The sequence below is a fragment of the Mus caroli genome, unplaced genomic scaffold, assembly GCF_978045245.1.
Source record: "Mus caroli unplaced genomic scaffold, Mus_caroli_1 scaffold_13, whole genome shotgun sequence".
In the NCBI taxonomy this organism is placed as follows: domain Eukaryota; kingdom Metazoa; phylum Chordata; class Mammalia; order Rodentia; family Muridae; genus Mus; species Mus caroli.
In genome coordinates, this window is record NW_028227268.1 from 19224483 (window position 1) to 19362538 (window position 138056).

Genomic DNA, 138056 nt, shown 5'->3' on the forward strand with positions numbered 1-138056 from the left:
CCTGAGTTAAAGGCTAATCTCTAGAAAGGCTCTTCCTTTAAAGTCCCTACTCTTTGCCTTCCCAACGTATAGAAGTATGAAAAGTCACCAGAGGCAGAAGGTGGTCTCACAAGTCTTTAATCCCAAAAGGGTAGCTGGGTTTCTGTGAATTCCATACCTGCTTGATCCACATATGAACTACAGGGGGACATGATGAGGTCCAGTTTAAAGGTCACTGGGAACCTCTCAAGATCTCCCTCACTATGCCATTATTCAGCATTGGGGAAGATGTGGCTGGAGCCTAAGGGGCTCTTCCCTTCCCTATGGTGGGACTCATTAGGAGAACCTCAGCAAGCAGCCCACTGTAAGCTCAAACAAATACCATGTCGCTGGTATGGAGTATAGGATGTTGCTGTGACAGGAACTCAGGGGTCTTAACTGGCTTGAGCGCTGGGAGGGGGCAAGCAGCCAGGCCTTGTCTGTAAGCTGAAGACCTGGCAGTGCTGAGCTGGTCACCCCCCAGGACCTCCTTTTGTGCCCAACGAGTGACTCACCTTGGCATAGACATAATGGTCAGGGGTGGGCACGCAGCCTGCTTCCCGCTGTGCTCCAGGCCTCCTTCGATGCTTTCCGAGAAGTCTATTGAGCTGGGAGCTTGTACTGCACCCGGGGCTGACATCCTGGCATCCTTGGATAAAAGCAGCCCACGGGGCTGCCCTTGCCGTATGCCTCACTGGCGGCAGAGAACAAGGCTCTATTCAGCAAGTGCCCTGGAGTAGACACCAGAAGCCCAAGCATGGGCAGAGGAAGGCAGGGGTTGGGGGGAGCAGAGCTGTCTGTTTTCCAGAAGCCCAAGGACACAGATGGCCAAGGCGCCTGGAAGGGAGCTGAGTGGAAGAGATAGATGGGCCTGAAGTCTCAAGCAGCAACAGCCTCCTCCCCGCCATTGGTGAGGGTGGAGTTTGGTTTCCTGGAACTACATATCCCTCAGAGGCCTGGTGTGTAGGAATTTAAAGGAGGTAAATCTCCTAAGAGAATGAGGGGTACCCAGGAAGACGGGGTGTTACAGGAAGAAAGACTCCAGCATGCACAGCCAACTCATTCAAAACTACTCTGTCAGGGGCTGCCGGGGGCCAGGCTGGGGGGGGGGGGCAAAGGGAAGCTGGACCAGGGAGAAATGGCCCACTAGGCTGGATAAGAGGCCACAGAGGGGCTCAGGAATGAAGCCTGCTGTCTTACCCTATTAGGATCTGCGTGCATACCTTCTGCCATGCACTCCAAACACACAGCCAGAGGCTCAAGTTGACCCTGGAGTCACAGAGAGGGCTCCAACCTTAGCCCTCCACTCCTGAACTCCAGGAATGAGAAGATAGAGTTGGAGAGATTCAGGGGAGAGGACTCTGTTGAGAATGGGGGGGTCACGGGAAACTGTGATATAGATTGATCCCGGAGGAAGGGAATAGGTTCTTCAAGTTCCTAGCATCTCACAGGCTCACAGAGAAGGACAGAGTTGGTGTAGTCCTGGCTTACAGGCTCTAAGAACAGCTTACCCCACAGAGCTGTGCACTCTCTGTCTCTGTCTGTCTCTGTGTGTGTGTGCTCGTGCACACTTATCACACAAATGTTCATGTGTGTGCACATACATGTGTTGAGGCCAGAGGTCAACCTCAGGCACTGTTGCCTTGGTTTTCTGAGAGAGCATTTCTCTCTGGACCTGGAACTCGCCAATTAGTGAGAGCCAGGAAGTCTGCTGATTTTCACTGCCCAGCACTGGAGTTTACAAGTATGCACTGTCAAACCAGACCTTTTGTATTCATTCTGCAGCTAGAACTTGGGTGGGTCTTCATGCTTGACAGGCAAGCAATTTATGGACTAAGCTGCTTCCTCGGCCCTCTCTTGACCCATTTACCAGAAAGGGGGTTCCTTGATTGAAGCCAGGCTGGTGTTCCCAAGAAAGCCTTGACTCTGGGTACAGTGACCTCAGTGGGGTGAGAGGAGTTCTCCCCTTAGCTGGGCTGGGGCCCAGCTCCACCCCCTCAGGCTATTCAATAGGGGTGCTTCCAGGAAGTCAGGGGCAGATTTAGTCCAGCCCGTTCCTCCATAAAGGCCCTGACATCCCAGGAGCCAGCAGAGGCAGGGCAGGATGGAGCGGAGACGCATCACCTCTGCGCGCCGCTCCTATGCCTCCTCCGAGACGGTGGTCAGGGGCCTCGGTCCTAGTCGACAACTGGGTACCATGCCACGCTTCTCCCCGTCTCGAATGACTCCTCCACTCCCTGCCAGGGTGGACTTCTCCCTGGCCGGGGCGCTCAATGCTGGCTTCAAGGAGACACGGGCGAGCGAGCGCGCAGAGATGATGGAGCTCAATGACCGCTTTGCTAGCTACATCGAGAAGGTCCGCTTCCTGGAACAGCAAAACAAGGCGCTGGCAGCTGAGCTGAACCAGCTTCGAGCCAAGGAGCCCACCAAACTGGCTGATGTCTACCAGGCGGAGCTTCGGGAGCTGCGACTGCGGCTGGACCAGCTTACAGCCAACAGTGCCCGGCTGGAGGTGGAGAGGGACAACCTTGCACAGGACCTCGGCACCCTGAGGCAGAAGTGAGAAGGGGGATAGGGGAAATGGCTAGTGAGCAGAGAGACTGAAGTGCAAGGGGTGCCTGCCTGGAAGAAAGGGCACTGCCTCCCCCAGGGGAGCCTCTCAGCTCCTGCATTTCCCCATGTCTGGGAGAGCTATCTTCGTTCCCTAATATGATCGGAATAGCCAGACTAAAAACTTCGGGGATCTGATTCCCAAAGGGAGCTGGGCACTCTGGGCACCTCCATGCTGAGGGAAGCTGGGGGGTGGGGGGTAGCCAGGGTATGAGCCAGCAGGTGCTTTCTTTCTTCATTCACTTGGCATTATGAGTGGCCAGAGAGGTTTGTATCCACAAGGAGGCTCTGGTCTCTGAAATATAGGAAATGCAAGAAAGAGAGGCCAAGCCTGGGTGCAGGGTCCAGATGATGGTCTATCACCTGCTTTTGACCCTGCTTAAGCCATTTTGAGTGGGGTAGCTGTAGAGGTCAGGAAACAATCTGTCCTAAACGATCGGAACCAAGGGTCACACTCCGGGGCATGGTGCTTTGCTGGGTGGTGGGCATTCATGTGTCCCTCTGGTGCAGGAGGGGCACTGGTGTCAGTGACAGTGAGCACGCGGTGGAGGATGCGCCTGTGGGAGCAAGAGCAGGTGCACCAACCCAGATAAGGCACCTCGGTAATGAGCTAAGGCGGAAGCCCTTATCTGTTCACTCTCTCCGCCGAGGCCTCTGTGTAAGAGCCCTCCGTTGCTTACTTCTGCCACCTTACCGGTCCTATGGGATCGGTTTGTGACAGTCCCCTCCCTCTGGAGGTTAGGACAGGGACCCAAGAGTTCTCAGGAAAACCTAAAGCCCTTACTGTGTCCCCTCTCCCAGGCTCCAAGATGAAACCAACCTGAGGCTGGAGGCAGAGAACAACCTGGCTGCGTATAGACAGGTCAGAGAGATGAGCAGGATGGGTGAGGGGGAGGCTGAAGGCAGCCCACCAAACACAGCCCCTGAACTTAGCCCTCCACAGCAGTCGGTGCTTCCAAGATCCCCACAAGGAGGGGGGAGACAAAGGGGGGGATTTTAGTAGGGAGGACCCTGGGGTCAAAGGGACTCTCTCCCCACTCCAGGAGGCAGATGAAGCCACCCTGGCTCGTGTGGATTTGGAGAGGAAGGTTGAATCGCTGGAGGAGGAGATCCAGTTCTTGAGGAAGATCTATGAGGAGGTGAGGCCAGGGAGGAGGAGGGAGGCCTTACAAAACACTGCAAGTGACAGGCAGAGACAGAGATGCTCAGAGAGGAGGATAGAGGAACCAACTGTCAGGAGGAAAAAGAAACGAGAGAAAGAGTAAGGACACAGAGACTAAGGGAGATGTGTCCCATATTTACTAGCCCTGAAAATGTTCACAGCCCCTCCACCACCATGTTCTGAGAAGCACAGCACCAGGTCTTTAGCGTCTCCTTCACATCAGCTCGTTCGCCCTTATTACTACCTCCTTTCACAATGCTGGGGACATTGAAGCCCAGAGAAGATGGAACACACCGCAAAGTCACACAGCCGAAAACCCCTCTGAGGGCCTGTCACGGCAGTACACATCTCAGCCTGTGAGAGGTAGAAGCAGAATGTTCGAACTGTTCAAAGCCAATTTTGGCTACACAGAAAAACTGAGACCAGCCTGGTCTACAGGAGAGCCTCATATAGACGTGTGTGTGTCACACACACACACCCCTCTGACCTCAGAGCCTAGCTGTGAGTCATAGGCATGGCTGGTTCCTGACTATCCAGTCCTGGGAAGATACCCTCAAACTCTCATTCCATGCCTATTGAGGGCTTTATTTTTACTTTTTGACAAGGTTCCACTGTGAAGCCTTGGCCGGCTTGGAACATGCTATATAGACCAGACTGGCCTCAAAACCATAGAGATCTGCCTGCTCTAGCCTCCCACTAAAGGTGTCTGCACTGAGCCTGGTATAAGCCCATGAGTCTAGGCCATGCACTTCCTCCAGTAACAGCGGCCTCGTTTCCACAAGCCATTGCCGTGTCTGGCAGACAGAAGTGTGAGTCTTCAAGAACCAAGCTGGAGTTTAGGCCTGAGGCTTGAGCCTCAGTACCCCTTTTTTACCTTATTAGGAAGTTCGAGAACTCCGGGAGCAGCTGGCCCAACAGCAGGTCCACGTGGAGTTGGATGTGGCCAAGCCAGACCTCACAGCGGCCCTGAGAGAGATTCGCACTCAATACGAGGCAGTGGCCACCAGTAACATGCAAGAGACAGAGGAGTGGTATCGGTCTAAGGTACCTGTGGGCCAGTTTGCCTCTTCCAGGAAGCCTTCCTGCTATATACTGGAGAATAAGGGAAGGAACCTTGGAAAATAACCTATCTAGATGACCAGTCTTGCCCAGAGAGAGAAGACTTGTCCAGGACCATGTAGGCATTACTACTTCCCAAACTACTCGTTGTTATTGCTATTACCTGTAATAGCAATAATAGTCAATAATAGCTAATAGGTTCACTAGCTTGCCCAGTGTCACACAGCTTCTAAGGGATAAAGGGATAACATTTCCTATCCTAACCCATCTCATTAGAGAGTTTGCCTTTTTGATGCCTCTGCCAGTCTGTGTCCTGTGTTACTGAACATCTATTGTGTGCCAGGCACTTTGGTCCAGAGGTGGCCAGAGTTTGTTCGGACTGTAGGAGGCAGGGAAGATGAGGGGGTGGTACTTGTGCTAGACAAGCAGCCTAGAGACTCAGGAGAAGGAAGGGCATCTCAGGTGAAGAATAGGTGCTGTGAGGAGGCCTGAGACAGAAAAGCGCAGACAGAGACCAGGGATGCTGCTGGCCCAGGGCACGAAGCCCAGTGCTGAGTCGCTGAGCCTCACATGCAGTGACAGTCTGGGCAGGATGAAGGCCTGAGAAGTCCTTGGGCTACAGTTGCTTCTGCCGAGAGAGCCTTGAGGTCGGTTCTCCAGAGATCGTGTATATCTATCTCCCAGCCCAGGCAGCTCCCTGGTCTGTGCCCTGCGCCACTGGGAGGCTCTGGTCCACCTTCCCTTAACTTCAGGTCCTCTCTCGGTTTAGTTTGCAGACCTCACAGACGCTGCGTCCCGCAACGCAGAGCTGCTCCGCCAGGCCAAGCACGAAGCTAACGACTATCGCCGCCAACTGCAGGCTTTGACCTGCGACCTGGAGTCCCTGCGCGGCACGGTGAGTACCGAGAGGGACCACTAGTTGGATGGGGCAGCTGCCACCCAAGAAGTACCTGGAAGGGAATGGAGGGAGTCGGGTGGCGTAGGCTAAGACAGACGAGATCTGAAAAGTTGGCGGCAGGATCGGGGATCAGGGGTCGGGGCCTCGAAGCTTCTCAAATCTCCCGGCTAAGCGATCTGTCCGTTTCATCCCGCAGAATGAGTCCCTAGAGAGGCAAATGCGCGAACAGGAAGAGCGCCATGCGCGGGAGTCGGCCAGTTACCAGGAGGCACTCGCTCGGCTGGAGGAGGAGGGCCAAAGCCTCAAGGAGGAGATGGCCCGCCACCTGCAGGAGTACCAGGATCTACTCAATGTTAAGCTAGCCCTGGACATCGAGATCGCCACCTACAGGAAATTGCTGGAGGGTGAAGAAAACCGGTGAGCTCACCTCAGCCCGAGTTCCTTGTATCCTACTCAGGAGTTAGCCTTGTATCCATCCCTTCCCTCCCGAATTATTCAGCCTACGAACAATAGATACTCAAGAAATGTCTGAAATGATGGATCCAAACACTGTTAATTCCCAGGATTAAGGCCTTGATTTATTCCCCAGACTAAGCGGCTCGCCACAAGCCTGGCCAACAAAAATGGAATTTCCCATGGTCTGAAGGGCTTGTTCTGTCCTTTTGAAGTTATTGTGATTATTATTTTTTTTAATTTCTCCCATCTCCAAAACCTCCACTCTCCTTCCTGGAGGTATTTTGTGGGGGCAAATAACACAGACCTGCAGACTTTTCCAGCTCCTGGAGAGTGCTGGCTGCTGGGTTGAAAGTTAGGTGGTAGATGCTGAAGAGATAACTCAGTTGTTAGGGGTTGGGTTCCAACATCTATATTATGCCTTGCAATGGCCTGTAGTAACACTCCAGTTCCATAGGATTCAACACCCACACCTGCCATTGTATATGTATAATGTGTGTACATGTGTATGTGTATATGTAATGGTGTGTATGTAATAATTATGTATATGTAATGATGTATATGTGTATGAGTTTATATGTATCAGTTATTATGGTGCAAGCTTTAGTCCCAGCACTTGAGAGGAAGAGACAGGCAGATCTTTATGAGTTTGAGGCTATCCTGGGATATATATTGAATTCTAGACCAGCCAAGGCTGCATAGAGAGACAAGAGTTGGTGGAAGAGAAAGAGAGGAGAGAAAGGAAAAAGGAAATGACACACACGAGAGAGAGAGAGAGAGAGAGAGAGAGAGAGAGAGAGAGAGAGAAGAGGAGAGAGAAGGAAGTGTTTGTGTGTGTGTGTGTGTGTGTGTGTGTGTGTGTGTCTGTGTGTGTGTGTCTCTGTGTGTGTGTGTCTGTGTCTGGCTGTGTGTCTGTGTCTGTGTCTGTGTCTGGCTGTGTGCCTGGCCTCGCACAGGATCTTGAGGTTTCCATGCTGGCCCTGGACCAGCCCTGGCCTGGGGATGTCCTAGGGGGTCCTCATTATCCCTATCCCTCCTCTTTCAGCATCACCATTCCTGTACAGACTTTCTCCAACCTCCAGATCCGAGGTCAGTATAGTGGGGCTTTGTGGGAAAGGGTATTGAATCCCCCCCAATGCCTGTGGACTGCTCTTGTGGACTGGGGGTGGGAAAGAGATTCAAGTTCTCCTTGAGAGCCTTCGTGACCCTCCACGGAGACCCTAGACAGAGCACAGCATCCTAGGGCATGCATCTGGTCCCCGTCTTGCTCTGCCCTGTGTCCCTGTCCCCTAGCTGTACCCATGCAGAACCTGACAAGGTCTCAACTGATGCCAGGTCTGCAGGCTATGAACAAGCTCTGCCCTTCTGAGTGTTTTGTGTTCTTGTTCTTCTTTTCTCTCTCTCTCTCTCTCTCTCTCTCTCTCTCTCTCTCTCTCTCTCTCTCTCCCTCTCTCTCTTTCTCAACTGCTTGTCACTACAGGGGGCAAAAGCACCAAAGAAGGGGAAGGCCACAAAGTCACAAGACATCTCAAAAGGCTCACAATACAAGTTGTCCCAATACAGGCTCACCAGATTGAAAATGGAGCCCTGCCAGCTCTCCCTTAGATAGACGCATGCATTTCAGCCATACCTTTCCAGCTTGCCTTCTTCCTCCCAGGCCTCCTCTAAGGGACTGGACCATGTCCTTTGTCCAGAAGCTTCCGGGCCCACCCTAGGTCCTGGCTCTGTGCAATTAGGTTATACCTATAGAGCTAGCCTATGCTAAAGGTTAGGTTGTACTAACAGAGCTAGCCTATGCTAAAGGTTAGGTTGTGCTAACAGAGCTAGCCTATGCTAAAGGTTAGGTTGTACTAACAGAGCTAGTCTCATGTTAAAGTTAGGTTGTACTAACAGAGCTAGCTTATGCTAAAGGTTAAAGGTTAGGTTGTACTAACAGAGCTAGCCTATGCTAAAGGTTAGGTTGTACTAACAGAGCTAGTCATGTTAAAGTTAGGTTGTACTAACAGAGCTAGCTTATGCTAAAGGTTAGGTTGTACTAACATAGCTAGCCTATGTTAAAGGTTTGGTTGTACTAACAGAGCTAGCCTATGCTAAAGGTTAGGTTGTACTAATAGAGCTAGCCTATGTTAAAGGTTTGGTTGTACTAACAGAGCTAGCCTGTGCTAAAGGTTAGGTTGTACTAATAGAGCTAGTCTTATGCTAAAGGTTAGGTTGTATTAACAGAGCTAGCCTATGCTAAAGGTTAGGTTGTATTAACAGAGCTAGCCTATGCTAAAGGTTAGGTTGTACTAACAGAGCTAGCCTATGCTAAAGATTAGGTTATACTAACAGAGCTAGCCTATGCTAAAGGTTAGGTTGTATTAACAGAGCTAGCCAATGTTAAAGTCAGCACGTCCCTGGGAGCTCCAAGGAGATACTCTGAACCCTCTGAGCAAATGCCTCTGGCTCACCAGTTTTCTGTCGCTAGGTGGTCCCCTTGGGTCTTGCAATGCCTGTGGGCAGGCTCTGTGTTTGATTCATGTGTCCCCCGAGTTCTATTGCTTCACTTCAGTGCTGATTCAGCCCAGAGGGTTAGTTAGTTCCCTCTGGATGGCTGCTCTTGTAGTGAATAAAGCTTTATGCTCCCTGCTCTTCATTTTAAATATTAGTGAGTGTGACATGTTATATTTTTCTCTCTAAGCGGGGGTTGGCCCAGTTTACGTTTTACTGGTATGTGGCCCTTAAATGATTCTTGGATACAGGGGAAATTTTCATTTAGGAATATTGGTCATGAATATTACAGGGTGTAATTGAGCATTAGAAAGTTAATCATGCTGACCAGGGAAAGCTAATCGTGCCAAGTGCTAGGCAGTCAAGGGTCACTAGAGTCCAGATAAGTGACAGAGGGAAATAGGAATGTGGAAGGGTCCCGTGTGTATCAGTCACTAATCCGTGCCACATGGTATACCACACATTAGTTAGGTGCCGCCTCATCATGACACAGGGAAGTAGGCACTGTTATCCCATTTTGCAAGAGAGGAAACTGAGGCTCCTTCCATGGTGCAGCCCTTGGTTGTCAGTCAGCCAGGTGCCAGAACAGAAGGTGGAGCAGGCTACAGGACAGCAGCTAGATGTGCCCGGCACAGATGGGAGCCTCCAGCCACTTCAGAAAAGCCATCTTTTCCCTTGCCTAGCTAGCTAGCCCCATATTCATGATCCTGGGTGCGTGATGGGGAAGTCGGGTGCAGGACAGGATGTCTAGTATCCCAAGAGCCCATGGAGGCCTCCTCTCCTCGTACCTGCAGAAACCAGCCTGGACACCAAATCCGTGTCAGAAGGCCACCTCAAGAGGAACATCCTGGTAAAGACTGTGGAGATGCGGGATGGTGAGGTGAGGAAAGATTCCGGTCGCCCCGGGGAGCTCTTGAGGCTATACTGAAGAAAGCCTGGAACTAGCTCCTTTTTTAGCTACTAGGAGAGCTCTTTTCCCAGGTCTTTCACGGGTGGTGTGCTAAGGGCAACCTGTGTACTGAGGCCACCAGCTCTAACTGGGACAGTTGGGAAAGAGGGGGTGGGTGGGGGAGTAAAGGCTTTGAAATTTTAATCAAAAGAACTTCGCATAGATAGACATAGAATGGCCTTCTCCATTTGTTGGAGCGTTAGCAGCAATGGTTACTCTTATGCCATAGTGTCAGGCATGGTACTAAAACCTTTACAAGTGGCTTTTATATTATTATTATTATTATTATTATTATTATTATTATTATTATTATTTAATGTGAGTGCTCTGCTGCATATATATCCGCAGGCCAGAAGAGGGCATCAGATCCCCTCAAAGATGGTTGTGAGCCACCATGTGGTTGCTGGGAATTGAACTCAGGACCTCTGAGTTTGACTACAGAGTGAGGCAATCACAGTGACAGCCCAGGGAAAACAGATCCAGGGCAGTCAGGGGCTTGCATCAGCAGGCACAGCCTCGCAAACTGGGTCTGGGATTATTTGAGCCCCTAACCCTGCCCCGTGCACCCTCCCTGTCCCTGCAGGTCATTAAGGAGTCGAAGCAGGAGCACAAGGACGTGATGTGAGGTGTGCCCACCTGGTGGCCCTTGCCATACAGTGTGAGGGCCCAAAGCTTATCCTCAAATAGTCCTGTTTGCCAGGCTCAGTTCCCACCCACACCAGCGCTTCCCTTCCTTCTGGTTTCCTGCCTGTATGCTGCCCAGGGCTCAATCAGTGCTGAGCTTCATAGATGGCATATACCCTTCACCTTCAACTAACAGGATACTCACCCCAAAGGCGCAGTCAGGAGGGGAGGGAACCCCAGCTGGGTTAGAATTGGAAGGGAAGAGGAAAGATGAGCAGAGAGACTTAACAAATCATTCCTTCATCCTTGTTGTTATGGAAACTGTTGCCAGGCTGCTGGAGCTAGACAACAATTCAGACAGAAAGGGAAAGTCCCCGAGGCAAAGTCTCTCTAGCCAGAGACCTATGCATCCCGAATGACCCTGACGATCTAGGAGCTGATAGGGCAGACCTGCTACCTGGAATGGCCACTAAGGCAGTCCTGAAGGGCCCTCCAGAGTGATGACTCGTGTGTCAGCCCCACTGAGCAGCTATGCAGGTTGACTGCCCATGAGCATGTGGAAACTTGGTTCTCAGCACTTGGCAGGATCTGTGGCATAAGTGGAGAGGGAAGGTGTATTGGACGGTGGAGAAGGGCTCCCTGGCCCCTAAGTGTGGATGCAGAGAGGTGGAACCCAGGAAGGGTCTCTGCTTAGGCTGCAGGGGTGCCAATGGCGGAGGCACTGGTAAAAGATCATTTGGACGCTGGAGTTGAAAGTTACAGGCAATCTGTTACCCTTGGCTCTGAATCCTATGAATCAAGGAAATAACCCGCTCTCTGGAAGACACTGAAATGGGAGAGAGGGACTTCCGTCCACTGGGCAGGGTACAGATGTGTCTCAGTCGTGAAGGTCTATTCCTGGCTGCACAGTCATCTTACCCTGTGACTGCTGCTTCTCAGTCCTGAAGAATCCACAACCATCCTTCCAAGGTTCTCCATCCCCACAATGACTAGCTGTTGCTCTCCAAGCCAAGGGACCATTCCCCTTCTTATGCAATTATAATAATGTCACCTATTTAGGTTATCATCCTATTTGAGAGTTTGAGGAACTGAAACGTGTTGTGTTCAAGCAGCCTGGTGGCTAGTGCCTTCATATTAGAGCACCTTCTCTGAAGCTGATTGGTGGGCAGGTAGGGAAGACATTGAGCAGAAAGTGTCCACTCAGTTGTCCTTCCCTCCCCTCCAAGGTCCCTCCCTCTTCCCAGGACACCCCCCCACCCCCTCCTTTCCACCTGTGCTAACCTCCAGAGCAGTACTGTCACCTTTACTCACTGGGCAGAAATAAAGACATGTGCCATAGACTTCCACAGAGTGGCTCTGATTTGTTCCGGAGGTGGGGTGAAGATAGGCAAGACCCAACTTGCTCATTATCAAACCCTCTGAAGCAGCAGCTGCCTGTCAAATCCACCTTACTCAGAGACCAGGTCCCCTGGCCTTTGCTCCACCTCCTCTTCTCAGCCCCAATCCCCCAGCCTGGGTGCCATCATTTCAAGAAATTCCTGTGCCTCCATCTTCGTACCTGCCCTGCGCTCTGCTAGTCTCAGAACAATGGGAAGCAGAGGAGGACACAGGCCAGCTCCCCCCACCTTTCTTTCTTATCCATCCCACCCCATTCAGTTCAACCAGGACCTCGTGGTAGTCTTCGGAGTCAAAGCCCCCCCCCCCCCAGCGTCAAGGAACTTACAGGTGATGTGACAGATCAGTTCACTTCCTCCCGTGACCGGAATGTGACTTGGGAAGACTCACGTACCTGGTCATTTCCCTCCTGACTCCAATCTCTGACCTGCCTCAAGCTCCTTCCACTTCCCAGATTAGACCCAGGCTTCTCCCATGAAACCAGGAGGCCGACTGTAACTAGTAGACTTGTTCATCACCCTGTCACGTGTCCCAGCCCAAGGTGCCCACCATAAGCGTCTGGTATCATTTAACAAACATATTGTAACATGACTGGTCGTCACAGCTAGAGAAGGGTTTGGGCAGAGAAGTTGGGACAACAGGGAGATTGGCAACAGCAACGACAGAGGTGAATGGTGATGAAGACGATGGTGATGAACAGATAGCCCATCAGGGTGAGCTCTATGGCTGTGCGAGTCTCTGGGTCTGAGAGTGAAGCTGGGTAGCGCCCTCGGGTTATTACGCCCAACCGGAAGCCAGCGATTTTTAACCCTTGCAGCCAGCAGTAATAGATGCCCCGGTCACTCAGCTGGGTGAAGCGGATGTGGAGATGGTTGCCGTGGTCGATGAAAACTCTCATGGACCTGTTCACACCTTTTAAGTACTGGGCTCGGTAGAGGGGCTGGTCGTCCTTGTCCCAGGCCACGGCATGCTCTGGTCGGGCCCCGGGACAGGAGATGATGAGGCCGTGACCCAGTCTCTGCTGATGGAATTGAATGGGAACCTGAGGCACCCAGGGCCGGCTGCCCAGTTTGGACACATAACTGTAGATTGCCAGCACACCCTTCCGGGTCTTGTTCCTCTTCTGACAGGACACTAGACAGCTCTGAAACTGCAGCTCGGGTGTGTGATACTTGGTCTGGAGATGCAGTTTCCACGGCACAGCCCGAGAGCCACAGGACACTACGTCGGACCGAGTCTTAATGTAGCGTGGCGAGAGGTCAGGGTACTGCAAATAGCAGAGCCCAAAGCGCCACTGTTCTCCACGCACGTCACAGCGGTCACAGGGGGTCCACTCCCAGAAGGTGGTAAAGACATGGAGGCCTCCATAGTACTCATCCGGCAACGGCTCCTGGGCCATGTCCTTGAAACTGGCCACTATTTCTTTATTGCTCTGGATGTCCACATCATAGGCATAAAAATAGTCCCCCTCACGGGTGCCACAAAAATATAGGCCTGTGTCCTCTGGCTGGGCCCGGAAAACCAACAGGCTGAACATGCGGATGCTGAATCGCACCAGCATGCTGCTGCCTACGCGAACATGAGCGGCTTCGGTGAGCAACCGCCCATCAAAGTCTGTGAGCACCGTGGTGTACCTGCTCCCCAAGTGCTTCTGGTAATACCAGACCACAGCAGAAACATCCTCGGGTTTGCAGTGACAGGGAAGCTCAAAGCTCATATCAGCCAGGTAGGCAGCGTTATCAAACACCAGGAAAGCAGGGCAAGGTGTCCTTTGAAAAACGCTCTCCTTCTCCACGATTTCAAAGGCCTGGAGACTGCCCCAGGCCCACAGGAGCACGGTGGTATGGGCCAAACTCATGCTTGGATGAAAGAGGGTCTTGGAAGCCAGGGGGAGTCAGGGCAAAAATCGAGGCGCCAAAGACCTATGGCATTCTAGAAATCATTGCTGAGGGGCCACTAGATAAAGAAAGGGTCAAGCGGCCAGGGAAAGAGGCAGTGAACTGCAGAGGCGAGAGCCAAGGGCGAGGTGATTTATTCCCAGCTCAAGTACAAGATGCTGTTCTAATGTGCCAGGCCTGATCTTGAGGGGAAAATCATTCTAGAACTTCGCACTCTCACCTTTCTAGAACACTGGCACTTACCCAAAAATGGGCCAGGGAAATCTAGAATGAGCTGGAAGCGCCTTCTGCCCTGCCCTGCCCAAAAGAACATCCTTTCATCCATCCGAGAGATAATGGAAACCCTCACTTGCACAGCTGGTCATCTGGGATGCTAGCCAGACCTGAGCCAAAGGCTTAGGGATTTCCCAGGCTCAACCTGTAGGAGAATTAAGTTCCTGGGAAGCGGGGGGGGGGGGGGGGAATTGTGCATCTCAGATGAAGGGGCGTTTGCTTCTTGATGAGCTGTTCATTCACTGGCTCTGGGTTCTAAATAGTCTGGTTAGGAGTTATGGTCAGAGCTTATCTGTCACTAGGGGCGTGGCAGGCAGCAAAACACTCTCAGCCAGCTGAGCCACTGGCTATCCTGGGGATCCACACAGATCAAATTATGGGTCGGGAAAGTGCGAAAGCCCACTACTTGAAAAGGGAAGCGCTGTGGATTTCTCACAACCATTCTTTTAACAACTCTGCCGAAGGCACAAGGTAAACACCACAGGACTCCTTCCAAGGGGCCTGGAGAGATAGCTCAGCGGTTAAGAACACTGGCTTCTCTTCCAGGGGACCTGGATTTGATTTCAGCACCCACAAGGCAACTCACAACCATTTGTAATTACACTTCCAGAGGCTCTAACACCTAGTTCTGGCCTCCTCAGGTACTGGGTACCCACATGGTGGACATACATACATACATACATACATGTAGGAAAAACACTCATACACATAAAGTGTCTTTGTAAAATGCCTTCTGAGACCACTGAGGAATGCTGAGGGCAACCAGTCCTGTCAATGGACTCCATACAGTCCTAGCAGCTCCTGTAGGAGCTCTTCTCCTCCCTGTAGCCCAGCAGATGGCTCCTCCACAGTGAGGCCCTCCTGCATGGGTCTGGTGGTGCCCATGACCTGCAACTTCTGAAACAGGCGCTGGCAGCTCTCTCGCTCTGCATGGCTCAGCAGGCTCAGGTTCAAGTTGAACCGCCCAGTGTTAGCCAGGCTGTGCAGAATCCCTAGCACTGCCGTCCGGTCGCTCAGCCTCACGTGCTCAGCCAATGCCACCAGCAGCTCCCCAAGAAGTCCAAAGCCCACATCCATCTGGAAGAGGTGGCCCAGCTTGGGCCCCCCAAGCTGAAGTAGGGCCTGGTAGCGCTCTGGCCCACTTCTTAAGTGTCGCCGCCAATCGCGGTAAAATTCTGCAGAGGTGGTGGGCTGGAAGGGTGATTTCTCCTGCATTTCAAAGGGAAACAGGTTCAGAGCTCTTCTGACCGCTCTGCAACTGCAAAGGGGGAGGTGGGTTATGAGTTTTCATGTTAGCATTTCAACTGTTCTCTGAGCTCAGGGAGGGCTGGACTCCGCGGCCTCGTTTTCAGATGAGGGAACTGGGGAGGGAGGGGGGAAGGAGGAGGGTGGGCCAAAGAAATCCAGGCTAGGATCTGAGAGTTTCCTTTGTACTGGGGTTTCCTCCAGAGAAAGAAAACATAGCTCTTGGCCCTTTAGAGTGAGTCAGAGCTTGCTCCAAGAAAAGTGAAATAGTGTACAATAAATCTCTGGGAGAGAAGAAGAAATTCAAACTAGTGTTGAGTGTCTGACAGGCTGAGTCCCTCTCCAGTACTGTCCCAGGGTCATTATCCTGTCTACCACATGAACAGATAAGGAAAGTTAGAGGACTGTTGCGCATGTCTCAACTCAGTACAACCATCTGATTGCTGTTCTGGGATTGGTGTGTGTGTGTGTGTGTGTGTGTGTGTGTGTGTGTGTGTGTGTGTGTGTATCTGTTGGCTGTCATGAGACATAAGGAAGAGGTATGGGCTGTAAGAAGACAGGATCATAGCTTTAACACAGAGAACTCCTGCTGAGCTAAAGAGGCCAGCCCACACCTACCTGGGGTATTTCAGTGACCACATCTTGAGAAGTCCTTTCCCGAGTAGTGTGACAATTCCAGGGCACAAATCTCTTCCCTCCCATCTTGTCCTTTTGTTCCAGAGGTTTCAGGTGTGATGCAAGAACAATACCTCTGTGTCAAAGGTAGAGATTGGGGAATGAGCTTAACGATTCCCTGTGTGTGGGGCAGCTACTTGGCTACACTTGTTGACGGGAAACAGGGCGACTACTACAGCAGCAGCAGCATAGAGGGCTGAAAGTCTCCACGCACTCCAAAGGGCTAGCTGCTGTGCTCAGCATCTTTCAGGCCATAACTCATGCCACGATAGCAACCATTCCTCTCTCTTACAGAATTGAGGCTCAGTCAGGTTAAGGAGCTTTGGTAAGATCGTCAGGTAGCAGAGGGTGGGGGCATGACAGAAGCCTAGAATGATCTCAATCTAGACTGCTTGCTTTTAATTCCTGTAGCCCACCATGAGAGGAGGGCCTGAGAAAAAATAACATCAAGCCAACCTGAATTCCTCATAGGAAGGCACCCTTTGCTCAACTGCCCGTAACTTGGCTGCGTTCTCCCTTTTGTACTTCTCGTCAGCAGCGAGGGCAGCCTGCAGCTCTTTCTCCAGGGCCTTGAAGTTGATTACATCGTTCTTCTCCATGGCTAAGGCCTGGGAAGGCAAGAAGAATGCATGTCAGCAGAGCTTCAGTCTTCAGGGTAAAGATGATGCCCTGGGACTCTTTACCAGATGTGAAATGACCCAAAGCAATCTGATCCTTAACCTGGAGGGTTACGAAAAATCTAGTTTCTTCCTTTACAGGTAAAATGGAATTGCGTGATGAAAATGTATTCCAGGCTTCTCACTGAGAACAAAACAGAAAGGTTTCCCGTTTGAAGTCTTGACTTTGCTCTCTGCTTCTAACAATATTTTAGACACTAAGGGCTGGCTCAGCGGTAGGATTTTGCCTTGTGAATGGAAATGCCTTGGGTTTGATCCCGAGCAAAACACAAAACACAAAACCACAACACACACACACACACCTATTAATTCAGGTACTTCATCTGAGGAGGCAATTTGGAGTTCAGATTTCTGACTCTTCATTCTTTCACATAGGATTTCTCTATATCAGTTTATTACCATAAAGGAACAGAGCGGGGGAGGGAGGAGAGGGGAGAGGGGAGGACAGACACAGACACAGAGAGGGACAGAGAGGTTTCTTTTATTATCTATTCCAGCTCAAGGACAAAATTTCACACTTCACTAAATGTCTTTAATGAAGAAAAAAAAAATCACCTCAACCAAAAGCAATGACAAAGCAGGAAGTTGAGAAGTGTCAGAAAGAGAAAACTCAGTGGCCTCCATCCCCAAATCCCTGAGCAGCACAGAGCGGCAGGCAAATAAGTGCTGTGTGGGCATTATCTCCAGTCCTACCACTGAAGTCCTGCCGCCTCCCCGGTATGTGTCCGATGGGGCTGTTTTCATAGGAAGCTATGTGTTCCCGTCTGGCTTCTGACATTTACTTATGATACCTCTTTCCACCTCAGAATCCTGGTGAACTGGAGCCATAGTTCACTCATGATCAGCCCTAGGGCAGGAAATGAGCTGGTCCGCAAGCAAATCCACAGCCATCCCCGACCCCAACGATGGGAAATAGAACGCCGAGAAGTGGGCTGTGTTACTCAGCCAACAATTGTGCTCAAGTCACATATCCTAAGCAATATTTTGGGGGTGAGGAGATCTCGCTATGTAGCCTAGTTTGTTCTCTCCAAAACTTCTGAGATCATGATCTAGGCTCAGCCTCTGGAGCAATAGAGACGATAGACTCTCGCCACCCGACCCATTTCTCTGTCGAGTTCTAAGCCTTCTCCAATTATAGAATGACTAGAGAAATCCCCTTTACTGTCCCTAAACCCTCACCCAGCAGCCCCAGTCTTGGACTCCCTGCTTTCTCTTGAGAAACCCCCGATCTGGTAGAACACCTTAGTGCATCGCCCTCGCAACAGCGAGTGTTGCCTAGCAACGGCGCCACCAGCCTGCCCACGTGACCGGCCCGAAGGCCCTCCTTTCAGGCTGTCCTAAGGCGCCTGATCAGATTCGTGAATCCTCCGGCCTTGCTTTTTTGTGGAGAAGTCCACGCTTCGTTTTGAGGACCAACAAGTTGGCCTTTCTCGGTTCTGTCTTCGAGGCCAGAATTTCTCGACGCTGTTCCTTAGGCAGAGCTGTCCTCCGAGGCGAGGCAGTTCGGCGACGCGCTCGGGGTCCTTCCTAGCGCCAGGCGCCCGCGTTGTCGCGGCGTGCGGCGGAAGCGCGGGCTCAGGCGGCGGACCGGGGCACTCGACTGAGCAGTCGGAGGGTGAGCTGGCCGGGAAGGGCACTCCTGAGGCTTGGGGAACGAACGAAACATGAGCTTGGGAAGAGGCGATTTATATAGTACTTATCCCTTTCGCTTAACGAACGTGTAAATTGAATTCTGGCGTGGGAAAGAGAATGAAAGACCCCAACTCCCAACGCACGCACACACCGTCGATTCCGGGGTTTCCGCGGTCCCCAACGTGGTTAAGATCCTGTCCCTTAGTAGAGGTGGCGCTGTAAAGACCCAGGCCCCTGCCACTCCCCCTTCCATCGGTGCCTGCTTCACCGCCAGACTGGCTCCATCTTCAAACTATTCTGCATCCGAGCTGACTGTGATGGCCAGTGCCTAATTTTTGCGCTCTGGAGATGCAGACAGGAATATTGGTGCAGGTTCAAGGCTAAGTAGCAGGTCTGGTTCAAAAAGCCAAAACTAGAAAAGATTGCAGCATTCCTTTTGAGATTCTGCGTTGCAGCGGGAAAGTGCAGTTTTTGGTTATTTAGAGAGTAGCTTTACTTAAACTAAGCATGTCACTAATTCACTCCCCTACCCAAAGCCACCCTCAAAAAACAAAACTAGCAAAACGTATTGAGGGCCTATTTTGTCCCAGGCACTGTTGTCGTTTTGCTCCTATTTTATTATTAACATTTATCAGTAGCAGGCACACACACATGTTCCCTAAGTACTACTCAGGCATAACCTTGATTTTACTTAGGCGAGGGGGGTAAATCTTAAGCACCCAGCCACACACTAAGAGATTAGCGTAAGGGTGGCTTGGCAAGTATATGTGGAGTGACAAATAGGTGACATTAAAGGAGAAGGGTGAGTTAAATGAATTAAGAAGGTATACATAGCCAGAGGACAATGGGAATAACAATTGTCCTGGGGCAGTGATGAGCTTGGCTTGTTCAGTAAACAACCTTTAAAAGTTTGTGATGGTAATCTTGGGAGAAGACAATGAACATAATTGTGGTAGCCTCTTAGAAATAAAAACAGTAGGTATATCAGAGTCTCCATAATGATTTACATTTAATTACCAGTGATTGGCACTCTAATTCTGCATTTTATTTACAGTCAGTCCTCAGCAGACGGCACTAAAGTATTCGGTATACTATAAGAAATACCAGAGTTTCAGAACAAAACATTCCACTCCGTTAACGTTACTAAGTGTCTTTTTGTGTAAGGTGCTGTCAGGGGCACTGGCTGTGAACACAAAGGAGCACGGGATTCTCCTGCTCAAGAAGGTCAAGTTTTGTTACGACCAACACTTGTTACTTGTTGCTTTTTGAGACAGGGTCTCTCAGGATGTATGTAGGATCATGGGTATAAGATCCTATGCTTGGATAATCACACTTTGTGTGTTTCTGTGTGTTTGTGTGTAGTGAGCGAGGGTCAGGTGTGCTGTGGCTTGCAGGTGGAGGTCAGAGGACAGCCTTCAGGGTTTGGTCCTATCTCCTTACTGCCAATACCAGGCTAGCCGGCTCTGGGCTTCAGAGAATCTCTGCCTCCCATTTCCTGTTGGCTGTCTAGGATCACAGACACTCTCACTACCTTATGTGGCTTTTTGGTGGGTTTCTAGGATTGAACTGAGGTCATCAGGCTGCACAGCTAGGTACTCATTCATTGCCTTTATACGGTTTTAGGCAATGATAAATCACTCTAAGGAGGTAAACTGAGTTATGTCATCCTTAGAAATGAGGCGAAGATAGAACGGATTGAGATCTTTAACCCCAGGGGCCTGATGCTTTTCCCCTGCTCTGGTTTTTGTTGCTCACAAACCGTAGAATTGTTTTTTAGAATAACAACAGTTACCTAGCATTTGGGACAGAAGATACTGAAGAGAGTGAGAGGCTGAGGGGCTGGGAAGGCTTGTAGGGTGAGATCTAAACTGTTCTTTTGAACAGAATTTCAGTCATTGAAGTGGGGGGAAATCTACTGGCATTGCAAACCTTTGTAAGGTAATGGGTGGTTGATGAGATTCGAACCTGGGTCCTTTAAAAGAGCAGTGAGAACAATGAGTTCTTACCCATCACTAAGGGAAAATGAGTAATTTTTGACAAGCATGTCCGCTGTCACCATATTTAAAATCAAAGTTAGAATCATCAGTGAGGACAAGTTGGAATTGTGTACCTCTCAGAGCAGGGGCAAAGCCACAGGAAGGGAAATTCTTCAAAAGCCTTGGTTTGTAATCTGGAAAAGTGTCACATTGTGAAAGTCAAGTACGATCCTAGTTTGTGTCCTTAGCTGTGTAGTTTGTGACTGGAACAGTTTCTCAAACTTAGTGGAGCCTGTGTATTAGGTAGTATAATCTGCTGGTATTAATTTTTATTTTGATGATTGCATTGTGATATTTTGAGAATGTTAATTTTTTTTTAAAAAGTGAGATGCTGGAAAGAGAGTTTAGCATTTCAGAGTACCTGCTAGGCAACCATGAAGACTTGGGAGTCAGATCCTACCTAGCACTCACGTGACAGTCCTCATGTTCCTAAAGGATCCAATGCATAAAATTACGCACACACTCACTCACACACACACTCTCTCTCTCTCTCTCACACACACACACACACACACACACACACACACACACACACTCACACACACACAGTTTAATTGATTAAATAAATACAGAAAGGGAATAGGTGGACTAGGCATTAGTTGTACACCTGTTATGTCAGCATGTGTGTGGGGTGGGGGGGGCAGGGCAGAGGCAGAGGATCTAGAGTTGAAGGCCAGCTTGGGGTAACAGCGAGAACCTATTTTAAAATAAAGCCAGATGGGACTGGAAAGATGTCTCAGTGGTTACGACCACTGACTGCTCTTTCAAAGGATCCAGGTTTAACTCTCATCATCCACATGTTAGCTTACGTCTGTCTGCAATTCCAGTTCCTGGGGGTCTGGCTTGTATGGGCAATGTGTTCCTATGTGTATGGTACCCAGATATACATGCAGGCAAAACACCCATACAGAGAAAATAAAAATAGATAAATAAAGTGTTTAAATAGAGTTAGGCCTGGGCCTATGTTTGTAACCCCACCACTTTGGAGGCTAAGGCAGGAGGATCAGAAATTTAAGACCAGCATGAACTACATAGAGTTTGAGGCAACAAAGAATGTCCCTAATAAAAGAAGGGACAATATAAGAAGATAGAATGAACCAGGGCAGAGAAGTAGAGAAAGGTCTGCATTCTGGGGACACTATTCAGTAGCCTGGTCAGTCACTCAGTCACCAGTTACCACCTGCCCATGTGGTGGGAAAGGTAAGGGTGTGTGGTGCAGGCTTTCATTACTTGGCCAGTCCGTAACTCTTCTCTCCTTGAATTTTAGCATCATGGATACTGACTTGTATGATGAGTTTGGGAATTATATTGGACCAGAGCTTGATTCTGATGAAGATGATGATGAACTGGGAAGAGAGACAAAAGATCTTGATGAGGTAAAACAAACACTGTTTTCTTTATTCCTCTCTTTACAGACAACATTCCCACAATGACCTGCACGCATCTCTAATTTTCCCTGGGTAGTGGGGGTGGATTTCAAGACAGGCACAGACTGTGTCCTGGCTATCCTAGAACTCACATAGACCAGCCTGCCTCTGCCTGCAAGTTTTGGGATTAACGGCTTGGCTACTGTTGGACTGTTTATATGAGTTGTATTGGGATTTTATATTGGCTCCTAAAGCTTAAAAGTGGCTTTAAGGGGTTTCATTCACAAGTTGGGTTTGATCTGCGCTCTAGTAATGGTTCTGTAATAGCTCTTTGAGTTCCTGGCTGTATCTTTTGACAAAAAGGAATGACCCCTATTCATCATGGGGAGACAACTGTGTTAGCATGTCTGCACTCGGAACGCCTTCCTAAGCCCCAATTTGAAAAGAGGCAAATGAAGGGGTAGGGGCAGTTCCTGTTGCTCCGGTTTAGGAGTGGGAGATAATGTCCAGAATGGTTTGAAATGGCTTTCAAAAGGCACTCCACCGTAAAGCCGGGAGTGTATGTAATCCCAGCATTTAGAAATGGAGGCCAGAAATAAGAAGCCTTGGTTCCATGAGTTTGAGGAAAGCCTGAGCTAAATGAGATCCTGTCTCCAAAAAAAAAAAAAAAATCACCAAAGAATTAATAAAAATATTATTTTTTAAAAAGGAGGGGTACTATTATGTTTCTTGTCATTCCAAATACCTGGCAAGAACCAGATACAGGAGGAAGGATTTATGACTCTTGATCTAAAGGACTGCTGTTGCTAACAGTGGAGAAGACTTAGCAGCAGTTGGCGCGTATCGCAGCTACTTAGTCATGTTTCAGGGTATCAGGAAGCACAGAGAGGATGGAAACGAGCCAGACCGTAAGCCTCAGGACTCCATCTTCCAGTGTTCCACAACAGTCTAGAACAGTTCTACCAACTGGGGCCAGAGGTCCAAACATGAGCAAGTGAGAGAGAGACAGTGCATTCAAACTCCAACAGGCACCCAGAGTAGCTTTCATCTTTTAGCATTATTCAGAACTTGATGAGTAAAACATAGATTTAGTGGAAGTAGGGTCTCACTGAATGATTCTAGTGAGCATGAGAGGGGAGGGGTGAGACTAGACACTTCATTATATAAACGTATAAAACTGTCAGGCAGTGAGAAGACTGATCCCACTTCTTTTTTTAAAGATTTTTATTTATTTATTATTAAGTACACTGTAGCTGTCTTCAGACACCCCAGAAGAGGGCATCAGATCTCATTACAGATGGTTGGGAGCCACCAAGTGGTTGCTGGGATTTGAACTCATGACCTCTGGAAGAGCAGTCAATGCTCTTAACCACTGAGCCATCTCTCCAACTGCAAAGATTGATTGATTGATTGATTGATTATATGTAAGTACACTGTAGCTGTCTCCAGACACTCCAGAAGAGGGCGTCAGATCTTGTTACGGATGGTTATGAGCCACCATGTGGTTGCTGGGATTTGAACTCAGGACCTTCGGAAGAGCAGTCAGTGCTCTTACCTGCTGAGCCATCTCTCCAGCTTCATCCAACTTCTTTTTTTTTTTTTTTTTTTTTTTTTTAAAGATTTATTTATTTATTATATGTAAGTACACTGTAGCTGTCTTCAGACACTCCAGAAGAGGGCGCCAGATCTTGTTACGGATGGTTGTGAGCCACCATGTGGTTGCTGGGATTTGAACTCTGGACCTTTGGAAGAGCAGTCGGGTGCTCTTACCCACTGAGCCATCTCACCAGCCCCATCCAACTTCTTAATGGAGGGTTAGTCTGGATTTGCAAGGGGGTTAAATTTATGGGACACCAGGCATGAGAAGCACCAGGGAAAAGAACATTGAAGCTCCTGGTAAGTCTGGTAAAAGGAGACTAGCTTGCATCTTCAGTATGTTAATGATGAATCGCACCCTGTTGGGGTGTGAGGGAAATCTTGAGGTTAAGCTGATCACTGTGGTGATGTAGTTCAGTGGCAGCTACTTCCCTGGTGTGCACAAGGTTCCATAGATTTAGTCCTTACCGCTGCCAGGATGGAGGGTTGAGAAGAGAGGCCATGGAACAAACAAACAAAAAAGAATTAAGTAATTTCTCTTAAAATTAAATTTGTACCGGGCTGTGGTAGCTCGCACCTTTAATCCCAGCATTTGGAGGCAGAGGCAGGCAGATCTCTGAGTTCAAGGCCAGTCTGTTCTACAGAGTGAGTTCCCAGACAGCCAAGGCTACACAAAGAAAACTGTCTCGAAAAAAATTCTATAATTTTTTTTTATATGTATTGATTTTTTTTTAAGATTTATTTATTTATTATATGTAAATACACTGTGGCTGTCTTCAGACACACCAGAAGAGGGCGTCAGATCTTGTTACGGGTGGTTGTGAGCCACCATATGGTTGCTGGGATTTGAACTCATGACCTTCAGAAGAGCAGTCGGTGCTTTTACCCGTTGAGCCATCTCACCAGCCCCATTGATGTTTTCCTAAACAGAGAAAACCCTGTCTTGAAGCAAAAAGAAAAAGAAAAAAAAAAGCTATTTGGAGCTCTGATGCATAGGAGTTTGTAAGAAGGGCGGGCGTTCATTCTGGGGGGAAGGGGTACAGGGGCCGTCTCTTCCCCCAGATCACCAAAGTCTAGTGCTTAGAGGACAGCGTGGGTGTGAAGCAGAGGAGGTGGGGTCAGAGAGTTGAAGGCCTTGACTAGAAAGCAGAGTAAGAGCCAGGTGAGGTGATGCATGCCTTGAACTCCAGCAGAGACCACGACAGGCAGTCCATGGCCAGCCTGGTCCTCTCAGTGCGGTCCGGGACAGCCAGGGCTACATAGAAAGCAAAATGCTGGAGTTCTTCCTTCAGTGAAAGCGGGTTGGTGGCCTGACAGCTAGCCAGGGCTTCTTGGCAGTACTGCCAGCATCCATGTGAAGGTGGGGGCTTGGACTGCTGCTTGAATATGAGGGGAGAAGGGGAGTGAGAATGCTGAGGAGCTACAGCAGCACTGTTAACAGACAAAGGGAACGCTGAAGGATGCTTGTTAGCTTTATTTCAGGCTGTTTGAGCTGCTGCATGGTGCTCAAGTGGAGATGGTTAGAGGAGGCAGGAGTTATTACATAAGCCCACGGTTACGCTCCTAATGCATTCAGCTGTATGGGACAGACGACTGGCTTGGTAGTTATTTTGGAGCCATTACCAGTAGGATATGTTTGGCTGCTGAAAGCACTGATGTCATCTCAGGCCACTTTAATAGAAGCAGAGCATACAGATGGCAGGAGGTGGCCAGGCAGCCCACCACTGCAGGTATTTCCATTCTTTTCTAAAAAACAGGTTGGCATTTGGGAATTTCTGTGAAAGAAAACAAACGCCCACCACTGCATCTATCCAGCTTACTGCACACAATGCCTTCCGCTCTGTTTTTGTGGACAAATTGTTTTCCAGTCAACCAACTCCATCCCCCATCCTTTCTCCCCACTCAGGACCTTCACCCAGCACTTCCCCCTCCCACTCCTGCTCCCGCTCCATCAGCTCCCTCATGAGTGGGTCATCCCACACTGTATGAGTGTGTTATTTTACCTTAGACCCTTCACTCAGGGCAGGGTGGCAAATGCAGAGGCAGGTGGATCTCTGTGAGTGCATGTCTGGCCTGGGCTACAGAGTGAGTTCCAGGACAGCAGAGGCTACATAGAGAAACCCTGTCTCAAACAAACTCCAAAAACCCTTTGCTCATAATTCTAGCTAGGTAGGTAGTTCAGTGCCGGCCTGGGCAACTTAGTGAGACCTGGTCCCAATAAAATAAAATAGCATTTGTCTAGTAGGCATGAGGACCTGGGTTCCATTTCTGGTACCACCCCAGACCTCTTCTGACCCCATTCCCCCTTCCGTTACCTCCCTGTTTTCTTACTTCCCTAAATGCATGCCTCAGAAGAGTTGTTGAAGCTGTTTCCAAATCTCCAGCCCACTCTAACCCTACTCCTTGGTCACTGTTCTTGTCAAAGTCACTATGGCCCTGGCCTGTCCATCTCAGTCTCACTTGACCTGGTGAGCCAACATTCCCTCGTGTCTTCTCTTCCCCTGTTTTCCAGGGAGGCCCCTGGCTTTCACCCTCATGACCCTTCCTTCTTAGTCTTTACTGCTAGCTTCTTCTCCCAGGCCTTCAGACGCTAGCAGACCTAGAGTTCTACTTACACCTCTCCTCCACCCCTGCATACTGCACTGGTCATCGTATCCAGTCTGTCAGATGACTTTTGTCCAGATGTCTTGGGTTTCTGTCTTCAAAGACCTTTCTCTTGAGCCTCAGTTCTGTGTGTCCTGCATCTGGTTGGCATCTTTCCTTAGTGCCTAATGTTGGGTCTCAAATGCAGCGAGTCTGCCAGATTCTAAGTCCCTCTCATACTGCTCTCCCATTCTTCCTCATCCCTCTAATTCCGTGCCTTGTTTTAGTTGCTCAGGTCAGAGGCCTCTCTCTTTTTCAACATACTTTCATTTATTAGAAAACACTTGATTCTACAGAATATTTCTAGGACAGCCTCCTCACACCACCTTCACAGCTGGCTGGTGCAGTCACCATCTCTTTCCCAAATTACTGCAGTCGGTGCCTAACCAACCTTCTTCCTCTCAGTGTGTTCTCAAGATGGAAAAGGGCGGGGTCGAGTCCTCCCCGTTCCCTACACACACAGACAGTACTGAAGTTTACACCCAAGACACTGAGCTATAATTGTTAATGCAGATTATCCTAGTTGAAAACCAGTCTTCTAGAAAAAAATAAAGTCCAGACCAGTGGCAACAGCTTAGTTGTCCTACAAGCGTGAGGACCTATGTCCAATCCCCTGAACCCATAAAAATGTCAGGTGTGGTAGTGTGTTCTTAGAGAAACAGGGGGCTCCTGCGGCTGGATGGCCAGCCAGCTCTAGCTAATCCATAAGCCCCAGGTCCCAATGAGAGGCATCTCAAAGGAGACAGATGATGTTCCTGAGGCCACTGCCTTGCTAGTCTTCACACATACACACACATTAAGAAACAAGAGGGGAGTCATCAGATGACTTAAATAATCTGGAAGGTTCTCTATGGTTACCTCCTGCATGACTTGAGTTTACTCTTATCCCAGTGTTTTTCCGTTCCTAAACTTGCTGCTTTGTCACAGCAATAGAAAGCCTGACAAGGACAGAGGCTAGAACTAGACTTGCATTATTATATTTAGTGTTACACTGAACATGTTGAAGAAATGTGGATCTTTCCCCATTCACAGCCTATATGGGCTTCACATTCTCACCAACACCTGTTATCGCCTGTCATCGAGATCAGTTGTTAAAACCAGTTTTGTCAAGCTAAGTGAAAATGTAAAGATAAGGGTTTGTTCCTCATTTCTACCTCTGGCTTCTGATTTTTGTCCTTGGAGAAAGTGGGGGTTTTGTTTGTTGTTTTCTTAGTTGGCTGTGCTGTGGTGAGCTACTTGTTTTCTTTCATCTGAATCCACTGTGGCCAGTCATCCCATTAAGAGTAGGGCAGGTTTGAAGCAGCAGCACTGGCCATAGCCAACGCTCCCAGAGTCCCTTGAGAGGAGGGCTTTCCAGGGGTGGGGACCAACTCACCAGCACAGGACTTGAAGGAAGATGCAGCTCTCACGTAGAAGAGGGCAAGAAAAGGCCCCCTCTGTCCTCCTGTTCTCTCTTGTCTTCAGATGGATGAGGATGAGGACGAGGATGACGTGGGAGAGCACGAGGATGACCACCCCGGCATGGAGGTGGTGCTGCATGAGGACAAGAAGTACTACCCCACGGCCGAGGAGGTGTACGGCCCCGAGGTGGAGACCATAGTCCAGGAGGAAGACACCCAGCCCCTCACAGGTATGGCTGGAGGAAACCTTGTCTAGCTGTCAGCGAGTCTTCAAAGTTCAGTGAGTGAATTGGGCGATTGTTTTCTTTAACTTTCAGTGTTATTTCTAGATAAGAGTCAAGTATCTTTGTCTCAATATTCAGCAAAACTCTTAGCTTGGTACTGAGCAAAAGGAGTTAGTATTTGGGGGCTATGGCGATATAAGAGCTATAGCTAAGAGCACTGGCTGCGCTTGCAGAGGACCCAGGCTCCATTCTGAGCACCCACATGGCACCTCACACAGCTCACAGCCGCCTGTAACTCCAACTCCAGAGGACCCGGTGCCCTCTTCTGACCTCCAGGCATGCATGTGATGTACAAACACACATGAAATAAAATAACTAAAGGAGTTAGTGCTTTATCCACTTCCTGATGCTTAAAGCCTGCCATGCTCTCTTTGGTCTGATGTTTTCCCAGCTGGTCTGAGCAGTCCGGGTAGAGCTCACTGTCCACCTCTTAGTACTGATTCAGGAAAGCAATTCCATTACAGAAAGTTGGGCTTTTTGTGTCTGTTGTTTCCCCACATCCCACCAAATAAGCTGAAGTCCCTTCCTTCACTGTCTCAGGCCGAAATAGCATTCCAGAATTTCTCAACTTGAGTGATGGATCCTTGAGAATAAATTAAATTGCTGTTATATATCATGCACTGTAAAGCCCGATCCAGTGGCGCGAGCTCCGCATCTCTGGTTCATACCTACCTACATGTCACTGCTTTTCTTCTTTCCTCCAGAGCCCATTATAAAGCCAGTGAAAACCAAGAAATTCACCCTGATGGAGCAGACGCTACCCGTCACGGTGTATGAGATGGAGTAAGTCTTAAGACCCCTCGGCTCTTCTTAGAGGCAGGAAAAGGTGGTTTGTGGTTGAAAGAGCCAGAGAATTATGACAGCAGTTTTTTATGATCTGTCAGCGTATGGCTGCTGGGATGTTGGGTTCAGTCTTCTCTCCCAGCTCTCATCTGGATGTCAGCTGTCTCCCTTCCTTCATCCCAGCACTACCTGTAACCCAGAAGGCCCTGAGGCCAGTCCCTGAGACAGAATGGGGAGTTATAATTACCAGCATGGAGCTCTGTGTTCTGCCCATCAGTCTTCAGAGCTGTGGTCAGCAGCTGAGAAACAGCTCCAGGAAGTGTTCGCTGACAGTTGTTTTATTCTCCCTGTCCGTTTGACATTCTTTTTATTCTCTCTGTCTGTCTCTCGCTTTTTCTGTAGTGGTAAGGTTGTTGTTATTTATTTGGTTTTTTTGTTTGTTTGATTTAGAGGCAGGGTTTGTCTGTGTAGCCCTAGTGTAGCTTATAATGTCCACCTATGAGGTGTTGTGATTATAACCCTGAACCACCATGCCCAGCTGATCATTGCATCCTCCTGTCCATCCCCTGCCCCGGGTCTCATGCATGCCAGGCTGGTTTTGATCCTGCTGTCTCCACCACATAAGCAAGCACTAGGATCACTCCGTGACCCATCATGCCAGCCTCGTCTGAATTGAACCTTTCTTTTTCAATCATTTTACTGTTGAGATCTGTATAATGGTGACCATGAAACCCAGATGACAGAGAACCGCTAAAGTTGTCTTTCAACCTCCCCATGCACTCTGTGGTGCATGCCTGTATACTTTCATCCAGAGGGCACTGGTCTCATGATCTTGGTTTCCAGGCTGTGTTGTCTTGTGAGCACCCTGACCTAGGGCTCTGAATGTTCTGCAGTTGATCTGAAAGTTGTTCCCGGCTGGAAATAGCTGGCCCACCTCTGTGCCTCCCTCCTCAGGAGCTTCTGCCATAGTTTGTTTTGTCTTTGTTTTTCCTTCCAGTTTCTTAGCAGATCTGATGGACAACTCTGAGCTCATCAGAAACGTGACCTTGTGTGGCCATCTGCACCACGGCAAGGTGAGAGGCTGTTGTGCTTCTTGGAATGGGATTTCTCTTTGTACCTGCTTGACTTCTGAGCCTTTATGAAGTGCTAAGGCTGGGCAAGTGGTTGGGGGACATGAAGACAATGCTCCCTGCATGTTCTTATGGAACCGTGTGTCATGCCATTCCAGCCACTTACATGCCTGAGCCGTGTGTTTACACTAGACGGAGAAAGGGAAATTAAACCTTTCTCTGGTTTTTATAACCTTTTATTTCCTGAGGGAGGACTTTCCAAGAAAGAGTTCATCTTTCATTGAAAAATAATCTTGTGGCTTCTGTGTTAATCCTTTGCTGTCCCATAATTCTCTTTGTTTTTCTCTACCTTCCTTCATGCCTAAATTACATGGTGCATTGGGAGCGTGGGGAAAAGGCACAGATTTTCTTCCACAATTGGAGTTCTTGTCCATCTCTTCTTTTTCAGACCTGTTTCGTAGATTGTTTAATAGAACAGACGCATCCGGAAATCAGAAAGCGCTATGACCAAGATGTAAGTAGAACTTGGGCTGAGCTGTTGGGAATGCCTTGCCCTCCGGTCCCTCACCTGCACTCAGCAACAGAGGTGTCTTCCGACTGCTGCTGTGTGATTGGAATCTAGTAATAGGCGTAAGCGTTCTCAAGAGCGTGGAGAATGTTAACCTGCATTATTTTTAGGTGATCTGTTCTGCATTTGGGATCCCTTTTCAGGATGTATCCTGACTTTTATAGTCTCCTCTTTTCTATCATTTTATTAATAGCCTGCTCTATAAATATCCTACAGTCAGTTGGGCCTTGTTATTTTCATGGTAAATTTAAATGCCTGTGAGCAAGGCCAACTGTGGCGGCAACTCTCAGTGCAATAAATGTTCAGACTCTGCCAGATTGACTGTTTTGACCTGTGAGACTTGAGGCTGGCACGTGTCTCCCTCTACCACTCCTAAGATCTAGTGCAGTGTGTACAGCCTGGCTCTCCAGCCACTCGTGACTGTAGTGTCTACTTACTCCCACCCCTGCACGCATGCAGCAACCTCTTCCATGTGGGAGGGCACTGGTCTCCTTGACTGGAGTTACTCTGGGGACACTCTGCTGTCTTGAGTCTAGTTTTCTTCCTGAGGAAGCGCCTGGAGTTGGGAGGAGGTGAGCGAGGTGATTGATGGCCTGCGTATGGGAGAGAAGTCTGAATTCAGGTGCTAACATCACTAAATGTTTTTCAGCTATGCTATACTGACATCCTCTTCACAGAACAAGAGGTGAGTGAGTGTGTCTTGGGAAATCAGACTTTGCCTACACAGACCCACCAGCCATTGTTTTGTAGAGACTGGGGAGGCCTTTTCCGGAACACTTCCATTTAGTCTTGCCCTATGCTTCTCTCCTGCCACTTTCCATCATTCCATAATGAGAACTGGGAAGGCAAGCTGAGTATGGGGGCAGAGCCTCCCAGCCCTTGAGTAGATTCAACAAATACTGAGAGGTGATGTTCATACTTGTAAAACTCTATGTGATCTCTACAATATCCCACAGTTCCTAAGATGTCTCCTGTGGGACCATCTACTTCCAGGAGGGGCTTCTCTGTGAAGGGCTGTGGTCCAGTCTGCCGCTTGTCTCTTTCAGCCTGGATCTGCCCCCTCCTTTATCATCTGTCCCTTTTTTCCCCAAAGAACTCTGTGGAAGGCTCTCATACGTGTACAGGGTTAACTAAAGGAATTGAGGGCAGTGTTCCACAGGATAAGCCATCCCAGTAGCGCTGTTAGTGTTCTAACAGTTACTGTTGGAGTGTGGCAGGGTTTTGTTTGGGTTTTGCTTCTTTCAGTGGTTCCGTGCTGACCTCAGACTCTGCATTATTTGCCGCAGCCTCATCAGTGCTGCTGTTAGAGACCTCATTGTGGGTTTCAGAGGTCTTTTCTTTTCTTTTCTTTTCTTTTCTTTTCTTTTCTTTTCTTTTCTTTTCTTTCTTTCTTTCCTTTCTTTCTTCCCCTCCCCTCCCCTCCCCTCCCCTCCCCTCCCCTCCCCTCCCCTCCCCTCCCCTCCCCTCCCCTCCCCTCCTCTCTCCTTTCCTTTTTCCTTTTTCCTTTTCCTTTTTCCTTTTCCTTTTTCCTTTCCTTTCCTCTTTCTTTCTTTCTTTCTTTCTTTCTTTCTTTCTTTCTTTCTTTCTTTCTTTCTTGTGGTTGTGGGTGAGATAGGGTCTCTCTCTATAGTCCTGTCTTGGAATTTGCTATGTAAACCATGCTGACCTTGAACTCACAGAGATCCTCCTGCCTCTGCCTCTCTGCCTCTCTGCCTCTCTGCCTCTCTGCCTCTCTGCCTCTCTGCCTCTCTGCCTCTCTGCCTCTCTGCCTCTCTGCCTCTCTGCCTCTGCCTCTGCCTCCTAAGTGTTGGCATTAATGGTATACCACAGTATAACTGCCCAGCTTTCCCCGCTTTTAAAATACTTATTTCCTATGAGAACTTCTAAATATTTCTTTCCTTTAAAAACAAAACCAAGGGCTGGAGAGATGGCTCAGAGGTTGAGAGCACTGACTGTTCTTCCAGAGGTCCTGAGTTCAATTCCCAGCAACCACATGGTGGCTCACAACCATCTGTAATGGGATCTGATGCTCTCTTCTGGTGCGTCTGAAGACAGCTACAGTGTACTCATATAAATGAAAAACAAAACAAACAAACAAACAAACAAACAAAAAACAAAAAGCCCTAAACCCAGATTGTTTCTTTTTATTTTTATGACACTCACCTGCTTTGTTCCAATGAAGGAGGTGAGAACCTGGGGTCTGAGGCCTCTGAGCTTACATCATTGCTCGCTCTTGTCATTTTTCTTGTTTAACTAATTGCCTTTCAGTACTGATTAAGGCCCATTACCTTGCTTGCTGGTGTACAAGGTAGAACAGACCTGTAATCCCAGCTACTCCAAAGGCACCGTCAGAAATTCAAATCCAGCTCCGTGTAGTAGCTCATACCTTTAGTCCCAGGACTAGGAGGCAGGGATAGGTGGATGGGTCTCTGAGTTAGAGGCCAGCCCGAAAGGAAGTTATTCAAAGCCTACCAGGGTTATAGAACAAGGATGAGGTCAGCCTGAACAACTTAGTGAGACTTTGTCTCAAAATAAAACTTCAGAGCTAAGGGTATTGATCACCTAGTATGTGAGATATTCAATTCCTAATATTCCTTGCTCTGCCCCTGCCCCCCAAATTAGTTTTAGGACCGGAAATGTAATTCTGTGGTAGAATACTTGCTTAGTATGTACATATTCTGAGTTTATTCTCTAGTACTGTAAAAAAAAGTATGTGTGCACAGGCCTCTAATCCCAGCACTCAGAGGCAGAGAGATCTCTGAAAGTTTGAGAGCAGCCTGGTCTAAAAGCTAGTTCCAGGATAGCCAGAGAAACCCTGTCTTAAAAACAAAAACCAAACCAAACAAAAAAGTGTGTGTGTGTGTGTGTGTGTGTGTGTGTGTGTGTGTGTGTGATCTAAAAAATCATGTCAGAGATCTAGATAAAAAGAAAGAATTACACCCACTACAAGGAGAACCATTTGTATGATCAGTTAGCAACTGATAAACCCCAAGAGCTGAGGGATTCCTTTGGTCGGGGATAAGTCTTGAGTGTCTGTCTGTGGATTTCAGAGAGGCGTCGGCATCAAGAGCACTCCTGTGACGGTGGTGCTGCCGGACACCAAAGGGAAGTCTTACCTCTTCAACATCATGGACACGCCAGGTGGGCCCCTTGACCCTTACTGTCACAGCCTTGTCCACGCTGTTTGTGCTCCGTTTCCCAGAGCAGTACGGAGTGTTCTTGGTGTTTGTGTTCTTGTTCACGGGTTTCCTTTTCTTTGACACAATAGCGGTCTCCTGGCCTTTGATGTCACATCCATCTTTACTTCCCGGTGGAATTTTAAATTTTAGGAACTTTGTGTGTACACTGATTTCAGTTTATGTTAGGCCCCAGGCCTAGCCATGATGAAATAAAGGTGAGTCAGACCTAACCCTGGAGAAGTGGACAAAGTGTGTCAGGGTGCCGTGGCCCTGCCGCCAGCTGTTTCTTTCGTGGAAAGGGCTGACTTGATGCATAAGTGTTTGATTTAATGTCTGGGCCATTTGGGATCTGGCAGACTTGCCTTCAGTGCCCCATCAGGTTCCCATGCCTGGGCACTCTGGTGCCCCGGCCACCCCGTCCTCTAGCTGTGCCTTGTCTGGAGCGGCTCACCATGCTTCCTAGGCCTTCCTTTGCCATTCCCCTGTCTCCAGATCATCATAGCTTCTGCACTGTTGGTTACCTGTCAGACTAAATTGGTGTGTCGGCTGCTTTACCGTCTCTATGTGGAGACTTGTATAAAACTTTAATCCCAGGATAGGACTCAAATCAAATGAGAGTTTAAACACTGTGAGATGCTGTGGGCAGGAAGAAGGATATTTGGAGTTCATAGGACTGGTTCCTTGGGTCACCCTAGAAGCTAACTGACTCCTTCCACCAAGCAATAGCTGGATATTTGCTTTTCAGGTCATGTGAATTTTTCTGATGAGGTCACAGCTGGCTTGCGCATCTCAGATGGAGTAGTCCTTTTCATTGATGCTGCTGAGGGGGTAAGTTTGTCTGGGCTCTTAGAAACTAGTCCCCTGTTAACATGCCCCTACTAATTCTTCTGAGAGCCACGAAACATGCAAGTTTGTAGGCTCAGGGTTTCTCCAAATTTAGGGAAGTAAGCGACATTCAGAGTTAGAGATTGTACTTGAAAATCTTTATGTTTCTAAACTGAAAGATTGGATATGCTAATAACCTCATTCATACCATTCCACATGAGACACCAGCAGAGGGAGCCAGAGGCGCCTTACTAAAACACTGTTCAGACTTAGTCAAACCTTGTACAAGGAACTCATTCTCGTCTGTTGATGATTTATCTCTATACTGGAAACATGCTCTCTTGAGTCTGTGCCTGTGAGTTGTAGAAAAGTATTTACAGACTGTTTTCTTTCTTTGTTTTTTGTGTTTTAATGAGATGAAATCTTACTCTGGGGCTGACAAGTAGATTAGTTCTTAAGGCACTTGCTGCAAACCTGGTTACCTGAGTTCAGGCTCTGAACTTACATATGGTAGAAGCAGAGAACCAGCTTCCAAAAGTCCTCTGACGTCCATACTACACCATTACATGAACTTACACACACACACATAAAGATAAATGTAATTTTAAAAGTTAAAAAGAGACAGGCAAAGGTGGTGCACACCTTTAACCCCAGTACTTGGGAGGCAGAGACAAATGAGTCTCTTAATTTGAGACCAGCCTAATCTATAAAGCGAGTTCCAGGACAGCCAGGGCTACACAGAGAAAACCTGTCTCAAGAAACCATAAAGAAAAAAGAAAAAAAAAATTAAAAAGAACTCTTGCTGTGTAGCTCAGGTTGGCCTAGAACTTACTGTCTAGCCCAGGTCAACTCACAGTGCTCTCCATGTGTCTGCCTTCTGAGTGCTGGGATTGAAGATGCGCACCTCTCCACCCACCGTATCCTCATACCTGATACTCTGGCTGACCCATCTGGGCTCTCAGAGGTTCCTGTGGCTGACTCTTTCACCCTTTGACATAGCTCAGGTTTTAGTACTTGCTTATTTTTTTCCACTTTCCCTGCTCTGGTCCTAACACCAGCCATTTCTTCAATGAGTTCTGGCTTCCTATATAGGGGAGACCACTATTTAGAAACAAAGATCTGGGGGTGCTCATTGCTGCAGTGATCCTTCACTTCCAGACCCATTCACTGAGCACAACTATCTAATGCACACCCACACATCTGTCACTTTTCTGCACAGGGGTGTTAAAAGCGTCAGGCATTCAAAGTGAATGTAGCTTTGTGTGCCTGTAATCACAGCACTTTGGAAGTAAGAAGATTACTAGAAATCCGAGGCAACCTGAGGCTACAAACCAAGGCCTTGTCTAAGTAAATAAGGAAAGAAAGAAAGAAAGAAAGAAAGAAAGAAAGAAAGAAAGAAAGAAAGAAAGAAGGAAGAGTGACAACAAGCAATAAATGGCTTATTCATCCAGGCATGGGCGGATACCTGTCGTCATAATGGCTCTGTAGGCCAAGACAGGAAGGAAGACAGCAGATTTACATAAGTTAGTAATGCCCTGTGTCGGAATAGACTAAAAAGGCCTGGGGATGTAGCTCAGACAAGGCTCTGGGTTTAATCCTTAGGATCACAGCAAAAAGAAAAAAAGAGATTGTACATCATTCATCCTAATACTTCTAAATCCAATAAGTTCTTCCTAGCCTTCTAAGTCCCTTCTCTGGTGCTGAGACGCCTGGGTCTCCAATCCTCGTTGTATTTACTTGCTTCTCTGTGCTGCTGAGTAGGTACCCTCTTATCAGTTCTGCATCTGCCATGGCATGATCTTCCAGCTGACACTTCATCCCCAGGTCCTTTCCCCCTTGTACTGAGTGTGCTGAGCGTGTTCTCTTTGGCTCTGCTGTAGATTTTGTGCCCTCTGCTCTTTGTACCACCTCTAGACCCTTGTGTTTCTCAGGTGATGCTGAACACAGAGCGGCTAATCAAACACGCAGTGCAGGAAAGGTTAGCAGTCACCGTGTGCATCAACAAAATCGACCGGCTGATCTTGGAGCTGAAGCTGCCTCCAACAGATGCTTATTACAAGCTGCGACACATTGTGGATGAAGTCAACGGATTAATAAGGTATAAGGCCCTGCAGAGACCCTGAGGATTTCCTGTCTTTAGGAGAGTCTGGCTTTTATAAATCTTAATTTTACCCTTGAGCAACTTTTTGGTGTGTGTTGATGAGTTTGTCAGACAACTCAGACAGTACATGTCAGGTTTCTACAGGATTGACTCCAAGCATAGTCTTATCAGCTCAGTGTCTTAACACACTTCTGTCTTTGTTGTTAATAGGATCTAAACAAGTCTCACCGTTACCACATACCAGCCGTGTTAGGTTGGGTTGGGTATTTAAAGCTTTGTTGTTTATTTGTTGATTTTATGTGTCTGAATGGATCATATGTATGTGTACCTTGTACGTGCCTGATACCTAGAGAGTGGAGAGCGTCCGTGTAAGTGCTGGGACTGAACCTGGGTCCCGTGCCGAAGAACTAACACTGCTCTACATCTGAGCCATCTCTTCAGCCCCAAAGCTCGTGGGTTGTTGGTTGTTTTATGCATTGGGTGTCTTGCCTGTGTACCATATTTTGCTTTTGCCCACAAAACCTCAGACATTAAAGTGGAAAATAAGAGGGTGACACTAAGGGTCAACCTGGTCTCTTTGTCTGAGGGCATCCACATCCACAGAATACACACAAAACAGTAGTTTAATTTGAATGCCTGAGATGGTCATAATGGTCCATACCTATAGTCCTGGCACTCAGAAAGCTGCAGCAGAATTGCCATGAGTTTGAGGTTAATATGGGGTGCAGAATGAGACACTATCAGAAAACACCAAGGCTGGCAAGCTGGTTCAGCAGGTAAGGGACTTGCCTGTCTGTGTTCAGTCATCAGAACCCGGGTAGAGATGGAGGGGGAACGGACTTCACAGAGTTGTTTTCTGACCACTCTCATACTGGCAGGCGTGTGTGCACCATACACATCTGTCTGCTTCAGAGGAAGGGAGAAGACTGAGGCTCACGTTGACAAGTGTGGACCCGAGTTAGCAGCCTGCCTGTGCAGTGCTGGTACTCAGGGGCACCTGGAGAGCCCTGATGGCCCAAGGAGACATCCTGGTCCTTGAGCCCCTGCCTCAGCCCCCCAAGTTCTGCGATTACAGGACTATACCTCCACTCCTGGATTCTTCTGAATGGCTTGTTTGTTTGTTTGTTTGTTTGTTTGTTTGTTTGTTTTTCGAGACAGGGTTTCTCTGTGTAGCACTGGCTGTCCTGGAACTCACTCTGTAGACCAGGCTGGCCTCGAAGTCAGAAATCTACCTGCCTCTGCCTCCCAAGTGCTTCGATAAAGGCTGTAGCTGTCTTCAGACACCCCAGAAGAGCATGTCAGATCTTGTTACAGATGGTTGTGAGCCACCATGTGGTTGCTGGGATTTGAACTCAGGACCTTTGGAAGCGCAGTCAGTGCATTTAATCGCTGAGCTATTTCACCAGCCCTCTGAATGGCTTTTAAGTTTCAGGGGTATAGCTTGTCATACAGCACTTGCTTACTGTGTGCAGGGCCTAGTTTTGCTTCTTCAAAATTGTGGAATGAAAGTTTCAGCGTGAGGTCAGGTGGTGGCACAGGCCTTTAATTCCAGCTCTCAGAGGCAGAGGCTGGTGGATCTTTTCAAAACCAACCTGGTCTACAGATTGAGTTCCAGGGCAGCTGGAGCTACACAGAGAAACCCTGTCTCAAAAAGCCAAAAAACGGGGGGGGGGGGGGGGGTGAGGGAGAGTTTATATCAGAGAGTGACAGTGGAGAGAGCAGCGCTGCTCTGTTCCTCTCTCCTCAGTGTTGCTTTTATGGCTTGTCCACCCACGCACTCTCAGCCCTAGACAGGGCCTCTTATAGCCCAGGCTATCCTGGACTTCCTACAAAGCCAAGGATGACCTTGAAGTGCTCTTTCTGCCTCCCTTTCTGAGTGCTGGGATAACAGGCTAAGCTGTCACGTCCAGTGTATAGCGCTGGGGTCAGACACAAGGCCTGGGACGTGCTAGGCAAACAAACATTGCCCATGTCTTTATATGTCCTTTTGTATTGGAATTGACATTTCCCAAATGTGTCCCTCTGACCACATTAATTTGTGTTCCCAGGTCTGTCTCTATCCTCTAGGTTTCCCCTTGACTGTCCTGTGTGGTTAGCTTTTTCAAAACTGCAGAACATCCCGGCTCTGGGAAATGAGCTTGCTATTGGGAGTGAGGGAACGAGTCTATCATGTCGCTTTCTTGACCAGGCTCCTGGCAAATCTAAGAATCTCATGCCAGCACCTGCTGAGTCTGGAGAATGAAGACTCTGACAGGGAGTTGCTTACCCTTCCTTTTGGGAGCATGTCAGTGCTGCAGCGCTGCCTGGCACCAGGGCTACTGAGCTGTCTGGCACTGGCTCACAACGGTCTCTGTTTCAGCATGTATTCCACCGACGAGAACCTGATCCTTTCTCCGCTCCTGGGCAACGTCTGCTTCTCCAGTTCCCAGTACAGCATCTGCTTCACACTGGGTTCCTTTGCCAAGATCTACGCTGACACCTTTGGTAAGCTCTGCCTGCTGCTGTCTCGCCTGCTTCCCTTGTCATGTGTCCCTGTCCTGCTGAATGGCTCAGAAATTGGCTTCCTGTCACATTCCTTCCTTGGCGGGGAGGGGCACTCATCACCTCTTATAGTCAAATTTGAGGCTTCTTTTGAAAAGCCTCCGAATCTTTATTCAGGCTTACTTGTTTCTAGACAGTTTTGTTTTGTTTGTTTGTTTTTTAAATAAAAAGTTTTATGTTTGGTGTGCACACTTGTATGTGTTCACGCTCATGTGCACCAGCCATGTTTATGTAGATGCCCACATTGACTAGAACAGGACATGAGATCCCTTGGAAATGGAATACAAGTGGGCGTGAGCCATCTTGTGTGGGTGCTGTCCACTCAGTCCAGGTCCTCTGCAAGTACAGTGATTCCTGTGTCACTGAGCCATCTTTCTTCCCCTCTAAATAACAACCGAAAATTTGAGTGCTTAGGAAAAAGCCTAGTATTAAGGTGCAAGCTTTTAATTCCAGCACTCAGAAGGAGAGGCAGGCAGATATCTGTGAGTTTGAGATCAGCCAGGGTTACATAGGAATATTCTGAAAAAAAAAAAAAAAAACTCACTTTAGACATAAGCCCACCTCCTAGAGAAACCATCTGTAGCCGAGGCACAGGTGCCCACAAAGCCTTTCCGGTTCTTTTCCAAAATGGATGGAGATTTGACAAGATGGAGCTTCTTGCGGTCTTCCCAGACATCTCCAGGCACGTAGGCCTGTAGTAGGCCTTGTTGAGGACTCGTGTTGGACTGCAGTCAGCCTTTACAGGCCTCGCTGCTAGGCACGGGTGACTGAGTTCATGGATTCCTAGAGCCTTGACACTGTATCCTTGGGAGCACTTCCCACTCAGCGGGCTCTCTGGCTTCCATCTCTGTCTCACTCATTAACTCTCATTCCCATAGGAGCTGTGCACTGAGCTTGTGTTGGTGTGAGATGCAATAGAGGAGAGCCGTTACTCTGATTTTAAGCTGAGGAAACGGCCCCCAGTGGACAGTAGCATGCCACCTCAGCCCTGTCACCTGCCTGTTGTGGGTGCCGGTTGGTCTTGGTGCTTTTTTATCTTGTACTGTTTAGGTTGGTTGGTTTGCTTTTTGTTTGTTTGGTTCCCCACCACCACCACCCCAGTGCCTAGAATTAAATTCAAAAGCTAGGCAAACATTCTACTATATCCTGAAGATAGCCCAGACTGTTGGACGGATGAATGATAGGTAGACAGAGATACAAACTCATTGTAAAAAAGTAGGAAAACAAGCCTATGACTTGTTTGCCATAACCATTGTTATAGTTTTTTTATGGGTCCTGCTTTGCTATTTACTGTTGTACCTGAATGAGATATTACATATAAGGCTGAACAAATGGTTAAGTTGGAACCTGGGTCCGATTCCTGGCACCCACATGACAACTATAACTCCAGTTCCAAAGGATATGGTGTCCTCTTCTGGCCTCCGTGGGCACTGTATGCACATGGTGTACATAAATACATGCAGACAAACACATAACAATGCATTTATTTTTTTTTTAAAGATTTATTTATTGATTATATGTAAGTACACTGTAGCTGTCTTCAGACACTCCAGAAGAGGGAGTCCATTTTTTTTTTTTTTTTAAGATTTATTTATTGATTATATGTAAGTACACTGTAGCTGTCTTCAGACACTCCAGAAGAGGGAGTCAGATCTCTTTACGGATGGTTGTGAGCCACCATGTGGCTGCTGGGATTTGAACTCTGGACCTTCGGAAGAGCAGTCGGGTGCTCTTACCCACTGAGCCATCTCACCAGCCCGCATTTATTTTTTTAAAGAGATATATATATAGACATCTTCTATGTTCTCACTCCTCATTGAAACAGTGACTATGCTGTTCCAACCACATTCTTGCCATTAAACATTTGTTTGTTTTTTTTTTTTTTTTTAATTTGAAAGAATAATTTTTTTTTATTACATATTTTCCTCAATTACATTTCCAATACTATCCCAAAAGTCCCCCATAGCGCCCCCCACTTCCCTACCCACCCATTCCCATTCTTTTGGCCCTGGCATTCCCCTATATTGGGGCATATAAAGTTTGCAAGTCCAATGGGCCTCTCTTTCCATTGATGGCCGACTAGGCCATCTTTCGATACATATGCAGCTAGAGACAAGAGCTCCAGGGTTCTGGTTAGTACATTATGTTGTTCCAACAATAGGGTTGCAGATCCCTTTAGCTCCTTGGGTACTTTCTCTAGCTTCTCCATTGGGAGCCCTGTGATACATCCAATAGCTGACTGTGAACATCCACTCCTGTGTTTGCTAGGCCCCTGCATAGTCTCACAAGAGACAGCTATCTTTGGGTTAAACATTTGTTTTTAGTTGTTTTTCAGTTGTAAACTGTGGGTCAATGGGACTGAGTGGAACCCGAGGGCACCATGTGCTAAACATGCAGGAGGTGCTGGGCTTTATCCTTGGCACCTAAATAATAAGTGGATGGCTGAGTGGGCAGACGGACAGCGAGGAGAAGTGACTGAGCAGGGTTCGGGGAGGAATCTGGGTTTCTCTGCCCTTTGTATCAGCATGAAAAGCAAAGTCAAGGCTTCCTGGGTTGTTGGAAGTGCTTCCCGTTCTGTGCGTTTGGGTTTGGTTTCATTTTTGAGAGTTTCACTTTCTTCCAGGTTAACCTGTTTTCTAGTCTAGCCTCAGATTTCAGCCTCACCGTAGTTTGATGAAATGGTACAATTCCATATTTGTAGAAGGCCCTGAACCTTGGGAGGCATGGGTGCTCATCCTGTGGACTCACCGTTAGTGACTGGAGGGGCAGCCATGGCTCTACTGTTCTAATACTGTCATAAAAGCCATGTAGCCCAGGAGGAAAAGGCCGCACTGAAGGCAACATTCAAGACCCTGGACTCCTAGGCCTTCACTCTTCATATGTGGCACAAACTGCGTTTTATTACACGTAATTGCTTACAAGTGGTCACAGAAATTTCTGTTAAGAGTTGGCACCCTGGAACCTGCGTGCACTGTGCTGTCAGATCAGCATGTCCTCTTGTGGGCAGTGGAGTAGCACAAGGCATGGTGAGTAAGAAGGCACTGTGAACAAGGACCTCCTCCAGGGAGGAGTCAGAATCCCACACTGGTGAGCAGCAGTGTAAGGTTGCAATGGAAGCTGGATGCTGAGTAGCTGGCATTGTCAAGTATCAGTGACAGAAGGGAGGGACAGTCCTGTGACGTTCCAATAAGACTGGCTATAGGAAAATGACAGGGCTTGCCGGATAGATGGTAGAGCCAAGCACGTCAAGGCTACAGGATTGGAGGAGGGCAGGTGAAGGTGGCATCATTGTTCTTGGCCTGTGCACATGACAGTAGAAAAGTGCCATTGGAACCGCTGGCTGACCATTCTCAGGTGTGGTGGTGTGTACCTGTAGTCCCAGCAGCCAACGGAAGCAAGAGACTTGTGAGTTCAGGGTCAGTTAAGCCACAAGAGCACAGAAGCTGAATGTTTCTGTCATTGGTAGAGTGTTAACACAACAAAACAGACAGACATGATACTGGGCCTGATGGAAGAGGCTTGGGGTTCCAGGCGTTTTCATTGGTATTTAGGATCTGTTAAAGGTGGTGGTGGTGCTCAGGGATTTCGTCAGTATTCAGAAGCAGGACTGTGAGTGTAGACTGATGTTGTCTGGTATTGGAAAGGAGAGGGATGGGGGCATGTGCTCATTCTTTGATTCAGTAAGTAAGCCTTGCGTCACGGGTCCTTTGATGGATGTAGGTGCTGAGAGTTTGTTTCTCTGGGAGGCAGAGTCTTACTTGGTCTCCTAGGTGGACCTTGAACTTGGAATCCTCCTGCCTGAGTCTCTTAAGTAGGGCTATAGAATGCATCATGTCTGTAATATAGTCTTCTGCGCTCTAAGTTCATTCCAGTGTCAATTGTCCTGCAGCTGTAAAGGGCATGGCCAGGTGCAACAATTCACAGCAGAAGGGAAGTTTCAGCAACTGGGAGAGTAGGAAAGAAGGGGCAGGCATGGCACTCAGTTGGATGAAAGAGTATGTAGCATACAAGAGGCCTGGATTTGATCCTCAGTAAAACTGGACATGGTAGTGCACACATAAAATCTCAGCACTTGAGAGGTGGAGGCAGGAGAACCCAAGGTTCAAGGTCATCCTTGATTGCATAATGAGTTCAAGCTAGCCTGGGCTAGATACTCTTAAAAAACAAACAAATGGGGCTGGAGAGATGGCTCAGTCCTTAAGAACACTGACTACTATTCCAGAGGTCCTGAGTTCAATTCCTAGCACCCACATAGTGGCTCACAACCATCTGTAATGGGATCTGATTCTCTCTTCTGTTGTGTCTGAGGACAGTGACAGTATCTTCATATAAGTAAATATTTGAACAGGAAGGAGAAGTAGGTAGAAGAGGGTTTGGAACTTGTTTGAAATGCAGCAGTAGCTGTAACGAGAGAAAAATCTGGAGAGGAAGTGGGGTGTTTGGGGAAGGGGGCTACATTTCCTTATGCTGTCTGAGGTGAGAAGGGACAGCCTGACATCTGGATAGAATTATCTAGGAGGTTGGTGGTGTTCTCTGTTCTCTAACTGAATGCTTCAGGAACTCTGTGCTCAGGAGTTTTTGTTGTTTTATAAGACTCAGGATCTGCCCTAACTAGGGGCTTATCCATACCAGTGCTCTGATGCTGGCTAATATCCCATCTCAGACTCGGGAGTGTGAACTCTAGAAGCAACGGTTGCTTGCTTCAGAAAGATCAAATTCACATTGCAGTTAAACTGAAATTACTAATTGGTAAAAGATAAGACAGGCAGTTGTGGTGTCCCATGCCTGTAGGGTATGCTGAAGAGGTGAAGGCAGACAGATCTGGGAGTTTGGGGGCAGTCTGCTCTACTTACGAGGTCCAGGCCAGACAGGGCTGCATAGTAAGATTCTTTTTTTTTTTTTTTTTTAAGATGACTTCAGTGTTTCCTCTTGGGACTCCTGAAGGTTAGGGCTCCCATCAGTGGCACCTCAGTGATGGCTGCAGCTAGAAGGCAGCCATCACTGAGATGGCTTCTGGGTTGCAGAAAGGATGGGCTTCGGTCACTACAGTAGGTGCAGAGCAGGTGGCCTGCTCCATCAGCAGCCCAGGCCATGCTCCTGGTCAGAGCTCTGCCTAGGCCTACCAGGACCCTTACACCTGGGGAGATGCCTGGGTTCTCCTGCTTCTGCTGTGACCTTGTCTGCTTTAGGCCAGTCCTGTCCTCCTTGTGCCTAATCAGAAGGGAATGTCTAGACCTTGGGAAGGAAGGCACTAAAACTCTTGAGTTTTAAATCTCTTGCAGCACCTGAAACAGAATTTTGTAATACACTTTCCCAGCCAGATTATAATTGTGTGGCTTTTTGTATAGGTGACATTAATTACCAGGAATTTGCTAAAAGACTCTGGGGTGACATCTACTTCAATCCTAAGACGTAAGTAGCATGTGGGGCGTTTCTCTTGTGGACTGATGATGTTTTCTCAGTAACGATACTTGAGTTTCTGGGGCTAAAACTGACTTTTATCTTATGCATGAACCACTATGCTCTGCAACCCTGAATGTTTGGCATCTTGGGCTGTAGGGAGAGGCTGTTTGCCCCAGGTCTTCCAGGTCAGGTCAGGCATGCTGGACAGCCACACCAAGAGTGCTCTTGGGAATCCATTTGGAAACTGTGATCACTTGAGTCCTCTTCTTGGCTTCTACTTCGTCTTGGAATTTAAGCAGTGTACCCTTGGGATAATCCACATTCTCCCCCCTTGGTCACTCACAATGCTTCCTTTTCTCTTCAGGAGAAAGTTCACCAAAAAGGCTCCAAGCAGCAGCTCCCAGAGGAGCTTCGTAGAGTTCATCTTGGAGCCACTCTATAAGATCCTGGCCCAGGTGAGTGTGGGCCGCCTGCTTCACACCTGCTCAGTTATCGCTTGCTTGTGTTTATTTAGTGTTTGTGTGGGGCATGAGCATGTGTGTAGGCCAGAGGTTGATGTCTGTGTCTTCCTCTTCAGCATTTGACCCACTTTTTTTGAGGCACGGTCATACACTAAGTCTGGAGCTCACCACTTGACTAAATTGCTTGGCCAGTGAACTCTGGCCCATCTCCATCTCTCAGTGCTGGGATAGGCCGTGTCTACAAGCATACCCAGCTTGTTATGTGGGTATTGGTCCCTGCTCAGGGCCTCATGCCTTCACAGCATGCTCTAAGCCATCTCCCCACTCCCATCATCAATTGTTTATTAAAAACCTTTTGACCCAGGAGTCACACACCTTTAATCCCAGTACTGGGGAGGCAGAGGCAGGCAGATCTAAATTCAAGGCCAACCCTATTTACATAGGAAGTTCTAGGACAGCCCAGGCTTGTAGAGTCTCAAAAATTGCAAAACCTTTTGGAGGGTTGAAGAGACAACTTAGTGGTTAAGTTCACTTGTTGCTCTTGTAAGGAACCTGAGGTCACTTTGCAGTACCTCACAATTATGTGTGGCTACAGCCACACATTTGTAATCTGCCTGGGACAGTGTAGCTCAAAATTCTGTGAGCACCTGTTGGGCAGCTCACAAGCACCTGTAATTCCAGTTCCTGGGTATATGGTGCCCTCTTCTGGTCTCCTTGGGCATCTGCATGCATATGGTACACACACCCACCACACTCGATGCATTTGTACATACACATAAAATTAAATTAAAATTTTAAAAAGTTTTGGAGGCTGGACATAATAGCTCAGTGTGGTAGAGTACTTGTCTATCATACCCAGGGCCTGGGAGCATAAGCCTGTAATCTCAGTACTTTCAGTACTTAGGAACTAGAGACATGAAGATCAGACTTCAGTGCATATCCTTAACTACCTAGTGAGTTAGAGGCTAGCCTTGACGACTTGAGACCTTGCCTCAAAAATCAAAGGATCTGGGGGGTTGGTTGAGCGGTTAAGAATACTTACTGCTCTTACAGAGGACCTGAGTTCAGTTAAGACCACACCAGGAGGGTCATAGCTGCTCATACTTTAGTTCCAGAGGATCTGATGCTCTCCTCTGGTCTCTGTAGGCACCTGCATGCATGAGGTGTGCACAGAAATTCTCAGTCACACACAATGCACAGAAATAAAAGTAGCCTTCTGTAATGTTTGAGCCAAGTGTGATAGCAGATTCCTGTGATTCTAGCACTTAGGAGAGTGGTTCAGACAGATGAAGATTTCAAGGCTAGACTAGGCCACACGAGACTGTCTCCAAAAACAGTGAAGTAAATTTGTTGTTTGTTTGTTTGTTTTGGAGACAGGGTCTCATTATATAGCCATGTCTGGCTTGAAACTCATGGGAGGGGCTGGAGAGGCGGCTCAGTGGTTAAGAGCACTGACTGCTTTTCCCGAGGTCCTGAGTTCAAATCCCAGCACCCACATGGTGGCTCACAACCATCTGTAATGGGATCCCATGCCGTCTTCTGGTGTGTCTGACAACAGCCACAGCAACAGTGTACTCAGATACATAAAATAGAAATAAATCTTTAACAAAGGAAAGAAAGAAGAGAAAGAAGAGAAAGAAAGAAAGAAACAAACAAACTAACTAACTAACTAACTCACAGGAATTCACCTGTCTCTGCTTCCTGAGTGCTAAAAATAAAGGCGTGTGTCATTATACCCAGCTAAGGAAGATGTTTATCATACTGTTATCTATAACTGCATAGAAAGAAAAGTCTAGAAATATGTTAAGTGTTTATATCATTGAAAACCTGTCTAAGTTAATCATGATGTATCTCATACAATGAAGTTATTTTGCAGTCACTAAAAGAATGCCTAATGCTGGGTGCTGTGGTGCACACCTGTAGCCAGCCCTAAACTGCTAGGGAGGCTGCAACTGAAGGAAGATGACCAACTCACACAGCAGGGAGAAGACCTGTCTCAAACAACGGTTGTGCTGTATCTGTCTGTCAGAATGGTTGTAACAGCTTCATAGTGACCATCTCAGAGCACATGTGATGTTTGTGAGGTTAACAGGGTAGTAAGGATGTAGTTGCCTGGTCATGGAGCCTGTAGACTCTGGTGTCAAGATGCTGGAGCGAGAGGCTCAGAAGGCAAAGGCTAGCCTGTGCTATAGTTAGTTCAGAGATAGCCTGGGCAACTTAGTTGTTCAGCCCTGTCTCAAAACAAAAAGTTGAAACAGGGCTGGAAATAAGTTAAATGTTCATCCCATTGAAGCCCTGGTTGAGTGAATCGTGGTGTATCTCCATGAAGCATTTGCCTCGCGTGTGACTATCCCTAGGGTCAGTCTGCAGTGCACACAAGAAAGAAGGTGGGAGGGAGGGAGGGAAGAAAGAGGGGGAGTTCGGAAGGCTGTGGTTAAGCTTTTGCGATGCTTCAAGTAGAGTATAGCACTGTGTTTACATGAATTCATGCTAAAACACCAAGCTGTGGCGGTGAAAGTGTCCTGCAGGAGCGTTCATGCAGATCTTCCTTCCAAGCAGGACTAGAATATGCAGGCTGTTCAGTCAGTGCTGTGTGCAGTGGATACACACATACGGATGGTCACATGCACACACCGTGTGTGGCCGTTGCATCCCACAAAAGAAGAGAACATAGCAGCAGAACAAAATAATGACTAGAATTTATCAGTGATAGAAAACACTTAGTATCTCATGTCAGACTGGAATGGATTAATAAAAGAAATTTATAGAATCTGCCACTGTAGAGAGACCTTAAGTCTGCAGAGGATGATTTAGCCTAGCTCTGTACTGACAGGTGGCCTTTTTTGGTTCCTTCCAGTGTAATAAATGAGCCTCCAAATCTGGGCAGTGTTTAGGTAGGATGGCTCAGACGCCAGGGGGCAGCACTGACAGTGTGTGGAGACCTGACCAGGTCAAGGCTAGGTAGCATAGACTCACTCCTCCAAATCAGACTGTTGTTGCCCAGAGCCCTCCCCCTTGGAGGCTCCTTGTAAGACTTGTCTTGGGCCCCCTTCACTCATGTGGAATACTTCTCTAGGGCTGTCACTACATAGTTGACCGGGTGCCTTCTATGTGCACAGGTGGTGGGTGATGTGGACACCAGCCTGCCAAGGACCCTGGACGAACTTGGCATCCACCTCACCAAGGAAGAGCTAAAGCTGAACATCCGCCCCCTGCTCAGGCTGGTCTGCAAAAAGTTCTTTGGCGAGTTCACAGGTAATAAAGTCGTTCAAGGCCCGTGACGTTACTGTCCTTGGCTGGCAGGGTGGCTCACAGCTGCAGTGCTGCAGCTTGGCAGGTAGGTGAGGATCATAGGACACTCTGGGCACATGATACCTCACCGTGAAAAGCAAAGGTGGTGGCCCTGTGTGCCCTCCCTCTTCCCGCGGGGCAGCAGAGTCGTGGTCGTATTCATACCAACAGCAGGGTTTCCCAGCTGTTCTCTTTAATTGCTCCTTGTGTTGGGAAAAAGGAATTCAGTTTCCCCTGAAGGTGAAGCAGATGGTGGCAGGCCTTGGGCTTTGGTACATTTACTGGGGTCAGGCAGGAAGATGTCTAGGGATATGTGCTAGTTGGGAAGATGCAGGTGAGGACTCAGGAGATGTTTGGTTTTCTTCATCACTGACAACACCTGATAGCAACAGTTTATTTCAGCTTGTGCTTTGAGAGGGTACAGTTCATCATGGAGAGAAAGACATGGTGGGATTCACTATGGTGACAGTGGACAACTGGCTCCTGACATCTTCACAAACCAGGAAACAGCCTGAGCTACATATAGAGCCAGGCTGTGACACAAAACCTGTTTCCCAGCCACCTACTTCCTCCTGCAAGGCCCACCTCCTAAAGGTTCTGCAGCCTCCTCAAACTGTACCTCCTGGGGGGGCACGTGTTCATGAGCCTATGGGGAAATGTCATATTTGGTCAACCCCCTTTCCCAAACTTTGGTGACATCAGTCTAACTCCAAAAGTGTGTTTTCTCCTCATAGGAAATAGATTTCCCTAGAAGTGTTAGCTTCTGGGGTGAGTCCATGCGTTCCTTCTACCCACTTACCTACGAAGAACGTGTACCATGGTATAGTAATGGCTTCCTCTTCTTCCTCTGTAGGCTTTGTGGACATGTGTGTGCAGCACATTCCATCTCCAAAGGTGGGCGCCAAACCCAAGATCGAGCATACCTACACTGGCGGCGTGGACTCTGACCTTGGCGAGGCCATGAGCGACTGTGACCCAGATGTAAGGGAGCATGCCCCCAGTGCTGCTCTGCATCCGCAGGGACGTGCTGACTCCATGATGCAAGCATATTGCTCTTTTGCTGTCCTTGCTTGTCCCTCCCTGTAGCAGAGTCAGTCCTGCTGTCCAAGCTTGGTCGTGGCTGTCCGAGTCTGTGACCTAAGGATGTTAATGAGGGGGTGGCTGTGATGAAAATGAGACAGGTTAAGGAAGGGGTAGGGCGTGGTGCCTGGAAGAGAGCAGAGAAAGGGCAGCTGTCTCTTCACATGGATGTTTAAAAACATCAGTCTGGGCACAAGGTCTAGTACGCAGTGTGTGTCACTGGAAGGATTTATACTTCGCATGCTTGAGCTCAGCATTCAGTTCCAGGGACCAAAAGAAAAGGTACGCAGGCACCCCAGCTGTTGCCTAGGCAGTCTGACTTCTCTCCTTAAGCACTGAGGTCCATGCTCATGGGGAAGTTAGTCTTGTCAGTGCTAGTTCGTGATCCTAAACCTTCTCTCCCCCAGAAAAAAAAAAAAAGGTTTTGGTTGGTTGTATGTGTGTCTGTGTGTTACATATATTTATTTTTGCGACTGTCTGTCTGTCTGTCTAAGTGTTGTGACGTGCATGTGGAAGCCAAAGACAACCTTATTGTTTCTTTGCTTCCACAGTATGAGTGTCAGGGATCAAACTCAGATTGTCAGGCTTGGCCACAAGCCTCTTGATCTGCTGAGACCTGGACCCCTTTTTGTGTTTTATGGTGTAGATTTCCACTCTGCCTTAAGCTGGCGTTCCATGCTCAGGAGTCCTCCTTCTTCAGACCCCCTTAAGCCAGCCTGTCCCACCACGTCTGCCTTACTTGTGTCATTTTTATTTTTGTTGTCTTCTGTTGTCTCTTCACAGAGGGAGGGAAGGTAACGCATGGTTTGGAATTTTTCCAGGAATCACATCTTCCTTAGTCGGCCTTTGTCCTCAGCTCACGTCATTGCTGTCGGGGGAAGTGGTGTTACCTTCTCGGTGTAGGTGGTTAAAGCTGTTTCCTGTCCCCTCTGCCAGGGTCCCCTGATGTGCCACACGACGAAGATGTACAGCACAGATGATGGAGTCCAGTTTCACGCCTTCGGCCGGGTGCTAAGCGGCACCATCCACGCGGGGCAGCCTGTGAAGGTGCTGGGGGAGAACTACACCTTGGAAGACGAGGAAGATTCCCAGATCTGCACCGTGGGCCGCCTTTGGATCTCCGTTGCCAGGTACTGGACTGCTGACCAGGACCTAAAGGTCACATGTAGCTTCTGTCCTGGAAGTGTCCCAAGGTGTTAGGAGGGGTCCTCGGACACAGCCTCCTGATGGTACAGTGCAGAGTCAGATGGCTCCTCCTGGCAGACCTGCTGACACCTAGTTCTGAAGGTGGCCAGGGCTGAAAGGTAACTCAGTTGGAATGTCACTTCTGAGCCTTGGGCACCTGTGCTGAAGCCTTTTTAGGACGACTTTTCTTTTGCTTCTTTTCTTCTTTTTAATGTGCTTGAGTATTTTGCATGCATGTTTGCCTGTGCACGCTTGCATGCTTGGTGCCCAGCGAGACTACAAGAGGGCTTTGGATCCCCTGGAACAGGAACTACAGATAGTTCTGAACCTCCATGTAGGTGCTGGGAATCCAACTCTGGTCCTCTGCAAGAGCAGCCAGTGCTCTTAACTTCTGGGCCACCGTCTCTCCTCTTCCCCATTTTCAGCTCTTCTGTGCCCCTTCACTTGTTGCTTCAGGTTTCTTCCCTAAAGTGGCTGTTTCCAGACCTCCGATGCCTGGTCCTTGACTAAGGTTGTGCTGAGCCCCTGACGCATCCCGACTCTGCTGAGTCAGACTTGGGCCTCTGGGCCGTTTTTCCTCTCTGGTAATGAGCAGAACCGTGCGGCTGCTGGGCCTCAGTGACGCCCTTCCTCCTCCAAAGCCACCCTTTGCTCTAGAAGGCTGGAGACGGCGAGGAGCTCAGAAATTAGAGTGTCTGTTTTAGTGTCCCCTTACATTAGAGAAACCTTAGGCAACGGATACTTTTTATTTTTATGTTTTGTGATACAGGGTCTCTCTGTATAGCCTTGTCTATCCTGGAACTCACTCTGTAGACCACATTGCACTTCCATTGCACTCGCCCTGGGTGTGCGCGTGTGATTGTTGGTCTCCTGCTTGGACGGCTCTGTGTATTCACCTCTGCTCCTGGCTCAGGGCCCAGCATGTAGCACATGCTTGGTATGTTGTTAGCGAGTGAATCTCTGACTCGGTTCTTGCTTATTTATTGTCTACTACTCTAGGTACCACATTGAGGTGAATCGTGTTCCTGCTGGCAACTGGGTTCTGATTGAAGGTGTTGACCAGCCGATCGTGAAGACAGCAACCATTACTGAGCCCCGAGGCAATGAGGAGGTAGGTTTTTGAAGGGGCACACTGAGCTAGAGAGGCACAAGGAGCCACAGGCATGTGAGCAATCAAGCTTGGAAATTAGAAAGGTCCTGCTGCAGAGCCATCGCTGCCGCTTGGCTCGGCCCTAGTATTGTCCTCATCCCGTGAGCTCTCCTCAGATGCCAGGAGTTAGGAAGACTGCCTCTCGTTCTCACCCAGTGCTCTGCCAAAATGCCTGAAGCAAATGGTCCTTTAAATTGGGCTCCTATGTACCATGGGTTCTTGGTTGGAGAGTCAAGATTTCAGTTTTTCCCTTAGGCCTGTGCCTTCTTGCCTTAGGCCCTCCCTCACTCCTCTGTTCTTTGGATCTCAGGCTCAGATTTTCCGGCCCTTGAAATTCAATACCACATCTGTTATCAAGATTGCCGTGGAGCCGGTTAACCCCTCAGAGCTGCCCAAAATGCTTGATGGCCTGCGCAAGGTCAACAAGAGCTATCCATCTCTCACCACCAAGGTATGGTCAAGGCTGCAGAGCTGCCAAGCCCCACTCTCCCCGGCTGACTGCTCTGTGCTGTCTGTCATTCCGGGCCATTCAAGAGGTGTTCTTCCTCTGTCATTTCCCACCGCCTGGCTCATAAACAGGTCCGTCCCCCCCCCCCCCCCCCGCCTGTTAGCGTTTGAGGGCAGGCAGACTGGAGTGTGCACCTTTGTTTCCTCAGACGACTTTACATAGCCATATTCTTCAGTGGGCACACAGTTTGAATCGGTTCTCCAGAGAAATGAGAACCAGGCATGGTGGTAGGCACCTGTGATCTGGGAGACTGAGTCAGGGTGATCCAGAGCTCAGGGTCAACAGCCTCAGCTCCATAGGGAGTCGGAGGCCACCGTGGGCTGCGAGTGGGGCCGGAGAGATGGCTCGGCAGGTAAGAGCACTGGCTCTTCTTCCAGAAGACTCTGGTTCGATTCCCAGCACCCAGGGGGCTGTTCATCACCATCTATAACTACAGTTCCAGGGGATCGGAACTGCTCTCTTGTGGCTCCACAGGTGCCAGGCATGCATGTGGTGCACAGACATAAATGTAGGCAAAGCACCCGTACACATAAAATAGTAGAAAAGAAGACAAGCAGGGCTGGAGAGAGAGGGCTCGTCGGTTAAGAACACTAACTGCTCTTCCAGAGGTCCTGAGTTCAATTCCCAGCAAGCACATGGTGGCTCACAACCATCTGTAATGGAATCTGATGCCCTCTCCTGGTGTGTCTGAAGAGAGCAACACTGTACTCATATAAATAAAATAAATAAATCTTTAAAAAGAAAAAGGAAATAGTAGAATTCAAAAGAGGAATACATAAGAGTTCTGGTTAGAGAGACTTGGGCCTAGAGTTTGGCCTCTACTGCTCTTTGGATTAGTGGGAAAAAAGAAAAGAAGCAAAAGTGGCTGGGCATTATATACTCTCTTGAGCCTGCCACCAAACTCTTTCTGAGTAGCGGGAAGGGAGAGTTAAAGGGGGTAGCTTGTGCGTGGATGTAAGGATAGGGTTGGCCAAGGTAGGAATCCAGTCAGTGATGCTGTGCTAAATGGCCATGTCGTCTCGGGGACCTACTACTGGTTAGGGCAGTATGGTCCTCTTACTGCCTTATACTGTTCTTAAACTGGGGACAGACTACTATTGTGCAGTATTGGTTGGCCTAGCATTAGCTCTGTCAATCAAGTTGACCTCAAGCTCAGGGTGAGTCTTCTGCCACCTGAATGCTCAATTACAAGCTGTCTTAGGTAGGCTTTCTTTTGCTGTAATAAAATACCACGATCAAAAAGCAAGTTGGGAGGAAAGGGTTTATTTAGCTTACACCTCCACATTGCTGTTCACCGCTGAAGGAAGTCAGGACAGGAACTCAAACAGTACAGGAACCTAGAGGCAGGAGCAGATGCAGAGGCCACGGAGTGGTGCTGCTTACTGACTTGATCCTCATGCTCAGCCTTCCTTACAGAACCCAGGGTTGGTACCACACAATGGGTGGGACCCTCCCCCACTGATCATTAATTGAGAAAATACCTTACATCTGCACCTCATGAGGCATTTCCTTAACTGATACTCCTTTCTCTGTGATGACTCTAGCTGGTATCACATTGGCACACAAAACCAGCCAGTGGACAGGCATACCACCACACTAAGCTTTTTGGGGGCTGTGGGGTGAGGTGTGGGATGTAGATCGTACCGAAGATTGAACCCAGGTCTCAGTCACGCCGAGGAAGTGCTTAAGCACTGAACCAGCCCTTACCCCACTGCCTGAGATAGTCACTGCTTCTGATAATGAGCTTTGGAACCTTCATCTCTGGTGCCTTGAGTTTTGTTTATATCTGCTGTGACCAGGACACAGCAGTGAGAGCTGACTGCTGGGCTGCTATATTTCAGGTGGAAGAGTCTGGCGAGCATGTGATCCTGGGCACTGGGGAGCTCTACCTGGATTGCGTGATGCACGACCTTCGGAAGATGTACTCAGAGATCGACATCAAGGTGCCCCTTCCCTTAGCCTGGCTGTCAGCTTCAGGGGGATGTCCTGAGTGGGCAAACCCTTAGCCCCTTGGATGGCCACTAGAGACCCTTCTGTGGAAAGTGCTTTCAGTTGTTCTTCATCGGGGAAGGTTCTAGAGACAGATTACCTGACTCACTGAGTCATTTTCAGTGTCATTTAAAGTCAAGGCTCCCAAGCCACAGTTATTCTTGTCCTTACATTAGGAGAAAAACTATTCTGTCTCTGCTGATTGTCTCAGAGTAGGTGGTGTCATGGAGAGTGGGAGCTGGCTCTCAGACTTACCACCAAGTCTTGACCTAGCACCATGCATGACTTGACATTGTCTGCACGCCCCTGCATTACAGGGCAGCTGTACTTCTGGGGCTGGAGCCTGAGAGTGGACAGATGCAGTTCTCCAGCACTGTTCCTGTCATCCTCTGAGGGGTGGTCAGTGAGCGGCAGGTGGCAGGAGCTTTCTTGGAAGACCATAATTAAAGCCCTAGATTTAGAGCCTAGTTTGTGCCCCCACTTCCTCCTGACGCTACTCCCGGACTCTTTGGTGGTGATGTGGACAGTTCTTTGGCCTACTGCTGTAGAACTGCATAGGATGCTCTGGCAGAGAGAGAACAGGGATGCGTCAGAATTCCCTCAGTAGAACTTTGTCCTTCCAACAAAACTGATGTTTACCTCAATTGTTTTTCATTGCCTAGGTGGCTGACCCAGTTGTGACGTTTTGTGAGACAGTGGTAGAAACATCCTCCCTCAAATGCTTTGCTGAGACACCCAATAAGAAGTAAGCAGGAGGTGGAGGCTCCAGAGAGCAGTAGGGAACAAATACAGTGATGTGTGTTGGGGAAATGCCAGGAAGAAATCCATTGCTTTGTATGCTTTTTCATTTTTTTTTTTTCTTGTAACAGTCTTGTACCGCAACTCAGTCTGCCCTGGAACTCATTATGTCTGTCTCAAAAAGGGGGAGAGGGGCGCAGCGTGTGTGGGAAGGAAGATACCCAACATCAGCCTGTACACACATGACCTATAAACATGCTCGAGCACGCACTCAAACATATTCACACACTCAAAGGAAGAAGCTGGGTGTGGTGGCACACACCTGTAATCAATCCCATTACCTGGGAGGTAGAGGCAGGAGGATCAGGAGTTCTAGGCCAGCCTCAGTCCCATAACAAGTTTGAGTGCCTATTAGATTCTTTTCTTAAAAAAAAGTCAGACATGGTGGTGAAAAGTCAGACACACCCTCAATCTCAGCACTTAAGAAGCATCCAGGTAGATTTCTATGTTATGAGTTCCAGGGTCAGGGCTACATAGTGAGCTTCTGTCTTAAACAACAACAACGAAAACAGAAACAAAAATCAGGCATGGTGGCTCAAGCCTATAGTCCCAGCACTTGGGAGGCAAGACAGGAGGAATGCTACTAGTTCAGGGCCAGCTCCATCTGCATAGCAAGCTCTAAGCCATCTGGGGCTACTCACATCACCCTGTCTTGGGGGAAAAAGAAAGAAAATGATAGAGGCTGGGAACGTGTACCTGGGCACCTGGGACTGACAGCCTCCTTCTCTCCCACACTAACTCCAAGCCTGCCCCAGCCAAATTTTTCCAGCCACATGTTGGTTTACCCTTCCAGTCCATAGTAGCCAATACTCTTGTCTGGCTTCTTGGGGCACTCCACACATGTGGTACACTTACATACATGCAAGTGAAATAACTCATACGTATTTGAAAACAAAACAAAACAGAAATGAAAGAAGACAAGGCACCCTTTGCTGACCTTGCTCCAAGATTCCATTTCTCTTGCTGTCTCAGCAGTCTGTGCTGTTGGCCCTACTCATCCTATGACCCTCTCACTGCCCCTGTCCTTTCTGACCAGGAACAAGATCACCATGATTGCCGAGCCCCTTGAGAAGGGCCTTGCTGAGGACATAGAGAATGAAGTGGTCCAGATCACCTGGAACAGGTTGGAACAGGGTTCACATTATGGCGTCTTTGCCTGGTCTCCTGACACCATCCCTCTTCCGCTGTTGTCCTGACTATGGTGTGGGTAGAGTGGGTCACTGTCTTACAGAAAGGCAGGATCTGTGGCCCCAGGAGTCTCCTTCTCTTTCCTCCAGAAAGAAGCTGGGAGAGTTTTTCCAAACAAAGTACGACTGGGATCTGCTGGCTGCCCGTTCCATCTGGGCCTTCGGACCTGATGCTACAGGCCCCAACATCCTAGTAGATGATACGCTGCCCTCAGAGGTAAACCAATAGGGTGCCTGTGGCAAGGTGTTATCCCTAAGTGAAGAACCTGTAGTGCCCTCTTCCCTATTGAAAGATGGCTTCGCACAGCCGTACTTTCTCCTCCTAACACTGCCTGCTGCTGCCAGTAGCCTGCTAAGAAGACCTAATGTTTCTTTGCAGGTAGACAAGGCCCTTCTCGGCTCAGTGAAGGACAGCATTGTTCAAGGTTTCCAGTGGGGGACCAGGGAAGGACCCCTCTGCGATGAATGTGAGTCCATCTTCAACCCGCAGCTCCATTCCCCAGGACCCTGTACCTAGCCACGGGAGGCAGTGACACAGGGAAGGGCTTCACATCTTTCAGACACAGCAGGAAAAGAGTACACTGGGCCAGCCTCCTTCCCGCCCAACCTCCCCCCCCACGCCCCCCTCCTTCCCCATCTCCAAAATGAAGGCATCTCTAGATTGACCTGGATCCTAATTGCTGGGTAGAGCCCATCTTTGGGCATGTTGAAGACAGATAACATGAGGGTGATCAGGTTGGAGTGGTTTATTGATGCAGTATAATCTCTGTGGGACCAAATACAATTTCTTTTCTTGTTTTTTTTTGGTTTTTTTGTTTTTGTTTTTTGTTTGTTTGTTTTTTTGAGACAGGGTTTCTCTGTATAGCCCTGGCTGTCCTGGAACTCACTCTGTAAACCAGGCTGGCCTCGAACTCAGAAATCCGCCTGCCTTTGCCTCCCAAGTGCTGGGATTAAAGGCGTGGGCCACCACGCCTGGTCTCCAAGTACAATTTCTAGAGCACAGTCTATGTCCAGAAAAAAGTTATTCAGAACCAGCACATAAGCTTGTAAGAATGTTCCACATGTCACAGTGTGGCCTGAATCAAATGCTAAGTAATGTTTAACTGCTGACCTATGTGCTGCTGGGCTTGCTGATCTGCATGTGAGCTGTCTGTATCATATCTTTGTATGGCTGCAATATGGCCTCAGTGTAGCAAATTACCCTGCTGCTCCACCGTGCGCCTTCCATCTCCTTTTCAGTGATTCGGAATGTCAAGTTTAAGATCCTGGATGCTGTGGTTGCCCAGGAACCCCTCCATCGGGGTGGAGGTCAGATCATCCCCACAGCCAGGAGGGTAGTGTACTCTGCCTTCCTCATGGTAAGTGGAGTGGTAGGGGCTGTCCTGGTTCCCTGAGCAGGAAATTATATGGAGGACGAGGCAGAGGCCACAGAAGGATCCAGAGGTCTGGAGAACCTTTATGTTCTCGCTCTTCAGCCATCCCCAAGCTTAGCCCTCTCTTGCTCTGTTGCAGGCCACTCCCCGTCTGATGGAGCCTTACTACTTTGTAGAGGTCCAGGCTCCTGCAGATTGTGTGTCTGCTGTTTACACAGTCCTGGCCAGACGCAGGTGAGCAGCCTGTTGGTGGGGAGGGTACTGGGGAGGCAGCCCCAACCATTGCTCTTCCCACCTTTCCACTTGAGAAGCCTGCTGATCTCATTCCCACAGGAGGTAAAGAGCTGAGGCACTCCTACCTTCACCACAGGCAGTGGCTACAGTTTCAGTTTCTTCTTGCTGCTCCTGCCTCCCCACCCCCCAGTGTCTGGGAGAAGTGTGGAAGTGAGGCAGTGATGGGGTTGTCATTGGGTCCCATCTCTTCAGTATCCCCACTCTTGCCTCCTCCCACAGGTGGTTGCTCCTGTGGCTTCTGCTAAGAGCCCCAAGCCCATTCCCTCTGTAGAGCATGTTCCATTAAATCTTACTTGATGATGGCTGGGCCAGAATACACAAAGAAGGACAGGAGAGAGATTGCCCCCTGCCTTTGGGTCAATATGCAACTCTGGCCTTGGCTTTTGTCTTTCTCAGGGGTCATGTGACTCAGGATGCACCCATACCAGGCTCCCCTCTCTATACCATCAAAGCGTTCATCCCGGCCATCGACTCATTCGGCTTTGAGACTGATCTCCGCACTCACACCCAGGGACAGGCCTTTTCCCTGTCTGTCTTCCACCATTGGCAGGTGAGGAAACCCGACCACCCTGGCCTCCCACTTTGGTAGACGGTCCTTTCAGCCAGTTCCCCTCTGTCCAGGATGCTCTACAATCCTGGAGAAAGTTCTTGCTCCTGGCTCTGAGTCCTCCAGGAAGCTGCCTCATCTACTTGAAACCTCTTTGCCTTCCAGATTGTCCCAGGCGATCCTCTGGACAAGAGCATTGTCATTCGCCCACTGGAGCCACAGCCAGCTCCTCACCTGGCTCGGGAGTTCATGATCAAAACCCGTCGTAGGAAGGTGTGTGTTCTTTTAACCATTGCCGTCTCTCAACCCCCAAGATTCCATGGGAGTTGTGTGTCTTCTTCCTCTTGGAGGAAAGCTCAGTCTCTGCACACCTCAGCTAAGCAGACCTGGGGTCCAAAGGGAGCAGAGGAGCTGTAGCAGTGCCCTAAAGGCACAAGTCCTCAGGCAGCCTTTACTGCCTCCCCCAAAGTACAGGCTCTGGATGGCCCTGGGCTTACCCTCCTGTCTGACTCCACTCCACAGGGCCTGAGTGAAGATGTGAGCATCAGCAAGTTCTTCGATGATCCTATGTTGCTGGAGCTCGCCAAACAGGATGTTGTGCTCAATTATCCCATGTGAGTGAAGGGGCTTGCAGCTCTAGACTCAAGCCGAGACCTGGTGACTGGGCCCTCGTGCTCTGAGCATCTGGAAACTGCTATGGGGCCGTCTGAACACCCCAGAAACCTCCATCCCAGTGAGGAAGGGGCATCTGGCCTGGTTTCTTCTGTGGCCTTGGCCTGGCCCCATTCCCAAGGAACAGAGGAGAGCTTGGGCCCAGAGAAGAAGAATGAGGACAAGATGAAGTGTTTAACCCTAAGGGGCCTGTCTTCAGGACTTACATGGAATTTTATTTTTTACAAGTTCCACTTTAGCCACAGTTTGTAAATGAACAGGACATTCTGACCTCTGCCTTGGTTTGCTGCTTTCATTCACCCCACCCCCACCCTGTCTGATCAGAGCCCTTATATTCTGGGTATGTGATTTCCCATGAGGCATTACTGCCTCTGCTCCCAGCTGCAGCTGCCTTCCTAGCTGGGTCCCTAGGGGAGCAGCCCTTGGTGGAAGGAATGCCTGTGTCTGATTCAATGTTCCCGTGAGTCTCAAGGCCCTTTCCCTGCCCCTGCCTTCCCCTTCCCATTCCAGGCTGCTTGTGGCTGAAGTGGTATAGGAGTTTGGGACCCTGGGAGCTGAGGTCTGTCCTGCTAGGAGACAGACAGTTGCACCCAGAGTCTCTCTCCCTTGAGTTGGGGCCAGAACCCTTTGGTTCCCACCCCATTGTCCTGGGTCCTCCCTCAAGCCACCATTTCCCTGTCCCGCTCAGTAGTAAGGCACTTCACTTTCCTCAGCATAGCTTTATTAGGAACATACAGACAGCCGGGGGACTGGGCCATCCTGCCACCTCTGGAGTCCTACTTCTCGGCATCCTCTGACACCCTCTTGATGTAATCTCTGTACATTGTATACATGGCACCTGCATGAAGAACGAAAAGCGCCCCTTGGCATCTGATCCTTCAGGGGTCCCAGGACTCTTCCCCTGCCTTGCTCTGGAGGCCCAGCCTCCCTGCTCTTCTTTCTGCCCCAGGTCCCAACAGTTGCTCCAAACAGCCAGTCACACAGCTGGCTGGGGGAGCAGCTCTGACGGTCATGAGCCCTTTGCTGTCTGCACACAAAGTGTCCTGCTGAGTGGAATAGTCAGAGGTAGTTAAGCATGAGGACACTGAGGCCCAGGGAAAGGGACTAGCCCAGTCATAGCTCACAAGTAACTGCTGCTGCTTCCGGGTTCTCATCTCTGGGAAAATTCACGAAGCAGGTTGTCTTCATACTGTCCCATGGCCCAGCAACAGTGACCAATGAGGAACCATGAGAAAGGCCTCTGCTTAGGGGCTCCTTAAGGAGGTGACGTGACTACTTCCTAGTGTGTGAAGCAGGGACCTGAGCCATGGGCCAGTTAACTGAGGACACTCCACCTTGTCCTTCCTCTCCCTCTGCCTCCACCATGCTGCTTACCAAGCATGATGGCCCCCACGGCACACGCCTGTGCCGCCACTCTGGTGTGAATCAGATGGATGGACAGCTTGGTGGAACCCCGAGCCTTCAGCCGGTAAATCCTGTATGCTGCTATCACCAGGCAGCCTGCTACACCTGTGGGCAGAGAATGGGATCACTGGGTCCAAGTCCAAGGTCCCTTGGCTCCCCTCGGGGCAGTGCAGGTTGGGCGCCAGGCACTGAGTAGATTCTTTGATTCAGCTGTGATCCTCATGATGACCCTTCCCCATATGCTGGTAGTTCGTTGTCATGACTACACTGCCGCCACCTCCACTCACTCCTGGCTTCTACCTTTTTGTATACATTTTCATATTCTAGAGCCTGGAAGGAAAACTGAGGCAATCCCAGATTGCAATAATGACCCCCTATCCGGAGGCTGCTGTTAGCCCCTTGTTGCCCGATGCCACCACCACCCATCCAGACTCTTTCATTGCACTGTACATCTGTTCCTTGTGTAGTGGGTGGACCGCTTGAGTTTTCTGACCAGCAGCTCATTCTTTAAAAGGAACAAGAGACATGAAGTCCCAGAGAGGAGGCCTCCACCCCAACCCTGTTCTTCCCCTACTCACCTATAGGCACCAGTGGAGACTCCCTGGTCTTCCTTAGGAACTTCTTGGACAGGTTGTCCTCACCCTCGGGTGGCACCCACCAGCCCTTGTTAGCAGACATGATCCTGGATCCAGATGGTAACAGCTGTGTGCCTAGGCTTTAGCTCACCTCTAGAAGAGGATAGCCCACAATAAGGACTCTGATTCTTAGTCTTCAGGTCCTGACCATGTCCAGCACAACCTGCACTTGAAAAGATACCCCTCTGGGTGTTCTCTTGCAAGGGTTTGGGCTGCTCGAAGCTACCGTCCTCGTGTCCGTAACATCTGCCTCTCCTCTGGTTCATCTGACTTTACTGTTTCGCTTGCTTCCTGCTCTCAGTTTGCATCCCAATGGGTGTGATCCTCTGGCCAAGAAAAACAGCTGGAAAAACCCAGAGTAGACTGGAACAGTCTTTGAATCTTGGGGCCCTCTTGGTCATGGATCTGTTGATAGTTGCTCCTAAGGGAGCTACAGAGCAAGATCTGGCTCTGGGGATCCAGAGCTGTTCCAGATGCAACACTGGTTAACCAGACCACTAGAGCAGTTGTAAATGGCAAGACATTGATATATTTTGCACCTAAGACTAAAGGAACAAATTCTGGTCCTCAAACTGCTTGCCAACCTCTGCCTCCTTCCTGACCTCCTTGCAAACCCCTAAAAATGTCTCTTCTGATCATAGCTACAGTCCCAGTCCTCAGAGGAGGGTACAGTAGGAAGCCCTCTGAGGCCAATCCCAGAATAAAGACTGCCTGAGCCAGCTCCTCCTGACGGCCCCTGAGCCTTCAGCATGCCCGAGCTTACCGTACTCGATAGATGGCTAGAAAGTGGAGAATGAGCAGCCAGACCAAGGCTCAGCATCCGCTGCTTTGAATCAGTAAAAAGCCAATGCCAGAGTTGTCACTATGGGGTCAGGGAAGCAGTGTCTTTGAAGTTATGACAGCGGGAAGGAGAGAGAACGGCATCAGTCTTAAATGCATGTGTGTGTGACACGCACACACACACACACACAGAGCTCCAGAGGTAGCAACGTAAGGTTAGACCTGATAGAGGAGAGACCTTAACTGCTGTAAGCCTGTTGGTGCACATGTGAACACTGCTGTGGAGGACTAGAGAAGCAAAGATGGGCCGGGCGTGGTGGCGCACGCCTTTAATCCCAGCACTCGGGAGGCAGAGGCAGGTGGATTTCTGAGTTCGAGGCCAGCCTGGTCTACAGAGTGAGTTCCAGGACAGCCAGGGCTACACAGAGAAACCCTGTCTCGAAGAAAAAAGAAAAAAAAGCAAAGATGGATGGGACTCCTGGGTCCTCCCCACATTAAATTCTTATGAGCGATGTGGAGTCTGAGATGCTTCAGTTGTAGGGCTTTCTGGTCTTAGTCTTGATCCCCTTCGGAACTGTACCTGGAACCTCAGCTACTTAGGAAGCTGAGATGAGAGGGTTGCAAATTTAAAGGTAGCCTGGCTAGAGTGAGTTCAAGACTAGCCTGGACAATTTATGAGACTGTCTCAAAAAAATAGGTGTGTTGGTAACACCTTAATGCCAGATCTCAGGAAGCAGAAGCAAGTGAGTTCCATGCCAGCCAGGGCAACATACCCTCTGTCTCAAAAAACAATAAACCCAGATGGTGGTAGTGCATGCTTTTAATCCCAACACTCAGAGGTAGAGGCAGGTGGATTGCTGAGTTCGAGGCCAGCCTGATCTACAGAGAGAGTTCCAGGATAGTAAAGGCTACACAGAGAAAGAAGTTGAAAAGAGGTGAGGAAGGCTTAGGGTGCAAGCTCAGTGCTAACGTGCTTAGCCCGTGGGCAGCCCTAGGATCAGCCCCAGTTGGAAGGAGTTGGGAGAATCAAAGGATCTTTTTGTTGTTTTTGTCTAAGACAGGGTCTCAATGTACAGCCTTGACTGGTCTGAACTCATTGTGTAGACCAGGTTGGCCTATAACTCACAGCGATCTACTTGCCTCTGCCTCCCAAAGGCTGCCTTACCACACCCAGCCGGGGGCGGGGACTTTTCTCAGTGGTTTGCAACAACTGGAATACTGCTCACTCTGGCTTCCTGACAGACACAAGTGTGAATCTGCCTAGACCAGGTATTTTATCAGCCAGAGAAGAAGGTTCTGTGCTTCTGAGAGAGCAAATTACTTGTCCAAAGATGCACAGCTAATAATAAGTAGTGCTGTCATGATCTGTCCCATGTCTGGCTGCCTCCAGGGGACTGACTGATCAGAAACCCTTTATTGAGACTGAAGCATGAGACCGATGGTCCATCCTGGCATCCCTGACTAGAAGAAGCTGCAGCTGTTGCTTAGCCCACGGGGACAGATCAGGATGCACTGAGAAGGGCCCCTTCCTCCCAGGCCTTAGTCCCTTCCGTACATCACTTAGCCTCTCTGCGCATGCATATGTGCGCGTGTGTCCCCAGAGGGGCATTTTTGGCACTGGAAAGATGTCCAGCAGCTGATGTCCCTCTTTTCTCTCCCTGACGCTCACTCACTGCTCAATGAAGAGGCTCAAGGTCACACCAAATCCCCAGGGCCTGCACATATCCCCAGTGTCCATGAGAACTCTCCTCTCAGATGTTCACACACACGCATATGCACACGCACACACACACCCTCCTGTGTTGCCTCTTCAGAGCCCCGGCCTGGCCTGAGTTCTCAAGAGATGCAGGGTGTAGGCTACAGGAAGGGACATGGAAATACTGGGTGAGGTTAAGACAGGGATCATGATCAAATTCAAATCGTAAGTAAAATAGAGCAGGGACAAAGGGCTGGAGCCAGGGCTCAGCAGTTGAAAAAACTTGTTCTTGCAGAAAATCCTGGTTGGAGACCCAGCTCCCACATAGTAGCCCATAACTCCCTGTAACTCCAGTTCCAGAGGACCCTATGCCGCCTTCTGGCCTCCACAGATACAAGACACATATGTGGTTCACATGCATGCGAGCCCATCACATACACATACCTAGAAATAAGTTATTCGGCTGGAGAGTGGCCAAGATTGTGTACTGCTGCAACAGAGGACCTGAGTTTGGTCCCCAGCACCCATGTCTGGTAGTTGAAGACTGCTTGGAACTCTAACTCTCTGGTGGCACTGGGCATATGCCCCCTCATGTGTGCGTGTGCAGGCATACACATGGAACTAAAAAACAGTATTTTTGAGATAGTCTCACTATGGCTCCCTGCTGGCCTGGAACTTAATATGTAGACTATACCACACCCTGCTGAAATGTAAAACTTAAACTTAAAAACTATTGTGTAAATATATGATGTATATGTGGGCATGTAAATGCCATGGAGCATGTAGTGATGGTTAGAGAGTTGGTTCTTTCAGACTCTTGCGTGGGTTCTGGGATCAAATGGTCAGGCTCGGCGGCAAGTGGTTTTACTCGCTGAGTCACTGAGTCCTATCTTGAAAGGAGTGTTTGGTTTTTGAGACAGGGTCTTCCTGCATAGCCCTGGCTGACCAGGACATCATTATGTACATCAGGTTGGCCTTGAGCCCAGAGATCTCTCTCTGTCCTCTGTGGGCTGGGATTAAAGGGGGTACCACAGAGCCAGTCAATGAAGGCTAGTTCAGAGTTCAGCTCCACTTGTACCTGGGAAACCTGACATGAACCTCTGTCCTTCGCATGCACACACCCAAGCACATGCCTGTGTGCAGCAGCATGTGTGCACCACACACGGTCCAACACACCCACAGGCACACTCAGAAGTGCTGCTCTCTTTGAGTACCGAACTGTTGAAACAACAGACTCCAAAGAAGTGAGGTTTCTCAGGAATGCCATGGAGGAGGATGAGAAAGTCCCAGCTCAGGTCCCAGCCAGAGGAGGAACTCGCCCGCCTGCTAGGAAGTTTTTCCAGTTCCAACACCATATGACCACCTTCCAGGACAGTATTGAAACAAGAACTGGTGAATGTCATGCCAGGACTTTACCAGGACTGCTTAAAACTGATGCAGAGGGGCTGGTGAGATGGCTCAGTGGGTAAGAGCACCCGACTGCTCTTCCGAAGGTCCAGAGTTCTAATCCCAGCAACCACATGGTGGCTCACAACCATCCGTAACGAGATCTGGCGCCCTCTTCTGGAGTGTCTGAAGACAGCTACAGTGTACTTACATGTAATAAATTAAAAAAAAAAAAAAAAAAAAAAAAAAACTGATGCAGAGGGGTTGGAGAGATGGCTCAGTGGGTACGAGCACCCGACTGCTCTTCCGAAGGTCCGGAGTTCAAATCCCAGCAACCACATGGTGGCTCACAACCATCCGTAACGAGATCTGACTCCCTCTGGAGTGTCTGAAGACAGCTACAGTGTACTTACATACATATAAATAAATAAATCTTTAAAAAAAAACTGATGCAGAATTCTTACCCTCACTTCAGTGCAGCAAGAGAGCTGTAGGGGTCACTGGACCCCTTTATACTCTCTTTTCTCAGGGTAAACACATTGAGTAAATTTCCTTTCTCATTTTTTTCTCCTAACCTTTTTTGGATTCTTTGTGAATTTCACATCATGCACCGGATCCCACTCATCTTCTGTCCCTTCATATCCTACCCTCTGCCCTTGCAGCCTCCCCCTAAAAGAAAACACAAAATAAAAATAGAGACAGATGAATATGTAGCTGTGGAAGCTGCAGTGTGCCCCAGTCTGCCCTTTTTGTCCAAACATGTTTATGTGCAAATGCTCATTGCAATGAGTCAATGGTCTGCTTGCAGGTCAAATGCTGGATCCTCACCAGCATTCTTGGATATCATACATTTGCCCTGTGTCATAGAAATCGATCCTGCAGCTTAGCTTGTTAGGGTGTCAGGAGCCCAGACTTGTCACCTTAAAAACTCTGGGACAGAGATTATTACTGTTCCCATTTCACAGATGAAAAAACTGAGGCTCTGAGCTGGGTGTGATGGTATACACCTTTAGTCCCAGCATTTTTGGAGATTCGAGGCAGGCAGATATCTGGGGTTCAATGCCAACCTAATCTACAGACCAAGTTCTAGGACAGCCAGGGCTACACAGAGAAGAAGCCCTGTCTCAAAAAAAAAGAAAGAAGGAAAAAGAAAAACTGAGACTCTTATTAAATGACTTTGGCAAAGTTAGAGCACACAACTGAGAAAAACAAGCAAACTCCTAAATTGATTTGATTCCTCAAATCACATTTTAACTGCTCAGGACTATACTACAGAATACACTACGGGGCGGGGGGGGGGGGGGGTGAGGTTGAACAAAGTTGCTTTTTCTCCTCAAAACCACGTGAGGAGGGCTTTGGGGACCACTGTTGAACAGTGTTCCTCTCGACTTCAAGACACTGGGTTTAGTCCCCAGCACTAAAAAGGGGAAGCTGGGTAGAGAAACCCTGAGGAGGTACAGCAAAAGCAACAAGTTCCCATGGCATCCTGGTTTAGTAAACAGATAAGATAAAAATGATGACAGCATCGTTTTTGTTACTATGCCAAGTGTTTAATAACTGTTTCCATGTAAGCACGTCTATGTTAGTAATTTGCTTACCGAATCTTCTCTTTCTTCCAAATCAGGCCACATTAATAAACTCTGGCTACAAGGGGCCTAAATTAAATATATACATGATAAACTTAATGTACCGGCCAGTGCTGGATGCAGCCCCTTACACTGCATCGATCACTCTAAATATTTTCTTATACCACTTGATCTCTGCGCCTCTGCCCTCCTCCTGTAGAAACAGCCTCCATGCAAAGGCTACAATCCCCAGGGCACTGCCTGCTCCCCTTCCTCCCCAGTAAACAAGTAGCAGGAAATGGGTCCCAGACTAAAAAGTCCCAGACAACAGATAGGAAGGCTGGCCCCATCTGTGAGATCCCAGTTCAGCATACTATACTCTTCCTCCTCCTGTCCCACCCAGATTGTTGGGGTATCTCTCCCCTAACTGGAAACTTCATGGATATTGTCCCCATTGTTGAAGTGGAACAGGTTGGGGGAAGGGGACAAGGTCTTGAAGGGCTCGGCACATAATTGAAAGCACAGCTATGTTATATATAGCCCAGGATAGCTGAACAGCCAGGTGGCTTCTTCCTGGAGCTATTGAGAGCCGTGAGTGAGGGAAGATGGAGTAAACTAGATGAGGAGCACAGGGAACGGGAAAGAACAGAGTGGAAGGACTGGGGGTTGGGGGTCGTCCCGGGAGGAAAGAAAAACCATTTAGGTCATAGAGAAGTACCTGGGATCTGAGAGGCCAAAGGCAGAGAAAAGACTCAGAGAGTGTCGGCACACCATACTCGGGAGGCAGAAGCAGGAGGATCTCTGTGAGTTCAGGGCCAACCTGGTCTACAGAGCAAGTTCTAGGTCAGCCCAGGGCAACAGAGTGAGACCCTGATTGAAGAACGAAAGAAAAAGGGAAAGGAAGGAAGAAAGGGAGGGAGGGAGGGAAGAAGGAAGGAAGGAAAGAAGGAAAAAAGGAAAAAAGGAAAAGGGGGGGGGGCTGGAGAGATGGCTCAGCAGTTAAGAGCACTGACTGTTCTTCCAGAGGTCCTGAGTTCAATTCCCAGCAACCACAGAGTGGCTCACAACCATCTATAACAAGATGGTGAGTCTGAGGTATATTGGTGCAGGTTATCCTGGACCTGGGAAGCTGTAAAACCCTATTTCCTGTTAGAAAGAGGACGAGGTTCTAAGGACCTTGCAATGTCTGTCCAAGGACATTCCCAAGAGCCACAGGCATGGAGCCAGGAAAGTGCCTTTGCTATGTTCCAGAGGAGACTCTTCACATATTTCAAACAGATTTTAAGGGGACATCAGTAGAGCTGGCCGCATATATGCCTATAGTCCTAACTCAGGAACTGAGATGGAGGGAACGAGGACATCCTAGTGAGATGCAGGTGTGGATAATGGTGACTGGGAAGTTGAATCAGGCTGAGGTGATGCTACTGGTACAAAATCCCCTTTGTGAATGAACACTTCTGCCCTGTCGGACATACTGGCAGAGACTTCTGTCTCAGAAAATGGGTGCATCAGAAATTAAAATCCTCCTGTGCTTTTGAATTCTCTTATCACCTAGCTCCCTCTAAAATATTCTGTATGCGTGATGATACCTAAAATCTTCAAAACCTTGAAAGTTTAAGCACCTTTTTCCCCCATTTTTCCCCTAAGATGTTTCTTTCTAATGAGTTGACCATTAGGTTTACAAACTTACAAAATGGCTAACAGACCATAGAAAAACATTTCTTTAGGCTCCTGTTGGAAACCAACAGCTTCAGTAAACTGCTGCTGGCCTCGATTCAGGGCCATAAACGTGGTACCTTACATAGTTTATTAAATCCTTTATATTCCTCTCGCAGGTATGAATCACAACTGTTTAAAAAAAAAAGTCCAACAAATGGGTTGGAGAGGTGGCTTAGTGATTAAGAGCATTGTAACTTTAATTTATTTTTCAATCCTTATCTTTAATGATGGTTCTTAAACACTTTAACTTTCCTTGTAGTCCATCACTCACCAGAGATAGTGGGAAAGAAAGGATACTGGGAAGTGGACCTGTTTAGAAAGGTTCTTTGGAGCAACCCCGCCATCTGTGTTGTATGGAAATTGGCAGCAGCAGCTCGATCCACTTCAGACACCTAATGGATACAGCAGCAGGCTAGTGTGGTAGAGTCGGGATAGCAAACCCGAATCAGCTGCAGTGGCACTAACTAGCAGAGACAGCCAGGCCTCAGCCTTGATTCAAGTCAGCAGGAGGAACCAGAAGGGACACCAGAAGTTCTCGGCTGTGCCTCTCTCAGGGAAGCAAAGATCAGCAAAGATGTGAGATCTAGATGTGAAATCTGTAAGTAAGCCTAGCTCAGCCTCCGCCACGGTCCATCGAGTACTTTTATACTCCCTCCAAACATTTTCGTGTCCTCCATGGATCCTGCCTCGGCACATGAGTCTGTCTCAGCTGACATCTCTCTGCCAATCAGCCCTAATCTGCAGAAGTGGCAAGAAACTGCAGCACACCACCAGAAGTTTTTTGGTGTGTTTCTCTCTATGGAGTCCCAACAAATGGAGCTCAACTATACAGTATAAGGCGGACCAATACCTTCGTGTTATTAGCAAAGAATCCTTTATCGCATGTCTTTTCGTGTGCTTGCTTTAGCAGAACCATCCTTTTACCTGTGTCTGCTTCAGCTAAATGTTCCTTCACAAGTCTGCCTTAGTCCTCCACCTATGCCCACTTTAGCTAACTGTTCCTTCACGTGTTTGCCCCAGCAAAACACCATCCAACCAACTTTCCAAAGAACCTTTAAGCATCCACTTCAGAGCAGTAGCTGCTCTTCCTGAAGACCTGGATTCAGTTACTAGCATCCACTTGATGGCTCACAAATATTGCAACTCCAGTTCCAGGGATTTGATGCCGATGCCCTCTTCTGACCTACTCAGTCAATACATGCATGTGGTTCACAGAGCCACAAATCCAAGCAAAACATACATATAAAATACAAATAAATCTTTTTACTATTTAAAGTTAAAACAAAAACCAGAACAGAGGCTGGGAGATGGCTCATCAGCTAACATTTCTCACTATGTATGAATCACCATGTGGGTGCTGGGAATTGAACTCAGGACCTTTGGAAGAGCAGCTAGTGTTCTCAACTGCTGAGCCATGTCTCCAGCTCCAAAATTTATTTCTTTATGAAAAAATATTTACAAAGATATTATTAGGTGCCTGGCGTGGTGGCACACGCCTTTAATCCCAGCACTTGGGAGGCAGAGGAAGGCAGATTTCTGAGTTCGAGGCCAGCCTGGTCTACAAAGTGAGTACCAGGACAGCCAGGGCTATACAGAGAAACCCTGTCTCAAAAAACCAAAAAAACAAACAAAAACAAAAGCAAAAAAAGATATTATTAGGTGCTGGAGAGGTGGCTTGACAGTTAAGAGCAAATTTTTGTTTGTTTGGTTTTTGTTTTTTGTTTTTTGAGACAGGGTTTCTCTGTGTAGCCCTGGCTGTCCTGGAAGTCACTCTGTAGACCAGGCTGGCCTCGAACTCAGAAATCTGCCTGCCTCTGCCTCCCGAGTGCTGGGATTAAAGGCGTGGGCCACCACTGCCCGGCTTTAAATTATCTTTAATTATGGTGTTTTGACTGCATTATGTCTGTGCACTATCTGCATGTTGTCATGGAAACCATGAGAGAGCATTAAAGCAGCTGGGACTGGAGTTACAGACTGTTGTGAGCTACCAAGTGGGTACTGGGAGTCAATATGGGATAATTTAAAGAGTAGCCAGAGCTCGTAACTGCTGAGCCATCTCTCCATCTCTGAGAACCTATTATAAAAAGTGTGTGTGTGGGGGGGTGTCTGGAAACGGGAGTGCAAACAGCTTAACATGGTAGACTAGTGGACCCAGAACTTCCAGGCATTCAGGAACTAGCTACTTTACCCAAAGTCAGGCTAAGAGCCTTAGGTTCTGGATCTGTCTACTCTGTGACACCAGGACAGGTGACTTAAGTCCTACCAAGCTTAGCCTCTGGATACATTGCAGATAGCTCTCACTCTCCCAAGGAAACTGATCTTCACTGAAAATCCAATGTCAATACACGAGAAACTATAAGCAGGGGCCCTGGGACACAGCTGGCGGGAGTCAGCTTACCCTTCCTGCTCTACTACATAATTTGTGTTACCTACTCAAAAAGTTTCCCACAACAGAGATCCGACTCAGCTAACATCCTGTAGGCAAAGGCAGGAAGGAATGGTACAGTAGATTGACTGAAACTGCCCGGATTAGCAGAGCGGGAGGGAGGTCTGTACTATTAATACCCACCTCCCAGGGAAAGGCAGAGTCCTGAGCCGTCCACCTTGCCACCCAGGCTGGACCAGGCAGGACTCAGCTCTTTGCTGGCAATAGTGAGTTCTCATCCAAAGCTACCTCTCCGGGCCTCTGTGCCACCGCACCCCTGCCTTCTCCCTGGAGACAGGAGTTTACCAGGCAAGTGGGGACCCTGGAAAGTATGTAATGGAAATAGTGACACAATGCAGCCTTCAAGCTGACCCTACTGTTCCCAAACCGCAGAGCCCCAGGGTGACTCTCAAGTTCTCAAACTGCGTTTTGATCTTTTCCTGCCTGAGCCCCATGTGAATAAAACCCAATGTGGTTCTCACAGCACAGGGTCCCAGCCACTCCCTGCCAGAGCCTGGAAACCAGACCCGTTTCCCTGTTTGAAACGGGGTGTTTGGGCTGTTGTTGCTTTGTTTTGCTTGCTTGCTTTTTTTCCTTCTTCTTCCGAGGAGGGCTGTCCTTTTTGTTCTGAGGACGGTAAGATTTTTACTCAGGCATAAAGCACATGTTCCCAGACACCTGCTATGCACTGACCTGGGCTCCACGCACTAGGACTCTGTGTTCCTGTCTCCTCAGCGGCGTGAACTTTAATTCTTTCTTTCTTTCTTTCCTTTTTCAGGCAGGTCCCTTTATGTAGTTCCAGCTGTCCTGGAACTCACTATGTAGATCAGGCCATGGTCTCCAACAGAGAGATCCACCTGCCTCTGCCTCAGAAGTATTGATATGAGAAGTGTGCCCCACAATGTCTGGTCGGCTCTTTTTTTTTAAAATTTTGCATTCTTTTTTGTTTTGTTTTGGTTGGTTGCTTGGTTCATTTTGAGACAAGGTCGCTCTACCGGACCCTAGCTGTCCTAAAACTCACCTTGTAGACCAGGCTGGCCTTGAGTTCACAGAGATCCACCTGTCTCTGCCTTCCAAGTACTGGGATTAAAAATATGTGCCACCATGCCTGGCTTTAGCCCTTTTCTAAAGAATTATTTATTTATTTATTATATGTAAGTACACTGTAGCTGTCTTCAGACACCCCAGAAAAGGGTATCAGATCTTATTAAGGATGGTTGTGAGCCACCATGTAGTTGCTGGGATTTGAACTTAGGACCTTTGGAAGCACAGTCTCTTCGCTCTTAGCCACTGAGCCATCTCTGCAGCCCATCCCTTTTCTTTTTAACAAGTAGTTTAATATTCTTAAAGCCATTGAGTGTCGAGGATTTTAAAAACTTACTTATTTTTATGTGTATTGGTGTTCTGCCTGCCTGCCTGTTCAAGGGTGGTAGATCCTCTGAAACTAGGCTTACAGACAGTTGTGAACCACTGTGTGGATAATAGGAACTGAACCTCTTCCAGAAGAGCCAGGGTTCTTAACCGCTGAGCCATCTCTCCAGTCACTCCAGGATTTATTTTTAAATTTGATTTCTGTGTGTGAGTGTTTTGCCTGCATGTATGAATGTGTATCTCATGCATGCTTGATGCCAAGGAGATTAGAGAGGGCACTGGATCCCCTAGCACTGTACTTATAGACAGTTGTAGGTGTTAGGATTGGAGCCCAGATCCTCTATGAGGGCAGTGAGTGTTCTTAGCTGCTTAGCCACTTCTTCAGACTTTGGGAGATGCCTGGCACAAGAGCTTCCAGCCATGAGCTTTCCTCCTCTGTATTGGAACTAAACATGCTGCCAGCCAGCAAGATGGTTGAGGAATGGAAAAAAAAATCTTAACTAGAAAACAGGAACTGTAGGTCTTATGTCTGCTTTATAAAACTATGTACAGTAAAACCATCTACCTTCCTTGCCTCTCATTTTTTCTGTTGCTCTGAGTCGGGCATGGTATTCTTGAAATTCTAGTAGGTTGAAGCAGGAGAGTTACAGTTTTGAGGCTACCCTGAGCTTCACAGTGAGGCTCTTCCTCAAAACCCCAGGGCTGGGCTGGAGATGTCCATCAGTTAGTAGAAGGTGTGCCTAGAACGCCCAAAGCCTTGGGTTTTGATGCTCAGCTGTAAACCTGTTTTCTCAGAACTGTGGAGATGGAGGCAGGAGAACCAGAACTCAAGGCTATCATCTGTGGCTACCTAGTGAGCTCCAGGCTAATCTTCACTGCGTGAAACCCAATTTAAACAAAACAAAGCAACAAGACAAAACTTAAGCGGGGCCTGGGAAGCCGGTTCAGCTGGAAAAGGTACTGGCTAGTTTAGACGGAATCATTCCCAGTCTCCATAAGAAACAGAGATGAAGGGGGGGCTTTCCTGGCAGGTTTATAGGACGATGATCCTAGTGAGTCTTTGATTCTACATGTATATAATTATACAGCTTTAATTATGTAAAGTGTATAATTAAATGCAATCGGCCTTTTAGAATAGGCTGTAAGATTTATTAGTTAGCATGATGAGGACCATACAGTGGAGCATCTGTGGGGTGCAGCACCTACCACTCATTCAAGGAACCGTAACTGGGAGTGTATCTGACACTACATCCATCCAGGGTGAGCAGCCAGGAAGCCACCTATCTTCATATCCATCTGTCACTGCATGTAGTAGTACCTACCTTGAATCCCAGAACTCAGGAGGAAGAGGGAAGTAGCAGGCTCTGAGTCTCAAGGCTAGCCTAGTCTACATATGGAGTTACAGGACAGCCTGGTCTACATAAGCAGTTACAAGACAGCCAGAGCTGTACACAAAGGGAGATTGTCTCAAAAAAAAAAAAAAAGAAAGAAAGAAAAAAGAAAAGGAAAGGAAAGGAAAGGAAAGGAAAGGAAAGGAAAGGAAAGAAAAAGGAAAGATAATCTGCATTAAACTTGTTGAAGCCAAGCTGGCAGAGATGATTTGTGCCTTGAATCTTGGCACTTAGGGAAGTAGAGTTAGGATCGTGGAAAGTTCAAGGCTAGCCTAGGATACAGCGTAAATCTCTGTCCCCAAACCATGACAACTTTGGTGAAAGAGCCACTTCTATTTTTTCTTTTCTTCTGCACCCACGTGCATGGCCTCTAGCACGTATGGTGGTCAGGGCACAACCTGAAGGAGTCAGGTCTCCTGTGGGTTAAATGCAGGTCACCAGGCTTGGCGGCAGCCGGTCTACCCATTTTGTCACGTGCAACTCAAACCTTGCCCATTAAGCAAATGCTCTACCACTGATACATTTTTCTCAATTTTATTTTTATTTATGTGTTTCTGTGAATACTTCGACACAAGTGTTTTGGTGATGAATATCTGTAGACATTGCTGTAGAATTCCCATGGAATTTCTAAAGTGTATGTGTGGGCATCAGATCTTCTGGACCGGGAGTTCCAGATAGTTGTGAGCCATGTAGAGACTGAGATTCGAACCCAAGTCCTCTGGAACAGCATCCAGTGATTTTAGCCATTGAACCATCTCTCTCCAGTGCACAGTAAAGTAGCATCCGATCAACATCAACCAAAGCTGGGAAGAAGACTGTCAGGAAAGTGCTTGTCAGGAAAGCAACAAAACCTGAGCTTGGATCCCCAACACTTTCATAAAAAGTGAGATGTGACTCTGTGCATGCTTGTCTATGTGTGTGTATTTGAGACAAGATCTCTTTATGTAGTCTTCAATGTCCTGAAGCTCCCTCTGTAGACCAGGCTGGCCTCAAACTCGTAGTGATCCACCTGTCTCTGCCTCCTGGGTGCTGGGCTTGTGCCACCATACCTGGCTGGTAGTGTGTGCTTGTAATCTCTGTGCCTGAGAGGTAGAAAGAAGATCCCTGGCTGTGATGGTTTGACTATGCTGTCCCAGGGGCTGGCACTATTAGAAGGTGTGGCCTTGTTAGAGGAAGTCTGTCATTGTGGGCAAAAGCTTTAAGACCCTCTTGCTAGCTGCCTGGAAGCCAGTCTTCTCCTGTTTGTCTTCAGAAAAAGATGTAGAACTCCTAGGTCCTTCTATACCATGCCTGCCTGGATGCTGCCATGCTCCCACCTTGGTGATAATGGACTGAATCTCTGAATCTATCAACAAGACCCAATTAAATGTTGTCCTTATAAGAGTTGCCTTGGTCATGGTGTCTGTTCACAGCAGTAAAACCCTAACTAAGACCCTGGTGCTTGGTGGCTGGCCTGTCTAGTTGAATCAGAAAGCTCCAGGTTATGAGAGATTCAGTCTCAAAATATAAGCCGGGCATGGTGGCGCACGGCTTTAATCCCAGCAATCGGGAGGCAGAGGCAGGCAGATTTCTGAGTTCGAGGCCAGCCTGGTCTAGAAAGTGAGTTCCAGGACAGCCAGGGCTATACAGAGAAACCCTGTCTGGAAAAACCAAAACACACACACACACGTATATATATAGTTCAGGGTCTGGGGTATAGCTTAGTGGTAGAGAGTTGCTTAACATGCAAGGGCCCTGAATTTGATTCTCAGCACCAAGAAAGAAAGAAAAATAAAACCTGTTACAGCCCAACATGCCAACTAGACCCACGTGTGTGTTCCAAGTCTAGATCAAGCACAGAACTAGCCCCACCCCCCAAATCCCACCGCGCCCCTTTCAGGGCACTGTTCTGCATAGCAGGTAACTTCAATTCTCACTTAGCAGCATAGACTCCTTTTGCCCGTTTTCAGACTATCTATAAACGGAAACTCCTCATGAGGTTATATGATTCAGCTTGGTTTATTCTCAGTGATGTGCATTGTACCAGTGTACGATTATAGTAGTTTATCTGTTCTGTGGCTGATGGGTAATTAGAGCTGTTTCCTTTTTTTTTTTCTTTTTGGCTGTTACACTCTCCCACACATATTTTGGTGACCACCTGTAGGCATTTCTGTAGAAGTCCCATGGACTTGCCACAGTTCCAGTGTATTTGTATGTAGTGCCTATGTGCTCTCCAAAGTGATTCATATCAATTTACATGTATGTACAGGCTGTGGCTTTAACATATTAGGCAACATGTTTTAACATATTAGTCAAATGATGTCTTTTTTCCCCTAGAGGAGGGGGGCCAGAATTAAACCCAAGACCATATGTATCCTGGGTAAGAGCTATGCCCCAGCCCCAACAGGTTTTTTTCATTCATATTCTCATGTATTTGAAAGTTCTTCACATTTGTCACTTGAAGAACTAGAGAAGTCATGTTGGGAAAGGCTGGCTGGGGAGAACTTTTGATACCCAGAGGCCAAGCCGTTTAAGGAACGGAAAAGGTTCAAGCAGCTGAGCAGGAGGGTGTTGGTTCTCAATAAACCAAATGTGGACCAGAATTGGCTATCCCATAAAACCAGAGGCTCACAGCTGGCCATGGTGTTCCTTACCTCTACTCCTAGCTCTTAGGAGGTAGGAACTGGGGAATCCCTCTGAGTTCCAGAGCAGTCTGATCTACATAACAAGCTCTAGGACAGCCAAGGTGACCCCATCTCAAAAAACAAAGAAGCAAACAAAAATAAAGGTTCAGAGCACAGCACAGTCGTGGTGATGTCTGCCTTAGACCCCTGCCTCCCGAGAGACAAAGGCAGGAGCATCAGGACTTCAAAGCTAGCTCTCAGCCACAGGTTGAGTCTGAGATCAGCCTGTCCTATATGGGACTTCGTTTCATAAAAAAAAATCAAACAAAATATCAAAAATGAAACTTGAGGCTCAAAGTGAGCACACTCTTTGATTTTTAGAGAGAAGCCAGAAAACAGGACTAAAATATTTGGGCACTTTCCTTTAAAAAACAAAAAACAAAACAAAACAAAAACCACATCATAGCAACCAAACAAAATTTCGGAGGGTGTGGGGTGTGGGTAGGCAACGGACCATCCCTTTTCATCCCAACCTGTGAGCTAGCCCTTAGCACCTAGCTTCGGGAGAAATTTGATCCACAAGTCAACCTCACTTGTTAGTGCTTAATTTCATCCCTGGCCAGGGGCAAAACTTTTAAAAAGCCTATCCATTTGTAATTCTAGAGTACAGGAATGGCCCTCCCCTCCCATCTCTTTGGTAAACTGCCTTTCACCACCCAGTCTCAATCTCTTTAAAGTATTTAGGGGAATTTCTCATTTCTTTTTTTAATAAAGATTTATTTTTAAAATTTTTAATTATGTGTCTCTGGGTCTGTGTGTAGGTATGTGCACATCGATATAGGTGCCCCGAGAGAGTCGGATCCTCCAGAGGCTGAGTTACAGGTGGTTGTGAACCACACAACGTGGGTGTAGAAGATTCTCTGCAACAGTAGTAGTACAAACTGCATAACCGCTGAGCCATCTCTCCCCGCTAGTTTTCCTTTACTTAACGGTCAGTTTAGGCCAGGGGAATTCCTGTCCATGTGCATTTCAAAAGTCTTGTAATTGGGATCCCGCTGGGATGCAAGGAGTTAAGAGGAAATGGCCTATTAGGGTCTTACTAATCCGAGAAATCCAGGACCTCAAAACTATGCAGAACGCCTGTAAAAACCATGATTCCACCAGGCGGGGATGGTTGGCCGAGAAGCCCCGGAGGTTCTTCGAGCAACTGCAGAGCAGAGCCTAGAACGGCCATGAGCATCCCGAGATCCGCTGGACCAAGGCCCTGACCTAGCGCACGAGATAACGGTGGAGCTCTGCGGTCCGACCCTGGAAACTCAGGTGAGGCGTGTCTCCATCACGCTGTCACTGGCCGGCTCCTCCGGGGAATCACGCCACAGGAAATGAGCCCGCGGAGCTCGAAGTCAGCCGCCCACCGGGGCTCCCCGCGCAGGGGTCCTCCCGCCACCGCGCGCCCCGCCGCGTACGGGACCGCCCGGGAACGCGCGCGGCCGGTCACGGAAAGTTGGCGCCGGCGCGGGGCCGCGCGCTCCGGGCGCCCCCTCCCACTCGAGGCGCACGTGCAGCCGCGCCCCCGCTCCCAGGCCGAGACGGGACGCCCCCACCCCCACCGCGGCACGCAGTGCGCAGGCGCCTCCCCGCGGGTCCCGGCGGCGGGAGCGGGAGAGAGGGAGGCGGCGGGCGCGGCCGGAGCGGCTTCAGCCTCGGCTTGAGGGCTGAGGCGAAGGAGGCGGCGGCGGTGGCGGCGGCGGCGAGGCGGCGAAGGTGATGGCGACGCGGGGCCCATGAGGCGGCGGCCGGCGGGACGGGCCGAGGCCCGGCGGAGGAGGCGGCTTCGGGGGCGCCCACCGCCGGGTGAGCGGCGGCTTGAGGGGCCCCGGGCCGGGCGCGGCCGGGCGAACTCTGAGGCGCCTCGAAAGCGGCGGCGGCGGCGGCGGCGGCGGGCCGGGTTCCTGGGGGCCGCAGGGCGGGAAGGAGCGCCCGCCGAGCCCCGAGGGGCGTCGCCACCCGCGTCCCGCCGCCGGCGCGCCCGCCCTCTTTGTCCCCGGGCGCGCGGTTCCCAAATTGGGAGGGAAACGGCTCGGGCGGGCCGGGAGCGGGCGGCGGTGCTCCCGCAACTCCTCGGGGCGGTTGGGGGGCCCGGGCGGGCCGGGCTGGCGCTGGGCGGGCTCGTCTTTGTCTGACGGCCTCGGCCGCTCTTCGGCGGCGTGCTGCGGGCTCTGGCGGGTCCTCTGTCCCCCTCGGAGGTTTCTTTTTTTCCCCCCTTTTTTACTGGAGGTTTGGTTCGAGCGCTGCGGAGCGGGAGAGGGGCTGGCGGGAGGACCCTGCCCGTCGCCTCTTGCTGGACGCCTTTTCTTTACTTGAGATGACTTTATTCTCACTTCGGAAAACTTTGGAACTCTGCTATGTGGGTTTTTTTTTTTTTTTTTAATTGTTCTTCGTTGAGTCTCCAGATTGAAAATAGAGAGGAGGCGCTAATGCTGTGATTGGGCTGGCTGCTGCGTTTGGAGTTTGAAGTTGAAAAGATTTACGTGACCCGTGTTTAGAATTTGGGGTCCTCCCCCGCCGGCCCCCGCTTTGCGGATTATTTGGGATTGCTTTTCTTTTGCGAAGTGGGATGAGTTTGATTTTTGTCATTTGAAGTCATTTTTCTTTTTGGTCTTCGGGGACTGGCAACGCTACAGATTTCATTGTGCTCGGGCTTTATTTTGTTCTCGTCCACACTAGGTGCAATCGAGGAACTCAAGGTAGACCAAATTCTGGATAAGTTATCTTGTATGTGTTTTAAGTCTAAACGTTATTGCTTTTGTTGTGCACCCTTACACAAGTGGATATATGTGAAAGCGCTGCACAAAAAGCCTTGTAAACGAAAGACTTTAGTTCTGTTAGGCAGAAATCAGTTTGTCTGTAGTACATGAGTATCTGTAAGAAGAGGATTAGTAATGTAATTTGGGGATTAATCCTTCCCCCTTGTAAACAGTTTGCAGGTATTCTTCAGAGCAAAAAATGCAAAACAAAGAGAAACAAAAAAGGCTCCACAAATTTGATTGCTTAGCTTGTAACTAAATTAATTGTGAGTTTTTGTTAAAAATTGGAGGTTTTGTTTGGGGCCAGCAGGATTTATTTGCAGTTACTTTGAGTTTCTTAAAGGCTGTGTAATGGCAGAATGAAAGGAATTAGAACAGAGTCTTCGGGGTAAAGGGTAAAACGATTTGTTATGCCAGATCCTCGGGTGCAGAGTACTGTAGGCAAAGGGCGTTTTGGAGAGAAAACTGGCATTATAAGTCCTGCAAATGTGTTCTGATGTGTTATGGTTCCAAAACATTGGTTTCATCCTATTAGTTCTGTTCCTTTGCTAAAGAATGGATGAGGAGGTATTGAATACTGACTCACATACAGCAGTAAATTCTTGTTTTACAAAGTCTGGAGTTGGCTCTCAGTACACCTTGGCAAAGGGTTAGCTTATAGACCCATGGAATGTGTTTAACCAAAGTGTTTCCTACAGCAGTGAGATGATCTCATTAAAGATTACATTTTACTTTTTAATGTTATTCTTTGAAGCTGGGTATCATTGTGTGGCATGGGTTGATCTGGAACTTGGTATGCAGCCTAGGGTGGCTTTGAACTCCCTACTGCTTGACTCTCCAGAATGATAGGTTATAGGTAGTTCATTCAACAAACATTTTTGTGGTCCTGGAGACTGTACCAAGGGCAAAGTATGTGCTCTGTCACTAAGCTGTATCCCAGCAACCTTTTCCCCATTAAGTGAGAGTATGGGACAGCTAGGAAGTGGAACAGACAAAAGATGAGGACCAGCCTTCTCTTCCCTCTCAGTGTTTTCAATGTGAAAAAAAAATTTAGCAATATGGAAATTATCTAAAATCCTTGAAAAAAATGCACAAACTTTTAGAATAAATTTGTTTTCCCCTTATGGAAATGAAATAAATTTCACATAGTATTCTTATCCTCTAGCCTCTAAACAGTGTTTAGCTCTCATCCATCTGTGGCCTGTTTTATCTGTGTCTTTGTGGGATCTAACTGGTTGTGACTGAATTAATTGCAACCTCAGGATGACTTGTAACATACCTTCTGAGGAAGTCTGGAGTTAAGTGGCGTTAGACTCTATTTTTAGGGAATTCCTTTGGACTCATTCTTGGACCTGGGATTCCTAATTGCCCATCCAGAGTAGGTAGTTATGTGGACTTAGATTCCACCCTCTCCTTTCGAGTTCTGATTCTGCTCCAGGTCCTCAGGCTGTCGACCCCTCTCTGATGTTGGCCGTGTCTTTAACCTGAGGATCTTGGTCTTCTCTTCTCAGTCTAGACCTAGCTCTTCTCTGTCTTTGGTACCAGATATTTTCTGAGTTTTTGTTGTTGTTTTCGAGACAGGGTCTTAATGCTAGCCCAGATTGGCTGCAGACTCATGGCGGTCTGCCTCTTTCTTCCCATGTGCTCATAGGATTAGAATGGCTAGTCTAGGCCATAGCGCCCCGTTGGTGTAGACAGTGCTGGAGATCCAGCCTAGAACAGCTTGCACGCTAGAGAAGCAGTCTACTAACTAAGCCACACCTCTAGCTCATCTGTATAGTTGTCTTCTTTTCCTTCTGTTCTGTACTAGAGATTGAACCCAGGGCATGACAGGCAAACACCGCCACAGAGCTACACCCCCAGCCCTGCTTTCACATCTTCTCTTATTCCATGTATCTGTGTCATACTTGTCTTTTTCCTACTTCCTGAAAAAGTTTAAAACGCAGTCAGTCTTTGCCTGCACTACATCTGTTTCCTTTACTCCAGAAGCAACTCTTTGTCCTTTACTCCTGTCAAGAAACCTTTCAGGGCTAGACAGATGGTTCAGTGGGTAAGAACACTTGTTCTTGCAGAGGACATGGGTTCAATTCCCAGCATTGACATGGCAGTTTACAGCCATCCATAACTCCAGCTCAAGGGTTTCTTAATGCTGTCTTCTGACCTCGAAAGCACCAAGCACACAAGTGGCATGCCAATATACGAATGAGTAAAATACTTATAAAATAAAATTAAATAGAAAGAAAGAAACCTATTTTCTATTCTAGTTTAGCCTAGGGACTAAAAATACAGTACTCTTCTAGGACATATTGCTTATTTGTATAATGTTAATGACACCATTAGATTGTATAGTGTGTTCTGTAATATTTAGAGTAATATCTTGTTTTTGCTATCTCAGTACCCTTGGCACCTAGCTTATAATTACTTCATTTATGTATTCAGCAAGTTGCTGCCCACTAATTTTTTTCTTAGTAGTAGTTTAGTGTAGTAAAATACTTTTGATAAAGCTTTAGTGCATCTACCTGGAAGCCTTGCTATTATTACATGTTGCATATTTCTCTTGTTTTCTTTTGTTTGTTTTTTCTAAGATAGAGTCTCCCCTATACAGCCCAAGTTGATCTCAGAACCGGTCTGTATGCCTTAACCTCAAGTGCTAAGGATTATAGGTGTATACACCTTGTTTATATACTGTTTTTTGTATGTTAGTGGTCTTATATATGAATATAGTGCTGTTTTGTTGTGGTTTGTCAGTTTAAATATTTCTTTTTAATTGGACATGTGGCTCCTTTAATTCAGGCACTTTGGAAGGCAGAGGCAAGTGGATCTCTGTGAGTTCAAAGACACCCAGGGACTACATAGTGAGACCCTATCTCAACAAAACAAAACAAAACAAGACTAAAGAAATGGTTCAGAGGTTGAGAACACTGGCTGATGATAATGGACTGAACCTCTGAAACTGTAAGCAAGCCCCAATTAAATGCTTTCTTTTATAAGAGTCACCATGGAGAGGGCTGGAGAGATGGCTCAGTGGAACTGAGTTCTTGAGGTCAAATCCCAGCAACCACATGGTGGCTCACAACCATCTGTAATGCAATATGACTCCCTCTTCTGGTGTGTCTGAAGACAGCTACTGTGTACTCACATACATGAAATAAATAGCCCAGAGTGACATGAAACTTAGAATGTAGTTGAGCATAGCCCTGAATCCCTGATCTCCCTGCCTCTGCCTCCGCCTCCACCTCCCGGGAGCTGGAGTTCCAGGTGTGCACCACATCCTGTTAGCATAAATAGTTTATTATTTGGACCACAACAGAACTCCCAACAATTAGGAGCTTTGTTTCTAGTTGCTTTTTATATGTTTTTCATGGGGAAACTTACCCTCCACACACACACACTCTGGAGGTTTGAAATTGCATATATATGAGCATAATTTCTTAAGATAGGAAAGATAAAAAGGAGATCTGTACACAGAGTAGTGTTCTTAAACTCTAATAGCTGCTCGTAAAGCTGTAAAGTAACATTTGGGTTTTTTAAAAGCGTGTCTAGGACTATATATTAGTACTGCAGAATAGGTCCATTGAGCTTAAACTGAATCTCGTGGCATGTTGATATTCCAACAAAACAACACTTGGTATGAAGGAAAGTGATGAGAAGATGGAAATTTGCATAACATTCATGTTGCAAATAAACATTTAATGGAACTCATATTTGAAACTGATTTTTAAAAAAACACCTGTATATGTGTAGAGGGATTAAGCCCTCAACTTCCTGTGTGCTAAGCAGTGCTCTGCTCTCCTGATCTAAATCCTTAACCTCTGGTGGCTGTTTTAATCAGTTTTTCAAATAAAAGTAAATTCCTTCCAAATACTCAATACTAGATGAAAATCAGTAAAGATAACAGCAGCCACTGTGGATTTTCGGGCACTGTGGGCTGAATGTGGTCGCACAGTCCTGTAATGTCAGCACAAGGCAAAGGCAGGAGGTGAGTTCACTCTTTATTGGCTGCATAGGAGGTTTGAGGCCAGCCTAGACTACGTGAAATGCTGTCTACAAAAGCCCAGCAATTTAAAAACAAAACAAATATTAGATGTGATAATTTCCCCTTTTTTAATTAGAAAATTAAGTTATGCATTTGTGTGTGTGTATATGTGTATGTATGTAGACAGGTTCATGGCATGATGCACAGATGCCATGTAACATCATAAAACAACTTTTGGGAGTTAGTTCTCTCTCAACCCTAGTGAGGCAGGGTCTTTCTTGGTGTTGTGCTGTGCGGCATACCCTGGGTTCACTGCCTCTGAGCTTTGGGACACTTCTCTTTCCACCTCTCATCTCCATGTAGGCATGCTGGAATTACGGATATATGCCACCATGCGTGCCCTTGGGATTGAAGTAGGTTGTCAGGCTTGTGCTACTCTCTGAGCAGGCTTCCTAGTAGTGTTTTATGCTTCCTCCCCATGTTGGTCACACGAATCTGTTTAATTTGTGAAAATTGTCAAGGAGTGTACTTGTATTTGTACACTTTTCCCCTCCCTGTTGCTGGAATTAAACATACGGCTTTGTGCATGTTAGGCAAGCGCACTACTGCTGAGCTATACCTCAGCCCCATTTCTTCATCTTGCCATATTTTACTCAGTAAGTTTACCAAAAAATGAAAGATTGCATATGAAAATTCAGGCTGAAGAGTTCTTTTGAAAAATATGCCAGCCTAAAAGGCTGGCTCAGCTGGAGCTAAGAAACCCTAGTTCTCTGTAGGTGGTACCTCTGTTCTCTATTTGTTGCAGGCCTTACTTGTTTATTTACTTGTATTATCTAGTTGGTGTCTAAAGAGTTAAAATGTTAAAAAGAGCTTTCTTGAGAAATAAAGTCTTCCATGTCACTTGTTTTCTTTTAATATTTATTCTTTAATATTCTTAGATATATGAGCTGGAACTCCAGTTCTCTAATGTAAAGCTCACAAGATCTGGAGCTGCTACGATGGCTTCTGTTAAGAGCATTGGCTGCTCTTCCAGAGGACATGAGTTCAATCCCAGCACCCACATGCTGGCTTACAACCGTCTGTAACTCCAGTTCCAGGGGATCTGATGCCTTTTTCTGACCTGTGCAGGCACCAGGCACACATGTGGTACACAAACAAAAATGCAGGCCAAACACTCCTACATTTTAAAAAGAAGGAACTAAAACCACCAAAGAATGTTTCTAGCGTATCTGAAAGGATACATAGCCATCGCTATGGTTAATTTAAGAATACTTCTGTTCCTCTAAGAAGAATGTTACTATCCTAAAGTAATCGTCGCCCACCTCACAGACTTAGACAACTGCTAATCTACTTTCAGTCTAATTATAGATGTTAGAATTTGTCTAGATAATTTTGAATTTTATCTAAATAATTGTAGATACTTAAATATTGTATTCTGTGCTATTAAAAAAATTAATAGAGGGCTGGTGAGATGGCTCAGTGGGTAAGAGCACCTGACTGCTCTTCCGAAGGTCCAGAGTTCAAATCCCAGCAACCACATGGTGGCTCACAACCATCCGTAACGAGATCTGGCGCCCTCTTCTGGAGTGTCTGAAGACAGCTACAGTGTACTTACATATAATAAATAAATAAATCTTTAAAAAAAAAATTAATAGAGCCGGGCGTGGTGGCGCACGCCTTTAATCCCAGCACTCGGGAGGCAGAGGCAGGCGGATTTCTGAGTTCGAGGCCAGCCTGGTCTACAAAGTGAGTTTCAGGACAGCCAGGACTATACAGAGAAACCCTGTCTCGAAAAACAAAAACAAACAAACAAACAAAAAATTATAATCCCAGAACTTGGACAGCTGTGGTAGGGTTGTAACTTCCAGGCTATGGCATGCCTAGCAGGGCTCTGTCTCAAATAGTATTTCTGGGGTGGGTGGTATTTCATTTTACACTTTCTGGTAACAGTTTGTCACTGAGGAAAGTCATGGCAAGAAGTAAGGAAAGGAACCTAGAGGAAGGAACTAAGTAGAAGCCACAGAGGAGCACTGCATACTAGCTTACAAATACTGTATTTGAAATATTTTCACTTGATTTTATGTGTGTTTGTGCCTGAGTATGTTATGTGTACCACATGTGTTCAAGAGTGCTCAGAGGTCACAGCATTAGATCCCTTGGAACTTGAGTTACAGGTGGTTGTAAGCTGTGGTGTGGGTGCTGGGAACTGAACCATCATTCTCTGCAAGAGTGCAAACACTTAACTGCTGAGCTAGCTCTGTAGCCCCTCAAAGTATATATATATATATATATATATATATATATATATATATGTATATATATATATATATTTTTTTTTTTTAAGTTATAGATGTAGGTTAACACACAGTGGGAATCCTAGCATTTGGGAAGTAGAGGCAGGAGAGTCAAGGCTAGCCAGGGCTACACAGTGACATAGTAAGACTCTGTCTCAATCTACCCTCACCCCTACCCCTTCAAAGTCATTGTATGTTATTTCATTATAGAGGGTTATAACAAGTTATATAAGATTTCTTATAGCAAATATTCTGTATTTAGGAATAATTACAAATGTATTACCCACCATAAGATGGTATTTTAGAGTTTTTTCTTGTTGAAGAGTAGCTTTTTGAGAGACTGTGTAGACCAAATGTCCTTGACTAAACAGTGACTATCCTGCCCCTGCCTCGAGTGTGCCACTGGGCCCAGTGGTATTCATGGTAAAGATTGCTCCGAGAGGTATACAAGCTGACAGTTGCCATTGCTGTATGATGTGAGAACTTCCACAATCCTAGTTAATATTGGAAATGTTTATTTTCCAAGCCTGAACATGATTTAGAATTCTTGATTGATGGAAGCTTAGGCTGTTTTAGACATGGATACCAGTACTGTCCTTTCTGAATGCAGACAGTGCCACTTAAGAGGCAGTGTGGATGAATGTGCAATCCCACACTTTTCCAGCTGGTTCCTGAATGTTCTTGAATTCAAGCAGAATGGCTCCTTGCCAGTGTAAATTGGCACTTCAGCCCACAATGGTGTGTTTTATTTCCTTGTTGGTTTATAGAGCCAACATTTCAGATGCCTCTCTTTTCAGGAGGTTTTATAATTTGATTCATAATAAATTATATTTTGTGTTTCTCAAATGTTGTTCATAGCCAGGAACACTTTTGAAAACAAGTTGTTTTTATGTTTATGCCACATAGATTACTGTTTGCCAGTTAGCTGCCATAATTCTTTTTTTTTAGAAATTGTCACCAGCTAGTTATTAGGCATCTATTATCACTGATGTGCAATTAACTTCCACTTAAAACGCTCCAGTTAAACAAAACTTCATTGTAAATCCTGTAATTGATTCCTTGTCTACACAATAAAGCATAGTCATTCAGGGATGTGAGTCACCGGCTTGACTCTTAGTGGATTGCTCAGCTCTTGTTATGGGATGCCCAGATAGTTGGTCCATACATAACTACAGGATCATGGCAAGCCCGTCTTGAATTTTTTTTTTTAATTGTAGTGTTTTCTGGAATGACTGTTTGGGAAATATTGCTATGAAAATTTTACATCTTGTTATTGTTAATGTCACAGCTGTTACATCACTTCCTTCCTGACCCCAGTGTGCTTAATTTTATGTAATTTTTTGGTTTTATGAATTTTATTATGCCAAAGTTAATATTAAGCAATGGGAACCTTAGGAATCAGTTAGTTTGATATGTCTCCGTTTATGTTCAATTATTTCCAATTAAAATGTGGGAAGGGGCTGGATAGCATGTTCTGCTCTTGCAGAGGGGGCTCAGCTCAGTTCTCAGCCACCTGTGGTGCTCCAGGGGCATTTGAGACTCCTCTGGCCTTAGTGAGTAGCAAAAAAGACCTGATTCCTGAAGCACGGGGCTCACATTCTGAAATCACGATCCTTGGCTTCTAGTCTATTCTGCTCAATTTCACAAAATTTGGGATTAAGAGTCAATCACTTAGTTCATCTTAGTTTATCTTAGATTTTGTTTTTATTTAAAAAGGAAATTAGAGTTTTAAGGTATTGACCGCCAGGCTAAGGGTGTGGCACCAAGTTGGCCCAGCTCTCACATAGCATCCACCAAGCCCTTGGGTTCGGTACCCAGTGATGCATAAAACTCTTGGCTGACATTAGTTCTAATACTTGGGAGGTAGAGATGGGGAGATAGCTGTACATTGAGTCTCCGGTCTAGCCTGGAATACATTTGACCCTGTCTTTAAAAAAAGAAAGAATCAAAGACAGATATGGTCAGGGAGAAGGGGAAAAATGAACTTAATAGAACAAAGGAAATTGATAAGAGTTTGGATTTTTTTTTTTAAGTATTTTTAGGGAGCTGGAGAGATGGCTGAGCGGGTAAGAGCACTGACTGCTCTTCTGAAGGTCCTAAGTTCAAATCCCAGCAACCACATGGTGGCTCACAACCATCCGTAATGAGATCTGATGCCCTCTTCTGGGGTGTCTGAAGACATCTAAAGTGTACTTACATATAATAAATAAATAATTAAATAAATCTTTTTTAAAAGTATTTTTATTGTTTGTTTTTTCTTTTTAAACAGTTTCACTGTGTCTCTTGCTGATTTTGAGCTCAGAGAGCCCTCTGTGTTTGCTTCCTCAGTGCTGGGATTGAAGGTGCACACCACAGTCATCCCAAGAAAGGTGCTTCTATAAATGGAATTGTGTGCTGTACCCACCTTCAGCCTCCTTCTTATGACCTAGTGTTCTGCCCTCTGAGTCCCTCCACTCAGTGAGTCTACTGTGCTTTGTGTGTTCCTCCTTGCTCTAGGAACCCTCGAGTTAGCTTGGATAATTACAGGTCTTGTGTAGCCTTCCTCCTCTCAGGCGTCTCTGTCGTGTATTGTCTATTATTTAAGGAGTGAATAACTACTGTTTTACAGATTTTTCCCCCTAGTGTTAATTAAGATATACAGAAATACATAGAATCCTGTTATATCCCAAGTTTGCCTTGAACTAATGATGTCTTGCTTTAGCAGCCTGAGTGCTGTAATTATAAACTTTGCTACCATAGCTAAGCTGTCTGGCTTTTTAAAAAGATTTATTCTATCTGTAATTCTGTGTGTATGCGTGTATCTCTGGGTGGGTTGTACATGTGAGTGCGAGATCTGGAGCTGGGGTTATCTGATGTGGATATTGGAAGTTGGATTCTGGACCTCTACAAGAACAGGGTATACTGTTAACTGCTGCTAACTGCTGAACTATCTTGGGTTCATCTGGCTTTTACTTTATATTAAAGTTAAATTTCAATTTACTTAATTTGTGTGTATAGGTGTTTTGACTCCATGTATGTCTGTGTACCACATACATGTCTTACGCCTGCAGTGGTCAGAAGAAGGCATCAGATCTTCTAGAACCAGAATAACAGGTGATTATGAGCCATTGTGTGACTGTTTGGAATTGAATTCCAGTTCTCTGGAATAGCACCTAGTGCAAGAATAAAAAGAAAAGAAAAGAAAAGAAAAGAAAAGAAAAGAAAAGAAAAGAAAAGAAAAAACATTGTACAATAGTTACTGCTCATCCCAAGGTTCCCTTGTACTGTTTTCGGGAAAGGATTCTTTTTATTCTGGGGGTGGAAGGAGGAGCTAAGCAAGTTGTAGGCTAGCTAAGGCCAACACAAGAGATGCTGAAAATCCAAGAAAACTAACGAGCTAACTAAATAAATAGAGGTGGCTAATCACATTTCTATTGTTGACTTTTTTCCCTCAAAAGAATTTGAGAGCCAAATGACTTTAAAGAGCCATAGCCAAAATGAAACATCTCCAGGGAACCAAACAAATGGGTGTCTGAAAAACGTGAACAAAGATGAGAACCTGAAACTTGAAAGTAAAATGCTTAACTTGTAGCCTGACGCTAGGTTCTGTACACCATTCTGTTTTCTGCTTAAGCCACAAATGCCACTGCCTTGGAGAAGACGCCCCCCCCCTTTCTCTCTCTCTCTCTCTGATGTGTTCTCCCCCCCTTTTTTTATTTGGTTTTTCGAGACAGGGTTTCTCTGTATAGCCCTGGCTGTCCTGGAACTCACTCTGTAGACCAGGCTGATCTTGAACTCAGAAATCCACCTGCCTCTGCTTCCCGAGTGCTGGGATTAAAGGTTGCGCCACCACCTCTCTCTCTCTCTCTGTTGTTGTTTGTTTTGTTTTATTTTTTTGAAGATAGTGAGGTAGGGTCTCCCTGTGTAGCCCTGGCTGTCCTAGAACTGGCCCTGTAGACCACAAAGGCCTTGAACTCACAGAGATCTGCCTACCCCTGCCTCCTGAATACTGGGATTAAAGGCATGTCCTACCACTGCCAGGCTTACTTACTCTCTTTTTGAGACAAACTGATGAAATGGGAATCAAGAAGAGAAGTATAAAAGATTGTAATAGGGGCTGGTGAGATGGCTCAGCAGGTAAGAGCACCCAAGTGCTCTTCCAAAGGTCCTGAGTTCAAATCCCAGCAACCACACGGTGCCTCACAACCATCCATAAGGAGATCTGACGCCCTCTTCTGGAGTGTCTGAAGACAGCTACAGTGTACTTACATATAATAAATAAATAAATAAATAAATAAATAAATCTTAAAAAAAAGATTGTAACAAAGGGTATGAAGCAGGTACTAGAGAGATTTGTCTGTTTATTTGTTTATTAGTGTAGTTAGCACTTAAAATGTATTTTTCCTGGTCTGAGATGCTGAGGTAAGGGTCTGGCGTTCATCTTTTAGGGGCACCCAGTTAAGTTGAGGTGTCAAGATAAAAGGTTGAGTCACTCATAGCAATCATGGTAATATATTTGATTTGCCTTCAGTTCGGACACAGCCCTCAGAGCTTGTATGAACAGTCTGTATATCTCCCCTTCAACAGTTGTCTCAGCCTTGCTGTTCCCAAACTGTGAATGTACTAATTTCTCAATGTCCAGACATTACCCTAGTTAGCAATTCTGTCCCTACTGGTTGCAAGGAGCCTTGAAGAATTTTTATTTTGTCTTTAAGCTTTAGGTTGATTTATTCTACATTTAGGATCTTAAACTCTGAAATTTCCTATTCTTAGCAAGTGTTTTGTTTTGCTTTTAAGGGAGGCCAGTGTCTTTTTTTCTTATTTATTTATTATTTAATTGTATGTATATTAATGTTATGCCTGCATGTACATCTGTGCATCACTTGCATGGTGTACAACTTGCATGCCTGGTGCACAAGGAGGTAGAAGTTTTCAGAGCCCTATAACTGTAGTTACAGATGGTTGTGAACTACCATGTGGGTAGTGGAGACTGAACCTGGGTCCTCTGCAAGAATAGCAAGCGTTCTTAACCTCTGAGCCATCTCTTCAGCCCTGAGAGTTTATCTTTTATAGATCAGATAGATCCCAAGGACTGGGGTGAAGTCCTTTCTACATGAAACCTGTATGTGGTCCCTCTTGTGCTGGGGATGTGAGTGATGCTGGGAACCCAGCCAGGCCCTTTAGCGCGCTAAGTGAACACTACTCCTGAGCTACACCTCAGCTGTAATAGCACAGGTCATCACTAGTAAGTGCCAAACTGTAGTGCAGGACTGGCTGGCTTTAGGATACTCAGTCATTAGATGATCTTGGACAACTTGCACACATTGTCCAATTTTCACTCTGGAGTTTATGGAGACCCAGGAATAGACTACCTGAGATTGTCCAGACATGTGCTTTATACTTAATTTTGAAAAACCCTATGAACTCTGTTTAACAGAAGAATGCACCAAGATTTTGCTTGTTTCTAATAGTACATAACAGAAAAATGTTACGAATTTTGGGTCTAATGTAACTCACTGGTAGACTACTAGTAGTATGAGAACAAGGTAGATTTATATCTTAAGTTACTTGGAAAACAGACTAAAAATAGCATATTTGGTTTCTGGTTCAATAATTGAGATATAAGCAAACATGATTCTTTTTTCAGTATGTATGTGGGTGTGTGAATTGTTTTGACTTATGGGCCACCATGAACTTTAGTTGTATTCTTTTTTTTTTAAAAATTAGTTGTTGTTCTGCTAGTCCTTTGGAAGCCCGTGGAAGTTCTTTAGAAAGATTACCCATAACCCATTTTATGAGATGTTAGAATTAGTTAATAAGCACATCATTTCTATAGAAAGAGACAGAGTAAAATGAAGAAACAGGCTGCTTTTAAAAATCAGGTTTATATAGCAGGCCAGTGGTGGCACATGTCTTTAATCCCAGCACTCATGAAGCAGAGGCAAATGGATCTCTGATTCTGAAGCTATCTTGGTCTGTGGGCACTAGTTCCAGGACAGCCAGGGCTATTTAGAGAAACCAGGTTTTGAAAAACCCAAACCAAAACCAAAAATGAGGTTTATAATATAGGCAAGGTGGCCACGCCTTTAATCCCTGCACTTAGGAGACAGAGGCAAGCAGATCTCTCTGAACTGGAGGAGAGCCAGGGCTACAACAGAGAAACCTTGTTTCCAAAAACAGAAAATTGGCTCATTTAGCACAGAGTTATGGACTTCAAGGACATGGTGCTAGTTTCTGGTTGGTTCTGGTGAGCACCTGGTTTTGAGGTAGCACAGCAGCAGGAGATTGTGACAGCAGGTCATCTCACCAGACAGGAAGTAGGAGAGACTCAGGGCTCAGGACCAGACTGTTAAAACTCCTTCTCCCCAGAAATGAGTGCAAGAGACCACCATTCCTTTCTGAGGCCAGCACCTATAGAGCTTCCACTTGGCCATTCTAAGACTCCACCGTGTGAAGTTTAGGGAGGAGACACAGTCAAACCATATACATTCAAACATATATATCTATTTTTAAGGTTCTCTGTAAGATAATGCCTTTTAAAAATAGATTTATTTTATGTATACGAGTGCACTATCTGTGTGTACACCTACATGCCAAAAGAGGGCATCAAATTCCATTATAGATGGTTGTGAGCCACCATGTTGTTGCTGGGAATTGAACTTACAACCTCTAGAAGATCAGCCAGTGCTCTTAACAGATGAGCCATCTCTCCAGCCCTGATAATGCCATTTTTTATTGTAGAAAGGTATTTATTTTTTTTTTTAAATTTAAATTTCTTTTATATGTATGAATGTTTTGCCTGCATGTATACTTGTGTATCATATGTGTACCTGGTGTCCCCAGAGGTCTTGGATCCCCTGGAATTGGAGGTAGTTGTGAGCCACCATGTGGGTGCTGGAAACCAAAGCTGTGTCCTATATAAGAGCAGCCAGTAGAGGCTATGGCTCCAGCCTCTAGATTTATTAATTTTATTTATGAGTGTTCAGCTGTATATATGTGAGCCATGTGTAGACCTGGTGCCTGAGAAGGTCAGAAGAAGACATTGGGTCCACCAGAACTGGAGTTACAGGTGGTTGTGTGTGTAACTACATGGGTTCTGGGAGCTGAACCTGGGTACTTTACAAGAGCAGCAATTATTCCTACACCCTGAGCCATTTCACCAAGCCAGTTAAAGCCATCTTATACTTGGGGGTTCACAGGATAAAGAGGAAGCAATGGAAAGCCAAAGCACTTTAAGGGGTTTTGGTTGTGAGGTGTGTGTTGGTTTATTTTAAAGTTTGTGTATGGATGCTGTGTATGTATGTATATGCATGTATGTGTTCCATGTGTGCACTCTGTGCTATGTGACCATGTAGGCCAGAAGAGGACATGAGGTCGCCTGGAAACTGGAGCTTTACAGAGGCTGTATCGGCATGTCGGAGCTGTTGTCCTATGGAGATGTTCTTTTAGCCATCTCTACAGAGCACTCCTGTGGTAGTTTTGTCTCACATTGTTGGTGAATCTCACCTCTACAGATTAAGAAAAAAGATGAAATAATTTGTGTGCATTTTATATATATGACCAAAAACCAAGATTCTCTTCTCTCAGGCATTTTGTGGTCAAGAGCATAGACTTCAGGATGTAAATACATGATGCTGTGGTCCTATAAAAAGCCCAAGTAAGGCTCAAATGTTTCAGCACTCTCTCCTTTTCTCTCACTGTCCTTTCCAGGGTCTCATGCATCCCAGGCTGGCCTTGAACTTAAACATACCCCTGATTCTCCTGCCTCCATATCCCACATGCTAAGTTAAATGTAATGTGACATCATGCCCCATTTGTTTGGTGTGGGGATCCGATCAGGGCTTTGTGTGTGCTGGGCCAGCACTCTACCGTCCGTGCTACAACCTCCACCCTGTGCCTGGCTCAGCATTTCTAAGGTTTCAGTTTTAAGTAGTGCACAAGACTCAATTCTGGGTGTGTTAAAATGGCTGTTTTATATCTTATGATTTCTTCCACCAAAAAGTTGGGTTAAAACTGATGAGAAATATTTTCATAGCTATAAACCCTCAAGGCTGCAGAGATGGCTCGTGTGGGTTAGAGCCCTTGCTGCAGACATGTGAAGATACAAGTACCCGTGTAAACAGCTGGACGTCGGAGGCTGGAGAGTCGGTCAGCAGCTAACAATGTGTGTTAGTCTTACAGGGGACCCGAGGTAGCCTCCCAGACTCCTGTCACACTACTCTTAAGGAGGTGGAACTGCTTTTGGCTTTCATAGGTACTCACACATGTGGATTCTAACTTGTGTATTCAATGACAGAAGAAGTGATGGGCCCAGTTAACTCAAAGTCCTACGGTAATAGCTGATTTTGGTGAAATTCCCTTAAAAAAACAAAACAAAACAAAAAACCCAAAACCCCAAATGGTTTATTGAGTGAGCTGCAAGAAGGCAGGCAGCAGGCTGGCTCATAACTGTAATGCCACCTGCCTGTTTTGTTCTTTGAGGGTTTTCCTGTATAGCACAGGCTGGTCCTCCTCCTCCGCCCCCTTTCTTTTTCTGGCATGGTCTCTATGTAGCCTGGCTTGGAACTTACTATGTTGACCAGGCTGTCCTTGGTCAGAGACCTGCCTGCTTCTGCCTCCTGAGTGCTAGGTTTAAAGGCATGCCTAGTCCTGGTTCTGAAGTCTTTTTTTTTTTTTTCTTTTAAACATGTATGAGTGTTTTCCCTGCTTGTATGTCTCCATACAGCCTATACACCTGGTGCCAGGGAAGGCCAGAAGAGGACATTGATTCCCCTGGAACTGGAGTTACAGATGGTTGTGAGACGCTATATGGATACTGCAAATTAAACCCAAGTCCTCATAAAAGCAACAGCACCTGCTCTAAACCACTGCACCAGCTCTCCAGCCCCTCGTCCTGACCTCCTGATCACCCTGCTTCCTGATCACCCTGCCTTGTCACCTACTAGTTTAGCGTCATGTCTCAGCTTTTCACATGTAAATTTCGACATATGCTGTGTCTATGACTCTTTTCCCTATTGTTTCATTACTTATTGTTTGGAAACTCTCCCCCCACCCCCACCCCTACCCCCATAGTAAAACAGCAACAAAATCCTAAGTCACTGTTAAATTACCACGAATATTCAGGGGTTCTTTTTGTTTTTGAGATAGAGTCTGTATTATATTACATAAACTAGCTGACCTCAAACTCTGGGAGCTCTGCCTGCATCTGCCTCTGGAGTGCTGGGATTAGAGGTCCTGTCTCGGGAATTGTTTTAAGTTTATTTGTTAAATGATTGTAGTGAAGAGAGTTGGTGTCTTGTGGATGACATGGCCTTAGCTCTTCAGAGGTTAATAATGGACACTGATTTCTCCTTCATCGGTCTGTTTTGTTGTCTTGAGACAAGAGTCTCGCTTTGTAGCCGGCCATCCTGGAACTCTCTGGAGACCAGTCTGGCCTCAAATTCACTTTTTATGTTTTGAGTACAGGTGTTTTCTTTCTCTGACTTTGTGAGGCATTGGCTCTGTAAATCACCTCCTGTGGAGGTGGTGTCCCAGTGCCTGAGCCAGCTGTTGGGTGTTGGAGCTGAACAGCTTGCTCCTCTGGGCTGCTCACCCCTAGTGAGAAGTATTGGCTGTGGTGGAGGCGGGACCTTGGCGCCTGCTTACCCCAGTGCTGCTGCTTGTGCTTTCTGCTGGCAGCTACAAAGTCCACTGGTGGCTTGGTTGGTTGATTTTTGAGTCAGGGCCTCACTTTTAACCCTGGCTGACCTGGGACTCTAAGACATCTGCCTGCCTCTGCCTTGCTCTTCCACATGCTGGTGTTAAAGCTATATTCCACCCTGTCCAGTGGTTCTGAATTTTCACTAATGACTCGTTTCCCTATTAGGTTTTCTTTTAATTTTAAGTTATTTATTTTGTCTGGCTGTATGTATGTGTACTATATGCGGAGCAGAGGCACAAAGTTGGTATCAGATCCCCTGGAACTAGAGTTAACCGAGAGCTGTGAGCCTCTGAGTGGATGCTGGGAACAGATCCCAGGTCCCCTGGAAGAGCAGACAGTGCTCTTAACTGCTGAGACATCTGTCCAGCCCCTATCAGGTTTTCGTAGAGCCTGATGATTTAAAAACATTGAGGTCACTGTTAATTTATCTTGTCACTTGTTTTGGGAGGAGAGAAGAGGGTATTCACAGTCAAGCCTGTTTCCATCTCATTCTGAGTGAATCCCATAGAACACAGAAAACTTGTTTCTTCCTGAAAGTGACATGTTAGTGACTCATTGTTTTCTGTGGGAGGAAGTTTATGACCAGATCTTTTCTTTTTCTCTTCCAGAGAGAATTTGGGAAAGTAACAAACAAAGTGCAGAATCTGAAAGAAGGTTTTGGGTAGCAGGAGTTCTGGTTAACAGGTAAGTGTTGGAACTTACCCGGTGGTGGTGATTTACCATAGTCGCAGTGCAGCGGGAGAGGGAGAAGTTGGAAACCTACATGTGCTTTGTGTCAGATGCTTCAGTAGGGTTTAACCTGGGACCTGGATTCTAGGCATAGGTCTAAGAATCTTGGAATAAAATTATCCTTTAAATGCTGTTTTTAAAGGTGGGTATGGTAGCAATACCCATCTTTAAATTATACCACATATAATTTCAGCATTTCAAGGCTAAGGTAGGAAGACTTGAGTTCCAAGGTCAGTCTAGGCAACAATTGATCCACTGTCTGAAAAACAAAATACAAAACCGAGCAAGGCATTTGCACACCTTTAGTCCCAGCACGCTGGAGGCAGAGCTCTGAGTTCCGGGCTAGCCTCTGTACATAGCAAGTCTCAGGAAAGACACAAGTACATAGTGAGACCTTCTCTCTAAAAACAAACAGGGCTGGAGAGATGGCTCAGTGGTTAAGAGCACCAACTACTCTTCCAGAGGTCCTGAGTTCAAATCCCAGCAACCAACCACATGGTGGCTCACAACCATCTGTAATGAGATCTGACACCCTCTTCTGGTGGGTCTGAAGACAGCTACAGTGTACTTAGATATAATAATAAATAGATCTTAAAAACAAACAAACAAAAAGCTGTTTTTAGTGAGTCTGCCTACTGGTTGGGTTTGTTGCTTTCATAGATCAGTTAAGCAAATGTCGACACAGGATTTCCCCGTGTAGGGAAAAGTATTTGTTGTAAGAAAATCGATTGTGGACTTAAGCAAAACCAGGGCCTGTTCTGCTCTGTGGTCTAGCGGGAGAGTGGGCGCCCGTGGTTCCTTTCTCTTTAGTGCTTATCATTGGTTGTAGCCGCACTGTTCATGAATTACTTTTGAAAAAAAAAAACTTGGGAGAGGGACTCACTATGTATCTCTGGCTGTCCTGGAGCTAACCTTTTATACCAGGCTGGCATTGAACTCAGAGGTTCCTTTGTCTCTGTTTCCAAGTGTTGGGATTAAAGGCATGTGTCACCACTCTTGGCTTCCTTAATTACTTTAATGCTTTGTTACCTGCTTTAAAACTTAAGCTTTCTGGTAAACTGCCTCTTCATAATAGAGTCCAGTCCAAGGGCCCCTTTTATGATGCTACGCTCTATGACTGGACCAGAAAGCTACCCCAATGTCTGCATGTCCCAGAACACACTAATGTATGTAAAAAACACAGTGTTTTGCATCTGAGAAATAATATCAATGAAGCAGGAGAGCAAACAAGACCTTGTATGTGCAGACAGGTCGTAGGGTGCTGTCTCACCCAAAGCTATAAGGTGCAGTGAGATTCTAATATCTGCTCTACTGTGAGTCTTGAAGTGGGACATCTCAGGTTACAGTGTTCCTAGAGATAGTGTGAATTTACATTGTTAGGGTTGGATTATTTGTTGGGACTAGGCACCAAAAATAGAAAACTATTTTTAGCATTTGTTGATTTCCCCTGCTTGGTACTTTCCACCTACCAGGGCAAACCAATTCCACCACCATGAGTTGGAGCTTCCTGACTCGCCTGCTAGAGGAGATCCACAACCATTCGACATTTGTAGGGAAGATCTGGCTCACTGTGCTGATTGTCTTTCGAATTGTCCTAACTGCTGTAGGAGGAGAGTCCATCTACTATGATGAGCAAAGCAAATTTGTGTGCAACACAGAGCAGCCAGGCTGTGAGAATGTCTGCTATGATGCCTTTGCCCCACTTTCCCACGTGCGCTTCTGGGTATTCCAGATCATCCTGGTTGCAACTCCCTCTGTGATGTACCTGGGATATGCTATTCATAAGATTGCCAAAATGGAGCATGGTGAGGCAGACAAGAAGGCAGCTCGGAGCAAACCCTATGCCATGCGTTGGAAACAGCATCGGGCTCTGGAAGAAACGGAAGAGGACCATGAAGAGGATCCTATGATGTATCCAGAGATGGAGTTAGAAAGCGAAAAAGAAAATAAAGAGCAGAGCCAACCAAAACCTAAGCATGATGGCCGACGACGAATTCGAGAGGATGGGCTCATGAAAATCTATGTGTTGCAGCTGCTGGCCAGGACTGTGTTTGAGGTGGGCTTTCTAATAGGGCAGTATTTCCTGTATGGCTTCCAAGTCCACCCATTTTATGTGTGCAGCAGACTTCCTTGCCCTCATAAGATAGACTGCTTTATTTCTAGACCCACTGAAAAGACCATCTTCCTTCTGATAATGTATGGTGTCACAGGCCTCTGCCTATTGCTTAACATTTGGGAGATGCTTCACTTAGGTTTTGGGACAATTCGAGACTCACTAAACAGTAAAAGGAGGGAACTTGATGATCCGGGTGCTTATAATTATCCTTTCACTTGGAATACACCATCTGCTCCCCCTGGCTATAACATCGCTGTCAAACCAGATCAAATCCAGTACACTGAGTTGTCCAATGCTAAGATTGCCTACAAGCAAAACAAAGCCAATATTGCCCAGGAACAGCAGTACGGCAGCCATGAGGAACACCTCCCGGCTGATCTGGAGACTCTGCAGCGGGAGATCAGAATGGCTCAGGAACGCTTGGATCTAGCAATCCAGGCCTACCATCACCAAAACAACCCCCATGGTCCTCGGGAAAAGAAGGCCAAAGTGGGGTCCAAATCTGGGTCCAACAAAAGCAGCATTAGTAGCAAATCGGGGGATGGGAAGACCTCCGTCTGGATTTAATCTCGGTTGGGCTTCAAACTTGGGGTTTCATAGTTTATGGTAAGCAGCAACTTGCTGAATAATGACTTCCATTGAGTAAACATTTGGCTCTGGCTATCTTCAGGGATGCTGTTGGCTCACGATCCAAACTCCGGGGACTCTGAAGGTGGACCTGGGATGAGTCGGGAGAGGGAGACACAGTGTTCCCAGGCACGTGTTCTCAGCAGTAATGCAGTTGCAGAGCTTTCCGTTTGTGTCTTCCAGACCTAGAGAAGAGCTGATATATTTAAATCACTCTTGTTGGACAGTTTTGTATGTACAGTATTATGGTACAGTTTTTTAGTATGGTAACTTTTTTTTTGTATTTGTACATTGGACTGCTGTAGTTACACTTTTTTATATTAAAGGAAAAAAATCCTTGTAAATAATGTCTGTTAAAGGGTAATGTTATTACTTTGTTTAGCAAATATTATCTTGTGATTGGAATTTTGGTAGATGGTACACTTAATAAAAGTGCCTCTCGTGTTTCAGGAAAGATTTAAGATCTATCTATAGGGAAATTGAGGGAGAAATACCAGTCTTCCAAGTGTTTGGAAGATCCCTGTTAGAAAGAGGTTGAGATCTTTCTTCTGTCTGAGAGATCTTGAAATCTCCTTCCTGTTACCAGAATTGTGGCCGTTCTTGGAAAATGTTTCCAAAGGAAGTCAGTGATTTACTGCTGCTGTGTGCTTTGATGGAGTATCTATGACTTGAAAGACTGATACACAAAGATGCCCCGCCCCAGTCAGATAGCAGTGTGTTGCACTGACAGGTCTGACAGTGCTGAGGGCTAAGCGAAGGCATGCCCAACACCTGGAGAAGGAGCCACAGGGAGTTAAGTTGTGAAGCTGTTCCACTTGCCCTGAAATCCCTGACCAGGAACCTGACTCTGGTTTCTGAAAAAGCTGGTCATGAATATTTTCTATATTTGTTAACACTAGAAATACAAACAGATTAGAATACTCAAAGTTACTTGTACTGAAAATGGCAAAAAGTCTCAATCCAGATGCTTTGTTTTAACAGTATGCTGTAAAGTGGGTCTGAGTTGTCCATGTCTGCCAGTGTGGATTTCTATCTAAATGGCCAGTCATTGAGATGAGTTCAGTATTTATTCCCTTTTAGCATATGTAGTTGTTAATGGCAAGGGTTGGTGTTCATAAAACTAATAATTTACAGTGTTTTCTTTCCATCTTTAACCTTACATCACATTGGAAAGCTTTCTCTTCCCATCAAACTCATGTTTGTCTGGAGGTGCTGAGTCTCTTGGTACCATGAACAGAGCTTTAGGTCCAGCAGCAAGCATTTTGTGTGGGTGTCTTGCTCTTTCTAATAGAAAGCTGTTGCAAGACACCTCTCATTTTGAAATTCTGAAAGTATTATGTTTTGTTTCTTAAATCTGAAGTACTACTAAGCAGTAATGGTGCACACCTTTAATCCCAGAACTCAGGAGGCAGAGGCAGGTGGATTTCTGAGTTTGAGGACAGCCAGGGCTACACAGAGAGACCCTGCATTGAAAACAAACAATCTGAAATGCCTGTTCTCTGTCACTCACAGCCTGGGACGGACCCAGTGTGTATCCGTTTGCCTTTGCTGCTGCCCTTCTCTTCCCCCAAACCTACCTTATCATCTAGGCATTTATTTATTTACATTTGCTTTTTAAAAGATCTTTAAACTTCAGCCTAGGGAAGATCCTCATCGTCCCTAACCTTTTTAGCAGGTGGAGTTAAAGGGAACTTTTCAAAAAAGAGTATATTTTTATATATCGTGAGTAATTGATAGACAATAGGGAAATGCCTATAATTCTAATAAGACAGGCATGATTTTAACCACCTAAGTCTAGCTAAGATAAGCCCCAGTTCTTGTATTACTAGCTCATTCAGCAGACTTCTACTAAACTGAAAGACAGAAAAAGCACACACACTCTCAGCCATCTCCCAGAGCCTAGGGGAGAACAGAGTGGCCTGCCAGCAGAGTGGTTGGGAATTGGGGTAAAAAGGAAGGGCTGAAGCAGAAATGCCAGAAACCACCAGGCAAAGGCATTGGATGCCGGGAGCATCCATTGGTTTCTAACAGTGCCCCCAGTGCTGCTGCTTGACCCAGAATGATGAGAATGTTATTTTTTTTGGTCTAGCTAATTCTTCAGCTTCTCGAAGTGTACAGAAAGTTATTCTAGGTCACCTCCTTATGTTCATACACAGTAAAGTATATTTTACCCTCTTGCTAAAGATTTAATCATGACAAGGATTCCCCAACTCCTCATGCCTCCTTAGCATATTTCTTCCAGATTTTGAGCATAGACTTTTTGCAGAATACAGCATTTACTCCTTATGGTGTTCTGTGGACCTACATTAAGAAAAATGATCCAGCCGGACGTGGTGGCGCACGCCTTTAATCCCAGCACTTGGGAGGCGGAGGCAGGCAGATTTCTGAGTTCGAGGCCAGCCTGGTCTACAAAGTGAGTGCCAGGACAGCCAGGGCTACACAGAGAAACCCTGTCTCGAAAAACAAACAACAAAAAAAAAAAGAAAGAAAAATGATCCATGGGACTGGAGAGATGGCTCAGCGGTTAAGATCCCTGACTGCCCTTCCGGAGGTCCTGAGTTCAAATCCCAGCAACCACATGGTGGCTCACAACCACCTGTAATGAGATCTGACACCCTCTTCTGGTGTGTCTGAAGACAGCTACAGTGTACTTAAATACAATAATAAATCTTTAAAAAAAAAAAAGAAAGAAAGAAAAATGATCCTGGGGCTGGAAAGAAGGGTCAGCAGTTAAGATCACTGGCTGGTCTTCCAGAAGATGGGTTCAAATCCCAGTACCACATGGCAGCTAACAACTGGCTGTAACTTCCATTCGAGGGGAATCTTTTGGCCTCTGCAGACACTGCACATGTGGTGCACAGGTGTGCATGTAGGCATAATACCTGTACACATAAAATAATAAACCTTTACAAAGAAATGATTTAAAAAGAAGTCACGCTCAATAAAATAAGATGACTCTGTCAATGTCTGGTTTTAGCTGTTCAGATCCTACACAGAATCTGTTAATATGTCTTTATCAAATCGCAATTGAGTGCTCGGGCCTTGAAGAGCTAGCATCAAGGTAGACGTCCTCATGAGCTTGGTCTCCCTATCTGCTGCAGCATTGAGTCAGATTGGTTCTCAGAAGAGATACAGAAAAAAGCAGGCTTTGCTGGGCAGTGGTAGCGCACACCTTTAATCCCAGCACTCGGGAGTCAAGAGGCAGGCAGATCTCTGAGTTCGAGGCCAGCCTGGTCTACAGAGTGAATTCCAGGACAGCCAGGACTACACAGAGAAAACCTGTCTTGAAACAAAAAAACAAACAAAAAACCCAAAAAAACCACCCAACTGTTGGGACTTGAGTTCCAGCTCAGAGGTGAAATATTTTTTTTGCCTGGCAGGCATGAGGTCCTGGATTCAGTCCTCAAGTTTGGAGAGCGGAAGCCCAAACCAAAATAACCATTATCAATTGGGTATGTCTGATTTTGAACCTTTAAAAGGATGGACAAACTAACTGGTGTTGAGTTGCTTAGGTTCTTGTCATGGGTGTCACATGGGTTTGGAAGACATAGTCATTCATACCAAGAGTGTATTTCAGTTAGGCAGACATCTGATTTACATGTCCAGTTTCTGTGTGTGCATGCTTTATGCTTCTGTCTTTTGAGAGATGGTCTACTTCTAAAAATAACATGTATGAATGCTGGTATATTTTAGACCAGCCAGCTTTCATTGTAAGACTATTATCTCCTTTAATGCCCGTTTATAAATCAAAGGTCTTTCCCAGCTATGAAAGAGAATTTTTTTCAATACACAACCGCTGGTTGTTTTGGTTTGAGTTTATGAGGCAAGCTCTCACATAGCCAAAGTTAGCCTCAGACTCACTGTGTTGTAGCCAGGGATGTCCTTGAACTCCTCATTCAGAGTGCTACAGTTATAAATGTGTATTGATTCTCCTCTCCTGGCTGGTCATTTTGATTGACAGGTTCCAGTATTAGGATAATTTCATCTCTGTACAATCATGTAATCTCTTGAAGTCTCATCACTTGAAAATAAAAACCTCTACACTTAGACAGTGTAGCTCGGAATGAAGTCCCACTTAGTCTCCATGTGACAGATGGTGATCATTCACAGATGCCATCCAATGTAAGAACCCCTGGGTGGAGTTCCATCTTTACCGTTCTCCCAAGCGGCACAGCATGGAGACTTAAAAAGGTTTCATGTACTGATGTCATAATGACAATGTTTAGTGGGTTTGATCCATGCACCCACCACTGTAAATCCAGGTTTACATGGCTTTCTAGGCTAAATTCTGCTTTTCAGGGTTGGCTTATTGGGTATTGGCTAATAATATATTCTTCCAAAATTGAAATACTTTTTTTTGAGTTTTTCGAGACAGGGTTTCTCTGTGTATTCCTGGCTGTCCTGGAACTCACTCTGTAGACCAGGCTGGCCTCGAACTCAGAAATCCACCCGCCTCTGCCTCCCAAGTGCTGGGATTAAAGGCATGTGCAACCACTGCCTGGCAAAATAATTTTTTTAAAAGACTTATTTATTTATTATAGGTAAGTACACTGTAGCTGTCTTCAGACACACCAGAAGAGGGCATCAGATCTCATTACAGATGGTTGTGAGCCACCATGTGGTTGCTGGGAATTGAACTCAGGACCTCCAGAAGAGCAGTCAGTGCTCTTAACCACTGAGCCATCTCTCCAGCCCCAAATTGAAACAGTTTTAAAAAATTGTTCTCTCCATGTTTTCTTCAGTAAAATCTCTATCCCAGGCACTAAGTGTTGTTGCAGGTAGCATATTGGTTCCAGAAAATATAGCTAGGACTTTACCTTTTCAAGATAATTAAAATGTAGCCAGTCGGCAATGGCTACACACAGAGCCCAGCACTTGGGAGGCAGGGGCAGGTGGATCTCTTGAGTTCAAGGCTAGCCTGGTCTACAGAACAAGTCAAGGACAGCAAGGGCTACACAAAGAAAACCTGTCTCGGAAAACCAAGAAAAAATTAATTTGAATGTAAAAGTCAACTGTTAGCCAGCAATCTAATGTTATATGGTCATGTGGAGTGGAGCTTGGATGTTGCATGAACAGCTAAGGAATTACACGTGTGTGTGTGTGTGTGTGTGTGAAAGAGTTACCAATTTGTTCTGTCTAGTGTGTCAACTTCCCACGTTGGAGACAAGCACTGTACCTGAGGGGCTTGGTCTCTGGGGCAGTTTTGTCAGTTCCAAATAACAGCATAGAAGATTCCTCTGACCCACTCATCCTATCTCAGAATGCAATCCATTGACAACTAGGATGTCAGGAGATACCACTGGGCCGACTACCCCACACTTTGTAGAAAATCGCACCCAAAGAGCCTAATGGCTAACACAGAAAATGATGTAAAAGCAAAAGCCCCCTTCCTGCATTTTCCAAGTGTAAGAATATAAGGGTGAAAAAATTTCTTACTATGCAGTTGGACTCAAATGAGGCTCTTTTCCGTGGCAGAGCCAGAGGTCCTCTGCGACTCTGAAGTGTCACAAATCTGGGGGGGAAAGGTTGCCTTGTGAAAGCAGGGTGAAGCCATGCCCTGAGCTCAGGAGCTGGGAACAGACGCCCATCTTCGTGTCCCTTTGATTCATAGATACCTTTGTAAGAGGAGGCAGAGGGCTAATCCTCCCTTGGAAGGAAAGTCAGAGAGGGGAGCATTAATCTCCAATAGCACTCTTGGATCCCTGAGAGCAGACACAGGGGAGTTGACTGGTCACACACAGGGCCCGACCTCAGCAGCACAGACTGTAAACTAGTCAGCCAACCATATTTGGTAATAAACTTGTGAGCCATTTAAAGCCGCTGGAGCGGTTAAGCCTTGACTCTGCTTTGAAAGTGAAGCTTCGGTAGATTTGCTGTCAGGCAAGAGACTGATACCTGGAGAAGGTCGTGAGTGGCATCAGTGAACCTGAGGTTTTTAGGACTGTTTTGAGGATTTAAGCGGTTTTCGTATGATGTCACACTTTATGTATACATCTGATAGGTTCATTGGGTTGTATGTGAGCCTACATGTAGAAGCTGTTGGTCACTGTCAAGCGTCTTCGTCAGGAACTTCTCTGTTACTTTTTGTGACGTGGTCTGACTAGGCAGGAGGCCAATGAGTCCCAGGATCTGCCTGTCAGTCCCTCTGCGCAGAGGTTAGATAAGCAGCCACACTCAGCCTTTTTCGAGTGTGTTAGGGATCTACACACAAGTCCTCATGCTCACCCAGCAAGCTCTTCGCCCACTGAGCCGTCTCCCTTGTCCCAGTGCATTACATCCCATGCTTTCTGCTGTTGCTTGTCTGAGGTGGAAGCAGTTAGAGAGCAGCAGGAAGGAGGAACTGAGGCAAGCTGAGGGCAGATTCCAGGCCTGTGGGGTAGTTGCCCAGGGGCTCGCCCAGTGCCCAGTGTTTGCTCCTTTCCAAGATAAAACAGGGTTTCTCTCTGTACCCTTGGCCATTCTGGAACTTGATCTGTAGACCAGGCAGGCTTTGAACTTAAGGGGTTTGCCTGCTTCTGCCTCCTGAGTGTTGGGATTAAAGGTAAGATCGGGTTTTCTTAAGGGTTCAGGGACAGATTTCCCAGACCTGTGTCTGATATTTTGTTACCCATCCCCCAACAAAAATTTAGCCTTTAGATTGCCTATAAAACAAATTTCTGAGGCCTATTTTAGACCCATACAATCAGAATGACTTGTTCTCTGGGTGGTTAACTGGTTGGTTGGTTTTTTTCGAGACAGGATTTCTCTGTAACAAGCCTGTCCTGGGCTCGCTTTGTAGACCAGGCTGACTTCAAACTCAGAGACTGCCTGCCTCTGCCTCCCGAGTGCTGGGATTGAAAACGTGCCATCGCACCTGGTTGACTTTAAGAAGTTTGGGTTTAGTGCTAAGGGTGGGACAGAGGGTTGGAGTCAAGCCAGGAGTGCACTTTGCCCCCAGGTTTGCCCACAGACCATCCCCACCCCGACACACACACACACACACACACACACTTGGTGTGTTTCCAGGGCCTCAAACATGATAAGCGAGTTTTGACTTTGACTCGCAGCCCTGTGTGTTTATTTACCTGTGAGGCACGTTCTCACTTAGTTGCTTACAATGCCTGGCCTCAAACTTGAAATCATCCTGCCTCAGCCTTGTGCAGAGCTGGGACCATAGGTGTGTGCCATTGTGCTCAGTCCAAAACCTTAATCATGGTATACTTTACATGTAATACATCTATAAGCCTCTGGCGAATTCTTCCATTACGATATGAGAGCCAGAAGTCTTAAGAGAAAATATTTTGAAATGTGGGCCGTCGTGAAAGGGGGAAGAGATTGTTTAAAATCTTCGTTGCAGAGATTTAGACCTGCCGTAGTGAGTGTACCTGAAGGGACGGACTTTGTCCAGGACTCTGACTTGTCTGGATTAAAGCAAATGAACCCAGAGTGACTTTGCAAGCCAGGCAGAGGGTACACGGGAGGAAGAGTGTGCCATCTCAAATTAGTTACTTAAGCCTAAATTTTCAGAGCATTAAGTGTCAACTTCATGGCTTGTGACCACGATTAGACCCATGGGAAAAATCGTCCCTTGATTGTTCCTTGGTGGGGTCGGTGTCATTACCTAGGAATTTCTCCAATCCGGACTGAACACTGAGAAGACATAAGAAGCAACTTGGTTGGAAAGCAAGGGGGAAAGAGGCCGGGTAGCACTCGTTACCAGTTGACTGCCTCTGTTCCCTCAGTCCTGAGGAAATGGGACAGCCTTTCCTTGCCCTGCCCTTGACACGCTGTGCCAACTTTAAACTAGATTAAGGAGCTGTGGAAGGAAACCTTAGGAAGCTCGTGTCTGGAGGAAAAACTGACTGGATTCCCTCGTTGAACCTCAGGCAAACAAGTGTCTTTATCTGCTGTGCTGTCCCTGGGGGCCCAGGGAGGCTGGCAGCCCTGAACCCGAGGCAAGGCAGAGCCAAGCAACTGTTCATAACGACTCAGCTCATGGCCAGTGACCTGAATGCGACCTGACCATGGGGGAAAACCATACAGAACTGGATAGCGTTTAAAATATTTTATTTTTAGTATGTGTCGTCTTGTGAAAGTGAGATGTTATCTTTGTGCCAGGGACATTAAAAACCAGTGACAGGGAGCATTTCAGGCCTGGCCCATCCTTCTGAAAGCGTGTTGCAGCTGTGCCCTCTACCCAGCAGGCAGTGGCCACCTAAGATCCTGGACCCAGGTGCTGTTTCGAGCAGTGACAGGTCTTAGCCTCTTCAGAGAGGTCAGCACCAGGACCGAGGTGCCTAGTGTCATGTCGCCTGAGGAGGTCTGGGCAGGGTAAGTGCAGGCTGTCCAGACTGTCTGCACATTCCTGTAAGGAAGTGAAAGTAAGCAAGACTCCTGAAATAGACCTGGATTTATGGCGTCTGCACCAGGCAGAACTTTTGGACCAGGCAGAACCTTTGCTTCCAGTGGTCTGCTTAAGGGTGAGGGCATTGTGTTGGATGTGTTTGCTTTTAATTTGTATATGCGTATAGTGTACATATGTATGCATGTTCAGAAACCTGTATGCACATCTGTGTATGCATGAATACTTGCGCGCGCGCGCACACACACACACACACACACACACGAAGGTCGGAAGTGGATGCCTAGTGTCTTTTCTCAGTCACTTATCTTTGTATGTATTGAGGTAGGCTCTCTAACTTGAACCCAGAGCTCACCAATTCAAACTAGCTAGTTTCAGAGCTCCAGTTTACCTCCAGAGCACTGGGGTTGTTACTGGGTCCCCATGGGTGGCCTCTTAGTATTTCCCTGAATGCTGGGGCTCCTAACTCTGGCCCTCACGCCTGCATGGCGAGCATTTGTCTACTGAAGCATCTCTCCAGCCTGCCTTTTCTGTTTCTCTTTATTGAACGTATTCTTTTTTTAAGGAGTGGGTGAGTACTGTGTACGTCTGGGTGTGCGTACAGCACATCATGTGAAGGTCAGACTTGGTTCTTCCTTTCACTGTTAAGGACCAGGGAACAACACAGTTCATCACGGGGTTAACTCTCAGGCCTGTTTTTTTAAATTTAATTTAATTTGTATGTTCGTTTTCAAAACAGGGTTTCTCTCTGTATCCCTGGCTGTCCTGGAACTTGCTCTGTAGACCAAGGCTGGCCTCAAACTCAGAGACCTACCCTCTTCTACCTCCTGAATGCTAGGATCAAAGGCATGTGTCATCACTGCCCGGCTGTTTTTTTGGTTTTGTTTTTGTTTTTTAAATTTTTAAAGATTAATGGATATGAGTGTTTTGTCCACATGTCTATATATGCATGCACCACTTGTATGTGTGTATATATATATATATATATATATATATATATATATATATATATATTGTTGTTGCTCTTGCATGTTGCATGACTGGTGCCCATGGAGGCCTGAAGATGTCATAGGATCCCTGGACTCGAGTTATCAGTAATATACACCCCATGTAGATGCTGGGAACTGAACCCAGTTCCTCTGCAAGAACAACAAGTACTGTTAACTGCTGGACATGTCTTTAGCCCCTGTTTCATTGAGTCTGAGTATCTCTCTGTAGTCCAGGCTTGCCTTGAGCTTCTGCCTCAGCTTCCCATGTGCAGCGATAACCGTGTTCCATTTACGCCCATACTGGGGACTTATGTTGCGTGGACAGGCACGGTACTGGATGTGGGCTTTCATTTCTTGCCCATAAGCAGCAAGTGGCCAGTTGAAGCTCTGTCTTCTGAGTAGTCAGTAGTCCTGGGAAATAGCCAGACAGCAATGTGGGCCACTTAGCACGGGTAAATGAAAGGTGTTGAGGGCAGGTCTGCCAGCGTTCATCCCGGAATGAACGGAATCAGGTCCTCCAAGAGAATTGGCCTGGACTCCATATGTGGGTATGTACAGATGCCCCTTGGTTAGAGTTGCCAGGAAGATGCAACTGGTTACATTTGAGTTTCAGCTCACCAATGAGTAATTTAAAAAATAACCCCCCAGCACTTCCCCTCAAAAATTGTTACCGAAATTAAAATGTAACTGTAGCCTGCGTTTCCATTTTCTAAACGATTTGTAATTTATTTATAATATTAAAAATTCTCCAAGGTAGCCAGGGATGGTGTACACGCCTTTATTTAGTCCCAAAGCTGGGAAGGCAGAGGCAGGCAGATCTCCGATTTCGAGGCCAGCCTAGTCTACAGAATGAATTCCGGGACAGCCAGGGCTGCACAGAGAAACCATCTCAAAAGACCAAAAGTAAAGCCTGCAAATTGTTGTTGTTGATATTTGCAGATTTTTTAAAAAACATGTGTGCATTCATCTCTATATGGAAGTTTGTGAATGAGGTTACTGGGGGAGGCCAGATGAGGTTATTTCGTCCCCTTGAGCTAGAGAAGCAAGCAAATCTGAGCCACCAGACATGGGCCATAGGAAGAGTAGTGTATACTCTTAACTGCTGAGCCATTTCCCCAGCTGCCGGTGGCGGTGGTGGTGGTGGTGGTGGTGGTGGTGGTGGTGGTGGTGGTGTGTGTGCATTTGTGTGTACACTAGTGTGGGGGGCAGCAGGGATTTTAAGATACTTGTATATTGTAGCTCCAGTTGTCCTGGAACTCCCTATGTAGATCAAGCTGTCCTTCAGCTTGCAGTAATGCCCCTGCCTCTGCTTCTCAGTTGCTGGGATTACAGGCACATATCACTAAGTCTGCACTTCTCAGTTTGACTGACACGAGTTCAGAAAGTGGTGACCCAGAAGGCAGGGAAGGATTGATTTTAACAATCATAGTCTGGCTGTAAGTGTAGCTATCTTCTGAGTCTGAACTGCTTTACGCTGGTGACAGGAAGGCATGTGGCTCTTTCCTGTCCTGGAGTTCTCCTCTGGAGTAGAAAGCATTTTTAGTTCTGTAGTTTTATCAGTAACACTTTGATACTGTGCCAGTTCAAACTCAAGCCAGCAACCCATTTAAAAATAAAAAATAAAAAACCAAAAACTGGGCGTGGTGATGCACACCTTTAACCCCAGCACTCAGGAGGTAGAGGCAAGCTGATCTCTGAGCCTGGTCTACAGAGTAAGTTTCAGGACAGCCAAGGCTACATAGACCCTGTCTCAAAAAAAAATCTAAATAAATGGATAGATGGATGGATAGATAGATAGACAGACGTTTAATTCAGCAACCCACCCCATTTCAGGGCATGTACCTGCAGTATTAGAAACAGGATCTCCACAAGCTGTTTGCACACCCTTATGTAGCATTCCCCCCAGAAACTAAGATGTACAAACATCCCAAATATGATAGAGGAATGACTGGATTCAGAATAAACTGGGGGTGGGGGCCTAGAGGGATAACTCAGCTGTTAAGAGTATTCTGCTCTTCCACAGGCTGCAGCTGGGTTCCCAGGCCCTCGCTGGGCTGCTCACAAGCACCTGTAACTCTATCTCCACCAGCACATCTGACACACGCTTGTACACAGACATGCTCACACTTGTACACATGAGTAATTCAAAGTAAAAAAAGAAATGCAGGGACAGAGGAACTGAGGAGATGTGCTCATTTGGAAAAGTGTTTAAGCATGAGGGCCCAGCTTCCCATCCCGAGTCCCCGTGTAAGAAAGGATGGCCTGATAGCTCCTTTGGAGTCCAGCTCTGGGGCAGAGACACTGGCCAGCCAGCCTTGCCTGGGTATTTCATGAGGTCCAGGCCACTGGGAAACCCTGTCTCAAAACACAAACCAAAGCGGATGGTTCTGGGGAACCCACATCTGAGGTTGAGCCTTGGCCTCCACACACATGTACCCACATGAACCCAGCCCCCCTCGTACATAAGCCGTATGTGTAAACAGTGGAGTTTTATGCAGCTCTAAAAGAGGAAATGCCCTGGTGCTACACATGGACAAGATTAGAGGCCCTTCTGCTAAGTGAAATAAGCCGCTCGCAGAAAGACAAGTGCTGTACGAGTCCACTCAGACATTTAAAATAGTCAAAACCATGGAAACAAGATAGAATGGTGGTTGCCAAGAGGCTAGGAGCAGAAACAGATTTGATGGGTAGAGAATTTCAGTTTTGCATGAAAATTGAGTTCAGTTATATATAGTGTGCATGTCTCTGTGTGTTTACTATGTATGAAGCCCTAGGCTTGACCTCAGTGCCAAAATAACAAAACTAAAAAGAGGGTACATTCTTGGGCTGGTGAGATGGCCCAGCAAGTAAAGTTGCCTGCCACCAAGCCTGATGGGCAACTCCTGCAAGCTTTCCTCTACCACATATACACTGTGAAACATGCATGCACACACACACACACACACAAAATGTAATTTTTTTAAAGTAAGGGGTTTTTTTGGCTATATTTTTCATAACCATAATAAAGATTTTTTTTGCAAAACTTATTTGTAAATTTTATTTCATGTTGTTGTTTAGATGGTTTGCTCTGTAGTCTCAGCTGGCCTGAAACTCTGTGGAGATCATGCTAACCTGGAACTTGACATTGCCTCCTACCTCTGCCTTCTGAGCACTGGATTATGACACAGGGAAAACCCCATTGTTCACATGCTCAGAAGACTGTCCTGGCGAGGGGTGCTAGTGGGTAAAAGTTATGGACTGGTGGGATTTGTTTACATCAAGGCCAGTGATACAGAAAGATGGAGGGAGGGGCTGGGTGGACTCTTCCGTCTTCATCTCCAGCAGACTCCATGGTCCAGGCCAACAGAACTGTAGTCCCCATTTCCTTTCAACAGCTCATCCCTACAACTCTTTCTTCAGCTTTTTTGTTTGTTTGTTTTTAAAGAATTGTTTGTTTGTTTTTGTTTTGTTTTTTGTTTTTCAAGACAGCGTTTCTCTGTATAGCCCTGGCTGTCCTGGAACTCACTTTGTAGACCAGGCTGGCCTCGAACTCAGAAATCCACCTGCCTCTGCCTCCCTAGTGCTGGGATTAAAGGCGTGCGCCACCACGCCCAGCTTATTTATTTATTTCATGTATGTGGGTGCACTGTCGCTGTCTTCAGACACACTAGAAGAAGGCATCAGATGCCCACTACAGATGGTTGTGAGCCACCATGTGATTGCTGGGAATTAAACTCAGGACCTCGGGAAAAGCAATCAGTGCTCTTAGCCCAGCCATCCCTCCAACACTTTCTCCAGCTTCTTACAATGAAATTCATACTGTGTGTGTATGATGTAGGTGTGTCACGTGCCTTGGCACATGCGCAGGTAAGTTCTCCACTCTCCTCAAACTCTAACCGTCATGCTCTGGAGGCAAGTGCTGTACCTCGTGAGCCTTTTCTCGTCAGCCAGAGATTTTTTACTCTTTTCCCTGTGCGTCTGAAGATGCTGGGCAGTTGTTTTGTTTGGTAAGTAACCCCCATGACACTTCGACGTTTATTAAACAGGAGGGGAGCCAGACATAAAAACCCTTCGAGGAAGCCGGGCGTGGTGGCACACGCCTTTAATCCCAGCACTAGGGAGGCAGAGGCAGGCAGATCTCTGAGTTCGAGGCTAGCCTGATCTACAGAATTGAGTTCCAGGACAGCCAGGGCTATACAGAGAAACCCTGTCTCGAAAAACTAAACAAACAAACAAACAAACAAACAAAAAAACCTGCGAGAGAGCAGTCGGTTTCAATATTGATGCCACAGGCTCTGTCCACCTTACTGCTGTCTCCACTCCAGCCACAGCAGTGTCCCCCAGGCCTATGCTTGTCCTGTCAGGTGATTCTGAGAGGCAGAGCTCAAGCTGTCCAACCAGACTGCCTTGGTGACTCCACAGTGTCGCACAGACAGGAGCATTACATAAAAGTACCCTGTGGGTGTGCCTGGCAGCGTAACAGGTGGGCTCAAGGGGGGCTGTGGCTTCAACGCTGTCTTATTATTTATGGAGTGGTGGTAGACAGGGTCTCCTGAGATGCTGTGCCCAGAGTGAGTTGGTGCAGGGGTTCCTGGCCTCCTGGATAGGACACTTGTGACTCTGGGAACATTGAGGTTCAGTTGATGAACCCAGATGGGTAGGGAGGAGAGATGGCTAGTAGGGAAGGTGAGACAGGGTGTGGACTCTCAGCTTTCTTTACAGCAGTCACAGCCACTGGGAAATAAGAAATGTCCCTACAGTGCTTCTGACTTGCTATTACACCCCAGAAATCATTGAAGTTCCAGATTAAAGCCTACTTCAGTATCTGTAAGCCACTCTGAGTCCACATCCCATTGTATGTCTCCCCTTAGTTCTAGCCCTGCCCCCCATGACTGCCCAGTCTGCTTTAACTGTTGGGTGGCTGGGGACCAAGATCTGGGGGGAGGGGGACTGTTGCTGGCAGCTAATAAAGAGAAAGTGCTACAGGAATCCGGAGCCCAGACCCCTGCAACCAGTCAGGTAATGGTAGGGGTCAGGTAAAATGAAGGTCAGGCTATAGATGGAAGGAAAGTCCAGGGATGAGAACCTTCAAAGCTGAAATGCCCAAGCTTACAGCCTCCAAGGAAAGATGAGCCCGGAGGTGCTGGAGGAGGGAGGGAAGAGGCATTATGTCAGAGCCCGGTGCAAGCAAGAGGGGTTAGGGTGGCCTGGCTGGAAAAGTCAAGCTGGCTGGTGCCACAAGCCAGGTGGCGGTGGAGGGAGGTGGGTTTGGAGTTTCGGGGCCCCAAGACTTGCTCCCAGACTTGGATGAGTACTGCCTGTGGAAACCCAGGTTCCGTGCGGGGCTGGGCTTTGAGCACACTGGTCTGGGGTGAATTTGCTGGAGGGTTTGGGCCTTTATTTGTTTACTTTAATGTTTTTGGTTTTTCAAGACAAGGGTTTCTCTGTGTGGCCCTGGCCGTCCTGGAACTAACTCTATAGATCATGCTGGCCTCAAACTCAAGAGATCCACCTACTTCTGCCTCGGGAGTGCTGGGACAAAAGGTGTGTGCAGCCACCACCTGCCAACCACCACCCAGCTGGGTGGGCATTTATTTATTTATTTATTTATTTATTTATTTCTGAGACAGACTGGCCATCAACTTCACTATGTTCAAGCTCACTTGAACTCCTGAACCTCTTGCTTCCCCTCCCGAGTGCTGGAACTATAAGGAGGTGGAACTATAAGGAGGTGCCACTTTGCCCAGCGAGGTGAGTTTTTATAAAGGACAAAAAGGATCATGGCAAAAATTAGAAGCAATTTGGGGAGTCCTAAGATGGGAAAAGGGACTGGGGCTCAAAGAGGGAGGGTAGCCCTTGCGACTGGTCAGTGTCTGAGTGGAGGTTGGGGGCGGGGGGGGGGTCCAGGGTGGAGCACTTGCTCAGCGAATCCTCAGCATCACAATAATAAGATAATAAAAGGCAAGTGAGGAACTTTTCCTGCCAAGGAGAGAAGGAGGGATGTTTCCTGAGCAAGAAGAAGTGACATAGAATACTGAAAATATCAAAGGCACAGAGCAAGGAAAGCCACTCTGAGGTGGGCCCAACAGAGAAGGGACCAGGGAGCTGCTTCTGTGGTGAAATTAGTCTATCCTGACCCCTGACCGAGGATACAGTTCCTCCTAAGAAGCAGCCCTACCTCCCAGCACCTGCCTGCTGGCTCTTTGGGCCCCCCCCCGCCCCGCCCTGCCCCGCTCAGGGTTGATTCCACCTACAATGTGTGCTCAGCGGATCCTGGTAGAGCAGTCAATCCCTGAACTGCTGGGTACATCTTATTTCCAGGGTCCACCCAGATGGGGCTGGGTGGGAGTGGGAGAGCTGCCGGGGTCAGCTGAAGGCAAGGGAGATAGTGAGTTTATTTTAAACCCAAGTGGGCACTGGAGCTGCAAACAAGCAGGCAACTCTTTGGGGGGAGAATCAAGATTGGCAGCCGCTCAGACACTTGCCTGGAAGTCTGGAGGCTGCCCAGCAGACAGGGCCCAGCTGGAGGGGTAGGACGTGGTGAGAGGGGCAGAGCGACGCCCTGGAGCCCAGTTCACATGCTGGCCAGTGATGTCCAAAGGGCTGGGACCTGAAAGCCAGAGGCGTCCTGAGATAACACAGACCCAGGCTGTAAGGACTGTCTGGGTCCCCTCCCCAAGGGGTGCCACTTTGTCTGCAGCCAGATGGAACATGTACATGATTTTGTGCAGGAGTAGAGGACAGCCAGGATCTGTTAGAGGCCCCTTGAAGCTAAAGCTCCCTCTTGTAAGTGTTCTGCCAGCATTCCAGGTAACCGGGAGGCAGCTCACCCTGAGCACTGACTCGGACTACCATGTCCCCTGGGCTCTGCACGCATCATCAGTGGCTTCCCAGTCCATCACCTCACTGATGGTGGGTGTGAAGGCAACAGACAAACGCACCTCCTGATGGCCAGGACCTCAAGGGCCCGATTCAGGGTGTGCCACTGAAGATGGCCTTTGGGTAGGGACAAGACAGCCGTAGCTCAGACCCCAGCACTGTCAAGTGTTTATTTCCCTCATAACTTACTCTGAAAACTGAAATGCCTAAATGTTAGAACTTCTGGCTTTGGCTAGAGGGTATCAGGAGTCCCCTCTGCACCAGGCCCCAGCTAAGCCACTGTCTTCTGTTGACCCAGAAAGGCCAGCCGATCTCACTGCACTCCAGGGACAGGGTAGATCTAGGTCTCACCTGCCTGTGAGTTCCTGGGTCTTCTCTTTTTGAGATGGTTTCACGATGTGTCCCAGTCTGTCCTTGAATTTGCTCTCTTCCCACCTTAGTCTCTAAGAAGTCTCTTAGTCTCTTAGTTCTTCTCTTACCTTCTAGTGATGGTGGCACACAGAGGTCCCTTTGACCTCTGGCTGACCCAGGTCTGTCATGTCGTGATTCCAAGATTTCTGGGTTTCTACATTGCTCCTTCATGGTGGTCAGTTATAGCCACACAAAGACCACTGGGTATTTGACATATGTGGTTAGTCCAAACTTCGACCTGCTTCAAATTAGAAGATAGCTCTGATTTTTAGCGGCTGTGGTCAATGCGACACAAACTAAAAGCACCTGAGAGGATTAAGAAATTGACGCCTTTAATCCCAGCACCGAGGAGGCAGAGGCAGATAGATATCTAAGTTCCAGGTTAGCCTGGTCTACAGAACGAGTTCCAGAGCAGCCAGGACTACACAGCTGGCCTACACAGAGAAACCATGCTTTGAAAAGCCAGAGAAGGGGGTGGTGGAGAATGTATCCATAAGACTGAGCTGTAGGCAAGCCTGTAGGGTATTTTTTTAATTTATGATTGATGGAGGAGGGCTCAGGCCATTGTGGGTCCACTGTGAGTAGGGCCATCCCTGGGCTGGTGATCCTGGGTTCTATAAGACAGTAGTAGGCTGAGCAAGTCATGAGTAGCCAGCCAGTAAACAGTGCTCTCTACAGCTCTGCATCAGCTCCTGCCTCCAGGTTTCTGCCCTGCTTGAGTTCCTGTCCTGACTTCCTTCAGTGATGAACAGTGATGTGGAAGTGTAAGCCAAATAAACCCTTTCCTCCCCACTAGCTTTTTGGTCTTTTTTTTTTTTTTTTTTTTAAATCATAGCACTAGAAGCCTTAACGAGGAAAAAGGCTTTCTGGGTTTAGAAAGAAAAAGGCTCAAGAAAAGGATTTGTGACATCTTGGCTCCTGGATGTGGCATTGGGAGAGCACCTGTCTACATGGCTTGGATTGTTTTATGTTGAGATGATTCTGTATTGAAATGCGGATAATTTGGGTTGACTGCATTGAGTGAAAGAGTCAATCTTTCCCTGCTTCTTTTAAAATAGGCTGTTAAGAAGTTTTAAAATATGTATGTAGCATGTCTGTGTGGCTCAAACCGTATCCATCTGGACGGGACAGGCTCAGTCTTGATATAGACACTGGGACAAGCTATAATGGATGCATAGTTCCTTCAACTCAACAGTGGATTCAGCGTCTGTGAGGTACAGAGGGGCTACCTGACCCCTGCCTGGATCCTTCCTGGCCATCTGCAACAGGTGAGGGGACAATGGGGGCACTGTTAGTCAGAGATGTAACTAGAGGCCCAGCTGAATGGCTCGCCCAGAAGTCTCACCTGAGGAGTACCGAATAGTTGAAGGAGGGAGATGGAGACACAGTATGGGAGGTGATCCAAACAGGACTTTTTTTTTTTTGTTTTCTGAGACAGGGTTTCTCTGTATAGCCCTGGCTATCCTGGAACTCACTCTGTAGACTAGGCTGGCCTCGAACTCAGAAATCCACCTGCCTCTGCCTCCCGAGTGCTGGGATTAAAGGCGTGCGCCACCACGCCCGGCTGTATTTTTTTTTTTTCTGTTCTTTGAGACAGGGTTTCACTACGTAGCCCTGACTGACCTGGAACTCACCGTGTAAAGCAGGTGGTGACCCTGCTTGTCTTCCAGAATGGAGTGCCCGTGCCCTCTGCCTGCCCTGGCTATCTGCCTGCCAGCTGCCACACTCACCCACTTCTGGAACATCGAACAAAAGCTGGGAACCAAGAAGGGGTTAAGCAGGGAGACGGATGATCTGAGAGACAGGAGCCATGGAGAAAGTTAAAAATAGGATGCTCCAGCCCAGAGCAAGGAAGTGGGGCGAGCCTCGGCTGTCGGGGCTGACTGTCGGGTTTGGGGATGGCTTGTGCCTTTCTCCTGTGCACTGAATGGGAAGAAGTTGCCTTGGGCCTCCAGAGATGCATCACTGAGATATTCTTTGTCCTGGGGGTCTGAGACAGCCAGAGAGCAGAGGACGGGCAGATTGAGAGTGTAGGTTGGGTGTGACCCTGCACCCTATTTCTGCTTATGAACCCAGGTAGCTACAATACTGGACCAGTTGCCAGTACCTGCAGCCCCACGCCTGATAGGGTTTCTCCTGTCTTTCCCTCTCTTTTTTCTCCCTCCCCCACTTCTCCCCTCCAGTCTCCTTTCAGCGGATTGGCACCTCCTGTGGCTCTCCACAACCATTTCTCCAAACTAACTGCCTCCCAAGTAGGAATACAGCAGGAGGTTCCAGGTTCATACTTGGCCTTTTGGCTAGTGATGGTTCTGTCTCAGCCCACTGTCACCCTGCCAAGGCTCAAGGGAACAAAGGTAAGTGTCAGTCAAGTCCCAAGGCCTCTCTGGCTTCATAGTGTCCGTGTGCCCTGGCCCCCTCCTGCCTGCTCCCACCATCTCTAATTTTGCTGGTTGGAAACCAGGCAGTGTCTTTGTGGCGACTGTGAGGAAGGGAGGACCTCGCCTCCACCCACTGCCCATTTCCTCACTTACTGAGGGAAACCACACCCCTTCCTCCTGCTTCCCCAACTGTCCTAGGTGCTCTTGTCCTCTGCAGCCAAGTTGTCACAACTCCAGAGTCTGGACAGCGAGGACTGACTCAGAACGATCACTTACAGAGAGAGAGGAGAGACATGGGTTGGTGTGAGCTCAATGGAAGCCCAGAATGTGATCTTTAATCTTTAATGTGGGCCCCGGGCCCTGCCTCCCCACCCCAGCCCAGATGACATATTTACAGGATGTGGAGGGACCCAGGTCCGGGCCAGGTGAATGCAGCCCCCCTCCTCTCTTTCTTTCCTAGGTGCTGCCAGGCCAGGCACTGCTAGGGTGGGGCAAGGGGATGCAGGAAGTTGGACGCCCCCGGTGGACTGGCCACAGGAAGTCTTGTGTTCTTCACCAAGGACATGAGGACACACATGGTCATGCCCTTGTAGGCAGAGGCCTTCACAGTGGTGCAGAGGCGTGGATTCAATGTCTGCACCCAGGTGCACTGCCACCTGTGTGCGCATGTGCCACCTGATGGAGGTCTCAGGGTATCTCAGCAACAATGCAAAATGCAGCCTTTCCCCTGACCTCAGCTAGTGGGGCTGGTGGCCTGCATCTGTCCTGTCCTGGACTAGGACAGTGGCACCTGGGGCTCAGCACTGAGGACCCCACTGTGGCCAACACCATCTGGCTACCCCCAAAGCTGCCAATGGGCCGTAGGCTCCAAGGTGCCAGCCACTGGGTTGGTTTAGATAAATGAAGCCATTTTCTCCATTAGCCTTCCTTGAAGAGTCCTCAGAAATAGGAGGAACACAAACGGGCAACCCTCTGTCCCTGGGGTGTCTAGAACTACTACTTAGCCTGAGTGGGGTGTCCCCAAGAAGGGGCTTCCTTTCATTGTGGTTTTCGTCCATAAGGGAGCCTGCTCCATCTTGCCCCGCCAGCTCTTAGGGCATGGAGCCAGAGCATGTGTGTCTCACATAGGGTTGTGAAGGCTGGCCCTGCTGGACTGTGGGAGGGCTGAGCAGCTCTGCCAGCCTTGGTCCAGCTCTCAGGCTGGGTGGCAACAAGGACCAGAGGAGGGCAGACAGGAATATCTGTAAACTTACTACTCAGCCCTAGACTACAGGTGAATAAAACTTGTGATGGGGGTGGGTATGGGTTGAGGATTTGAGGATTTTCCAAGTCACCTATAACCATCCATGAGGCCTGCCCTTTCCCCATCTCCTCATACACATCGCAGGCACTAACCCTGGGGCACAGGGCCACCCCTGGTTCTCCCTACCGAGAGTCCTCCCTGCTACGATAGCCTGCGGAACAGCCAGGCCACATCAGGGGGCACCTGAACCCTGAGACAGCCCCAGAATCACCCTTCTTGAAAGGGGAAAGGTGGAGTTTTATTTTAGGGACTATATTTTTCTATACCCCCAAATGCATGCACCCTGGCAGGGACAGGATGGTCAGTTTGGAATCGAAGACAGTCTGGGACAGAGTCCCATGAGCTAGGCAGTGGGCACGGGACAGGCAGCTTTGGTTTGAATCAGCACTCTGACTTCTACTAAGCTGGGCGGAGGTGGGGCAAGCAGGGCTGCCCTGCCCCAGCTGGGTTCCCTGACAGGATTCGTTTGGGCCTCCCAGGGAGGGATGTGGGAGGTCTCAAGGCCTCGGGCCCAGGAGGCCCTCCTGTAAGTGTCAAAACATCCCTACAACTGCCCCCTGGCCCCATCAACCCAAAGGTTACATTCATCAGTTAAGATTAAGTAAAACAAGAGAGAGAGAGAGAGAGAGAGAGAGAGAGAGAGAGAGAGAGAGAGAGAGAGAGAGAGAATGTAGATCAGCCCCTTCCCCATGAGGTCCAGGGGAGCTACTCCCCTGGTTCCAGCTGCCTGGTTTTGAAGAGGGGCCACCCAGCTGTCCCCACCAGGCACCGGTCCAGGCCCCAACGTGAGCTGTGGCAGTCTGTGATGATGGAGGCTACATTCACAGGGGGAGACGTGTGCAAGGCCAAAGCCGCATGAGGTGGGATGGGGAACTGGGCAGGAAGCGTCCTCCTCCAGGCCCCTCTACCCAGGTGGTCTGAAAGGCGAGATCACAGTCCCAACCCTCAACCCCTGTGCAGCCAGGAGTTGAAGGGTTCGGACCCGGAAGACATTTGCACGGTGCCTCCCTCTGTGGCAGGGTGGAGGCAGCCTCGTGGTTCAGGGCCGAGACGGTGGGTGCCAGGCTCGGAGGGAGCAGGGTGGCACTTAGGCCCCTCCGGACCTGGAATGGAGAGAGGGCATCAGGAGAGGACTTGAGGCTGGGCTCTGAGGGTGAGCCCTCTAGTTGCCCCGCTCCTCCCCAGAGGTCCTGGAGGCATCAAGTCTCAAGCTGGCCAGGTGGGGGTTCTGGCAGAGGTCAGACAGCGGTGGCATGGTAGACAAAACAGATGGGCAGGACGCAGGGGGAGGCCCCCTCCTAGCGGAAGGGGTTGCAGGGCACAGTTCCAGCGCCCACCCGGCCATGGGACCTGGCGGCAGAAAGGACAGATGAAGGTGGGCTAGGGCCCAACAGGCGGGTGGGCAGGAGGAAGGGCCTGAGCAGACAGAGGACTCGCTTCCCAGGCTCCCTGCAGGGCTTCGGGAATCGGATCGGTCCCAGCTCCCGGTCAACAGAATGCAAAGGGACGGATGAAATGGAGACAAGGACAGCGGGAGGGATGACGTGGCCGGCATCACACTGCCCCCTGCTGGGTCGGGTCATACCTTCCACGACGGATGTTTCTTCAGGAGCCAAGGAGAGGACAGGCAAGAGAGATAGGAAAAGAAATTGTGTGAACCTCCTGTTCTCCAAAAGAACGGCCTTCCATCCCAGTAAGACCTGTCCCATAAATGGACCGTGGATATCTATCCCAGCTTGGTAGAGGGTTCAAATCCTAGCTTGGCCACTAAGTCACCTTGTGACCTTGGGCCTAAGGGCTCTTCAAGTGCCCAATGTGGGGGCTACACCAGACCCTAACTGCAATGTCCTGGAGTTCCTGGGCTGAATGTGGATAGGGACGGGGAGACATCTCAGACAAGCCTTAGGCCATGCTGGGATGCGTTGAGCAGTCTCCAGGAGGCTGGGAGTCAAGGTTGTTCCTGTAAAGTCTGGTGTTTAGATATGAGCAGATAGTTTCTTGAACTGTTCAAACAAGACCCGTGGGCTGGCTTGAATGAGTGATGTGTGAGCTCAGGGTGAGCTAACCTGTCAGGGAGGCCATTAGGCTCCAACAGTCTGGGGTGCCGAACCCCCAAGCACCTGTTGGGGGATCTAGGGAGCATGTGTCTCTTACTTAAATCCCCAGCCCGTGCCGCCCAGGACGATGGCTGCGACCAGGACAGCCCCGGCGATGGAGCCAATGATGATGTTGGTACCGCTGGGACCTGGGGAGGAGGGCAGGGCTTGGTTGGCAGGGACAAGCATGGAAAACGGGCAACACAGATAGTTCTAGGCAACTTCAGCCTCACCTTTGTATCTCTCAGTCTCCCCAGTGGGAGGGGATGTGGGCAGTGGGTTGTGAATACTGCAGTCTTTGCCTGTCCAGTCTGGCTGACAGATACACTTCCCCTCGTTGCTGCAAACCTACAGGTAGGTGAGGCCAGCATGGGTAAGCAAGGCCACGTCTCCGTGTGAGCCTCCTCCAGCAGGCTCCCCCTGGCCTCCAGACACCCACCCCATGATGGGAGCAGATCCGCCGCTCTCCGCTTCCAGGGCAGGTGCTGAAGTTGAAGGCAGAGGCTGGCAGGCAGCGGTGATCTAGGCACAGCATGTTGGGCCCACAGGCCGTGCCGTCCTCCACATAGCTCAGGTCCGAGCCATCAGCTAGCTGCACGTGGCCTCCTCTGGAGAGATGGTATACCCAGCCTCAACCCCTGTCCTCTAGTCCCCATCACAGTTGTCCCTTCAACCTCCCCAGCCACGGTCCCAGACAACACCTGCAGTCCAACTCCTTGCCCTGGTGGTAGAAGGTGACACTGCTGATGTCGCCCCCCAGGTCCCCTAGCCGAGGAGCTCCAGAGATGTTGACGCACAGAAGGAAGCCACAGAGCACGTCCCTGTAGGGACACACGGGGTCGATGAAGCCAAATTTCGCTGTAGACCCAAGTACCGAGCCTGCTCCTTCCTTCCCCTCTGGCCGCACAGGCTCTTCCTAGAGCCCCGCCTTTACCTCTGGAGATTTCCTGACCCTGGGGCGGGGATGCCACTTACTGCTTATTGCACTGGACCCAACCAGATCCCTTGCGCCCACAGTTTCCACGCTCTGTCCCCTCCACGTTCAGCTTCTCATAGCAGAAACGATCCGCAGCCACTAGAAAGAGAAAGAGGAAGCATCACCCCACAGACCCCTGAACCCCATCTAGGTCCTCAGACCTGCACCTCTAAAACTTGGGCCCAATCCTTAGGCTTGATGCCCAAGGTCCTCAGAAGCCACGTGGGTTGCAGGGCTTGTTCCTTCAGCCAGAAGCTGTCCCAGCCTAACTCTGAGCCTTGGGTTTTCCCGACTCACCATGGCCCCATAGGGCTTGGCACTGCCGGTCCCGGGTTTTACAGCGGCCTCCATAGCAACGACCCTATGAGCCATAGGAGAGGAAGCATGAAGACACTGAGGGAGACAAGACTGCACTGAATTTGGATGGGAGGACCCCATCCCCATCCCTCATACCTGCTCATGATCACAGTAGTAACCATCCAGCTTGTGAAGGTTAGGGGGACACTGGAGAGAGAGAGAGAGAGAGAGAGAGAGAGAGAGAGAGAGAGAGAGAGAGAGAGAGAGAGAGAGAGAGAGAGAGGCTGGCTGAGCAGGGTAGCCCAGAGCTGAGCTGAGGTACGGGGGAAGAATGCAAGGATGCAAGGAACCAAAAGCTACCCCAAAGGGGCCACATGTCACATGGCTCTTCCACACGAAAGATGGGGGCCTGTTTGGCTCTGTGGATTTGACTGGTAAGTCTCCTAGCTTTTCCAAGCTTCCCCAGTTTCTTGCATCCATTACCCCAGAAGCCCTAGTTAACCGATGTTACGCTCCACCGGATCCCTAGAATACACTAGACACTGGGCAGGCGGTAGGAATACCAGTCTCACTACAAATGCTTATTTAATGATTGAACGAACAGAGGTAGGTGGCTCGAAAGACCCCTTTCTCAGAGAAGAAAAAGTTGAGGCTGGTTAGCTGTGGCTACCCGGCCCGCTAAGCAGAGAGGACGCTGAGAGTAGTCAACTCTTCAGCGCCAAACTTATAAGGGAGGGGGCTGTCTTGCTTTGCGTTCCCACAGGACAGATGGTTTGGCAGACCTGGCTTGAGTCGCCGGTGCAGGTCTCTGCGATGTCACACTCATTCACCGCTTCTCGGCAGGAGACACCTCGTGGCTCATACTAGGAAAAGCATGCACGTGTTTCTGGGAAGGATAAATATCTCCCCACTGCTCTTCCAGGGTTAATGTGCTGGAACGTGGGTCCCAAGGCCTGATTCTCATTTCCTGTCCCTCTCCACCCTCAGCAGTAAGGGTGACTCTCCCCTCCGGTCCCCAGCTCCAAACTCATTCCCCATTGGCGCTCTCTTCGGGACAAGGCCCGCCCAAACAGACTCAGCTCTTCCCCATTCCCGCCTCTTATCGAGGGCATCCAATCGTTTCTTTGCTTCTTCCCCCGCCCTCCCGCCTCCTGCTCGCTAGGTCCTCACCTTGCAGCGGCGACAACAGAGCCCATCGCTGCACATGGCGTCGTGCGTCAGGGTGCATTTTTTGCAGCAGTTGCCCCCTGCTCGGCTGCACTCCTGAGGGTCGCGGGGAGAAGTGGAGAGGCGGGCTAGCCCCTTCCCACTCTGTATTCTCCCTTCCAGGAGCCCACGCGCGCGTCCCGGGCCCAGACGGGAGCCCACCCGGACCGCTCACCTGCACCGACCCGCAGTCGCACTCCTCCCCCGCCTCCACGAAGCCGTTCCCGCACTCGGGAGGGTCCAGGAGCTGGAGGGAGAGGGGATGTCGGGAGCCTGGCTGGGACCCTGCCCACCCCCGCTTCCCCGTTCTCCGCGCTGGTACCTTGAGGGGCTTGTTGAACAGGCAGCTCCCGCCTCCCTCCTGCAGAAACTGGTTGTATTCGTCGATGCTGCAGCGCGAGAACTTGCGGGGCAAATAGAACCTAGACGGGCGAGAGGGGAACTGTGTTGCTTGGGGGCAGCCCTCCCTCGAGAGACTTGGTTACTACTACAAGGAGACCGAAGGACTGCCCTGAGGTTGCACGACAATCAATCCCATACTCCTGTCTAGGAATGGGTGGAGGACGTCGCTTGCGTTCGCTCTCCTGAACCTCGGGACAAAGAGCCCAGTGTCGGAACGCCTGGGAGGGACGGCGCCTCGCACGAGGCTCGAGCGCCTCCCAGTGGCCAGAGTGCGCGCTACAGTCTGGCAGTTTTTGGTACCCAAGCGTCCCTGAGCTATTTACAGATAACCTATATTCTTGGTTATCCTGAGTGGTCCCGTGATCTAGGTCCTCTTGAAGCCACCCATATAGACTGCTAGTGCTCCTCGAAGGCCTCTTCTTACCCCAAACCCTTCCCAAAGTCTGTCTCCAAAACTCACCCAGTGTCCTCCATGATGCAGCCCAGCCAAATGTCTGGACACTTGCAGTCCCCTAAGAGGAGATTTAAGAACACATGAGATAGAGTGGAGAAGCACCCCCACTGGCCCCTTCCTCATTTCTTGAGGTGCTGTGTGGGTCTGGGAGGGTTGTTGGTACCTGCTGAGCTCCGGTGCTTATTCCACATCATGCCCAAGTTCTGCCCTAGCGTCTGGGCCAGGGTCACCGCCATGGCACCCATGTTGCCATACTAGGGATGGGCAAGACAGAGCACAGGATGTCTGCATGCTCCCAACTGTCACTGGGTCTTAGCAAGCCTCTGTCTTGGCTGGGCCCCTGGGTGCTCACCTCGTTCACACCTCCACCCCTGGACAGTGAACAGATGCCTCCCACGTAGGCCGCCCCGCTGCTGGTGCTCTGGAAGGTTCTACCCCTAGAAGGGAGAGAGTGGTCAGGATGATGTCAAAGGAGCAGTGGGTTCTAGGCCTTCCTATCAGCCTGGTGGCCTCTGGCCAGCCCTTCACCTATTTGGGTTCATTCACCGGTAAGCCAAATGGAGGTTTTCGGGGGCCTTTAATTAGGTTTGTCCATCACTAGGGTACTTCATCACCAAAGAAGGGGTGATGGGCAGCCTGGCAAAGAAAGGCAAAGAGCACATTCCCTGCACAGCCCAAGGTGCAGATGGTATCCAGCTGGTGCATGTGGCTGGAAGCAGGTGGCAGGTAGCAGGTGAGCTCCACCTGCAGGGTCCCCGAAAAGATCGCCTGGCACAGGCGGGTAAGAACTAGCAGCCAGCAGAAGCTGGCAGGGTACAGTGTGGGGACTCACGAGAAGAGGTGGGTGGCATCACTGGGCTCAGGCAGACCCTCCCGCCGGTAGACCATAAGCCGGGCCAGGGTCTCCAGTAGGTCATCCTGCACCTGGATCTTGTCCCCATCTGCCCACGTTTCCATGGCAACCAGAACAATTCTTGTGTTGAGCTGTTCCTTGTATATCTGGGCCCAGAGAGAAGATGGGGAGGGGCTGGAGGGAGGCTGCAATCTATATTTCCAAGAAGTGGGGGGAGGAGGGGGTGTCAGTGACTGACAATGACCCCTGGATGCCTGCATGTGGGGGAGAGGGGGAGAGGGGAGTAGGGATGGTGCTTACCACATCTGCCAGGTTCACAACAGATTTTGCAAAGTTGCTGGTGAGGACCACTGACTGCCGCATCTGCTCAAACTGCCGAGAGAGAGAGAGAGAGAGAGAGAGAGAGAGAGAGAGAGAGAGAGAGAGGGAGGGAGGGAGGGAGGGAGGGAGGGAGGGAGGGAGGGAGGGAGGGAGGGAGGGAGGGAGGGAGAGAGAGAGAGAGAGAGAGAAAGAGAGAGAGTAAGAAGGCAAGGCTCCCCCGGGCCCCTCCTCCGGGGGGGGGGGTCCCCCTTAGCCCGGGAACTTACCAGCTGGTGGTCATTGATTACAATCAACTCCACATACTTGGTCTCACTGTGCACTGTGGGGTGGCCCCTGCGGACCTGGAGGGCGGGTAGGCACTTGGAATCAGTCCCCTCCATGAGCAAACCATGGGTAGACTTGTGGGGAGGGGGCATTCTCGTCCCCAGTCAGGGATGGTGCCAGCCCCCAACTGGCCAGGAAATACCATCCCTCCCAGCCTGGAAATGAGAGCAGAGGACCCCAAAATGGGGACCTGTGTAGACACCAGTTCTAGGGAAGAGTTGAGGGGGCTCTTTCTGCAGATAGTTTCCTGGCCCCTGACCTCATCGCTGTGAGCTCTCCTTTGCCCAGCCATAGGAGGGGATGACCTGCCTTGGACCATCTCTAAGGTCTTGCAGCCCGAGGCTGTGCGGGCCCCGTACCTGCCTTTTCCTTCTTAGCTTGGGCCGGTTGGGGAGAGCAGACTGGGCAGGGACAGCAAACAGGCAGCCTGTGGGGAACAGTAGGTAAGAGGGGCCCAGCCGTCCAGCCCCACCCCCTTCCCCTCTCTTACCTGGCTCCCTGCATCCAAAGGGGGCTGGGAGGAGAGGGGTCCGGTAAATGAGGTGGGGAAGGGGTCCCTGCAATGAGGGGATTTAGTTCTTGGGGAGCCAACCAGATCTGTTCTGAGCCCAGATTGGGGGCAGCTCCCGCCCTTCCCCCACCCCACCCCGGGGATGACCCAGAACTGGCCAGAGCTCCCATGTCGGATCTGATCTCCCAGATGCTCAGATTCCAGGGTCAAGACCTGGGGGCGCCCTGAGAGACAGGGGCAAAGGACACTGGAGCCCAGTGAGAGGTCACTTGGGGGACAGAGGGGACATTGGAGATGGGGGCACAGAAGGTAGGAACCAGAGCTGGAGTCATCCAGGGCAGTGGGGCTGAGGTTACTGGAGGGGGCGGGGGAGGAGGTGCCACAGCTGTCGGGGGCAGTCACAGCATGGCCATCAGAAGGAGGGCAGGAAGGCTCTGCCAGCCTTGTTTACCTGTGGGGGTCCCCAGGGCCCAGCCATCTCCTTAGGCTCTACGATGTAAGTCAGGTTGCCATCAGAGAAGACCCCACTGTAGAGAGAGGCACGGTTCGCCACCATGCTGGGCCAGGCATAGGCCCCCACCGCTGCCGAGTATCCCCCACTCACTGCCCCCCACCCCCCTGCTGCCGAATACCCTCCCCCACTCACTGCAGCCCCTGGCATGTAGAGAGTGCAGCAAAGGACTGTGGGTTGCCCCGGAGTTTCCCATGGTAGTAGCAGTGGTCTCCAGCCCCCTGTGAAGTGGGAAAAGCTGTGAACAGGACACCTTGGTCCAGCATGGAGGCAGCAGTACAGTACAGGGGAGGGACTGTGGTCTCAGGAACACCAGGGGCTCTAAGCTGGTTCTGTCACCCGTGAGCAAGCTCTTAACACTTTCTGGGCCAGCTTCATCTGCCCCGTAAAAATGAGGACACTAGGCCACAGCAGCAGCTCCTGGCTATTTGTTGGAGCTGGTAACAGATCCCAGACTCCTTTGAGACCAACAGCTGGCTCTTACATAGGACCTGCCATACCCCAGGCCCTGTCCTGAGCATGTCACCTACAGTGTGTCATTTAACCAGAACCTGCTGTAGATGCACACCCCCCACACACACCAACCCTCACACACAAGCTCACAGGCACGTTTGGTCTACAGCTGGACAACTGTGCGTGGGTTCTCTGGACCTGCTCACAGGTCAGAGGACACCAGCAGCACCCGCCTCTCCCAACTCCGCTTCCTGCAGAATTACTTGTGCTCCAGTTACAGAACAGGCTTGGGGGGGGGGGCAAGCTATTTATAGATGCTCATTCATCTTTGTTCAGGCTCCAGGGCCTCCAGGACTGGGACCCTAGTGTGCCAGGCATCTGGGACTCCCAGAACAAGAGGAGACATTTTGGTCCGGAGGTGGTGCTCAGGAGTGGAGCTCTCGGCCTAGGACGTACCCAAAACCCTGGGTGTGGTCCCCAGCTCTCCCCAAACAAAGGAGGGGTTGCTATCCCTTCTAAAGCTACGGGGACATAATAAAGACCCCGAATGCAAGGGGTGGGGGGTTCAGACCTTAATCTGAAGCTGGGGGTGGGAGTGGGGCTCAGGGCCCCACACCACCCAGTCTGTCCTTCCTAACTGCAGGTCCTTCAAGGCGGGGAGGGGCGGGGGCTTTCCAGACACCTGGCCATGCTGAGTGTAGCCTTGACACCCCTCCACCAGCCATCCGTCTCTCCGTCCTCAGTGTTCCTCTTTGCTGGTGTCATGTCAGGCTCTCTACCACTGCGTCACACCTACAGCCCCACCCTTGCCTCTGTGACCACCGAACAGCACCTCTATCCACTTGATCCCTTCCAAAGACACTCACAGTGCTGTGCTGTCTTGTCCCCTCCCGGCTGAAGTGGCGCTCCACATACTGCGAGGACAGGAGGTGACTGAAACCGCAAAGTAGCAGGAAGACAGGGAGGGGTGTCACTCGGTGAAGCCAAGTCCTGCTTAGGTCCCACCTTAGTTAAGGATCTATATCCCCCAGTGCCCCCCAGCCAGCCATGCCCCACTGCCCAGTGCCCACCCACTGCCTGCCCTCCGGCTCCAGGCCATACTCACTGGTTCAGCTCCAGGTCCAGGGTGAAGTTTGAGTCGAAGGCCGGGATGACGAAACTCACCTGGGCCAGGTGCACAGGCTGGCAAGGGGAAGAGCAGCCTGAAGTGAGGGTGGGGAACCCCAGAGGCACCCTGGGGAGGGGCAGCCAAGCCCCAGAAGCTGAGGAGACCCCTTTCTTGGGTCCTTGTCCTTTGAGACTCCTGTCCCAGGGGGAGCTGTTCATTGAACCTTGGCCACGGCCCACTCACCCCACCCAGGTCCTGGGAACCTTCTGCTCCCTGGCTGCTTTCTGGGTTAGTCTTGAAAATCAGGGACAGAGAAGGGGTTAGCTTAGACTTGTCAATGGCCTCGTGTTAGGCTCTCAGAGCTGTTGACAGGGCCACCCAGCTTCAGTGGAACAAAATGAAGCCCCCGGACATACCATGGAAAAGTAGAAGGTCTCAGCTCATGGCTGGACAGGGGAAGGGGAGCAGGCCCCTGGCTACCCCAACCCCAATCTACCCAGGAAGACTTGGGCTTCCAGACACATGGGGACTGACCACTGGGGCTCCGATTCTGGGCAAGGGCAGGCGCTACCTTGACAGGAGGGTAGGGTCCCCCCCCCCTGCAATCCATTGCCCTTTGCCTACCCAAAGCAGCTCATCTTTAATATTTCAACCCAACGGTTAATTTTTAAACACGGAAGTATTCCTGATAAATTTTTCAAAGGGGCATATGCAGCGGGGCTGGGAGGCTCCAAGTTGCTATGGTAATGGACTAGGCCTGAGCAACATGGCTGCCCTCTCTGCCTGGATGCCCAGCTGCCTGCCAGGTGGGGGTGGGGGAAGCGAGACATCAAAGGCTGAAGGGAAAGTTTCACACACACACACACACACACACACACACACACACACACACACACACACACACACACACACCCAGAAGGGCAGCAGAGCTTGGGCTAAGGGGAGGGGAGATAGACTGAGCTACAACCACTTTAAGTACACAACTAGAGCCCAACCTCCATTCAAATCCTGACAATCAAGTCTTTGGTCTTCCAAATCATTTGCAAGCACAGGAAAGAAATGTCTGGGGTTGAATTCAGGGGCCAGAGTCTTACTCGTATCCCATCTACTTAGGGGACAGACCTCCAGATGCCTCTGGAGCAAGTCCGGTTCGGACTGGCTGGCTGACTACTCTCTGGTGTAAGAGGGCACCTTGCAGGAAGAGAGAGCCCTTGACACTCAGGCCACCAGGTCTCAGAGCCCATGCCTAGTTGAGTCTTCTCCTACCTTACTATAACTAATTCTTCCTGTGCACTGCTTAGGGCCCCTGCGGTGGTCTAAACTCTTTATGAGCACTGCCATATTTGTGAGCCAGTGGTTTCTGCCCTTCCTGACAGACCCGAGCAACACACAGAGATGAATGAGTAGGCACAAGGCCGCACATGTTAGAGGTGTGGGGGATGCAATCTGCAATCCCAGGAGGATGAGGCAGGAAGATCATGAGTTCGAGGCTAGCCTCAGCTCCATAGTTCTATACTGTCCTGGCGGCTGAGACCTTATACCCCAAACAGAAAAGAGAGAAAAATTAAAAGAAAAAAAAAATAGAGGCTGACCTACCACCCCAAGGAATATACTTCCAAGCTTTTTCTTCTGGAAAGTTGACAAGAATGGAAGTCAGCCCACAGCCATGGGAGCCTCGGGGGGTGGGGGTGGGGATGCAGACAATGTGGAACCAAAGGCCAGGGCCTGTGAAGGCAGACCTGTGAGCCCCAAGGACATAGATTCACCCCATCCCAGGCTGTCTGAGGTTCCAAGCCCCACCCTAAGCCCCCAGGAGCATCGATCAGGCTCAGAATAGAATATCAAGGGCAAGGAGTCCCTGCTACCACCCCCCTCCCTCGCCTTCAACTTGGCTAAGTCTGCTGTCTCCCACCCCCACCCCCATGCCTGGCCTGGCTCTGGCCCTCTCTCCATCAGCTCTGCCTGGGTACCTCTGCCCTGCCCACCTCAGGACTGCCCCTGTTTGTCGCTATCCTGGCTACTCGGAGAAGTAGCTTTCTAAGCCCCTTCCTTTGATCCAGTTCTAAGTTGTGCAACCTTAGGGATGATGGAGAAGCCTATGTGAGCCCCGCATTTTCGTTCTGACGAATGGGAAAGCAGGGACCAATAGACAGCAGTGAGAGACGTGCTAGGGCTCTCTTTCTCCAGTTCCCCCGCAGCCAGTGAGGCTCAGCTGTGGGACACACCACCCTTCTCCATAGGACACAGAGAAGACCAGTGAGGCCTGAGGGGTGGAGCATGGGGAAGGGGACAAAATGGGGAGGGGCAGACTTGTGAGACTCTGTATAGGTGGTGGGAGATAGTTGAGACTTCAGGCACTAAGGCATGTTGGCCTGGCCCAACTGTCCACGCTCAGAGGGGAGTGCCAGATCAAGCAAGCCCAGCCCTATCCCAGCCTGGGGCTGCTGGCTCCCCCAGGCACAGGGCTGCTGGCTCCAGGACCTGCAGGCCCCAGTCAAGCTTTTGCCTAGTGTTCTACCAAAGTCAACAACTCTCCTTGCCAGGCCTGGCTCACTGTCCCTGCACCAGCTCCAGCCCTGTCTCCTCCCATTACCTTCAGTCCCTAGGGCCCTCCAGACCCGAGGTCACAGGGATGGGACACCTCAGCTCAGCACTCCTCAGGACTGCTTGACATGACCCCATGGCCTGCACTTGCCTCTTACGTCTTGGCCACCTTGGCTCTTAGATGTCCTGTTCATTTGATCTCAACCTGCCCCAGGCTGGCAGGTCCTCAGGGAGCGACACCAGGTGGTGACAGGCCCAGGGTCATGCTGGGGAGGTGCCAGGCCAAGTATCTCTCCTGGGCTGGAGGATGCTTCTGCATGTCAGCTGTGGTGTCTGGCAGGTGACTGTCCCTCCACCTGACTCTCTCCTGTGGCAGGTTCTCCCTGACTCCCAGGCTCCTCCTACTTCTGGCAGGCCACACCTCATATTCTCTCTCTCTCTCTCTCTCTCTCTCTCTCTCTCTCTCTCTCTCTCTCTCTCTCTCTCTCTCTCTCTCCTCTCTCTCTCCATGCCCCAACCAGATCATAGGGCACAGAGAAAGATGGAGGCCTCAGACCTAGACTCTCAGTGGTTGGTACGCAAGGCTGCTAGAGATGGCCAGAGTTCCAGGTTGCCCCAGAAAACTGGAGCTGCAGATTCCTGCTCCCCACAACCTCCAGGCACTGCCCCACAAGGACTCTGAACAGCACCCCCCACCCCAGCCCTCCTCTGTGGGGCCGAAGCCTACCAGTCCCCAGAAGCATCAGTCCACTCACGGCTCTTAAGCTCTAAGTGTCCAGTTTACACACACACACACCTCATACAGACACGCACACATACACTCACAAACATACAGATACAAACATGCTCACACACATAATCACAAACCACATATATGCACACATATACTCACAAGCATGCATACACATACAAACATGTACACACACATAATCACAGACCCCATATAGATATATGCACACATACATTCACAAACATATACATCCACATACAAACATGTTCACACAGGGCTGGTGAGATGGCTCAGAGGGTAAGGGCACTGACTGCTCTTCTGAAGGTCCTGAGTTCAAATTCCAGCAACCACATGGTGGCTCACAACCACCCATAATGAGATCTGAGGCCCTCTTCTGGTGTGTCTGAGGACAGCTACAGTGTACTTACATATAATAAATAAATAAATCTTTAAAAAGAACATGCTCACACACACATAAACATACACCATATATAGACATGGATATATATACACCCACACACATTCAATCACTAATTCACCTTTTAATGACCTTTAATGGTTTTCTACTCAGTTTTTAAAATGGGTGTTATGAGCGTGGTGTGAAACTCAGCTCAGCACACCATTACAGTCAGGGTCAGTAATCACAACGTGAGGAACCTCCACAGGCTGAAGCTGAACTGGGCTTTGAGGGTAAAAAAACCTCTTTGGTTTAACTCCTGTGGATGGGGACAGGAAGGGGGCTTGGTGCTCCAGATCTGCGTGGAGTGACCTGTGAGGGTCATTCCACACTCTATGTGCTTGCAGACACTCTTGGGGTTGGGTGATAGCGAATGGGAAGAAGCCAAAGAGGTGGGGGGGGCCTTGCCTGGGAGCCCCCCATCCAGAAGCCACCCCCTTCCTTCCACCCAGCAGTCACCAGCACGGTGGACAGGTTCCATTCATCAACAGGGCATCGGCCACAGACAAGGAGAACAGGTGCACAACTTCCGATGATTGGATTTGACCTAAATTTTTGAGGACAGAGTCACCTCCTTACAGGGTCATCAGTCCCTCTGGGGACAGACTCTGGACAGCTGGGCTCCTCGAGGCAGCCAGGAGGGTGCTGGATAAGGCCAGGCCCACAGGCCAGTGTCTTGTGGGAGGACTGCAGATGTCACGATGCTCCCCTTAAATTCCCACCTGGAGCTGGACAGGTAACCCCCAAATGCCCTGTCCTTGGCTTCCAGCCACCTGTCCCCTCCAGAGAACCCCTCCTCCTCAAGACCCACGAAAGGCTGTGTTGCTGTTCAGCCATAGCAGCCAATCACAACACGGTCTTGTCTCGGGGGGGGGGGGGGGGGTTGGGTCCCTGACTGACCTTGCTGTTCCCTGTGTCTGTCTCGTGTGGGTTGGGACTTTACTCATCCCCCCCCCCCTTCCTGTGCAAAAACACTGCACAGCAGTTGTGGCTCTGGCAGCTCTTGAATGGGTTCTCTCAGGGACAGCCTGGCTCAGGTGAGCTGTCTGCAGGCCTTGGACCCTGGGTCCCGACTTTGCTGCCCACAGCCTCATTTCTCTTTGGTTCCCCAAATTGGCTGGGTTTCTAAGGGCCGGGCAAGATCCACACAACAGCTTCATGGGCCCAAGGATTCAGTCAGCTGGCTTACTCTTTGCCCGGATGCACTTCTGCCGTGGATGCCAATCTAACTGTGCATCATGGCGTCTTGTCTCCCTCCCCCAGCTGCAGGCTCTCTGAGACTTTGGCTTCTGGGTTCTCTCACTTCTCCAGGCCACAGGCCCAATCTTCTTCCAAATAAGAGAAATGAGAGCCTCGGTAGAAAGAGCCACATCTGAGAGACGGAAGCTTTGTCTCTGGAGTTCCGGTGAACACCAGACAACCCAGACATCCAACAGCTGAGGAGGTCTGCCCCAGCAAGGGGTGTTGGTGACATCTGGGGTCTAGTTCCGGTCCCAGCCCTGCCTTCCACAAAGGGACCCAAGTACATGAAACCCTTTCCCACTGCTATTACCTAGCGAGGACTGTGACTCAAGTTATCATCCCCTCCTAGTTTAAGAATCAAGTTCAGATGAGGCTCAGAAAGCAGACATGGGCAGCAGACATAGCTAGCACAGGCCTCTGTCCCTCTACATCACCAGAGATGCTGGCCATTGAGGCCCAGCCTACAGTGCAGTGACCTCTGGGACAGGGTCTGGGTAGAGGCAGAACACTTCCTGTTGAGTCCTGGCTCCACCTGCATCAGCTCCATCCATCCTCAACTTCTGACCCTGGGAAGCAGTGTCAGGTGTGTGTGTGTCCTGGGGGTGAGGGGGCAGTGGTGGGGAGGTGTCAGGGCCTGGTTCAGTCTGGGGAATTCTTGGACATGCACTGATCTCCTCTGCTCTTCCGTCTTTGACTTGGGGGAGAGTTGGAGGTATTGTCCCTTGGGCCTAAATTTCAAAATCTCTAGAGGCAGAACAGTCCAGTGGAAAGTGCCCTGGGCTTGAGGGGGAACACTATTCCTGTGACCGCTGAAGGTCTATTAACTTCGGGCAAGTGGCTTAGGTTCTCTGGGTCTGAATTGGCTGATCTGCAGAGGGGCAGACAGAAGTATCTGCCTACGGCCTTGTGGAAAGAAACAGATGTAAAGGTACACAGAGTGCCTGGCCCAAAGCAGCCCTGTGGCCTTCACAGCCTTTACCACCTGAACAGGTCTCCTGCCTTTGGCACCTAAGGGATGGGGACACCAGAATGCCAAGTGGTTCTCCTGGGGAAGATGCATGAGGTCCCTAAGGGGGTCTCAGGCCCAGAGAAACAACAGGAAACAAGAACAACCCGATCTACAGAACTCTCACCCCATGCCTTGGCCACTTCTTAGGTGCTGGATTCAGTCACTTGCTTATACCCGGCTCCACACACACGCCAACACATCCACCCAAAAGAACAACATCTAAAGAACCCAGCTCAGCTCTACAGCTTCTCTGCCCACAGCCCAGGCCTGCTGTCCTGAGGAAGAGCTAGCGGATGTCACAGCCTACGGAGCTAAAGCCCCTACCCCCCCTCATCCCTTGTGCTTCTCAACTATACCTTGACCCCATAGTATGTACATACACCCTAGGAAGCTCCAGCCAGAGACTTGGTGTCAGGCCGGGTCAAGTGCGCTGCGGAGTTCGCAGTTCATAGAAAGCTACGCTAGGGACCATAGTACAACCAGGATACCCCACCCCTGGGCCTGGGACATCCCCAAGGCTCATTCAGCTGTCTCCCTGGGTGCTGGAGTGGGCGCTGAAGTTGGTCTCTAGCCCCATCCCTACCCCTGCAGCAGCTGCCAACTCAGGACCATTAGCCCCCTCCCCTCCCCTCCTCCACACAGCCCTGAGTGATAGTCCATCCATTATGCATGCTTCTTCCTGCTCCACTCCATTCTCAACTATTCCCCATCCCTGCACCGCCCAACTACCTCTCCTCCCCCTCCCCCTTAAGGGCTTTTAACCAAGTACATTAGGCAGGGCCAGACGCCAGTCTCCTCCCTTCCCCTCCTCCCTCTATGCAGCCCAGTTTACCTCCCACCACTCCCAGATGCCCCAAACTTCTCAGACTTGGCTTTGCCCCTCCTTTGAGTCTCTCTACACCTCCTGTGTCTGCCAGGCTGTCCAGCCCTCTGCCACCCCGGTTGGCCTGGCTAACTTTGGGCTCCAAGCTCCCGGAGTGCTAAGGCATGCCCAATGACGATTCCATCTGGATGGCTATTATTCACATGATATTAATTAATTATTAATTGCACTTAATCTCCTTCATTCCTAACCTTCCTGGGGGGGGGGGCAGGGGCCCAGCAGCATGGAAGGGACAGAGCAGGCACAGGTAGAGCCAGCAATTTGCAGATGAATCCTGGGCCTCAGGTCATTCTGCAAGGCCCCAACTTCAGCTGGGGAAAGAAGGATAAGCCTGTGTGTGCACAGCGGGGAAACTGAGGCAGGAGTAAACATCACGCTGTTCCAAGAAAAGTCCACTGAGGGGTGCCTTTGGTGGGACATCAGAGCATGAATCCCTGACTGCAGGGTACTATCCTGTCCCTCAAGACCTGTTTTAGGTAGAACCACTGTTTCTGGTGGGCAGTGGGAGGTGGTTGAAGGATGACCCCAAGCAAACTGAAACCGGAGCATGCCAGTGTCTACTGATGTGCACGGCAGGGGAGGGGCCCGGAGCTGGAGAGTCCCGGAGCTGGAGAGTCCCGGTGTTCTTACTGTTGGGCACCAGCCCCACCTGATGGCCCATTACACAGAAAGGGAAGCTGCAGGATGGTGCGACCTCAGCGGGTGGCACCGAACCCTGCCTACTTGGCGGACTGTTGTGGGCTGTGAGGCCTGCTCCAGCCCCCTGGCCTCACCCCCAGCCACACTCACCGTCCCCCTGGGCGGATCCTGGCGGACCCTGGTGTCCAACTGTGGCTTTCGGACCTCTCCCCCGGAGCTCTGCCTTACCAGTCGGCTGGGCTCTGTGACCTCGGAGCCCTCTGGACTCTCTGGGCTCCCCACATGGGCTGAGCTCCTCCAGTGCAGAGCTCCTCTGGGACCCAGGGCCCCAAGACCTGAGGAGACAAGGCCATAGCTGCAGGCAGATGCCCTCCCTGGGGCAGGAGACTTGGGGGGGGCACGCTCCAGCCCCCACTCGATCGCGGCCCTTGGAGCCCAGTGGGCATATGGGTGGGAGGATCTGGCTGCCTTGCTGAGGGAAGAACCCCACGGGGAGGGGGCCGAGAGCTTCCTTCTGCCCAACAGTCACGACTGCCCCCCCCCCCCCCAAGCCCGCAGAGACCTGCAGAGTCTGCCGGCCAGCTGCAGGGGATGGCCGCGGTAGGGCCGGTCGGATCCGGACAGGTGGGTGGAAGCACCTTCCCTTCTCTCCCACTCCCCTACCCTCCCGAGCTCGGGACCGGCTGTCACCCAGAGCCCTGCAGGAAAATGTGGCTGCACCAGAAACCGCTGCAAACGCCTGGGGCGCGGACCGGCCAGGGGCGCGGGGGCAGGGGCCAGGCGGCTGGGGTCACTCACCGGGCGGGGGGAGCAGCGGTAACAGCAGCAGAGCCGCGATCGCCCAGCGCCGCAGCCGCCTCATGGTTCGCTCATAATCCTCTGGGTCCGGGGGCTGCGGCTGCGAACGGCGCGGGGAGGGAGGGAGGGAGCGAGAAAGGGAGGGAGGAGGGCGGGGGCGGGCGACGCCGGCGGCGAGCGGGGCGGGCGCGCGGGCCGGGCGGGGGTCGCGAGCGAGCGGCGCGGGGCTCAGTGCGCTCTGGCCGCGGCCATCCCGGCGGGGCGGCGGGGCGGCGGGGCCGGGTTAAGAGGCGAGCGGCAAAGCACGTGAGCGTTGGGCCCGCCCCCACCCCCTAGCCGGGGCCCGGGCCACCACTGCGGTAGGACAAAAGGGGCACCGCCTGAAGACCACCTCTTCAGGGCACTCCCTTGGCAGGTGCACCCATCCTGCGACCCCTCCGCAGCCACCCCTTTGCACTAGGAGCTGCAACCACTAGATTGGCAGGTGGAGGGTGGCAGGTGAAGAGGGTCCCTGAGGTCTGACTCTGATGTCCCATCTGGGAAATTGGGTGTGGGGCGTGGCTGATGGCCCAAGCTCACCTCCAGGACTTACTACTCTTGAATGGAGTACCCCCAGCCCCAGGCCTCTGCTGGTGGAAGGTTGGGCACTTGGGAAGGCAGGGCACGGTGTCAGGGAGGGCAGAGGTCCTGTTGAACACCATCACACACACACACACACACACACACACACACACACACACTCCTCAGTGCTTCCTCCAGGATCCCTAGATCATCCAAGGCAGAGGTCACTGCAGCCCAGCCGTCCTACACAGGGAATCTAAACCCTGTTTCCTAGGCTGCTTTCTCTTGACAAAGAGGTTCCTGACGCTCTTTCAGGGCTCCTGAGTTCCTCGTGGGGCACCTCAGTCCTTCTTCCTAAACCAAACACAAACTACCTGGGTCGTTTATATAAGGCCAACTTGCTCCATTTCTCTCCCATGTCCCAATCTTAAGGAGCAGAAGTTCCGTAGAGCCCTGCAGATTGGTCTATGGTCAGAAATACATGTGACCACAAGCTTAGTTGTCTCAGTTGACCCTTCAACCCAGTTCCTGGGCTTCTTGGGCATGATAAACCCAGTGAGAGGGACTGGGATTTTGACCTCTCAGTGAGGTCCTAATACCCCAATACCTAACTGAGATGTCTCTGGACATGTGGGGCATGACACCGGTCCATGTCTCTGGTTAGTGATGCTCCTCTGGGGACTGAGTATGTATGGTCATGTGACAACAGCTAGGCCCCATCCTGATCTCCCAGACCGCAGTGGGTTTTTTTTATACCAATACTTTGGAACCACAGGTCACTGAGTGGATGCAGGGAACCCCTTCCTGGGTCCTCTGCTCCCTCAGGGCCTCTGCTGGGGACTGGGGAGCTGCCTTTAGCTTGTGACAGCACCCCCATCCCCCAGCTCTATTTTAGGCCCCAGGAGAGGTGAGAAGGCGATTTCCCGGGAGGCGCTGACATCAATGTTGGGAATGAGGTGACTTCCCCCCATCCCCAACCACCTGCCACTCCAGCCAGCCCCAGATGCTGAGCAAAACCAAGTAAATTCTTCCTTCACTCTGGAAGCATCTTGCAAATCTCCGGGATGCTTGGGTGAAGGGGCTTCCGGTATAAGGGCCCCCTGTGTGGTATTCCCTTGAGACTTAGTTCCTCAGGAGGGCAAGATTGCGCTCCCCACTTTACAGAACTCTATGTCCCCAAGCTGCTAAATGAGAGGCCCCACTGCTCACTGGTCAGACCTGTCCCCACCTCTGCTTCTTTTTCTGTAGGGCCAGAGGTGACTGCTACATCTGATTCCTACACTTCTAAGCCTCTTGGTATTCCAGATCTCAGGGTGACTGTCCATCCCACCATTCTGTGTTAGGTGCCATGACCCATTGGCAAGCCCTGAGCAGGTAATGCCTTCAGACAGGCTAAGGGGGGCCTCTTCACAGTGGACAGCCCTGGGGCTGGAGTCTGGGTCTCTCCATATATCTAGTCTGAATCCAGGGTCCAGAACCTAAGCTGCTACAGTCTCTGTTACTGACACCTTTGCCTCTCCTGGGGATACTTTCCCTTGTCCCGAGTGACTTTTTTTTCTTTCCCGGTGGCCCCCTAAGGTCAGTTTGGGTTTAATTGTGTGACTCCTTGTCTCCCACACCATTCATTTACCTTTTTGGGTTCCTAGCTCTGTGCAGGTCCAACTGAACATCTTGACTGTCCTGTGATGGCATATCACTTGCCAGGGGAAGGATTCACACCCATTCTTAGTCCTTTCAGCTCCACTACAAGGCACCAGGCTAACAAGCTGGCCTGGCTTTCCTGAGCCACTTCCTGTCGCATGGGTCAGA

General features: G+C 48.8%; 7 protein-coding genes, 1 long non-coding RNA gene and 1 other non-coding gene across 18 annotated transcripts; 3 read left to right on the plus strand and 6 right to left on the minus strand.

The window, feature by feature from the left end:
- The first annotated feature begins 2081 nt into the window (after nt 1–2081).
- On the plus strand, nt 2082–11615 carry Gfap (glial fibrillary acidic protein). 2 transcript variants are annotated; one of them, XM_085829525.1, is made up of 9 exons: nt 2082–2577; nt 3430–3490; nt 3672–3767; nt 4673–4834; nt 5619–5744; nt 5944–6164; nt 7246–7289; nt 9485–9570; nt 10223–11615. In XM_085829525.1, exons 1-9 carry the CDS (start codon nt 2123–2125, stop codon nt 10262–10264), a joined length of 1293 nt encoding a protein of 430 aa, XP_085685651.1. In that variant the 5' UTR covers nt 2082–2122; the 3' UTR covers nt 10265–11615. The 2 variants fall into 2 exon arrangements, with proteins under 2 accessions (XP_085685651.1, XP_085685652.1); XM_085829526.1 differs by lacking the exons at nt 9485–9570; nt 10223–11615 and adding an exon at nt 7681–8819.
- LOC147001390 (uncharacterized) lies at nt 2651–5932 on the minus strand. Its single transcript, XR_015044953.1, has 3 exons — nt 5800–5932; nt 4665–4756; nt 2651–2923 (listed from the first exon to the last, which is right to left on the minus strand). It is a non-coding gene; the product is annotated as an uncharacterized LOC147001390 (long non-coding RNA).
- Nucleotides 11616–12028: 413 nt separating the features above from the next.
- On the minus strand, nt 12029–13757 carry Fam187a (family with sequence similarity 187 member A). Its single transcript, XM_021177742.3, has one exon. The coding sequence runs from the start codon at nt 13514–13516 to the stop codon at nt 12263–12265; it is 1254 nt and encodes a 417-aa protein (XP_021033401.1). The 5' UTR covers nt 13517–13757; the 3' UTR covers nt 12029–12262.
- Nucleotides 13751–17707, minus strand: Dnaaf19 (dynein axonemal assembly factor 19). Of its 5 annotated transcripts, none has more exons than XM_085829528.1 (4): nt 17668–17707; nt 16206–16357; nt 15693–15825; nt 13751–15038 (listed from the first exon to the last, which is right to left on the minus strand). In XM_085829528.1, the coding sequence occupies exons 2-4, from the start codon at nt 16346–16348 to the stop codon at nt 14601–14603; spliced, it is 714 nt and encodes a 237-aa protein (XP_085685654.1). In that variant the 5' UTR covers nt 16349–16357; nt 17668–17707; the 3' UTR covers nt 13751–14600. The 5 variants fall into 5 exon arrangements, with proteins under 5 accessions (XP_085685654.1, XP_021033705.1, XP_021033704.1 ...); XM_021178046.3 differs by having other exon boundaries at nt 17606–17694; XM_021178045.3 differs by lacking the exon at nt 17668–17707 and adding an exon at nt 17218–17651.
- A 237-nt stretch (nt 17708–17944) lies between these two features.
- On the plus strand, nt 17945–58665 carry Eftud2 (elongation factor Tu GTP binding domain containing 2). The gene is made up of 28 exons (XM_021175569.3): nt 17945–18041; nt 21362–21470; nt 27165–27330; nt 28089–28167; nt 29165–29240; nt 29686–29751; nt 30455–30490; nt 32856–32946; nt 33730–33812; nt 35741–35907; nt 38270–38394; nt 43800–43863; nt 44219–44309; nt 47435–47570; nt 48460–48587; nt 49623–49816; nt 50871–50982; nt 51332–51472; nt 53371–53472; nt 54181–54263; nt 55353–55439; nt 55594–55720; nt 55883–55970; nt 56743–56861; nt 57016–57110; nt 57567–57720; nt 57883–57990; nt 58240–58665. Exons 2-28 carry the CDS (start codon nt 21366–21368, stop codon nt 58333–58335), a joined length of 2919 nt encoding a protein of 972 aa, XP_021031228.1. The 5' UTR covers nt 17945–18041; nt 21362–21365; the 3' UTR covers nt 58336–58665.
- Nucleotides 58666–59041: 376 nt separating this feature from the next.
- Higd1b (HIG1 hypoxia inducible domain family member 1B) lies at nt 59042–61403 on the minus strand. The gene is made up of 4 exons (XM_029484103.2): nt 61192–61403; nt 60372–60521; nt 59764–59898; nt 59042–59227 (listed from the first exon to the last, which is right to left on the minus strand). The coding sequence occupies exons 2-4, from the start codon at nt 60469–60471 to the stop codon at nt 59166–59168; spliced, it is 297 nt and encodes a 98-aa protein (XP_029339963.1). The 5' UTR covers nt 60472–60521; nt 61192–61403; the 3' UTR covers nt 59042–59165.
- A 6097-nt stretch (nt 61404–67500) lies between these two features.
- LOC115032660 (small nucleolar RNA SNORA2/SNORA34 family) lies at nt 67501–67640 on the minus strand. The gene has a single exon (XR_003838291.1). It is a non-coding gene; the product is annotated as a small nucleolar RNA SNORA2/SNORA34 family (small nucleolar RNA).
- An 8774-nt stretch (nt 67641–76414) lies between these two features.
- Gjc1 (gap junction protein gamma 1) lies at nt 76415–100710 on the plus strand. 3 transcript variants are annotated; one of them, XM_021177326.3, is made up of 3 exons: nt 76415–76684; nt 94729–94804; nt 96322–100710. In XM_021177326.3, the coding sequence occupies exon 3, from the start codon at nt 96342–96344 to the stop codon at nt 97530–97532; it is 1191 nt and encodes a 396-aa protein (XP_021032985.1). In that variant the 5' UTR covers nt 76415–76684; nt 94729–94804; nt 96322–96341; the 3' UTR covers nt 97533–100710. The 3 variants fall into 3 exon arrangements, with proteins under 3 accessions (XP_021032985.1, XP_029338927.1, XP_029338928.1); XM_029483067.2 differs by lacking the exon at nt 76415–76684 and adding an exon at nt 77003–77218; XM_029483068.2 differs by lacking the exon at nt 76415–76684 and adding an exon at nt 93152–93393.
- Nucleotides 100711–116871: 16161 nt separating this feature from the next.
- Nucleotides 116872–135779, minus strand: Adam11 (ADAM metallopeptidase domain 11). Of its 3 annotated transcripts, XM_021176060.3 has the most exons (27): nt 135687–135779; nt 135039–135223; nt 127382–127458; nt 127143–127209; nt 125959–126044; nt 125764–125839; nt 125292–125358; nt 125161–125228; nt 124744–124818; nt 124457–124528; nt 124136–124302; nt 123656–123740; nt 123467–123557; nt 123310–123361; nt 122770–122869; nt 122623–122694; nt 122412–122504; nt 122024–122104; nt 121398–121448; nt 121242–121305; nt 120944–121043; nt 120670–120789; nt 120408–120576; nt 120202–120316; nt 120027–120117; nt 119458–119475; nt 116872–118975 (listed from the first exon to the last, which is right to left on the minus strand). In XM_021176060.3, exons 1-27 carry the CDS (start codon nt 135748–135750, stop codon nt 118960–118962), a joined length of 2322 nt encoding a protein of 773 aa, XP_021031719.1. In that variant the 5' UTR covers nt 135751–135779; the 3' UTR covers nt 116872–118959. The 3 variants fall into 3 exon arrangements, with proteins under 3 accessions (XP_021031719.1, XP_085685656.1, XP_021031718.1); XM_021176059.2 differs by lacking the exon at nt 116872–118975 and having other exon boundaries at nt 119198–119475; XM_085829530.1 differs by lacking the exon at nt 120027–120117 and having other exon boundaries at nt 116872–119475.
- Between the last annotated feature and the right edge of the window lie 2277 nt (nt 135780–138056).

What these genes read in the sequence shown, in the direction of transcription:
- Gfap (XM_085829525.1), top strand. Translation starts at nt 2,123, where the DNA reads ATGGAGCGGAGACGCATCACCTCTGCGCGCCGCTCCTATGCCTCCTCC. An exon ending in TGGAGTCCCTGCGCGGCACG is followed by an intron (nt 5,745 to 5,943) that starts GTGAGTACCGAG and finishes TTCATCCCGCAG; the next exon opens with AATGAGTCCCTAGAGAGGCA. An exon ending in CTGGAGGGTGAAGAAAACCG is followed by an intron (nt 6,165 to 7,245) that starts GTGAGCTCACCT and finishes CTCCTCTTTCAG; the next exon opens with CATCACCATTCCTGTACAGA.
- Fam187a (XM_021177742.3), bottom strand. Translation starts at nt 13,516, where the DNA reads ATGAGTTTGGCCCATACCACCGTGCTCCTGTGGGCCTGGGGCAGTCTC.
- Dnaaf19 (XM_085829527.1), bottom strand. Translation starts at nt 17,170, where the DNA reads ATGAAAACAGCCCCATCGGACACATACCGGGGAGGCGGCAGGACTTCA. An exon ending in GAGGCGGCAGGACTTCAGTG is followed by an intron (nt 16,358 to 17,119) that starts GTAGGACTGGAG and finishes TTGCCTTCCCAG; the next exon opens with GCCTTAGCCATGGAGAAGAA. An exon ending in TGGTCACTGAAATACCCCAG is followed by an intron (nt 15,039 to 15,692) that starts GTAGGTGTGGGC and finishes TTTGAAATGCAG; the next exon opens with GAGAAATCACCCTTCCAGCC.
- Eftud2 (XM_021175569.3), top strand. Translation starts at nt 21,366, where the DNA reads ATGGATACTGACTTGTATGATGAGTTTGGGAATTATATTGGACCAGAG. An exon ending in GAAGTCAACGGATTAATAAG is followed by an intron (nt 35,908 to 38,269) that starts GTATAAGGCCCT and finishes TCTCTGTTTCAG; the next exon opens with CATGTATTCCACCGACGAGA. An exon ending in TGAGCGACTGTGACCCAGAT is followed by an intron (nt 48,588 to 49,622) that starts GTAAGGGAGCAT and finishes CCCCTCTGCCAG; the next exon opens with GGTCCCCTGATGTGCCACAC.
- Higd1b (XM_029484103.2), bottom strand. Translation starts at nt 60,471, where the DNA reads ATGTCTGCTAACAAGGGCTGGTGGGTGCCACCCGAGGGTGAGGACAAC. An exon ending in GTCTCCACTGGTGCCTATAG is followed by an intron (nt 59,899 to 60,371) that starts GTGAGTAGGGGA and finishes CTCTGCCCACAG; the next exon opens with GTGTAGCAGGCTGCCTGGTG. An exon ending in CGTGGGGGCCATCATGCTTG is followed by an intron (nt 59,228 to 59,763) that starts GTAAGCAGCATG and finishes TTCTTCATGCAG; the next exon opens with GTGCCATGTATACAATGTAC.
- Gjc1 (XM_021177326.3), top strand. Translation starts at nt 96,342, where the DNA reads ATGAGTTGGAGCTTCCTGACTCGCCTGCTAGAGGAGATCCACAACCAT.
- Adam11 (XM_085829530.1), bottom strand. Translation starts at nt 135,750, where the DNA reads ATGAGGCGGCTGCGGCGCTGGGCGATCGCGGCTCTGCTGCTGTTACCG. An exon ending in TTGTGAACCTGGCAGATGTG is followed by an intron (nt 124,303 to 124,456) that starts GTAAGCACCATC and finishes CTCTGGGCCCAG; the next exon opens with ATATACAAGGAACAGCTCAA. An exon ending in ACTACTGTGATCATGAGCAG is followed by an intron (nt 121,306 to 121,397) that starts GTATGAGGGATG and finishes TATGGCTCATAG; the next exon opens with GGTCGTTGCTATGGAGGCCG.